General features: G+C 50.7%; 1 protein-coding gene across 10 annotated transcripts; it reads left to right on the forward strand.

Moving 5' to 3' along the window:
• The first annotated feature begins 4,680 nt into the window (after positions 1-4,680).
• Positions 4,681-104,502, forward strand: ERICH1 (glutamate rich 1). Of its 10 annotated transcripts, none has more exons than XR_011498761.1 (7): positions 4,681-4,784; positions 17,242-17,388; positions 34,068-34,202; positions 63,388-63,858; positions 66,443-66,637; positions 83,055-83,238; positions 102,992-104,082. XR_011498761.1 is itself a non-coding variant. In XM_044760691.2 (7 exons), exons 2-7 carry the CDS (start codon positions 13,465-13,467, stop codon positions 103,006-103,008), a joined length of 1,059 nt encoding a protein of 352 aa, XP_044616626.2. In that variant the 5' UTR covers positions 4,684-4,784; positions 13,425-13,464; the 3' UTR covers positions 103,009-104,502. The 10 variants fall into 10 exon arrangements, 9 of the variants coding, with proteins under 9 accessions (XP_070355764.1, XP_070355763.1, XP_070355762.1 ...); XM_044760691.2 differs by lacking the exon at positions 83,055-83,238 and adding an exon at positions 13,425-13,558 and having other exon boundaries at positions 4,684-4,784; positions 102,992-104,502; XM_070499660.1 differs by lacking the exon at positions 102,992-104,082 and adding an exon at positions 13,425-13,558 and having other exon boundaries at positions 4,684-4,784; positions 83,055-83,249.
• The last annotated feature ends 3,491 nt before the right edge of the window (positions 104,503-107,993 follow it).

Genomic DNA, 107,993 nt, shown 5'->3' on the forward strand with positions numbered 1-107,993 from the left:
GACCCCGGAAACCACAGAGAGGAAGTAGGGAGAAAAGTGAGACAGGGAGGGCAGGAAAGTTAACAGAATGCATTATCAAGCTGGTTACCTGTGTGGACAACTAGGGGCTCAATCTGGGTGGGTGTTCCCCAGAGGGAACCGTGTGGAACACACCTCAGAATTGCCTGCCTGAGGGTTGGAAGGCTGGACATTTTTCTGACTTCCATCCTCCAAGACTGATGATTGCTTCCCCACCCCACCCACAAGTACCTCTGGCTGAGCAACTCCCTTCAGAGCTTCAGAGACACCCCTGAGGCCAACTGGCAAGGTTTGGAGTGGCAGCAAGTGGGCACAAGGGGATTGTGCAGCAGAACCAGGGTGAAGTCAGACATCCCTTCTGCCAGAGCCCTGGAGAGGGAATAAGATTCAGGCAAAGAAAGAGCAGGCCTGAAGAACCAGGGAGATGGAAGGGTGTGATGCTCTGCATGGTCAGAGTAACCGGGATAGAGTGAGAAAAGGAGAGTGTCTGCAGAGAGTCAGGGGTGTTTAAGGGACGTTTTAAGGACTTTGAATTGTATCCTATATACAATGAAATTTGATGTAGGGTTTTGAGCAGGGAAAGAAGATTTTCTACATTGTGACAATTGTGTCATTTGTGGACAAAGAGTTTTATTTCTCCATCCCCACTCTGTATGCCTTTTATTTCCTTTTCTTGTCTTACTGCATTAGCTAGGACTTCCAGTGTGACATTGAAAAGGAATGGTGCGAGGGGCCATCCTTGCCTTGTTCCTGATGATGGGGGGAGCATCTAGTTTCTCACCATTAACTGTAGAGTTAACATGATATCAACTGTAGGGTCTTTGTTGATGTTCTTTATCAAGTTGAAGAAGTTCCCCTCTCTTCTTAGTCTGGTGAGAGTTTTTAATCACGGACTTTGGGTTTTGTCAAATGCTTTTTCTGCATCTATTGATATGAACATGTGATTTTTCCTCTTTAGCTTGTAAATGTGATGGATTACATTCATTGATTTTTGAATGGCAGTGAGATTTTTAAGAGATAATTTTGTGCTATGAGTTGAAGGTGGGATGGGAGTGAGAAAACAAGAGTGGAGTTAGGAGATCAATTTAAAAATGCCTGGAAAAACTCTAGTGAGAGACGATGAAGATATGAACTAGACAGTGGAAGTAGAAAATACTGCAGACAGAATGCACTTGGTATGATTTTTCTGGATGGTTGTGGGGGAAGAGAGAGGGAGAGGAGCACAGTGAATACCAGGGCTGGCCCTGCAGTTGGGCCACTGGTGCTTCTGGGACCACAAGTGGTTCATGAAGACTGATAAATGTGCACTGGAACTGGCGACATGGAGATCCTTGTGACCTTAGCAGAAGGAGTTACAGTGGAGTAGTGGACACACTGGGCAAGAGTCCACTGAAGATGACCAAGTGGACACTGACTTTGTCGTCAACTCTTTCAAGAAGTTTGGGTGTGACCGAGATTTAAGAAACAGGACTGGAGGAAAATATGCAGCCTAATCAAGACATTATTCCAGCTGTATTCCCTCTGTCTCCTGCACCGTTTATTTTTTAAACAGACTTTAGCTTTTAGAGCAGTTTTAGATTCACAGCAAAACTGAGGTGAAGGTGCAGAGATTTCCCTTATACTCCCTGCCCCCCACCATGCACATCCTCCCCCATTATCAACATCCCCACCAGATGGTGCATTTGTCACAACTGATGAACCTACATTGACATGTTGTCATCACCTAGACTCCACGGTTTACACTAGGGTTCGCTCTTGGTGTTGTACATTCGATAGGTTTGGACAAATGTATAATGACATGTAAGCCCCATTGTAGTATCATACAGAATATTTTCACTCTCCTAAAAATCCTCTGTGCTCCATCTATTCATCCCTCCTCCCCCTTAACCCCTCGCAACCACTGATCTCTTTACTGTCTCTGTAGTTTTGTCTTTTCCAGAATGTCATATAATTGGAATCATACATTATGTAGCCTTTTCAGATTGGCTTCTTTCACTTAGAAATATGCATTTAAGTTTCCTCCATGCCTTTTCACGGATCAATAACTCATTTCTTTTTACCATTGAATAATATTCCATTGTCTGGATGAACTAATTTATCCGTTCGCTTATTGAAGAGCATCTTGGTTGCTTCCAGGTTTGGGCAATTATGAATAAAGCTGCTATAAACATTCACGTGCAGGTTTTTGGGTGGACATAAGTGTTCAGCTCCCTTGGGTAAATACCAAGGAGTACAATTGCTAGACCGCATGGGAAGAGATGTTTAGTTTGGTAAGAAACTGTTAAAGTGTCTCCCAAACTGGCCGCACCATTTTGCATTCCCACCAGCAATGAGTGAGCTCTTGTAGCTCCGCATGCTCGTCAGCATTTGGTGTTTTCAGTGTTCCGGATTTTGAACATTCCAATAGACATGTAATGCTATCTCACTGTAGTTTTAATTTGCATTTCCATGATGACATATTATGTGAAGCATCTTTTCATGTGCTTATTTGCCACCTGAATATCTTCTTTGGTGAGGTGTCTGTTACAGTCTTTGCCCCATTTTTATCATGTCATTTCTGTTCCATTGCTTATTTTTCAATCACAACTTGGTAAGGTCTTTCAGCACACATATTTGCTCTGTGTGTGCTATATGTTCTGTTTTTTAAAAAACTCTCTTTTGATTATATGTGTATACATTCTGTCTTTAAAAACCTCCAGCTACTGCCCTATTTCTCTGGTCCCAGTAGAAAGTGGTCCACATTCAATGTCTTCAATTTCTCTCCTGCAGTTCTCGCTATTGAATTCCCATCAAGCTTTTGCCTCTACTCCTTCAACAAAATTACTGTAATCAAGGTCACTAATAACCTGCACTTGACAAATCCAATTGTCTGTGACCCGTCCTCCTCTTAACCCGTCAACATCATTTGAAACAAATGATGACATCTTTCACTTGGCTTCAGGACAGCTCGCTGTCTTTCCCTGTCCTCCCCGCCCACTCCCTCTCATGTGCCAGAGCTGGGACCTCCTCATCGCCCCTCTTTCCAAAATTTAGAGCACCTCAGAGCTCAGTTCTTGGACCACTTCTTTGTGTACACTCACTCACTCTTATAGCTTTAAATGCCACCTATATGCAGACAAACCCAGCTATATATCTCCATCCTGGGCCTTTCTCCTGATCTAGTCATATTCAACTGCTGAACTGATGCTTACATTTGCATGTGTAATGAGCATCTCAAACTTAATGTGTCTAACACTGCACACTACCACCCAGTGATGATGCTTCCAGAGCCTTCTCATCTCCTCACTGCAACTCCAGCCTTCCAGTTTCCAGACCACAAATGTGGAGTCGTTCCACACTTCTTTTCTGTCACAGCCCACACTTGATCAATCAGAAAATCTCTTTTGCTTTGTTTTCAAATATATCCCAAATCTAACCACTTCTTCCCATAACCTCAGATGCTGCCATCCTGATGCTAGCCACCCAGGTCTTTCTACTTGCAAAGACTCAGGCTGGACTCCATGCTTGCTCCCCCAAAAGCTACTCTCAGCCCAGTAACTCGAATGACTTCTTTAAGATGGACATCATATCATTTCACTCCTCTGCTCAAAACCGCCTGTGAATTTCCATCTCGCTCACTGGAAAGGTAGAGTTGCTATATTGCCCTGCCTGGTCTGGCCCCAACACTGAGGCCTCCCTTCCGTGTGTGATGGCCTCTACTCCTCCCCCTCACTCACTGAGCTGCAGTCACACTGGCCTTGGTGCTGCTCCAGACACAGTCACCCCAGGCCTCGGGGACACTCACTGTCCCTCTGCTCTGAGCCTCTTCACCCTCTGCTTCAAGCCTTGCTCAGATTACCTTCCTGACCCCAATCTCCCACCTTTGACATCCCCTTTTCCACTGTTTTTCTCCCAAGCACTCATCTCCGTGTGACATGCTGCCTATGTCACTTCAGGCTTTTCTGTCTCCTCTGGTCAGGCCATCCTGGAGGTATCCTCAGGAGCTAGAACAGTGCCCGACACGGACAGACACTCAGGAAGGATGTTTTCCAGGAAATGAATTCAAGGAAGAGGGTTAGAGGTCCAGACCCGGCGGAATGGGGCTGGAGGGGGTCCCGGAAGGGGTCCTCCTGCTGGAGAGCACCTGCCCAGCTGTAACGGGGAAAGAGGGCAGCAGTGTGGACGCGGGTCGGGGACAGGGGCGGCGGTCTGGCTGACGGCAGCATCCAGACTCTCTTCCTCCCAGGTCCCCTTTCCCCTCGTCCCAGCTTCTGCGGACCTTAGGACGCCTAGGGCGGTGGGCACTAAGCAGACCCCTACCACTGCTCCCCTCCCTGGCCAAACCCGTGCCCTCCACGTGGGATGCGCGCGCTGGGACCCAGGGTGGGACCGTGGGCGGTCACCCAGGGACACAACCCGCCCCCGCTGGCCCCCTCACGCTGACCCCCCCAAGCTGACCCCCGTCCCGCTGACCCCCTCCCTCGTGACCCTTCTCCATGACGCCCTCCGCAGCCTTGGGGGCCGGGCTCCCCTGGATTCGGCCACGTCCCTCTGAGCATGCTCTGAACCCCAGCACCCGCCCGCCACGCCCATAGCCAAGTAAGAGCCAATCCTCGGCCTGAGTACAGCTGATTGGCATCCAGCGGCAGAGATCTTGGATCCGGATTGGACACACCTGCTGTGGTGGGCGGGTCTACAGGGGCGGAATCCGGAAGTGCCTTCGCGCGGCTCGAGCCCGGCGGGGTCGTGGGGGTCGTGGGGCAGCATGGCGGCGTCCAGGAGGCAGGGTAGGCGGACGGTGGTCCGAGGGTCTGTGGGCACACTGTAGGAGGGCGGGGGTCCGGGGGTCTGTGGGCACACGGTAGGCGGACGGGGGTCTGGGGGTCTGTGGGGAGACGGTAGGAGGGCGGGGGTCCGGGGGTCTGTGGGGAGACAGTAGGAGGACGGTGGTCCGGGGGTCTGTGGGCACACGGTAGGAGGGCGGGGGTCCGGGGGTCTGTAGGGACACGGTAGGTGGACGGGGGTCCGGCGGTCTGTGGGGAGACGGTAGGAGGGCGGGGGTCCGGGGGGGACTGGGGGACGGTGGGGGACGGGGACGTTGGGGGGACCGAGGGGCCGTGGGAAGCGGAGGGACCGGGGGTCATGGGATCGGGGGGTGGTGGGGGTCTGGGGGTACACGTAGGTGGGCGAGGGGCCGTGGAGGACAGGAGGACACGGCAGGCGGGCGGGGGCACCAGGGGTCCGGGGGGGCGTGTGCAGGGGACGCCTGCCCAGACCCCTCTCTCAGCCCGGGCAGCCTTGTGCTCGACCCAGACCCCGGTCTCCGCCGCAGCCTGCAGGGCGGGACCAGTGGCGCGAGTCCTGCAGGGTGGCCCAGCGGGGTGTCCTGCACCCGCCCCTACGCCCGCACCCGCACCGGCAGGCTCTTGGCAGAACAGAGCTCCTCTGAGCCCGGTCTCTTCGTCGGTCGGGCGGAGGAGGTGTTACTGTTTACCTGCGGCGGGCACGCTAGCCTTTCTGAAGCGAGGGCCGTATTTTTAACCAGGGTGCCATGTGTTCCACTGTAGTCTGGCAGCGCCTTAGGATTCAAGGTCCGAAGATACGGGGAACTCCCAACTCCTTATAAAGCCCAACAGACTGTATCTTCTCATTACCCCATAATCGTCAACACTAAAATGAAGAAAGGGAAGGTTTTATTTTTTCCCAGTTTTATTGAGATAGAACTGATATACATCATTGTGTAAGTTTAAGGTGTACAGCATAGTGACATACATTTTTTTTCTATTTATTTAAACCTCCAGGGCAACACAATCCCTAGTGAACAATTTTTTTTTCAGAAGATTGGCCCTGAGCTAACGTCTGTTGCCAGTCTTTTTTTTGTTCTCCCCAAAGCCCCCCAGTACACAGTTGTGTATTCTAGTTGTGAGTGCCTCTGGTTGTGGCATGTGGACGCTGCCTCAGCATGGCTTGATGAGTGGTGCCATGTCTGTGCCCAGGATCCAAACCGGCGAAACCCTGGGCCAGCGAAGTAGAGTGTGTGACCTTAACCACTAGGCTTAGGCCCCCTATTTCTGGTTTTTTTGGTGATAGCCATTCTAACAGGTATGAGGTGATATGTCGTTGTGGTTTAGATTTGCGTTTCCCTGATGTTGAGCATCTTTTCATGTGCCTCTTGGCCATCTGTGTGTCTTCTTTGGAAAAACGTCTATTCAGATCTGCCTGTTTTTTTTAACTAGATTGTTTTTTCTTGTTATCGAGTTGTTATGTGTTCTTTATATGTTTTAGATATTAACTCCTTATCACATATGTATGGTTTGTAGATATTTTCTCCTGCTCAGTAGGTCACCTTTTCATTTTGTTAATGGTTTCCTTTCCTGTGCAGAAGCGTTTTGTCCCACTTGTCTATTTTTGCTTTGGTTGCCTTTGCTCTTGGTGTCACATCCAAAGCAATCGTTGTCGAGATTGACATCAAGGAGCTCATCGCCTGTGTTTTCTTCTAGGAGTTTTATGGTTTTAGGTAAAAGTGAAGGCTTTAGATTGTTTCTCATGTTATTTGGATTAGTTTGGGCTGTGATTATTTCTTTCCTGTTTTACGTTTCAAACACATGATCCTGTTTTTGCCCTTTGAAATGAAAAGCCCAGCAGCCACTATGGTTAATAAGCATTTCCTTAAAATAAGAAAAGGAAACTAATTTCTCAGCAGGGCAGAAGACAAGAAAAGTCAGTATAGTTCTCAACTTGGGGGCTCCTTTTCAGAAAATGTCGAACTGGTGCTTCCCTGCTGCTCCAACCCCCTGCTGCTCCAACCCCGGGAGTTAGGGCTTCCATCTATTCAGCTTTAGACACGGAGCGTCTGGTTGATTACAGTGACTTGATTTCTGAGCATGGACTTTAGGCTCTTGGGTGGGCGTGATGGTGTTTTCGTGAGTGCCCCCTTGGAAGGAGGATCCCCGGGCTCTGCAGGTCGACATTGGGGCTCTTGGGGACGGGCCTGAGGAGGCGGCTCTCCAGGTCTTTGTGCGGACGGACGGCTGTCCTCTGCTCTCCTCCGTTTCGACTGGGAACTTCTGCTTCGCCTTGGTTTCTGCTTGTTTTACGGCAGACCCACCTCTCTCTGCATGCTCCTCTAATTCCTCTGGTTTGGGACCCTTCCACTCCTGATGGTAAGTGCTCTTCCCTCCGCACCTGGTCGACTTGCAGCACCTCCTCAGCTCACTGGATTGAGACGAATGAACCTTCTCATTGTCATCAGCCAGGAGTCACGCTCCCTGAGACAGGCCTCCTTCTCCCATTGACATGTAACAAACTGTCAGAGAAGCCTAGTTGTTTCAGACGTGCTTGGAAGGATGGGTAGTAAGTCTTTCAAGGAACCAGTGGAGGTGGGAAGAGGATGCTGGCTTTGCACGCCCCCTCCTAACGAGGGCCCCTGGAGAGCGCTTGTGCTGGTGACTCGTGAGCTCCAGGAGCACGTAGGGCTCTACACTGGGGAAAACCCCAAGCTCTCACCATTGCTGAAGCGTGAAACCCGGGCACCGCTTGTGTCCCATGTCTCATCTTGTGTGGCTCGTGACGAGTGTCACCTTAGGGCGCGTGTGGCAGATGGGAAGACGGCTGGGGCAGACTTGCAGAGTCTCTGCTCTCCAAGAACAGCGTCCCCCAGGCGGGCAGGAGGCCCTGGGCCGTCTGCCTTTATGGGCGGGCGGGGAGCTGGAACGCTTGTAGCCCATCAGCTGTAGCCTGTCCTTGGGGCTCTGCTCCCTGCACGTTCCTCGTGCCGCGTCTGCTAAGCACCTCTATCTGGGTCTGCAGCTGCAGGGGCCCCACTCAAACTCCCTTCCCTGTGGCACCTGGGCCTGGGGCTGTCCTTAGCCGTCCTGTCTGGGCTGGTGGCTGCTGCTGAAGGAGCATCCCAGAGCCGCAGCCTCCGCGTTCAAAGAAGGTGCCCAGCTCAGGCCCAGAGCCAGAGAGCTCGACGTGGGGTGGCTGGCAGGCCATTGGAAGCGCTGGCCTGAGGTTTCCCTGGGAGTTGATTACTCTGCTGAGGAATGCGGCTCCCAGTGCGATTTTCACAGAGCTCCTCAGGGTCAGCAGGGAGGCTTTTGCCTTCGAAGCCGCGCTGTTAGAGTAGGAAACAGGGTTTTCAGCACGCTCTATTTTATGCCAGCCAAGGACGAACAGCCCTGGAGGGTCACTGGGGCCTGGCTCTGAACCTCTGAGTTACCAGGCAGCCCCCACAGTGGACAGCCCGTCTGACTCAGGGAGTCGTGTGAAGGGTCCCCTGGCGCACAGCCAGCAGGTGTGGACGGCTCACAGGACGCCTCTCAGAGGCTCGGGGTAGCTCGTCCTTTGTGCCACCCTGCTCCCCGAGGCTGCGCATGCGATTCGAGCGCCTCTCGGACCCGCACGCTTGGGTGGGACTTGCAGACGGTGGCAATGCCTGAGTGCCAGGCGAGGAGAGCCTGCGTGAGCAGGAGGTCACCGTGGGCCAGGTCCCGGCCAGGAGGGGATGCTCGGTTCCTGTGCACACCTGCCGCTCCCCATGGTGCCACGGACCCCACCGCCCACGCCCCCTGCTCCTGTATCTGAGAGAGTCTGTGGTGGAGGAGTAAGTGCACAGATGCCAGGAGAACAGAGCAGTGGCCTTGGCCCCAGCAGCGTGCCCTCCACCCACAGCCCCTACACTTTAGGCAGTCACCTACCTCTTTAATCCTGAGATTTCTCATCAAGATGGAAATAGTAAACCCTGCCTCATGGGCTTAGAGGATCGAAGGCCTGGATGCCTGTGATGCTGCTTTCTCACAGTCTCATGGCACTTGTGCAGGCCTCAGGGGCGGCCTCGACTGTCTGCGCCTCACGCCCCGCCTGTGGGCCGTGGGGCAGAGCGTGCCAGTGTGGGAACGCGTGCTCTAACACAGGTGGTCCAGGGCTTTTGTAGGAATTTGTTCCTGCTGAGGACTTCCTGCCAGAGGGCCAGGCTGGGTCTTCCCAGTGGGCCGCTCCCGGGAGTCAGGAGTGTGCAGCAGCCTGGTGGATGAGGCCCCCAGGCCATCGGCATCACCAAGTCTTTGTCCTCCAGGGACCCTCCTCAGATAAGCTGGCAGCTGTCAGCGGGCCTCACTCACTGGCCAAACCTCTGATATCCCCACGTCCTGAGGAGGGCTTTGTGGTCAGCATGACATACCCCCTTATTGGGGCATTCCCTGTGGTCCAGGCACTGATGCGAGTGTTCTTGAAGCAGCGGGAGTGGGGCCTGTGAGTCTGTGTGTGTCTGTGCATCTGTGTTTGTGTGTGTGCATGTGTGTCTGTGTGTATGTGCATGTATGTCTGTGCCTGCATGTGTGTATATCCATGTCTGTATGTGTGTACGTGTCTCTCTGTGTTTGTGTGTGTCTGCCTGTATATATGTGTGTGTCTGTCCGTGTATGTGCATATGTGTCCCTGTGTGTTTGTATGTGTCTGTGTATATATGTCTGTGCATGTGTCATGTGTGTGCCTGCATGCATGTATATGTGTCTCTGTGTGTGTGTATATATGTATGTGTCTTAGTGTGTGCCTGCATGTGTGTATGTGTGTGTGTGTGTATCTGTGTGTGCATGTGTGTATATGTGTGTCTCTGTGTGTTTGTGCACATGTGTATGTGTCTTCCCAGTTACACGCCCGGACCTAGGCACACTGGTGGCAGCCCCCTGAGTCCCAGAGCCGCAGGTGCTGGGGGTGCGGCTTGGCTGGGAGGAGACCCGTTCTCTGTGCTGAGCTGCCTGCAGGTGTGGCGGGGTGGAGGCGACGGTCTGGCAGAGCTTTGTCCTGGCGGTGCCTGCGGGGCCCCGTGCAGACAGGCAAGCAGGGCTTGCTGACCTGCGGGAGAGCCCCCGCTCTGTTTGTCCACACGAGTCTCACTTGGGTGTTGTCTCTGTGTTCTGTGAGATACAACAGATCCTTTATTCTGGAATAGAAGGAACCTCTCTGTGGTCAGTGCTGCCTAGGGCAGAGCTGGCAGCAGGACCGGCTCCCTGCTGTTCCAGGTCCTGCACGCACTGTTTCCTCCATGGGCTCACGTGCCCTCTGGATCATCACTGCCCGATCCCTGTCTGCTTCTTCCTGTGAGGAGGCGTCCCATGCTCCCGGTGCCTGGCACACAGCAGGTTCAGCAAGCGTTGCTGAGTGAAGGAGTGAATGAAGGGCCTGGGTTTCTGTGAACAGAGGGAGTGTGTGCATGGTGGGGAAGGTCGCTGTGCTGGCCCCCAGGCCAGGGAAGCTTCCGTTCTAGGTAGGAGCTGGGCAGCTGGTACAGGTTTCAAGTGGAGGGTAGGTGTTTGCTTCTATAGAAGACAGATCTGAAAGTGGACACGGGAGGTGTGGCACGGGGCAGGCCCAGCGGCAGGCTGGCCGGCCAGCATGTTGTTGGCATGTCTTTGGGGGCATGAGACAATGTGGAATAAGGCAGCAGCCGGAGGCATGGGTGGTAGGCATAGGGAGAGAGATTCCCCAGAAGCTGGTGTGGTGCCTGCCGGGCTGTGCGAGGCAGGAGGTGTGCTCTGTGGGCAGGTGCAGAGTGTGCTTCTGGATTGGATGAGAGTCGGGCTGGGGTGCGGAGGGAGGGGCTTCATCATCTGGATACCGGGTGCCCAGCTGTGGGAGATGGGTTTACAGTGGGAGGTGGGCCTGTGCCCTCACACGAGTTCCCTGGGACCCTGAGGTGCCCAGCGGTGGGAGGCTGCACTCACAGCAGCAGGTGGGCCTGTGCCCTCACACGAGTTCCCTGGGACCCCCAGGTGCCCAGCGGTGGGAGGCTGCACTCACAGCGGGAGGTGGGCCTGTGCCCTCACACGAGTTCCCTGGGACCCCCAGGTGCCCAGCGGTGGGAGGCTGCACTCACAGCAGGAGGTGGGCCTGTGCCCTCACACGAGTTCCCTGGGACCCCCAGGTGCCCAGCAGCGGGAGGCTGCACTCACAGTGGGAGGTGGGCCTGTGCCCTCACACGAGTTCCCTGGGACCCTCAGGTGCCTTGGCTACAAGATGCGGGCTGTTCTTTGTGTTTTATGAGACAGTCAGTCAGCTTAGCCACAAGAGGAGAGAGGACCGGCTTGGGAATCGAAGTTTATTGTGCTTGTGGGTCCCAGAGCCAGGCGGCACACTAAACCACACGAGGCAGCAGACAGGAGCAAGAGGAAGAACTGGGCCATGGCCTTTCCCGGGGTTCCCACGGGAAGGCAGGCAGGGCAGGGGAGCACTCAGACTGGCTGGATGGATTCGTTTCCTTGGGTTTGGGCTTTAGGCAGAGGACTCTCGCTGCTGGGCACAGGGCAGGTGGAGGGGCCAGCTCTGGTGGCTGGTGGGCATGTTAAAGGCTTGCTCCTGCTCTGCTCTCTCTGAGGATCGGCCAGCTGCGAGGGGTGGTCTCTCCCAGCCAGAGGGTTTTAAGATGTCAGAGCATCATGATATACAGAAAATTAAAAATATACACAGCAATGGGGAGACAGTAGGGTTGTTGTGAGGATTAAATCAGGTAATGTGTGTGAAGTGTGTGGTCCCACTGTCAGCCGACTGCCCAGCGTGGGTGTGAAGGAGGCCGGGGCACTCGCCTGGCCCTGAGAACAGCAGCACAGATGACTCGGGCGGTAGGGGGTTGAGGGGGCAGGGGTGCACCTTGTTCAAGGGGAGGCAGACACCCATGGCCTAGAGACTAGAGAAATAGCCGGCACCTGTGCGAGACAGGACCCTGCCTTGAAGACGCAATGGAAGGAGCTGGTTCCTCGAGCGAGGTGGCCTAGGGATGCCCGCGGGGTGGTGGTGGGTGTGCTGTGGCCTCCTCTGGCTCTGGGTGGGTGGCCTGGCGGTGTGCTGCAGAAGTGGAAGTACCGGCATTCCAGAGCCTCTGCTCCTGACATCCTCCCAAGTGACTGGCTCCCTACTTGTGCAAGGACCCGTGTCTGTGTACTGTGGTTGAGTTCAAGATCCGGCTGATGAAGAAGCCAGTGTTAAGGAAACCGGAAAGAATTAAAATATTGGAGTAGAAACGATAATTTACCCTCTCCCTCCCAGTTATGACGAAGCACGCCTCTGAATGGCCGTCTGGGTGGGCCCTCACCTGTGTGGCCCTGTCCCGTCCGTCCTCAGCATATTTGGGTGAGAAAACACCTTGGAGAGCACAGCGGTTGCTGGGGCCCCGTCCTGGGGGCCCGGAGCAGCGTCCCTGCTGTCCTTCTGTCCCCTGGGTTCAGGTGTGCTCACCAGCCCCTGATGAAAACGATGAGAGCTCTGAATGGTTAGGGTACAGAAGTGCTGCAAACGTCTCTACAAGGAAACATTTTGGACAAAGTTTAGAATATTACAGGGGTGGTTTTAGTGTTAAAATTTGGGGAGAAAATGAATATTTAGTGTGTACCAACTACTTGGGGATACCACATCAGAGTGGTCGTGGTGTAAGATTCTAATTATGTCCCATTTGAGTACTATTTCTGGTCTTATTTTGAGTACTGTTTTCCTTTTCATTAATATTTCAGAAAGCTTGCCAACTCTTGCTTAAATCTTAGCTAATTATTTTCCATTTCTAGTTCCATTATGAAACTCATTAAGAAACTATCACTCACTGGATTAGCATACTGTACTGCACTTTTCTTTCTTATGAAGTGACGAGGCACTATTACCAATTTATTCCTTTCTTCCTAGATTTATAGGCAAAGGGTAAATAACTCATTCTAAGAGTAAAATGAAAAAAAATTGAATATGGTTTCTGAGAAAGTTATGGATAGGCTAGCAGATACTCAGCAGGTATTTAAACATGAGAAGAGAAAATTGAAAATTTCAAATTCCAAGAAGTACAAAAACCCTAAGAAAATTTAAATTTAGATTCTGTTGACACAAGATGCACAGATGTCAGGGTGGAAGAGGGAATCGCCTGAGCCGGTTTTACTGAGATAGGGGGATTCTCAGTTTTCTTTAAGACTGTGAGTTGGCGGCGTGTGTGTGTGTTTAGCGGACCTTGTGGAAGATTTTCTCTACGGCTGAGGTGAGGAGGGACGCCACCAAGTCGGCCATGGAGAAAGTTTCTGTGAATGTCCATTTCTGGTCTTATTTTCAGTAGCAGTTTTTTGTTTAAGTGTAATTTCAAAAAGCCTGCTAACTCCTGCGTCAAATTCTGGATGATAGCACTTTTCCATTCATAAGTCTGCTAATTGGAAACTCAGAAAAGGGACGTCAGAAACCTCTTTGTTCCACTGTCTGTGTGTCTTTCCAAGTGAAATATCAAGAAGCCACATTTTCAAGTTATCTGTAGTATTTGTGGTCTCCATAATTTTCATGTAATTCCAATGAGGCTGTGGTCCCCTCACTTACTGCTTCCCGTTAACATCTGCCTTTGAAGCAGTTTTTGAACTAATTTCATCCCTCATGTCCCCAAATTGTGTCTACATGTCTTTTGTCCCCAGACAGTCGTGCTTTTCCAAGAGATGCAGGTGTGTAGGCGTGATGACACAAGTCATGAAATATTTGGCTGGAGAATCACACAGAATGAACATCATTTCTGACCTCCTCCGTTATGGGAAGGCTCTCCAGATGCACAGTATGTATCCACATAGGAAAAGGACAGGCATGGTTTCACCCCGATTTTACATTGAGTACACAGACACTGTGGGGGGCAGATGCCACTTTGCAATCAAAGTGAACTTTTGTAAGGAAAAGAAAAGTATTCCTGGTGTCAGTGGGGTAACTCATTGCATGGTCTCAAAGGTCATGGGTTGCTTTTTTTTTCTACCACGTATTTTTCATTTTCCTTTGCTTTTTTCAGATTGGAATATTATAGAAGAAAAAGTTGCTATTTCCATGCTTTTTCCCATAAGTACCTTTTCAAATGGAATGCAGCCCTCGTCCTGAGTCGGGAGACTTTCCGGCTGGAAAGCGACCTAGAAGGGGCTGCTCTTTCTTGTCTGTTGGTTTACCCTCTTCCCTGCAGGAGCTTGTCAAACGCTTCACAGTTCTTGGGCTTCTGCCCTGACACCATAGCAAACAGAGAAACAATTCCTTGAAATGCTGCCATTAACACCTTTGTTAAAAATGGAAGAAGCTCTTCCTTTTTTATACCCAACTGTTAGATTTTAAATCAAGTAACAGCATTGAAGAGTTTAGAATTGAATAGGTTTACCGCCAGCAATCAAACTGTTTCCTTTGGAGGTATATATATTTACAGTTTTTCCTAGGTTTCTAATTTCCAAAGAACACCTTCTTGAAAGATTTTATGTTTATTTGGCTTGTGTCTTTAAATTGAAATGTCAAGTTCAGGCAGTCCTCTCTGAAAATTACATCAACATCCCTGGTTCCTCTGTGATAAGGAGGCTCACCCTCCCTGTCTGGTGTTTCACAGATCAATTTCAGACACTGTTTCCTCCTTGGTGCCTATCCTGTCGATCCTGATGCCTGTCCACATGGTGGTTGTACTGTTTTCCTGCACGGTGGTTTTTCCGATTGGTGTAAAACATCCATTTCCTGATTCTTCGCTTTCTTGTGATTGCTTTTTGACGGACAGCAGAGTTTCAGGTCAAAACTTGCTCCTGCTGCTGGAGGAGCAGCCGGTGGACGAGGTGTGAAGATGCCACGCCTCGGCAGCTGTGGTGCAGCAGAGCACTCTCCCTGGCTCACGTGGTTTGGGGGGCTTGTGAGAGCTGGGTGTGACACCGAGCTGCCTTCCAGGGCAGAGTGCCCTCCATTTGTTTTGTTTTGTTTTTGAGCCATTGGAAAATAAGCAGAAAAGAGATTTTTAACATCCAAATTGATTTATAGGCCTACATTTGTAGTAGGTACACATTCACACACACACACATGCACAATAGGTTGAAAGGAGCATTTCAGCAAACCAAAAATGACGAGTGCTTTTTAAAAACGATGCTTCGCTGTTTTTCAGTACCCTGAAAAATAACTGCTTTGCATTCTGCTTTCAGCATGAGTCACTAAGTAGACGTGGCCGGTTAGAAGACCCGCTCTGTTTACAGAATTGAGTCCACCGTGTAGGAAACCAGCCAGCAGTCCTAGGGTACTCATCTCATTCATAACTCTGCAGGCTCGACATGGCAGCGAGAGTTTAAGTGGCTGTACAACATTTTTTTTTTGGTCTAAAATAGCTGGTTGTTTCTGTTCAAATAAACTGTGAGCTCCTTCAGGGAGGGGAGATTTCGTGTGACTGCACCAGTGCTTGGCGGCCACTTCGTCCTTAGGAGTCCAGAGGTGTGGGGACCGCTGGGGGGCGGTTCTTGAGGGCGCTCCGAGGGCTTAGTCACAGTCGCAGAGTACGCTGCGTGCAGGTGGCTCCGTGTTGCGTTCTTACTCCCTGTGTCGTTGGGATCAAGTGACATTCGCCAGGGAGTCTGCTAGAAATATTAGTTGGTAGAAAGTAGTTATTGATATTTTAATTTTGCTTGTTACACATTGCTCTTTTAAAACTGATTTAAAAAGATTAAAATCATAGTACTTTTAGAAAGACTATGCTTTAAACGTTGGCAGCTGAAACTATTAGATGTATATTTACCAGATCATTTTATTCTGAAGTTGCTGGATACTCGGCTTGTGTTAAGGTTTATTAGTTGAAATTCTAATTGAAGACAAAGCTCCCGGTTGACATTGAGATCCCATTACGACGTCTCTTTGAGGCCTTCTCTTCTTGCGCTTTTGACTCCACACGTTGTGAGTAACTCCTGGATCATGGGTATGGCGACGTAAACCAGCGTTCTCCAGGACACGATCTCCAGGTTGTCCTGAGCCCCTCAAGGAGGGCCGGAGTGTCCAGGCCGTGTGCCCAGAGTAGCCTTTGTGACAGGTCCTTGGATAGGAAGGAGCTCCTTGGACCCAGCCAGCCTGTGGGAGTGTGCTGCGGGGTGCGGCGGGCACCAGCGGTTCTTGGAGGGGCATGTGGTCCCGCTGGGAGAGGCATGCTTCCTCAGGAGGCTTTGACATGCGAGTGTGAGGTGGGAGTCTTGCCGCCACCTGGGTTTACGAAGTGCTTACCCCCGTCCAACTTAGGATATCGAAGGTTTCCTCTCTGTTTAGTTTTTTGGACTACTGCGCTCAATTTTAAATTTAAAATAGAAAATTGTTCTCATGTTATGCGACCGAGGACGCGAGTCTTCAGGGACGCACTCACCTCTCCACCGCGTGACCAAGAAGCCCGGGCCCTCCGCAGCGTTCTGGTGGCCGCGCAGGACCTCTGCCTGCTGCACAGCAGCTCTCCACGCTTTGTCGACTCGTCTCTGAGTTTGACGAGGTTCAGACAAATGCGTGTTACTAACATCTCCCTCACCTCTTCCGGGCGCGTGTTGAGACTCGTAGCTGTTCATGGTTCCCATTAAATCAGCATGGAAATATTTGTCCGTTATGGCAGCTGTTTTCCTCCACTTGGAGCAGGATGTAAACTGAAATGAGCAGAGTGAAGTCTCTGTGTGCTTGTTAGGACGTCCTAGAACGCCCAGCTGCCTCCCGGCCACGGTGGTTAGGTGTGCTGGAACCCTGCTCGGTCTGCCTGCCTCAAGGTGAGCCCAGCCTCAAGGCTCTCCGTGTGACCTGCCCGGGGACCGAGCCTGTCTAGGGGCGCACTGGGTACCCAGGACCTGAAGCCCCAAATTCTGAAATGGGCTCACAGTCTGCTCTTCACATGGAAATTCAACCAGAGATGAGAACGTTGAGGGAGGACGGGAGGCCAGCCCACCCAGCACCAACCCCAAGTCCGTGTTCACCATGGCAGCCTGCCCTCTTCCTGCGGCTCTCCTCCCCTGAGCACCTGTGGGCCTCCCAATGCGGGTGCTTGGCGGGGGGGGGAGTCCTCTGAGGACAGTGCCGGGGGGGTCCTCTGAGGACAGTGCTGGGGGGGTCCTCTGATGGACAGTGCTGTGGGGGTCCTCTGATGGACAGTGCTGGGGGGTCCTCTGAGGACAGTGCTGGGGGGGGTCCTCTGATGGACAGTGCTGGGGGGTCCTCTGGTGACAGTGCTGGGGGGGTCCTCTGAGGACAGTGCTGTGGGGGTCCTCTGATGGACAGTGCTGGGGGGTCCTCTGAGGACAGTGCTGGGGGGGGTCCTCTGAGGACAGTGCTGGGGGGGGTCCTCTGATGGACAGTGCTGGGGGGGTCCTCTGGGGACAGTCACTTTGCTCTCAGGTCAAAATGTCAGGACGTGTGTTTGCCTTATGTGAACTCATGTGCAGTTTTAATAACCCTGCCTTCAGTAATTCCTTCTTTTCTCTTGTCAATTGGTTGCCTTTGCAGTGTTTGTTGAAAAAGTGCTGAGGAGACTTTTTCCTAAAGTTCCACATGGCCAAGAAAAGGGGGCACCAATGACTCTGGCCTCGGAAATACCCCCTAAGAAAGTGGCGCCTGAGACGGTGACAGGCTGGAGCGCCCCTCCTTTGACAGGTGAGGTGTCTGCAGGTGACGATGGGCCATGGACATGTGGTCACGGCCACCTCTGTTGCCCTCTAGCACGCACAGGTGGTCGAGTTGTTCAGGGCCTTCTAGGGGTGGGCCAGGGTCGTCTGCACACGCTCTGGAGTGTACAGTGGGTACAGTTCTGCTGTTTGTCTGGGCCGTTTGCACGTGGTGTTCTGGGCATAGAGACGGGAGACCGTCAGCCAGCTCCGTCTTTCCTTGGACAGGACACGCCTCTCCCTCTGCCGCTGTTGCTCCGTCCCATCACTGACCCAGTTCATGCATCCACCCAGTCGGGCTCCTGGTTCCTCCTCTGTATTGGTCTCCCTTGTTCCTTGTCTTTGGCAGGCGTCTATCCAGGATCCTCGAGTGGTGGGAGGTCTGCAGTGGCAGCTTCGTGGACTCCGGGTCCCGGCAGCACAGCGGTGTCAGCCTGGCGGGGGCCACCGTGTGGCAGACACAGACAGGGCCACGGGAGGGCCAGCAAGGTTGGGGCGTTGGAGGGGAGCCTCTTGGTTGCAGGTGGACACAGAAATGCACAGGGTTCTGTGCATCCTTTCTTGGGGCCCTTTCCATTTCTCTCTGGCAGTCATCTCTCGCTGGGCTTTTGTCCGATGTGATTCTGCTCCTGAGCACTGGTTCTCTCCTCTGGCCCAGCTGAATCACCTTGAGAGAAGAGACTCGACTTAGTCCCTGCATTCTCCTGTCTTGTAACGCTCCCCTGACTGGTCTCAACAGGGAGGTCCCGTAGGCCTGCAGGTCTGCTCGCTGCCTGCAGGCCACATCTCCATTGACTTGGATCACATTTTACCACAGGAGGAATGTTACACATCATGATGGGATTTTAGGCAAGGAAATTTCCACACAAAACCTGTGTGCCCATAACATAGTGGATGCCCGTGGGCACTGCTCTGGTGAGCAGATGCCACACAAGCAAGAAGGAAACTGTTTCCTTCACCTCGTAGACACAGGTTACACCATGTACTTTCCTCTGGGGCAAACCATGTGTGCTGTGTTCCCCCCTGCATCCTTCCCGTGGGCCATCACGTGGTGAGGATGGTGCGAGCTCCCAGCGCCGCGTCCCACCGAGACCACCATGTGCAGATTGTGGGTTAGAGTTAAGATCACATGGACTAAGGCGTAAATGGCTGCTGTTACATGTATTTTTACTTTTCAAAGAAAATGCATGTTATGCACGGAGTCGTGTCCCCTAAAATTCAGACGTTGAAGTCCTAACCCCCAGGACCTCAGAATGGGACCATATTTGGAGACGGAGCCCTTTAAGAAGTAATTAACGGTAAATGAGGTCACTATGTAGGCCCTGATCCAATAGGACTGGTTCCTTATAAGAAGCAGTGCTCAGGGCACAGACACACAAAGCGGGACGATGAGTGAGGACACAGGGAGCAGGCGGCGTCTGCACGCCTGGGAGAGAGGCCCCGGCAGAGCCAGCCCTGCCGGCACCTGGATCCCGGATGTCCAGCCGCCAGCACCCGGAATGAATGTGTTGTTTTAGCTCCTCGTCTGTGGTATTTTGCTACGGCTGCCCACACTGACCAGGACAGCACCTGTCCGCCCTTGGCCATGTGTGTGTTGATCAGCCTGGCGGAGCCATGGAGAACGCAGGCTGTCCCACTCGAGAGGGAGGCCAGCCCGCAACTTCCTGTTTCTCTCTGAGTTTTACTGAACATTCTTCATCTTTTTAGAAATTTTTGTTTTTAGGGTCTATTTGCACTTTCTTCCCTCATCTAATTTGACTGTTTTAACAGTGACTTTTCACCAATAATACAGCTGGTGGAAGGTGAAGTAAGGGGGAACAGTGGACACTTTGTGCATGGGTGATTGTTTCTCAATTAAAAATTAGCATCTACACATTCCAGGCCAGTTTCCTCCCAGAAGATAAAAAACTAATTGTCGGTTCTTTTGCGGGATGACAGACAGTTCCTTTGTCACATGTGTGTTTTCTTGCTGAAAGTGGTTGGCTTTTCACTTCTAAAATCACTGTTTAAAAAAACACACTCTAAGACCTTGCTTCTCTTCCTGAATGTGGTTGCAAGACAGTCTTTTAAATTAGGGTTCATGTTTTACTAAGACAAGTTGTATCCGTGTGTAGTAATGGCAAATGAAAAGCTTAGAATGTCAACATGACTACTTCAAGTCAGCGTGGGGATATTTTTAATTTTAAATGCCGAGTCCATTTCAATTCTTACAGATCACGTGGGTTTCCTTAAAGTTAGTCCTGGCCCTTTGGGTGACGTCTTTCCACGGAAGCTTCGGTACAAGTTGCTTCCTTTCAACAGGCATGTGTAAGGTGCTGTTAATTTGTATGAAGGTGAATTAAAGATCAGAATACGGATATAAAGGTGGTTTCCGAGTGTGATTATTACGTAAATCCTCTGATTTGAAAAGTGCAAAAGCTGTTGACTGAGTAGATGCCTGATCCAGGTGAAGGAAGGATCTTGTTGGGCATTGAGACAGTTTTCATCCTGTCTGCCGGGAGTCTGGACGTAGTCAGAGACCCTGAGCCGTAATCAGGTAGCAGAGGGACCTGCAGAGCCTGCTGAAGCCCGGTTCTGTTGGGCAGAACACTGTGGTTCTGTTATTGGTTGGATAGTGGAACAGCATGGGTGTCATTGTCCAGGTGGAGTGTCAGAGCCGGCATGGTGACAGGGGACCGGCCCCACTGAGGGCTCATCCGGAAAAGACAGCGTGAGGACTGCAGTCAGGATTTAGAGAGGACTCCTCATGAGAGCCGGGGTGCGAGTCACCCCCCCGCCCCCAGTGGTTTGATCCCATGTGTGGTTTTCAAGGCTCCAGACTGTTCTGTGATGCCTGATGTCTGAGCTGTAGGGGTACACAGATCTCAGTTTGCACGGACAGTTTAGACTCTGGTTACGAGTGGCTGAAACCACTTGGCCCTGGCTCAGATTGAAAGGGAATCTTGAATAACAGTGGAGTGTCACAAGGGCGGTCACACCAGAGCCTGGAAGGGCATCCAGATTCCTGGTTCTTTGTGTCCTGCACCTGCTCTCTGCACCCTCCTCCCCTGTCAGGAGCCCTCCACCTCTGAGAGGGCAGTGGTGAAACATACAGTGAGCAGACCACGTGCCGTTTCACGTGGCATTAGGAAACAAACAGAGGAGTAGATATTTCTGACAGTTTCATTATTTCCCAGATGCAAATGAGCCTGACGTGTGCCTGTATCTGAAAACTCCACACCACACACAACAGCATATTTAAATAAAATGTGCTTAACCAAAAGTTCACCATTTTAACCATTTCAAAGTGTACAATTTAATGATTTTTAGTACATTCACAATGTCGTGCAGTCATAACCGCTAATTCCAGAACATTCTTACCACCCCGAAAAGGAGCCCCGTATCCCCTAGCAGTCCCTCTCCATTTGTCCCTCCCTCCTTTCTGTCTCCGTGGGCTTGTGTGTTCTGCACGTTTAGTATAAAGGAGTCACACACTGCTCTCTCACTTGGCATCATGGTTTTGAGGTTCACTGTGTTGTAACGTGTCAGGACTTCCTTCCTTTTTATTGCTGAAGAATGTTCCACTGTGTGGAGGGACCACATTTTGTTTACACGTTCATCAGTTGATGGACACTTGTTCCGTTTCCACTCCTGCCTGTTACGGCAGTGCTGCTGTGAGCACCCGTGCACAGGCGTGTGTTTGTGGACGTGTGCTGGCAGCTCTCCTGCTGTATGCCTAGGAGCGGGTTGCTGGATCAGATGGTGGTTCTGTGTTTAATGTTTTGGAGAACTGCCGAACTATTTTCCACAGCTCCTGCACGTCTTTCCCTCCCGCAGCAGTGCACGCAGGTTCCAGTGTCTCCGCATCCTCGCCAACACCTGTTATTTTCTGTTTTCTTGATTATAGCCATCCTAGTGGGTATGAAGTGGTATCTCATTGTAATTCTGATTTGCATTTCCCTGATGACTAATGAGGTTCATCTTAGCATGCATGTGTTGGCCATTTGTGTGTCTTCTTTAGAGAAATGTCTAAGTTCTTTGCCCATTTTCTTTCTTTCTTTCTTTCTTTCTTTATTTATTTGCTGAGGAAAACTGGCCCCGACCTAACATCTGTGTTAGTCTTCCTCCACTTTATATGTGGGTTGCCACCACAACATGGCTGATGAGAGGTGTACACCGGTCCACACCTGGGATCCAAACCCACAAACCCGGGCCACCGAAGCAGAGTGTGCCGAACTTAACTGCTGTGCTTGCCCATTTTTAATTTGGATTGTTTGTCTTTTTATTGTTGAGTCGTAAGAGTGGGTTAGAATCTGGATATGAGACCCTTATCAGATCCATACCATGGATTGTGTTTTCACTTCCTTGATGATGTCCTTTGAGGCACTAAAGATTTTAATTTTGGATTAAGTCTATTATATATTTTTTTTCTGTTGTTGCTTATGTTTTTGGGTGATATTTAGGACACCATTGCCAAATCCAAGGTGACAAATTTTACACCTAGTTTTTCTTCAATGAGTTTTATAGTTTAAGCTCTTACGTTTAGGTCATTGGTGCATTTTGATTTAATGTTTGTATATGGTGTGAGGTAGGGGTCCAAATTTGTTCCTTTGCCTGTGGATGTCCAATTGTCCCAGAACCGTTTGTTGAAGCAACTGTCCTTTTCCTTTTGAATGGACTTGGCACCCTTGTCAAAAATCAATTGGCCGTAGATATATGTGTTTATTTCTGGACTCTCAGTTCTGATCCCTTGATCTATATATCTGTCCTTTTGGCAACACCACATTGTTTTAATTACTGTAGCTTTATAGTAAGTTTTGAAATCAGGAAGTAAAGTCTTGCAACTTTGTTCTTTTTCAAGATTGTTTTAGCTATTTGGGGTTCTTTGCAATTGCAAATGAATTTTTGGGTCTGCTTGTCCATTTCTGCAAAAGAAGCAGTTGTAATTTTGATACAAATTTCGTTGGATTTGCAGAACACTGGGATTATTGTCATCTTAACAATATTAAGTTGTCCATTTCATGAATTTAGGCTATCTTTCCGTTTGTCATCTTTAATTTCTTTCAATAGTGTTTTATAGTTTTCACTATAAATTTTACACTTAAAAACGTTTATTCCAAAGTATTTTATTCTTTTGATACTATTGTAAATGGAATCTTTTTTTTGGAATGTTCATTGCTAGTGTATAGAAGTGCAAGTAAATCTTTGACCTTGGATTAGGCAATGGTCTCAAATATGGAAATACAGATTTTTGTACATTGATCTTGTATCCTGCAACTTTGCTGGACTCATAGCTCTAACAGTTTTTTTTGTGGATTCTTCAGGGTGTTCTGTATATAAGATCACATCGTCTGTGAGTAGAGATGTTTTACTTCTTCCTGTTCAATCTGGATACCTTGCATTTCTTTTTTTTCCTTGACTCATTGCCCTGCCTAGAACTGCCAATACAATGTTGAAGAAAAGTGGCAGGAGTGGGAATTCTGGTCTCATTCCTGACCTCAGGGGAAAGAATCCGGGCCCCTCCACTGAGTGCAGTATTAGCTGTGGCTATTTCATGCACTCCCTTCGCCATGTTGAAGTTTCCTTCTATTGCTAGTTTCTTGAGTGTTTTTTATCTTGAAAGGGCAACATATTTTTTTGAGGCAATACCCCTTAGAAATTTTAAAGGAAAAACATCATAGTTTCTTTGCAGCTGGAAAAAGAAATCTTGGCTACAAGCAAAACAAATCACTATCAAATGGACAAAACTTGTGTGAAGCTTCTGTAAAGGTCCTCGTGAGAATTCCCTTGAAGGTGTGATGCTCACGGAGGAGTTTGGTGATAATCAGAGCTGTAGATGTGCCCATGTCTTTTTAGGGTCAGAAGAGGGCAGCCAGGATGGGAAGGGTGCCTTTATCAGCCAGTCCGTGGAGGTGAGATTGAGAAAACATTCTTGGTACAGTTAGGACCACGCTTGGTAATTATTTAGCCAGTTCACTGATGTTCGTTCACTATACAGAAACCTTTTCTTTTTTGGTTCTAAGAGTGTTGCTACGTCCGTTTGTTCTTAAAGACAAGGGCGTAATCCATAAACAGAGTTCAGAGTCCGAGGGCATGTCCCCGGGGTGCTGTTTCTCTGAGCGCACATCCTTCAGTTTTGCTGTTTGTTGCCAGCTTGTCTGTGAAGTAGCTGTCGTGCTCTGTGCCCACTGCAATCATGTCCGAGGTCTCTTTTCTCCGGGTCCTTGTAAACAGATAGTGTTTTCCTCTTCTGGTCAGACGCGAGGACCCTGCCTCTCACTTTAGTATGATTTCTGAGTTTTAATGAGGCTGAACAGCATTTTGTATATTTACTAACCGTATGTTTTTGCCCGTTTTTCCCTTGGGTTGTGTATAGATTTTAGGAGTTCTTTTTTGTTCCACATCCCAATTCTTGGCCAACTATATATGTCACAAATATCTTCTCTCTACGGGTTGTCTTTTCATTTTTAAAAACAATGATGTCTTCTATTGTTTGTGAGTTAATCATAATATAATGTGACTTCTTGATCTTTTAGTTTATGGTTTGTGCTGTTTGTCTGGTTTAAGAAATCTTTCACTACCCTGATAACAAAGGTATTTTACATTTTTTTCTAAAGGACATGCCTTTCCTGTTTAGGCCCTTTTTCCCTTTCGGACCATTGCCTATGGGGTGAGGTAATGATCTGGTTTCGTTTCCCCAGTGTTCTCAGCCCCATTTGTGGAAGAGTGTGTCCTCTGCTGTGTGGGGGCCGCCCCGTGGAAGTGGGCTGTTTCCGAGCTCTCCTGTCTGGCCGTTGGCCCCTCTCCCAGCACCTCACTCTCCTACTTACTGTGGCTGATGCTGTGTTCATGCCCCGTAGGCACATCCTTTCGGCTTTTCCTTCCTCAGTTTTCTCTGCTCTTCTTGACCCTTTGCTTTTCCACATGCATTTTAAAATCAGATCGTCAATTTGCACACAGTAGAATCTTGAAAATTTGTTGCCTTATCATACTTACACTTACTTTGGGAGAATTCATATCTTCACTGACGTTGTGTGCAGCCTTGCTGGCCCTGTGTTGCTCTCAGGATTGCTCCCGTCCCTCCCTGTTGGCCCGGATCCCCTCCTTGTCCCCGAGCTCCGCCGCACAGTGAAGGAGGATGCCTGCTGTATGGAACCCGGCACTCCTCGGGCCTTTCAGCTTATCTTGCCGGCCGCATCACTGAGAGGGAAGCCTCTGACTGGGGGTGTTTCTCCAACACTGTGGTTCCTAGTTGTGTCCTTGGCGGACAGCCTGTGACAGCCGCGGGAAAGCGGTCTGCCTCTCACTTTCTCGGGATGCTCACTGGAGCGGCAAGAGTAACTTACATTTTGTCTTTAAAAACAGATATGTTCAGTGTTCGAATATTTTAGGAAATCGTCTCCTGAAAAGGAAGTGCCTCTGGAAGCTACGTCTGCTCTGCTGTGCACGTCCGAGTGGTGCAGCGAGGCCAGTAGACAGTGGGGTAAAGGTGGTGGTTTCTGAGCGGGGGCTGTCTGGGTGCTGCAGATAGGTTCACTGCTCACCATCCAAATGAGAGTGGCTCACGAAGCCGCCTGCTTGACAGATGCTACCCCACCACCGTGAGGCAGTGTGCCTTTGAGCGGATGGAGGGCCGCTGTGCTGAAATTGCGGTCTGGACGGTGGAGTGAGAGTTGGCCGTGGTGCTGCGGGTGTGTGGTGTGCGCTCTGAGATGCAGGACACTGCACTTCCTTCATGTGGGATGGAAATCAGGAAGATGCGAGCAGCGGCGGCTGCTGAAAGCTGCTCTGCGATGGTTCCCTGGGAGGTGGAGGCCGCGGGAGGAGGGCGCACAGCATCCACGCCAGAGGGCAGGGACGCCCACCATGCCTTCGGACAGCCTTCTCGGCACATTTCCTCAGAGATCTTTACCTCTGCAAAAGAAACTGGTATGTTTTATGGACACATTTTTATGTAGATCCAGTTTCTTGAAAGGTCGCAGCACCAAGAAGTGTTGCCCAGACAGGGAGTGCATAGTCTCCACTCTTCAGTCCCACGTGACCTCTGGTGCCATTTCAACATTACTCCAGGCAGGAAGGAAGTATTTTGTGTTTTTTTCCTGAGAATAATTAACCTGAAATATTTCCTGTTCAGTTAGTTGTAGCTGTGGTGTGATTGGGCTCGACCGTGCCGGGGTTCTGAGCTGAACTCCAGGACTGTGTGGAGCAGTTGTGCTTGAGCCCGCTGCTCCCCCTGCAGAGGGCCACTGAGACCCTCCCTGGGATAAACACGCAGGTGAAGCGGCCGTAATGCTGCTCTGTCTACCAAGGCGACAAAGGACATGTTGAAAGTACGCCTGCTCCCTTGTCATCGGGAATGGAGGAAGGGAGTCCTCAGAAATTGCTGGTAGAAATGTCACTCAGTACAGCCCTATAGAGGTGGTTTTATAGCATGTCTTAAAATATCCAACTTATCTATCCTTTGACGTAATAGTCCTCTCCGCACATTAAATTGACTCATATCCACACTCCCCGAATGTTGGGGTGCCCCAGACTATCTTATCCACACCCACGTACCAAGTAACTTAACCTGGTCCCATGGCTTCTGTGTCCATATATGGATAGTTGTGGCTCCCAAACTGAGTTCTCCAACTGTGCCCATCTGCAGGCTCAGGGTTTTATGTGGGATGGCTCATGAAGTATCATCACCTCTGCTTGATGTCTCTTGGGCGTCTCACCCCCTCAAAGCTCCACAGCAAGTGCCTTCCTCCATCCCCCATCTCAGGAAATGGAAAGTGCACAGCATTGTCACCCTGGTCACCCTCTTCCTGTCAGACCCTGAGCACTACCCGCCAGCACGGCCACACTCTGACCCTTCTCAAAGAAAAGTCCATTTTCTTGACCAGTGTGTTTTCCTTACCTCCTAAGAGGAGAGTCTGTCTGAGTTGCTGAGGGCGTGCGTGTTGGCAGCCCAGGACTTCTCCACCGGGATAGGACATCTGCCTGAGGTAGAGAAGGAGGGGCCGGGGAAGCCCAGGCTGCAGACATTGAGCAGAAAATGATCTGACCCCTCCCTCAGATCTCCCGCAAAGTGACCCCGCTCTCGTCCACACAAAACCTGCACACGGGTGTTTCAGCAGCTTTATTCAAAATCGCCAAAGCTTGGAAGCACCAAGGCGTCCTTCAGTGGGTGGATGAACAAACTGTGGTCCATCCAGACAGTGGAACAGTATTCAGCACGAAAAAGAAATAGCTGTCAAGACATGAAAGACATGAAGGAACCTTAAATGCACATGACTAAGGGAAGACGCCAATCTGAAAAGGCTACATACTGTGTGATTCCAACCATATGACATTCTGGAAAAGGCAAAACTATGGAGATGTAAAGAGATCAGTGGTGGCCAGGGGTAGAAGGGGCGGGAGGAACAGGTGGAGCAGAGGATTTTAGGACCTGAAAGTACTCTGCACGATACTGTAGTGGTGGACGCATGTCATTAATTTGTCCAGACCCACAGACTGTACAACGCCCAGAGTGAACCTAATGCAAACTATGGACTCTGGGTGATGATGACATGTTACTGTAGGCTCATCAGTTGTGACAAATGCACCATCTGGTGGGGGTTGCTGATAATGGAGGAGGCTGTTCAAGAATGGAGGGGGCATATGGGAAGTCTCTGTACCTTACCCTCAATTTTGCAGTGAATCTAAAACTGCTCTAAAAAAATAAAGTCTTTCCAAAAAAAATTTTTTTAATTACTCAACTCTTGAGGTGCTTGGGGTGAGTGGACGATTTGTAGAAGAAGGAGGGGCTGAGCTGTGCATCTGGATCGACAAGGGACAGAGGAGAAGCTGGTGCACAGACGCGGGCCTGGGGCAGAGCAGATGGTGAGTGGGTGCTGCCTCAGGACTCACAGGGTTGCAGGCCGTCTCTGGACCGCTGCAGGCCGTGTGGTTGGGAGCATGAGCCACGTTTCTTTTGCTGTCCAGGAGGCGGAGGATGTAGCTGACGCCCGCTTCCTTCTGGAGGCGCTAACAGTTAGGAATCTGACTGCCTGACAGCTGGAGTTGGTTGAGTGAACAGTGCTGCATTCCTAACGGAAAAAGCCAGTTAAACCACTGTTTGGTGGTGGTTGTCTTAGTGATGGAGCTGTGGGGAGCTTCACGTGCTTCCTCAGTTGGTGGCCACCGTACCTGAGGCTTCTGGAGGCTGGTTGTGGTTATTGTTCTTTTTGAGACGCCGGGCTGGAGACCCGGAATTGGCTTTGTCAAGGTTGGCTTGGAAGCTGCTGTGACCGTCATTGGACGTAGAGTGATAAAGCGTGGGGCGTCCACGTCAGAGCACACTGAGCTCCTTAAGTGAGGCAGATCAGTGCGTCTCTGTCAACGACGGGCAGTGTAGATGCAGATGGGGTGGAAGGGCACCTGGAAGGCGAGAGCTTGTGTCCCCACCCGTACTTTCACCCTTTTCCTCCACTCGTGTCCGCCCGCGAGCGCGCAGCTCGCACCAGTGCTTCAGTCGGAATCGCGCTTACTCTCTGAGGGTCTGGGACGCTCCCACACCTTTAGGAGAGTGAGTTTCCCTGTGTGCGCGGGCTCCCCTCCTGTCAGCTTCTGTCACGTCGCCTCCATTGTTTCCTCGTGGCCCTGCATGTGCCGTAGGCGAAACGCCTGTGTGCTCGTGCTCTCTCCTTTTAGAAGACAGGGCTGTGTCGTCGTGACCATCACACTGTCCCAGTGCTGGCACAGTGGCTGGCATAGAGGAGGCAGCAAGTGAGTTCAGGCATCTGCACCTGAGTCCCCCCTGGGTCTGAGGAAGGGGCTGAACCAAGTAGACAGTGAGGCACATGTTGGGGATGACCGTCTAAACCCACTTCCAGCAGTGTAGCCATGAGAATCTCCCAGAATTCTCTTCCACTTGGATGCAGCCCCCCATCATTACCAAGACCCGCTGAGTGGTTGCCGTGGGCAGGGCTGCTGAGAGCTCGCAGGATCTGATCCCCAGTCTCCAAACAGCCCTCTAAGGCGGGGCTCTGACATCACAGGAGGAGCCTGAGGCTCGGATCTCAGGGCTGTGTAGCGGGACGAGCTGAGATCAGAGCCCAGACGGGGTTCTAGAGCTTCCTGCGGTCTCGTCCCCCATGCTGTCTTGACTTCCTGCGGTACTCAGGTCCTGACAGGTTTTGAGCAGTTGCACCAGAGTTGTGGAGTCACCGGGTCTGTGGGTGTCTGATTCACTGCGTGCAGCAGAAGCTGCGCTGGGAGCACCAGCCAGTCACTGGTCATTCAGAAAGCCGCTGGGTGACGGCTGCGGCTGAGGATGGAACTTCCTTGCCACCGTTAGCTCAGTCTCCTTCGGTACGCGATGAAACGTGAGTAGTGACTGCAGGATACGGAAGAACAAAGTCACACAGCGCCCAGCACATGGTGGGAGGGCAGATGTCTTGGTCAGCTCGGGCTGCCAGAACGGAACTGCATGGACTGGGCGGCTTCGACAACAGACGTGCATCTCTGGAGGCTGGAGGCCCGAGATCCAGGTGCTGAGGATTCGGTTCTTGGTGGGGCCACTCTCTCTGGCTTACGGGCGCTGCCTCTCCCTGCGTCCTCATGTGCACCTGCAGAGATCTCTGGTCTCCTCCTCTCCCTGTGGGACACCAGCCCTGTGAGGTCATGGCCACCCTGTGACCTCATGGAACCTTCATCGCCACCTCCCAGGCCCATCTCCAGATACAGCCACCTGGGCTTAGGCCTCAGCCTGTAGGTCTAGGGGCACAGTTTGGCCCATGGCACCTGCTGAGAAGGAAACAGGATGAGTTAGAATAAGGGGGTCACAGAGACCTTACTCAGATTGAGTCGTCACTGAAGAGAAGTTCGTAGAAAGAAGCTGGAACCCAAAGGACAAGCAGGTCCCAGAGAAGAGCCTGGTAGACACAGGCAGCAGCCTCACGACATCTTACAGTTCAGGGAGTGGGCATGTCTGGTGGACAGGGAGTGGGTGACAGCCTGAGTGAGCCGTTGCACTGCGCCCAGGCGGAGTTTGGAGCTGAAAAGCATACATCACTTCGCAGGGATGGCTGCCGTCATGCACGCACGCATGCGTGTTGAGGAGATTTACTTTAAGATCTCTCCTCTTGAGATTTGAGACCATTTAAGAAGGTGTTGAGAGTGCTCCAGAGGAAAGAGTTCTTAGCTGATGGTGTGGCCTGAGTGGTCGGCAGAATCAGGAAGGCAAACCCACTTAACACAGGGATGAGAAGTCGCAGAGAGGACAAGCTCGGCTTGAGGGCAGGTGAAGGTGGTGGCCTCTTCCAGGCAGCCATCCATTCACAGCTATTTAAATTCAAAGAGTAATTAATTAAAAGTAAAAACTCAGTTCTCTAGTCAGCTCACCCTGGGGGTCTTGAGGCCAGTGGCCAGTGTGTTAGATGCACAGATGGGGACCGTTTCCATTGCACCCGCAAGTTCTGTTGGACGCCACCTGTCTGGGTTTGAAGACACAGTCAAGCTGACGTTCAGGAGTGAATGGGGTAAACGAGCGAGTGTGGGTTACACAGAGGAGCAGGAATTTAAATCTAAACCATGGAAACCATCGTGGTATGAGAAGAATCATGGGAGAACATTTCCCCACAGAGGTTCATACACAACCAGAGGCACAAAAGGAAAGAGTGATGATTTCCCCTTATAGAATCTGCAATTCTGCATGGCAAAAGACAAGTGCCACGAGCAAAATCAGAAGATAAATAATAAACTGGAAAGGCTATTGCAGCTCTTAGTACTGACAGAGGATCCATTTCCTTCATATATAAAGAGCTCATAGGCCAAGAAGAAAATGACTAATTGCTGAAAAGAGAAACGCACAAAAAGGGTAGTAATAGGCATTTCACAGCAAGATACATGTGTGGCTCTTTCAGCATTAAAAAAAAGAGGATGTTCGATCTGTTGATAACAAGAGAAGTACGAGTGAAGAGCCTATTGGGATCTCGTTTCTCACATGTCCGATTTTCACAGATCTAAAACTTGTTAATGCACTATTGGGAATGGCAGGCATAGGCTCAGACATGGCTGTTTGAAGTACAGCTCGCACAGTCTTGTGAAAGGCAGCTTGACGCCGTCCTTCCAGAGTACAGGTGCACACCCCCGACCCAAACCTATAGATAAGGTTACGTGTGCAGGGATCAGCATTAAACAAGGGTGTTCAGAAGTGCGTCGTTCAGAATAGCCAGGGGTTGGGAGAAGTCTAGCCTTTCATCAGTCGGATAGATAAGTAGATGTTTAATCAATGAGGTTGGTGGCATTGTATGCACTCCTCAAAAGGCCTGAGGGGCACTCTGTGTCTCCTGGGAGTGAGCACCCAGATTCTCATTAACTGAAAAAGCAAGAGGCCATGTGGAGAGTTTCCTACTGGATTCATTAAAAAAAGAAAAAAGGAGACAAAGGAATAATGTGTGTGTCTGTTTGTACAGTAGAACAATAACATTGGCCGCCTCCGGAGGGGAGCGGGTCTGGTGGTGGGTGGACCTTTGTGCCCAAGGACCTGGCGCTGGGCACCTACAGCCCCTGGTGGGGAAATAAGGAATCCTCTGAAAGAGGCCGAGTAAAGACGGCACATACCCACAGAACATGAGGGATTCACCGCCCACAGCCCCTGGCTGAGAGAGCGAGAAACAACCTGTTTTAGCAAAGGCAAAAAGGAACCCAGAGAGGAAGCATGGATATCGGAGTCTGCAGTGAGGTCAGAAATCCATGTAGAAAATAAATTTTGGAAGTGTAATTAACTGTTGACTCTGACAAAGAAGTAGTAATTTTTCTATGTTTAGCAAAACTTGGAAGCCACTGTGACCCTGATGAGAGAGACTTGGTGAGGGGGCAGTGTTCAAAAGAGAGTGAGAGTGCAGGAAGTAGAGGTGGGGATGGAAGGGTGCGATGGGGGGACAGAGTGGAGAGGAAACACTGGTAAAGGGAGAGAGAGAGAGGGATGGAGAAGGAGGGAGAGAGGGAAAGAGATGGAGAGAGAAGGAGGGAGAGAAGGAGGGGAGAGGGAGGGAGGAAGGAGGAGGGAGGGAAAGAGGGAGAAGGAGGGGGGAAGGGAGGGAGAGAGAAAGGGAGAAGGAGGGAGGGGAAGGGAGGGAGAGAGGGAGAGGAGAGAGAGGTGGGGGAAGGGAGGGAGAGAGAAAGGGAGAAGGAGAGAGGGGAAGGGAGGGAGAGAGGGAGAGGAGAGAGAAAGGGAGAAGGAGGGAGGGAGAGGGAGGGAGAAGGAAGGAGGGAGAGAGAGGGAAGGGAGGATAGAGGGAAGACTTCCGGAGCAGCGCTCTGGGTGGCGGGAAGGATGGGTGTGGAGTGGCCAGTGTGTGTAGCTGGAGGGAGGGCAGTGTTGGCTGAGGGTTCTGAGTAGAAGCCCGGGCTGAGGGGAGATGGGAGGAGCTATAAAAACTTGCTGGGGGAGTGAGGATGGGGCAGTGGGGAGATTTTCAGGCAGCACTTGGATCCAGTGGGAAGACTGTGTGGGAGGGCGGATGGGAGGACAGGCGAGGCGGTCCTGCGTGCGTTCAAGGGCTGTGGGCAGCGTAGCCCATGCTTCTCCATAGCCGTTTGGCTGCCCCACAGCCCAGGTCGTGGAGAGCTCAGTGATGGCCGCATCGGGTTGTTTCAGGCAGTGTAGCCTGGGAGAAGGCAGGCGTGCTCTGGGCCAGGACCACAGTGAAGGACCAGCGGCTGGGTCTGGCGTCTGGGTCAAAGAGAGGTTGAAGGATGAAGTCGGGCTCCAGGGCTGTTGTCCTCCCGAGAACAGTGGGACTGAGCCAGAGACCAGCTTACTCACCAGCAGGCTCTCGAGTCCTGTCCTCTTACACCTCGCGGCCCCTGTGCTCCAGGGAAGCTTCTGACTGCCGTCAGCTGGAGATGGGGTGTCCCGGGAGCTCTACCCCATCCGGCTGCGGGGACAGGCGCGGGGCTCTCAGCCAGGATGAGATGAGGGGTGCAGTGTCCCCTGCTGCCTGCTGTGCAGGAAAGGCCAGAGGTCTCTCTGTGCTCCCACCTGAGCAGTGAGCATAATGTCTGAATGTGAGACGACAAATGTCCACACAACAGACCATGGCTACCCAGAAGAAATTAGAAAACGCAGAACTGGAGCCGTCACCATAATTTATAGATGAGCAGACTGAGGCCCGGGGCCTTCTGAGGCCTTGCTTGTCTTCCCTGATGGCAGTGCTGGCCTGGGAAGCCAGCGTGTGGCCTCTGAGATGAGACGCACTTCCCTGACATGTTGCATTCTGAGTTCTTTTTCTTAGATGCGTCATTATTTTTCACTGTATGAGTCATCTCATGCTTCATTTCCATGATGCCTCCTGTATTCATCCTAATAATTAAGTGAACAATGACATTTCTAAGTTCTGTTTAACTTTCTTATTAAGAAAAATTTAGCTGATCAAAAGCTTCCAAAAATATTCTGTGAGAAATGGTCAGATGTTGACATTACCCCACGGGGAGTCTGCCTGGAAGCAGTCTGCACTCCACCCTGGATTCCGGCAGCAAATCCCATGGGGATCCATCAGCGGGTGGATCCAGGTGACCACAGAACTGGAGCTCGTGCCTCGTAGCTGCAAGAAACTGAACATATTATGACAGAAGAGTTTGAACACGTGTCCGCATTTTTACATTGACATGTCTTGAAACCACACATTCTGTTACGTGTAATGGTGATTTCATGCAATCCTTGTTATTGTCGTTGTTTTAAAAATTGAATATTCATTTTTCTGTGAAAGGCTAATTGGGATATCCACTTGTGTTTGTCACATACAAGAAAGTTACTTTGCCATCCTTTGAATGAAAATATGAAGATTAAACAGATTGATACTGGTCAGTATTGGAAGGAGCGAGGGAGGAAGCCTCATAGGTCGACTTCCAGACAGCGTGTGAAGGGCCAGCAGCTGGTGTCCAGGGATTAGTGAGGGAGCTGGACAGTTGACTGTGCAGTCAGTCACGTACAAGGATGATCACGGCAGGTGTTCGTGATGGTGAAAATGTAGACTCAACTGCCATCGCAAAAGTTAGGACAGTGGTTAAATTACAATTTGCCCATAACATGGAATATTATGTAGCCATTAAAAGAGTAGGTAGATCTAAATATATCTTAATATGTTATCACATTATATTCACTTTTGAATGATATGATACATGTAATATACAAATGTATAATATACAAATGTGTAATACACAAATGTATAATATGTGTAGCATGATGTCATCATGTGTGTGTGTGGGTGCACATGTGTGTCTGTGCACACACTGTGTATGCAGGTGGTTAGCACATATGGAGAGCATGTTCCAGAAGATTATGTACCAGAATGTTGAGAGATTCATGTTGTGATAATGAGGGGTATGTTATGTGGAGTATTTTTATTTTCTGCTTCCTACTCATGAATTAGTTATGTTTTTAAATTTATTATGAAAACCCAGAAGTTTACATAATGAGTAACTTAATGTGAATTTAAATAATCATAGATGGTTCCTTTTTCCTGGCTGGATGTGTAGCTGACTTGCTCTTCTGGCAAGACGCTTGGCTTATTAAAGTCGGTATTTATAGCGGTGGCTAGGTTTTATTCAGCTGTTGGAGTTATGTCTTCAGTGAATTTGATTGGAGAAAGGATGCTTGGGAAGTAGTGTCTGTCTCAGTGTGTGACGTTTACCAGGCCTGCTGCTCCCCTGTCCTTGCAGATGGCGACGCCAAGACCCAGCCTGGAAGACGGCTCTACACCGTGAGTTTGCCTCCGGAGGGCTACGTTCCCGCTCCGCCAGAGCCACACAGCTGGACAGAGTCCGAGAACTCCGCCAGCAGTGATGGCACGGGAGGTAAAAGTTCTCTAGGGGGGTGGGGTGAGGTGACACCTTTCACGTGAATTGTGTGTTTCTAGTTTTCCAGTCCTGTAAATACGCTTTATCTGATTCCCAGTGAGGGGGCGAGTGTGTTGTACGACCACACAGGGCTGCTATGTGTCGTGCGGTCATTGAAAATAGCTGTAAAGAACTTGTGCTGACAGGAGCTGGTACTTAGGATGGGAGCTTGGAAGCGGAATGTGGTCAGAGCCATATTTGTTAATGCATTGGGAGAAGTCTGGTACTAAATGCATCAAAATGTTCACAGTACTCGTCGTGGTTTAGTAGAACTTTTTTTTTTGATTTTCTAATTTTTTTAAGATTTCTAAGATTGTATATCAATTTTGTAACCATGGAAGTTACTTATTTTGCATCTCTTGTGGAAAAATTGCATTATTACATCTGCTTTTGTTGTTGAATGTCGTATGAATGAAGGAAAATAATGTGGTTCAGTGCTGCGGTAGAGGGGCTGGTGGTGGTGCTCTTTGAATTTCTACCTTGTAAAGTAAAAGGGGAATTTTTTTCCCCCTTTAACTCATCATTTCAAAACTTCCTTAAGAGGGATTTGGAATTTTCAAATAAAAATTTTTCCCAGATGATTTTTAACAAATATAAACTAAGAAACTCTATTTTATAAGCCTTAATTTGAATATTAAGAAAATGTGGTTTTCTAGTATATTCATCTTTCTGATTTCCTAATTAAAGGATCAGAAACATAAAACCACGAATGGGACAGCTCAGGAATAATACATTCGTCTTCAAGCCCTGCTGAAAGTCTTTGGAATACACTTAGTAGATAAATAGGTTATGTAAACAGAAATTTTACCTGTGCTTAGGAGGAAGAATTCCTTTGGCGAACATACTTCCTCACGTGTTAGTATATTTAGTAAACAGTGTGTCGGCCTCGTTCGCCTGCTGTCATATACAGTTAGCTGTCCTGCACGTGCAGCTGTACACAGTTGGCTTGGCTGATGATGCAGTGATGGCAGATCTGTGCAGGGTGTCCCAGCTGAGAAAACTTCTGTCCGTCCTGTGACCAGATACCACTTCCAAGACTGGTTCCACGGGGACCGAGCTGGAGTGATGTCCCCACAGGAGATGGAAGGTGTGTGTACAAGCAGACACAGGTCTCCTGTAAAACGCTGTTCCCTGAGCTCTGCGTGTGGGTCCCAGCGGTGTCTCCCTACGGCTGCTGCTGGCCCTGGAAGTGCACCTCTCTCGCCTCCAGGAAGCCACTGGGGAGCGATCGTCTGGGTCACCCACACAGGCTCTGCTGTCAGCCCGTTCTCACGCGTCAGCATCCGTTGTCCCTTGTCCTGGCACCTGGCCTGGGCCTGGTCAGACCATACTCAGGGGTGATGAGCTGTGTCACCAGGTCTGTTCCAGGGCCAGATGTGTCTGCCATGAAGACGAACGTGCTCAGAAAGCAAGACAAAGGGACCTGAGTGGCGGTTGTGTGCTCACTCTCTGTGCTGCCTTTGTCCCGCTCTGTGGGTCATCTCTGGATGTACAGATTTTGAATTCTTTTAAAATGTGTTAGGAAGAGGTAGAAGGGAGTTGTAGGACAAGGAAGTAGTAATGTTAGACATAAATTCCAAACTTTATTCTAGGACTCCCCGCCAACCTATGTTTGATTCATTTAAATGCCTTGGTGTAGCTTTAGATAAAACGAAATGCAGTCGTCCTCCATCTCCACAGGGGATTGGTTCCAGGACCCCTGCAGATACCGGAATCCTCAGATGCTTGAGTCCTGTAGACAAAATGGTCCAGGATCTGCATATAACCTGTGCACAGCCTCCTGTCTACTTTAAATCATCTCTAGATTACTTATCATACCGAATACAATGCAAATGCATGTAAATAGCTGTAACACTGTATGGTTTAGGGAATGATGACAAGAAAAAAGTCTGTACACATTCAGTACCAACTGTGTGTGCTCCTCCCGCCTTAGACATCAGGCATTTCTCTTCTCGTTAATGTGGCGCTGCATGTTGTTCTCAAGAAGTTGTGGACTTCCAGCCTGTTGCTGGTAGAACAGCCTGCTGTCTGTCCTGCCAACAGGAAGCTGCTCTTGTGGCCACTGTTGAGGGGGAGGCTCACCAACTGTACTTGGCATGGCAACACATTTCTCCGGTGGGAGCACCCTCTTGCTCACTGTCTTGGTGCATCTATGGGAATGCTGTCTGATGTGGGGTTACGTAATCTGTTACAGTAGCATCAGAACTCCTCTGGGGTGGCTGGGATAGTGAGTGATGTTTGTCCTCAGAGTGTGCTGAACCACAGTCAGCTCCTGGATGAATTGCGTCACCAGATTCTGGGATTCAGGTGACACGAGTGGAAATCCTTAACAGACACGGAACTCTTAGTTGGAAAACATGTACCCTTCCTACAGACACGGAGACCTTGTTCCCGAGAGGCTGGTGAGGAACAAGTCGGGCCATTTACTTGTAGAAGAAAATATCCACAGTGTCCCAACATACCTTTTCCCTGGGTTTTTATATGGCACGCACTGCCCAGCAGCTTGTTTATGCTGGTGTGCTGTTGAGCTCCCATCAGTCCCCCTCTGCTGGTGGGGAGGGATGTGTGGAGGGAAACCCCCTAGAGTCTGGTTGGAGGAAAGCACCAGTCATTCAGTCCACTGGGATTTGTAAACGCTTACTTTATGCCATGTCAGATCATAAGAAAGCTGTATACCTAGATTACGTTATTACATCTCTCTATGAAAATATTGTCTTAGAATTTCATTTTGTGTATTCATTTTTAATGTAGGTTAATTAAAGGCATGGAGAATGTTTTTTCTTTCTAGATTGTTTTTGTAAAACTATCATTTTTTTTTTAAGATTTTATTTTTTTACTTTTTCTCCCCAAAGCCCCCCAGTACATAGTTGTATATTCTTCGTTGTGGGTCCTTCTAGCTGTGGCATGTGGGACGCCGCCCCAGCGTGGCTTGATGAGCAGTGCCATGTCCGTGCCCATGATTCAAACCAACAAAACACTGGGCCGCCTACAGCAGAGCACACAAATCCAACCACTGGGCCACGGGGCCGGCCCCTGTAAAACTATCATTTTTAAAAGCCTTGTTCTTCATTCACTGCACGCTCACTAACGTTTGTTTTAAAATCCAGGTGAAACATTCCTTTTAGGGTTCACTGCTGGAAGGATGTTGGTGCTCATGAACTGATATGCTGCTGCTTCCTGAATAAAAGATGTATTACTCATTTATATGCTTTTTGCTTTGGCTGCCAGGAAGCTCAAGTCTCAGCTTTTCATTGTTTCTATCCAATTGCAGTTTTTCCCTTGACCTCCATTTTCTGATGGTTACCTTTCCCCACCCCTCAGTTTCCTAACTCTTTCTTTTTAGATTAAGTCCTTAAAACACTGATGTTTCTAAGTGATGCCATACCCTTTTTGGAAGTGAGCAGAGGAGACAGGGTAGCACCACTAGTTCACTGGGATAAGTGCCTGTTGTGTGTGCTGGGCTGTGGGCAGGCCCTTGCCTCATGGGAGCTCCTTGCAGCTGGGGAGGGTCAAGTGTAGGCAGTCATAGGAGGTTTGGCATGTTGTCTACAAACAGGCAGGAGTGCCCCAGGAGCACCAGGGGGGGTGTGGAGAGAGGTGATGGCGTGTGATCTGCTCTGAGTGAGTCGTCCGCGTGTGAGGAGGGCAGCAGCGCTGCTGAGTGACACTGCCAGATGCAGAAGCGCTAGGACACCGCTGGTTGTGTCTGGGGTGATGAGCTCGCTGTGCTTAGCATTGTGGGGCTGAGCAGACTGCTGGGGACAGGCGAGAGGTGGTGAGTGGTTCGGACCAGTGTGGAAGGACTTTGGAGAACCCCTTCCGACCCAGCCCACTGTGAGTCCAAGGGGTGGACACCTTTCAGGGTCTGGCCTTGGTGACTCTGGGAACCATGAAGGAGAGAGGGAACCATGCAGAGGGACCGCCCAGCCTGACCCACAGGTGGTGAGAGGGAAGGAAGCACGTGGCGAGGATGTTTCCATGTGTGGCTGTTAGAGTTGGTGGCGTCGTGAGTGTGAGGCGAGGGGAGCCTCCACCCATCGGTGATTCTCACTCTTCAGTGGGTGAGATGCCGCACCAGCAGCCGAGCTGGGACGGAGAGGCGACCACAGTTCCTGTGAGCCTCTCCCCTTTGGGTGGTCTTGGTTGTGACTGTGAGGTTCCTCCCTGTGTGGAGGTGAGTGTGCCTTCTACATGGCTGGTCCCTCAGAGCTCGGCTGGGGAGGGTGTTGACCACCGTCCTCTGCATTTTTTTTCCACGGGCTCCCTGATCTGGAACCTGAGCCAGAAGAAATAGCATTTCTAACCATTGGCGTAAAGGCTGTTGAAAGTCTTCTGTGAACTATCTGGAGCCAAACAAATCTAACATATTGTTCCGAGAATAGTCCGATGCGCTCCAGTGGTGAAGAAATTCACATTTCCTATGGGAGCGTCTCTTCTGGATTTAGTTATGGCAGCTTGTCTCCTGGAATCTCACAAGATCTGAACTGCCTCCTCCAGCGTCTACGTAGGCTTAAAAGGCTGCTGCTTCCCCTCAGATTTCACAGACCTCGGTCACACCACAGACATTACATCACTCTGCCAACAGCTGGGTGTGTCAGAAGAATTTAGGTGCTCAGCTCCTGTGCAGAACTGGCTGTTACATGGAATAGTCCACCCGTATGAGCTCCTGCTGACCGCAGGTACACCGTGTGCCACATGGCAGGTGAGCACATCAGAGCTGATGGCATCAGTGATCACTGAGCATACATGAATATATTCCCACAGACCACCTCCTGGGATGCCTCCCCAAGGTTGACAGAATTTGTGTTGTCCACATTTAAACTATCACTGTGAGTCAAGTAAGGGAGATCAATGTTGAAAACCAAATTTAATGCTGCATTTCCACTTTTAAGAATTATGTATTTCGTAAAAACTGTTTTTCTTTTTGTGTGAAGCTATTCTTTGTCATTCCAATAACTGATATGTTTTAAACTGAAATTACAGTTACTCTTTGCATTTCTTTGGTAGATTTCTAGTCTTCTCCAGCAAGTCTTAATTTTAAGCTCTGGGGACCTTCATTGCTTTCTCATACCCTCCAACAGGAATAGTCTGTGTTCACTCAGCCTCATGATGTATTAATTTTATAATGAAATTTGTCTTTCATGCTTGTATGTTTTGTGGCTCAATTACCATTTTTCACATGCTTCCCTTTGCCCCACATTTGTTAAATGCCTTTGAGTAGATGAATCAAGAATTCAGCTTTTCAACAGATAGCAACAATCCTTAATAACCCCTCTGTCTCCTTAGAAACAGAATTGTAACTAAGGTCTTGTGGTTTCCAGTCTAGCTCCGGCCCGTCAGCAGCTGGAGGGGCTGTCTCACATCTGCATTATTGGACACACTGGTGACCTTGAAGCAGGACAGGTCAAAGTGCACTTACTAACTAGTGTAAACACGCCTTTCACGACCAGCACTTTCTGCACTAGGATCTCCCCTTTTCCTTAGTTAAAGTAAACGTTCTTGTCCCCTCCTTGTCCGTGTACCCTCCCGACCTCCCGTGGCCCTCCTTCTCTCGTTAGCCAGCACCTACCCTCTGAGCTACAGTGAAGGAAGTCACACTGCCGGTGCCCGCAGCCCGAGGTGCGCTTCTCGTCCGCAGAGGGGCTCCATCCTGCTGTTCCGCACAGTGGCCTCAGCAGCTCTGGAAAGACCCTCTCATGATGAGAAGAGCACGGTTCCAGCCTGCCGCTGGCGACAGCTTCCATGCTGGGACCTCCACCAGGAAGTCTGCATCCGCAAACTTGGCATGGGAGCAGAACCTCGGTTTCCGTAAACTGAAGACAGGCTGGTCTTTGGGAAAGAGGCCCTTTCTCCTGCACACCCATTTTGGGTGTTTCCTCTTTTTCTTGCCCATGGAAATACTTACTATAGACAAGTCAAGCATCATCGAAGATGCAGAGGAAGTGGTGCATCCTGGTTTTTAGGGCACAAGCCGCAGGCTTTCTAGTCAGCATCTTTACAACTTCTCCCCTGTGCATAACACGTACACTTTAGGAATTACCATATTTTGTATTCTGTGTTATAAACCACTTTTTGTTCTTAATATATTCAAAAGGTTTTCCCTTTTCAGTGCTTATAGATATATTTACATCACTTTTTAAAAATAACTGAAATCTATTTTATGAAAGCAGCTTGTTTATAACTAGCCCCTTCCCCCCCAGTTGGAAGTTGCCCTGGTGCTTCAAGAAGCACTTTGCACGTAAACTCCATTGTACGTAAATACAGTAGTCTGATGACCTCCCGAGTATAGATTCTGGGAAGTGGGAATGTTAAGCATTAGAGCATATATGTTTTTAGGTTTTAAGACATATTAACAAACTGTCTTTCAGAAAGCTGCCCCAATTTACATTCCTGAAGGCAGTCTGAGGAAATTCACTTTCTTCTGTAGCCTGGACATTTTCAGTCTTTTAAATTTTAGCCATCTCTTACGTTTTCATGTGAGAAAATTGTGCATTAAGAAAATTTTTTGTATGCCAAAGAGCTTCACTCACAGATTTGACTCTGGAGAAATTTAAACTTTGTTGATGGCAAAGGGCACTATAAACAAGGTTGAAAAACAAAGGAACGGAATGGGAAGTGGTATCTGCAGCTTTCGTGGTAGGTAAAAGTTAATTTCCTTAAATCCGACAAGCTGTTAGAAATCAGTATGGAAGACCATCGCCCCAGAGAGCAGACAGAACAGAAAGGACAATACCAGAGAACAAGGAAAAACTAATGATAAACACACGAAATCATCCTTTTTTGGCTCCTTATTTTTGTATTTCTTACATGAACTATTGGACCCATGTGAAATATATTTTACTAGAATAAGGTAGAGATCCACCTTTTTAAAAAATAGATTTATCCTTTTAAATCCTATCCCTTTTCTGGAAATATGTTCATTTCTTTAATGATTTTAAAAACACCTTTATAATGACCATGTTCCTGCTCATACTTGGTCTTCCTCTCGACCGTTCTGCTTGCAGCTCCTCTGGGGCAGCCTTTCTTCCTGCGGCCCCGTTGGCATGTGGGGCTGGGCGGTTCTCCACTGTGTGGGACTCTCTTGTGCTGTCTGTGCAGGCCGTGGAGGACATGGCAGTATCATGTCCCGTTAGTGGGACAGCCTGAGAACTCCTGCCCTCATCTGCACACCCTCCCCAGGGCCACTCAGGTCCCAGAGAACCAGACACGTGGTGCGATGAGGGCCCTGTTCCAGTGGCACACCTGTCCTGGTACGGCGCCACACGAAGGGAGGGCTGCCTGCCTGTGGTTCCAAAGTCTGAGCTGTCTGCCAATTCTCATAACTGTTTAATGTTTTAAAAGAATCCCATCACCTGAGTGACCCCCAGCTTTACTGATCTGTAGGTTGATCACTTATTAGCATCTTACGTGACTGTTTACATTTCTCTTTGGCCTTTTCCCGGATTGACCACTGTGTATTTCACGATGGCACCCACTTATTTTATGAACTTTCTGTAGACACCAAAGTTTGACGAGGAGTGAAACTCTGAGGCTCTGGGGTCTGTGTGTTTCTAATATGGTGACAACTGCAGACGCCACGATGAAGTGACTTTGCTGAGACAGCTCATGCTTTCCCTTATGCACGTCACCACTGGGTGGTCCCACATCTCTAAAGTAAGGAACACTCGGACAGAGCCTTGAAGACACACTCTTTCTGCTCTTGAATGGTTGGTGTGGTTGCAATTTCCTCCAGCATCGACCTTCCTCCTGTAGCACCCCATGAAGATGGGCCATGGGGGCTCAGCTCTGCCAGGCTGTGTGCTTGGCACCACAGGGAGAGTGCAAGGCCAGAGCCCACTCCCATGCACTGGCTCCTTCCTCCATCCTTGTCCAGCGAGGGCTCCGGGGCTGCATGCCCTGCAGCACAGCACAGTCTCCAGAGGGTGGTCAGACCACAGCCACCACGCTCGCTGCCACTGAGGCATGGCCCTGGGTAACAGCACTCGCTCCTAGAATTGTTAAAGCTGTGTGCAGGCCATTCCCAATTTCTTTATGCAACTTTGAGAATGTGTTGAGAAACTTGGTCAGACTGTGCAACAGAATGGGGTTTAGGCAGCACCCTCTGCCCCTCTCCCCTGCACCGCATCCTCTGCCTTCCTGGTTCATGAACTGTGTTTACGACAGACTGGATTCAGCACCAGAGTCATTTAGTAATCACATAAACCCACACCTACTTCCATCTCTTTATGGCTCTTCTAGAATTTACCTCTGTGGTAATGGCGCCTGCTTTTTTAGGATATTATAACATTTATATATCGTTCAAGTATTATAGTTTCAGTTATTATGACAGCTATAGTAATTGTTTGCTGAGCATCGACAACCCAGGATTTGTTTTCCAGTCTGTCATTTCAGTTCCCAGGAGGTTGCTCCCGGCACATCCTCACACGTCCCACTGCTTGTTGTTGGACAGTTTTCCTCCTGGCGTTTCTGGGCGCTGCACCTGTGAGAGTTCTGTTTTGGGATGTCTTCCCTTTTTCAGTCTCCCTGTGAAGTACAACTCTCCCCTCTGTGCTCGACAGTCTTGGCCTGGTTCCCTGCCCCTCAGACCTTGGCTTTCCGGGATCGTGGCTTGGCCTCTTTGCCGAGCCTCAGCACACAGGCGGCTGTGCCCTCTCTCCTGTCTCCTGGCTGTTTTTATCACTTCCTGTTCCTCCCTCCTCACCCCCAGCTCTTGGAAGACAGCACTCCGACTTGCCCAGCAGCAGAGCATAAAGGGCTCTGGGTTTGCAGCCCCGTGCTGGCTGGCGTGACCTTTCCTCCCTGGGCTAAGTTTCCATGTCTACCTAATGTGGCAGCAATCCTGGACCAGGAACTCACATTTCCTGTGCCAGTCAGATTGGGTGTACTGCAACACTTGTACACAGGCACATGTTACCAGCTTTTTATCCCTGAGGCATGGGTGCCTGCTGGAATTAAGTTTTCAGTCAATATTTGGTGAACCGGGTTTAGTAATTATTTATAAGAACAGCCTATAAGGCAAGCGTCAGTCTCCCAGTTTGTAATCACAAGTGGTTTTGACTGTATTGACATGGTTTTGGTGTTCAGATCAAGCTGCAAAGTCATTAAAATCAAGTCATTTTTATGGAAAGCTATTATGATTATTATTCCAATAGCAAGCACCAATTGAAATAGTTATTAACTTTGTGGCTTTTGGAAGCATGAGCTAAATGTGCAGTTCTGATATGGATTCATTGGGAGTTAAAATCCATCCTTTCAATTTGTTTTGACAGATCTAGGCCTTAGTTCTAAGGCAGATAGTTTTCAGATCTTTTTGGCACCGTCTGGGTTGATCCATGACTTCTTTGAGCCTTCTGAAGTGATCATTGCAGTGCATAGCTGGGCATTCCAGCTCATTCAACTAATAATGTGCAGTTTTCACCAAATGCAGCCAGAGTCAAGGTAGAACCCTAGGTGAGTGCTCAGCCAAAATCTGCTGACCAGGGGCCGCATTCCATCCATGTCACATTTGCTCAAGGGTGTGACAAAACCAGGTCAGAGTTAGCAGTTTTCATTCTTGTCCTGCTGATTTACTGAAATGAGACTTAAAACATTTAATAATGTGGAAGCCTTTCCTCTCTCACGGTTAAGTGAGGGTGTCTGTGAGGGACACTGGAGGTGGAATCATTCTGAACTGCCATTGTCTTTTGATACACCTGACTCTCGCTTAGATCACCTGCCCCAGCTGCCATGCACCTGTCAACAAGGTGAAATAAAAGGCCAGACATAGAAGAGATTTCATGCATTCTTAGGCCACCTAAAAAGGCCTAGATTGTTTCTGAAAGGCTAGGACCATTTTGTATGCTTCTGTTTCTGTTTCTTTGGCATCTTATTGGAAGGCATACCTGACTCCCCAGATTCCTCCCAGTCTTGGTGCAGTCAGCTAACATAACTTTAGAATGTCTGATTGAGGACTGTCTGGGTACAGGATTCAGAATATTAATTTTGAAATAAGTTACCAGTGGAATCTGTACAACTCTGTAGCCTGCTTTGAAGAAAAAGGAAAAAAAAACCCACATTGGTTCTGATTGCCATTTATTTTCTTAAAATATAGTTACTTAATTTCCAAACCATTGTTGTCACTTATTCATAAGAAACTTGGATTAGAGAAATATTTAGATCTTGGTAAAAACCTTTACTCTACTTTAGCTTTAAGTGACTGCATTACAGTGGTAGAATGGACTATGAATACATTTATTGGATATTGATTCCGTTAGGTGACACTGAGAAAAGAAAGTGGGAAACTATTTAAGACAAGGATGCCCACTCTTGCTGCCTTTATCCAACACACTACCAGAAATTCTAGCCAGAGCAATTAGTCAAGAAAAAGAATAAAAGGCATTTAAATTGGAAAGGAAAAAGTAAAACTGTCACTTTTGTAGATGACATGATATTATATATAGAAAACCCTAAAGACCCCACCAAAAAAACTGTTAGAACTAATAAATTCAGTAAAGTTCCAAGATACAAAATATACACTTGTGCATTGCTTAATGATGAGGTTACGTTCTGAGAAGTGTGTCATTAGGCAATCTTGTCATTGTATGAACATCATAGAGTGCACTTACACAAACCTACATAGTATAGCCTACTACACACCTAAGCTATATGGTACTAATCTTATGGGACCGCCATTATATACGTGGTCCATCATTGACTGAAACATTGTTATGCAGTGCATGACTGTACAAAAGTTAGTTGCATTTCTATACACTGAAGATGAACTATCAAGAGGAGAAATTAAGAAAACAGTCTTATTTATTATTGCATCAAAAAAAGTAAAATAACTAGAAGTAAATTTAACCAAGGAGGTAAAAGATCTGTGTGTGAAAACTATAAGACATTGATAAAAGAAAGTGAAGAAGACACAAATAAATGGAAAGATATCCTGTGCTTATGGATTGGAAGAGTTAATGTTATTAAAATGTCCATACTATCCGAAGCAATCTACAAATTCAATGCAATCTCTATTCAAAATTCCAATGGCATTTTTCACAGAAATAGAACAAACAATCCTAAAATTTGTATGGAACCATAAGACCCCGAATAGCCAAAACAATCTTGAGAAAGAAGAACAAAGCTGGAGGCATCACACTTCCTGGTTTCAAGCTGTATTATGAAGCTGTAGTAATCAAAACAGCATGGTGTTGGCATAAAAACAGACAAATAGAGCAATAGAACAGAACACAACCCAGAAATAAACCCACACGCATATATATGGTCAATTAACTTATGACAAATGAGATAAGAACATACATTGGAGAAAAGACAATCTCTTCAATAAATGGTGTTGGGAAAACTGGACAGCCACATGCAAAAGAATAAACTGGACCGCTATCTTACACTTACACAAAAGTAAACTCAAAATGGATTAAAGACTTGAACATAACACCTGAAACCATAAAATTCCTAGAAGACAATCTAAGTGGTAAACTCCTTGACATTGGTCTTGGTGATGATTTTTTGGATTTGACACTAAAAGGCAATAAAAGCAACAATAAACAAGTGGAGCTAAATTAAAGAAGCTAAAAAGCTTCTGCACAGCAAGGAAACCATCAACAAAATGAAAAGCAGCCTACCCAATGGGAGAAAATATTTGCAAATCACATATTTGCTAAGGGGTTAATAGCCAAAATATATAAAGAACTCAAACAACTCAAAAAAAGCTGATTTAAAAATGGGCAGAGAATAATGAATAGACATTTTTCCAAAGAAGATATACAGATGGCCAACAGGTACATGAAAAGATGCTCAACATCACTAATCATTAGGGGAATGCGGATTAAAACCACAGGGAGATAGAACCTCACACCGTTAGAATGGCTATCATCAAAAAGACAAGAAATAACAAGTACTGGTGAGGATATGGAGAAAAGGGAACCCTTGTGCCCTGTTGGTGGGAATGTAAATTAGTGCAGCCACTATGGAAAATGGTATGGAGGTTCCTCAAAAAATTAAAAGTAGAACTCCCATATGATCCAGCAATCTCACTTCTGGGTATTTATCTGAAGGAAATGAAAACAGGATCTCGAAGAGATACCTGCATCCCATGTGCTGTGCAGAATTATTCACAATAGCTGAGATACGGAAACAACGGAAGGGCCCATCAGTGGAGGAATGGATAAAGATGCAGTATATATATACAGTGGAATACTACTCAGCCATGAGAAAGAGTGAAATCCTGCCATTTATGACAACATAGATGGACTTGGAGGGCATTATGCTGTGAGAAGTCAGAAAGAGAAACACAGATACTACATGATATCACTTATATGTGGAATCTAAAAAAAAATAGTCAAACTCATAGAAACAATATAAAAGTGGTTGTCAGGGGCTGGGAGATGGAGGAAATAGGGAGATGTTGGTAAAAGGGTATGAAGTTTCAGTTATAAGATGAATGAGTTCTGAGGATCTAATGTAAAAAAAAAACCATGCAAATTGCCTAAATCTGAAGAGAGACACAGGTGTAGAAAGAAAGGCTAATGCAGAACCTACACTAATAATGAAAAAAGACCCACACCCAGAAGTATTCCACAAAACGTCAAAGTACCAAGCACCAGAAGAAGATGCTGAATTCCAGAGGAGAGCAGATGTCCTGACAGAAGAATGAGAATTCTGCTAGAGGCCTTAGAGCCTGCAGCCTTCTCTGTGGCCCCATTTAAAAACTGAACCAAGTGAGCTTTAAGCTAGTTTTCAACTCAAAAAGTCAAGAGTCCAAGTCCAGAAAGAACATTTGTACCACACTCACAGTGTCAGAGCCTTCCACATACATACTCTCACTTGATGCTGTGCTCATCCTGCCCGTCTGTGCACATAACTTTTAATAATTTGATTAAATAAAAAGTCATTAGGCATAAAGGCACATCACGTGGAGGCTAACAGTAGGCGACGGCAGTGAAACGGAAGGAAGAGTGTGCTGAGATCAGGAGATCTGGGGTTTTGTTTCCGTCTCGTTTATATAACCTGCCAGGCTCCTGACCCATTTAGCTCACATTTTTCTAATCTGTGTAATGAGGAGTTTGAACCAGATGGTCTCCCAAATTCTCTTCTTGTTTTAAGATTCAGTGAATTTAGACTTCCTTGAACTAATTGTCCTGTAGAGTAATAATGGGTAAAGAAGATTAATTAAAATAGTTTTAATTCTGAAGCAGCATCTTTGATCCCTTCGTTGGTCAGACAGCCAATCAATGATGTGGAGACTGAAGGCGCCCGGTGAGCAGACCAAGGAAGGTGTGTGCTCAGCATTGATTAATCATGTAATATTGATAAACGAGCAAGTCGCTCAGCCAGTAGTGCGTTCCCAGGGAGACTAGCATAAGTGAGAAAGAGTAAGAGGCAGAAGAGCATGAATGAGAGAGAGCAGAAAGAAGAATGAAGAACCAAGGCAGAAAGAGTGACAGGAGATGCAGTAGTGGAGAGAGGCCAGAGACCTGGAGCCCCTCTTGCGTTTCACAGATGTTTGTGACAGCCCAACTGTAAGTTATCCCATTAAGTCGGTCTCTTTCCATTGCACCTGTTGCCTAGCATGTCACAGGCTCGTGGAGATACTCCTTGAATGGTGGATAGCTCCCCTGTGCAAAACACTAGTCTACAGGCTTTCTGATGTGCTTCGGGGAGTGGATGACGCAAACACACCGTGTTCTCCGAGTGTGTTCTCTGCCTGTGAAGCTGTGGTCATTTTCCTTGACCACCAGTGGTCAGCTTACTTTAGAGAGTCACATTGTGAAGCAGCAGGCCTTAGGTCATCATTCTTCCATGCCTGCCCATTGTCTCATATTTACGTGGATACAAATTTGGTTCCTAGTTGCACACAGTTTCACATAGAATTTGTACAAATTCTTCTCAAGGGCTGTCTATACCTTCCTATAAATTATCTGTGAAATAAGGAATGAAAAGTATTTTCAGACATGGGACAATTTTGTATGGTTACTGTAATCAACTGTGGGCACAGTATAAAAATGGTAATATGGAATTAAGGATTTTCATAAGCCTCTACTGTACCCTAAAATAATGGATTAGCATAAGAATCTATGAATTCAAAATGTACATTCCACTGCATTCTCATGTTCAGTCCAATTCTTGATCTCAAGGTAATCTCAGCCTCACAAGAAACTGTATAAAACCAGTCACTGAGGTAGCAGCTGGCCAAGAATGAGCCAAGGCGGTGGGTCTCCTCTCCTTCCAGTTGGCTGACAGTGTGAAGGTGACCTGGTGCTTCGCTTCCACCAGGTGGCTCTCATCTTCAACTTGGCATCTTGAAGGGCTGCCCAATGCCACCAGGTCCTCACTCATCCTGGACTCTGATTGTTCTGTGTTGGTTGTAGAAGCCATTGGCTGTGGGTACCGCTTAGATAACTCATGGATAGCCCAAGGAATGCCCTGGTAGGAAGAAGTCAAGGAGACCAGATTTCCTGCCTAAATTTACCCTAATCAGTCTGATTAGGAGAGAAACCCTGAATAAGCGAGTGCCTTTTTGGTTGTGTGAGTACCAAGGCGTGAGTGATGATCAGTAGATTTAGATGGACCACATGTAGCTGTACTGTGGGCTTCAGAAGACACTTGGTTCATATTTGTAGAGAAGATAAATAAGCAGCTTTGCTTTTGACTTTCAGAGCACAAGGAGTTCTGTCCTCTGATTGTGTTGTCTCCTTATTTCCACAGTGTGGCTGGATCTGAAATACGAGTTATTTATTGAGAACCTAGTATGTCATACGTTGGAGAAAGAAGAGTGACTGTATCGCGATCCTTGCTCATGTGGAGCCTGTAGGTTAGTAAGCGGAGCAAAGCCAATACCAGATTTTATCCTTCAGTACTGAGTGCTGTTCGTGATGTGGACCAGGTGCTGTGGGACACAGCGATGGAGAAGCTGGCCTTGGGAATGTCTCATAAAGGACTGGAAGTTTGAGCTGGTACTTAATAGTGAGAAAAAGCTGGCTCATAAACATGAGGAGTGATTCAGCTTTGTAATATGAAATTAAGGATTTTCATAAGCTTCTGCTGTACCCTAAAATAATGAAGTAGCTAAGAATTCCATGAATTCGGAATGTAAATATAAAGAGAAAGAAAAGTCATGGAAAGGTCTCGTATGTTCAGGGTGAAACGTTGTAAAGGGTCAGGTTTATCATTTATTCATAGTTTTATAAATTATTTTACATTATATTACATTAAATTATTTTACATGCAGGAATTCTGCGTGTAACCTGGCTACATCCTCTTCTTGTGAAAATAGAATAGGAAAATGTTTCCTCTGGGAAGTGATCTGTGGCGACCATGGTCAATGTAGGAAGACAGTCAGGTAAAGGGGACTTGGAATGGTCGCTCTGCCTGCAGGAACGATGTCCCCCATCTGTAAGAAGAGCACAGGATGTGACTGGAGACTCAGGGAACAAATCCGTGGCCTCAAGAGGGCTTCGGGTAATGAGTGTGTCTTCAAACTAAGCAGCCAGTTCCGTCAGGTACCACGAGCAAGGCCGACGGTGCCTGTGGCGTCTGAGCGGACCGGGAGCAGGCTCACGCTCTGAGTGTTACCGCTCGGGCCGCGGCCCCGCCTCCTTGGAGAGCAGCGGAGGGAGCCGGGGGCGCCTCTCTTGCGGGGTCTCCGCAGCCCGGCGGCGCGCACGGCCAGGTGCAGCCTCCGGGTTGTGAGGGTCGGAGGGCCCCTTCCCCGTGGGGCTGCGGGCTCGGAGAGCGGGTTCCCCGGTGCCCGCCGGCGCCCTCTCCCTCTGCGCCCCCGGGGAGGCCTCGCGCGTGGCCGACCGACCGTGGCCCCGGCTCCAGCGAGGCCTCGCGCTCCTCCGTAGCATCTGCCCGGGCACCTCCCTTTTCCCTCTGTTTCTGGAGGATGTATTTACTCTATTTAACCATTTATGGCTTTATATTTATCATTTATAGGTTTATGTTAATTAATCATTTCAGTGCGTGTTTTCCTGTTTTACACTCTTAATTACTCTCCTAACTTTCCCATTCTTTAGAAAATTCCCCTTCATCTAATTTTAACTTTAATTTAATGGCTTGCTTCATGGTTTTAAGATTTTTATTTAAGGGATTTGGCATTTTATTGCCCTATTTTAAACCATTTATTTTATTTACTTACAAAATTTTCACCATTTTGTTGGTCATTTTATTGAAAGTTATCATAGAACATTTATTAATATAAATGTGTTGTTTTGGAACACGTCTCAGGGTGTTTCTCTGCGTAAGGCACTATGTGATTGCTCTGCCACTGAATGTCAGCTTCTCAGTGTTCAAGACCCAGATAATAAACATGAAAAATGAAAATATCTTCTGAATACATATAATTCAGAACTAACCTAGGAAATTTGGAGACTGTTTTAGTATCACAACCTTTCAGAAGAGAATGCAGAAACTAATCTTGTTGAGGATTGTTGAATAATGTGCACTGACCACATGTTTACGATGTCCTCATAAAGTAGATACTTAATGCAGCAACAGGTAAGAACATCTTTGCTTCTCAGAGCAGGTCCATCCCATTGCCACCAGGCCTCCGACTTAAAATCATGAAAGTGCAGTGTCTAAATTGTTGTCTTTTAACCCAACCCCCCTTCTAGAACATTCAGGCCCTGTGTATTCTTCCAGTGTTATTTGGAATTAAAAGCTAATTTCTATCTTGGCACTGAAGCAAAGCGACGGACGAAACTCCACCGTGTTTCCAGTTGTCACATTGCCTCGCCTCCCTGGAAATTACTGCTCTGCATGTTCAGAACCAGTTTTTTTTTTTAATTGGCACCGGAGCTAACATCTGTTGCCAATCTTTTTTTTCCTTCTTCTTCTTCTCCCCAAAGCCCCCCAGTACATAGTTGTATATTCTAGTCGTAGGTCCTTCTAGTTGTGCTGTGTGGCATGCCAACACAGCATGGCTTAATGCACCATGCTGGGTCCACACCCAGGATCCAAACCAGTGAAACCCCAGGCCACCAAAGCAGAGCCCATGAACTTAACCAGTCAGCCCTGGGGCTGGCCCCAGAACCAATTTTTAAAATGGGAGAGAATCAATTTTCTAAAGTTATAGGGAATGCTAAACCCCCCTTTGCTCAGGATGTTGTTGGGCGCCACTGCTGGAGTGTGCCTACCCCTCACAGGCACTCCAGCTCAAGGCGGCCCGTTCCCTGCACCTGTCCACCTGGTCTGGGTTTTATCCTCAAAGACCAAACCAAACAGAAGAATCCCTCTCCCCTGTGTTGGCTCTTCTGGCACCGAAGGTGGATTGGCTTCCATCTTGGCCACACCCATCCCTCCCATCTCTGCACTGGCAGCTGGGTTCCCACCTGGTCTTCTGGGACCTTGACCCGGGGCCTGTTGCCTCTACCCGCTTCCCTCCACAGGCCCCTATTGGTCCGCATGCAGCTCCCAGTTTTCACATTGCTAAATGTGTGTAATTCATACATGGTATTACAAGATATTGTCCTGGTTTTAGGCAACAGTAGACTGTGGAAGTAATTGAAGGATCTCATATCATTAGATTTTAACTGACTTTCACATACATGGTTTAGAGCAACACTGAATACACGCCTACTACTTTTTATTTAGCACCTAGAGGACTTCAATAGCTGGAGGGTAATTATCACGTGCATTTGTAGCCTTAGCCTGGAATCTGGAATAAAACTCCTATTTCCTTTAGAATACTTAATTTATTTTAATGTGGCATGGTACAGCTGCAAGAGCTGGAGTAATCTGGGGACTGTGACTATTTCTGGTATCCAGCTATTTCTTCCACAGCAGCTCATCAGAATGTAGGTGCCAAATAGTAGCTGAGAGAATTTGACAAATTGTGATTATTTTTAAAATTAGCGTGTCTGAAAGGTATGTTTTGGGGATGGCAGCTTTTCAAAATTAGTGTGCTCCTCAGACTATAAATAGCCATACCTCTGGTTCTGTAATGTAAGTTTTCCCATAGCATTTGCTGTGCTTGGGGGTACGAAGAAGGGGAGATCGTGGGCTTCCTGGGAGGCCAAGGAAGAGTGGAAAGTTCTGGAGTCTGGAGTAGCAGGCTCTGCAGAAAGTCACCTGAAGGAGCTGCACTGTGGGTTCTGCTGTGAAATGGACATTCTGGGACAAACTGAGAAGATCAGAGACATTACAGAAAATTAGCACTTGCGGTGCTAGACTCTGTAAAAGAGCCTTGTCTCTGAGGGGCAGGGACTTCACAGGACAGGAAAGGTAACAAACTGAGGATTTCGGAGTCGTTCCACTAAAGCTCTAGTTTTTTCTCTGTGACTTTCCAGCTGAGCTGGGCTGTGGGTCTGTTCATATTCTTTACTCCATCCGAGTGTCTGAGGTGGCCAGGCCGAGCCCCTGGGGCCACTGACGCTCAGGACGCCCAGCTCGGAGCAGTGACGTCTGCAGAGCTGTCACATTGATGACTTTTCTTCTCTTTAATGACTGCTGGAACCTCCTGGGAAATTTGGGAGGCAGCAGGAGAGGACACAAAATGTGTAGCATGAACAGGTGGGGTGGGCCATGGGAGAGCTTGGGCCTGGTTCTTTCAAGGTCTGGTAGCTCTACCTTTTCTCATGGACCAGGCAAGCGTACAATTGCAGGGAAGCATGGAGCCAACCTTGGGTCAGCAGACCAGAGCGGCTGGTTAATTCAGCTCGATTCAGCAGACTTAGAGCGTGCCATGTGAGCCAGGCCCGCTCCAGGCTCCAGGAATGAACGTCAATGACCGAGTGCACTGTGCAGAACCCGACTTTCACCCCAAACTGTGAGTTAGGAAAGCAGGCGTTTCCACGCCGCAGATGGTGAATCTGAGGCCCAGAGCGATGCCATCTGGTGCTGGTGTTAGAACCATCTTTGGCTGATCACGTGGGGCAGCCATGCATCGCGGATTTGCGCCCTTTATTCCAGCATCATTACAACAGCGGCCTCTTTCCTGTCTTTCCTTCTCAAAGTGGTCAACATTGACACTGCCTTTGATGTCCAGTATGGATAGCAAATTATCTGGTCACCTGGTCACCATGTCCCAGCATTTGTGGGGACAGCAGAAGTACAGGAGGAATGATACACAGTCCCTGTAACTGGTGGGGGACAGACAATTATCAGCCCAGGTGTGAGCCTGGAGGTAGTGGGCACGGAGGGAGGCACATGTGCATCAGGGTGGCAGGAGAGGAGAGAGAGCTGTTCAGGAAGGCAGAGGAGGCAGTGCCTGCATTGAATCTTAATGGTTAATGAAGAGCGAGCCCGATCAGGAGAATGGGAATCCTAGACAGAGTAAGAGCATGGCGGGGCTGGGACGAGATGAAGCTGGAAAGCAGGCTTGAGCAAGAAAGTGGAGGCTTCATGCCCTGTGAGGAGAACTTGGGGGACCTCACATGCAGCACGGTGGCCACAGGTAACGGGACTGTCCTGTCTGTCGACGTCACTCAGAGTAGACCTCACGTGTTCTCGTCACACACGCCTGCATACACGGTGACAATGAGACAGATATGCTAGTTAACTTGATTGTGGTGATCATTTCACAATATAGGCATATCAAATCATCACACTGTACTCTTTGAATTACACGATTTTTATCTGTCAATTATACCTCAATAAACCTGGAAAAAATAAAGAGAAGAGGGACTTGGGGTTTCTCTTGATCACTGATTGTCAAACGTCTTCCCTTCCTTCCTGTTTCTCTGCCTCCCTTACCTACACGTATGTATGTGTTCACCATCCATTAAAGTCAAGCTGGAAAGTTACTGTTCATTGATGGGGAACAGTTGAAAGTTGAAAGGGAGAGAAACGTCACTGTCGTAATGTGGCGGGATTGCTCCATGTGCTGTGCTGAGGAGGGTGAGGACAGGACTGACAAGGCAGGGACAAGGGAGACCATGGTGTTCCTGCAGGGAAGCTGGGCCTGCCTGAGGACTACTCATTTAGGTCATGCTGAGTGGGAAGAGCCAGAATGAATATCAGAAAACATTGGCTGCAGGTACCAGAAACCTGATGGCAGAGGGCTTTCTCCTCATGATGCTCGCAGGCCATGGCAGAGGGTCCTCTCGTGATGCTCACAGGCAGTGGCAGAGGGTCTTCTCCATGTGATGCTCACAGGACATGGCAGAGGGTCTTCTCCATGTGATGCTCACAGGACATGGCAGAGGGTCCTCTCCTTGTGGTGCTCACAGGACATGGCAGAGGGTCTTCTCCTTGTGATGCTCACAGGCCATGGCAGAGGGTCCTCTCCTTGTGATGCTCACAGGACATGGCAGAGGGTCCTCTCCTTGTGATGCTCACAGGACATGGCAGAGAGTCTTCTCCTTGTGATGCTCACAGGACATGGCAGAGGGTCCTCTCCTCATGATGCTCACAGATGATGGCAGAGGACATCAAGCCATGCTGTGGCAGTGTCTCACATAAAAGAAAAAATTCATTAGGTAATTCATATAGTTTTCAAAAGATGTGAACACTGTTGATGAGGACGATTGTGTTGCACTAATTTTGTGTCTCACACTAATACCAGCACAGAAATAAATGTGTAAATGCACTAGCAGCTGATTACAAATGGGCTGTTTGACCCGAATGTGGAATAAACTGTTGGGATCTGTTGATCCAAGGCTCCTGGTTCCCCCACCTGAGTTCCCTGTGTGCTGACCCCAGCCGTCCGATGTTTGTACACCCACGAGGCTCACTTTTCCTTCCTGGTACCTCCATGTCCTTGCGCTGTGCAGTTTTCTGGTGAGACCTGGATTCAGAGGACGGCAAGGAGCTCTCGGTGCCCCTTTTCGGGGTCCCCACACTCCCTCCAGCGGAGTCAGCCACCCTTGGGACTCACACCCCTGTTCCCTCCTCTCGGGTCTTGGCCCTGGGTGCCGCGTCCGCCAGGCACAGTGCGTCTCGCTGCTGTCCCAGCCGGTCCCTGTGCCCCGTCTGGTGAATGAACATGTCCCCATGCTGGGCATGGGCAGCATGCCAGGGACGACTCCTACGCCTCTGAGTCAGCATTTACCCATCAAGAAGTCAGTAACATACCGTCAAGAAGGCAAATGTTTCTTTAAAAGTGGAAACTGACACTAGTGTTACAATTTATGAACTGAGACCTTCCGTCCTGCTTGCTTCATCCTCCTCCCGTTTCATAAACAGACATGTGCATCCTGTCAACAGAGGCTGCCATCCAGTCTCGGACTAAAGGCGAGCCTCTGTCACGCCATGTCCTCACGGAGGGGAGTATAGTTTTCTCACCTAGAGATGGAGCAGTGCGGCCGCAGCCCGCGGTCGCCCCAGGAGCCTCTGACGCTCGCGTCCCCCAGCTCCCCTCTCTCGTGCTGGAAGCCGAGCGTTTTCCTAGGTGTTCTCTTACGAAGGGATTCGTGTGGCTTGCAGTCTGTGGTGTGTTTGAAGTCCTGTAGTTTGAAAGTTGTCTGGGCAGTTTTAGTGGAACGTCAAAAAAATTCTAGAAGTATTATGTCTCCATTTAAATAGAGAAAAGCATCAACCTTGAAAAGTCTCGTGTTGAAGTCTGAGACTTCTGTGAGGTATGTAAAGATTCTCTAAAGTCTTTTTCTTTTGTGATGTCATAAGTAACAACAAATCTCTATATTCTAGTTAGGCATCCAATGAATTTATGAGTTCTACCTGTAATATATAAACAAACGAAAAACCACCATCTACAGGAAAGCCTTGTGAAAGGAAAGCTTAAAGCAGAAAGTTTGAAGGGGCCAGTTATGTCCACAGGAGCTGACAATGTGGTCCTGTCAGATGGGAGGGCCGGCCCTTCAGGGCACAGTGGTCCCCTGACCATCATCCCATGCCAGCCTCCCCAGGCCGAGCACCCCAGCAGGACCTGCAGGCCCTCCGCACCCCTTGCTGCGTGGCCATCCATGGGCCCCTGTTTGGCCACTTCTTCATGATGGATCTTTTTCTCTGGGTCTGGTGGCCCCTCTCTGGGTGGGAAGTGTTGTGTCATGAGTCCCCCATGCAGACGGGGCTTAGGTCCTGAGTTCCAGGGGAGGGAGCTCATCCCTTGTCTACCATGTGCTCAGCACTCACTCCTGGAAGCCACTCAGGAACCTGCGAGATGTGCTGCAGAGAAGAGGTTGGACCTGGTCTGCTGTGGAGACAGGCAGGAACGAGGACAACCAAGTGACGAGTGCGGGACCTGGGAGCTGGCACAGCGAGGCCAGGGGAGACCTTCCCAGGTCAGCTGACGTCCGACTGCATCTCAATGAGGCTTGAATTTGCTGCTCCCACCCCCTTGGGGGCCCTGTGAGTGGTGGGCATCCAGTAGACGTTTGCTGTCTGTCTATGTCCTTCAGCTTGATTTGGGAAACACATACAGTAAGCACGTTTCTATAGGTGTCAGAGCAGGCATGGTCGGACACCTGGGCTGGTGGTGAGGAAGGTTTATTCGTCACTACAGATGGAAGGGGAGAGCTGAGTGCCACCCCATTGGCACAGAGGCAATGGGCGAGTTAGGGGAGAATGAGGAAATTATCTGGACAACCCTGCACTTCTTCAGACAGGACCTCGAGGCAGGCAGGGCCGTCCCAGGGACGCAGCCTTGTGGAGCGGGACACCGCACAGAATGGGTCCACTTGTCTGTGGTTCTCGGAGGACGCTGGGTTAGTTTGGTATTTTGAGCGCTGTGTGTGTCAGCAGTGTGTCAACTGTAAAGAGATGGGAAGGAACCAGGAAAATGGGGTTCCCAGCTCCGGGTAACAGAACTGGCCACACCAGAGCCCCGGCTCAGGGCAACCCGGTCCCCAGCAACAGGGCCGCGTCCCCACACAAGTGTGTCACCACACCTCTGATATACGCTGGGCACAAGTCTTAATCTGCCATTTTTTAAAAAAGAGATGAAATATTTTATGGTTCTGCCTTCAAGGGCTTAAGTGAAGATAAACAAGATCGGTTATAATTTCCTTTGTTTGCAATCAAGGAATCCTGCGACCTGCCATTAGTGGGTAGCTCCCCAGGGCGTCCATCTGTCCCTCGCTGGTCCTTGTAGGTCCAGTGTGGGGTCAGTGGGCTGGGTAGGACCGAGTTCACCCTGTGACTTTCGAGCTTTAACTGGTTACTTTCGTGCTTTCTAAACAGGAAACAGATGTGAGTGTGTGATAAAATACGTCCCTTAACTGATGTGGCAAATGGCTGTCGAACCGACCCTCTTTCCCGGCCTGTGTTAGACGTCAGGGTGACAGGGCAGATGTGGTGTGGCCCCTGTCCTCCAGACTGGCCACATGTGGTGTCACATGTCGATTTTAGTTCACTGAGCAAAATTTCGAATCCAGCCCCAACTCTCACTGGTGGCCCCGACACATCACACAGACACAATCCCCTACTCACTCTGGTGGCCCCGACACGTCACGCAGACACCAGCCCCCACTCACTCTGGTGGCCCGACACGTCACGCAGACACCAGCCCCTGCTCACGCTGGTGGCCCCGACACGTCACACAGACACCAGCCCCCACTCTCACTCTGGTGGCCCCGACACGTCACGCAGACACCAGCCCCCACTCTCACTGGGGGCCCCGACACGTCACACAGACACCAGCCCCCACTCACACTGGGGACCCCGACACGTCACGCAGACACCAGCCCCCACTCACACTGGTGCCCCGACACATCACGCAGACACCAGCCCCCACTCTCACTGGGGGCCCCGACACGTCACACAGACACCAGCCCCCACTCACACTGGGGACCCCGACACGTCACGCAGACACCAGCCCCCACTCACACTGGTGCCCCGACACATCACGCAGACACCAGCCCCCACTCACTCTGGTGGCCCCGACACGTCACGCAGACACCAGCCCCCACTCACACTGGTGGCCCCGACACGTCACGCAGAGACCAGCCCCCACTCACACTGGTGGCCCCGACACGTCACGCAGACACAAGCCCCCACTCACACTGGTGGCCCCGATACGTCACGCAGACACCAGCCCCCACTCACACTGGTGGCCCCGACACGTCACGCAGACACAAGCCCCCACTCTCACTGGTGGCCCCGACACGTCACGCAGACACCAGCTGTCATCATCAGCAAGGAGGTTTCCTCCATGCTACTCCCTGGGGCGGGGCCTGCACAGCTGGGCTGGGCTCTGGAACGTGGCTGCAGCCCCGTGAGGACAACCACCTTCCCCACAGTGTCCGCAGTGAGCCAGGCTCTTCCTCAGGCTGCCGGGGAGACGGCCTGCTCAGAGGTCCTAAAAAACATGTAGGACATACAAGATTATGAAAAGTTTCAACAAGGTTGAGAGTAAAAAATTTAAAGATGCTCATCTGATCAGGAAATAAGAAGAACCAGATTAATACTTTTGTGGTTAATCTGTTTCTTTTCCCACATAGAAATACTTTGTTCGTGGATATTTGCATCAAAAATATAAATCCCAAACGAGTGGCTCCTGGCTCTCTGTGCGGTTTATGCTGTTGCTTGGGGAAAGTGTAGGCACGGATCGCTCAGAACGTAGCTGTGCCACAGCCATCCGTGTCTCACTGGAACCGTCCCTCATGGCCACCTGTGCTGAGTCTGAGGACGTTCTCGTGGTCAGCCTGGCAAGGACCCGCCCTGGGGAGCCTCTGCTGGATACCACCAGGCGTGTGGCTGCATTTCGCGTCCTGGGCGTCTTTCCAGTGAGATGGAAGTGCAACCCTTGTTTAAGAAATGTTCTCTGGTTTGGTAGGAAACTGGGCAACGTAATGGAAAAAGGAAATGGGCACGTCTGAGTGAACAGCAGCTCAGTAGCTGTGAATAGATGAGATCCATGGCTTTGGGCGGTGCGCACCTGAGAAAGTCTCTGTAAATTAAGTTGGAAACACAGCTTCACAGTCATATTTAAATTTCCTTCTTCTGAGTTATGATTGCCCTGCATCTGGCCCAAGAGGATTTTTTTTAAACTCCAATCTCCAAGGAAACTTTCTTCCTTTGTCTCATGTGGAAGTTTCTCGTAAACGTCTTTTTCCTCAGTTGCGAGTCTGAGTGACTGACAGCAGGGCTCTCACTGCCGTCGTCAGTGTGTTTACAGGGTGTGTGTTAAACAAGACAGAGTTGGAGTGTGTTATTTTTCTACGTGAGCTCACATGTGAGATGTTTTGTAAATACGTCATTTTCCAGAAGCATGAGACACGTTGCCTCTGTAACTTTAATATCCAGGAGTGGGAAGAACCCCATGTGGAAACTGAAACTGGAGACAGCAGAGCTCACCCTTGGCAGTTTCCTCCTGTGCCCCAGGCGGCCGTGCTCAGCACCTGGGCCGCTGCGCAGTCGTCCACTGCTGCTCCGTGAGTCCAGGGACCCTGGAAGAGCCACTCCCCATGCTCTGCTGCCCTGGTTGGCTCGCGTGTTCTGGAACTTGGTGTGAGGGGGATCACACGGGTTGTACTCTTGGGGGCGCGGTCTGGATTCTTTCCCTCCGTCACTATTTTGCCATTCATGTTGTCGTGTGTGTTGAGTCATTTCCTCTTTGTTGTGCGTAGAATTCCATAGCTGTTTGCCCACCTGTGGACAGACAGTTCACCTACAAAATCTTGTGGGTTTTCTGTATTTACAGTAATGCCATCTGTGGTTAATGGCAGTTTCTCTCTTTATTTCTTTCTCTTTCTCACCCTCCTGCCCTTCTGCTGTCCCCAGGAGGAAGGTGACCAGCGGTGATGACAGCAGTGGCTCTCTCTTTCCCAGTCTCAGTGTTTCACTGTTAGCTGTGTGTCCACCGTGGGGTCTGGGAGCCGTGCTGTATCAGATTTAGAATTTTCCTTTACATTCCAGCTTGCTACAAGTTTTTATCATGTGTTGGTGTTAAGACTGATCAGATCCTTTGTGCTGCTGGAAGCTGTTTTGTGTAGAACTTCACGTTGCTGTGTGAGAGGGTGGCGGCCGCCTTCCCGGGCCTAGTGCACTCGTGGGAGCTGGAGGGAAGGTTACGTTGCCTAACAGGCGAGCTGTCACTGTCCCCGTCCTGCTGTGCGCCGGACACGTTTGTGTGCATGGGGGTTAGTTTTGTGCTTAGATGTTTAATAGGGGTCCCAGGTGAATCCAAGAGGCTTGAAGTTCTTTCGTGGGATCATTTTTAAGTAAAGATGCTGTTTTTGACTAGAGATAGGACTATTAGGATTTTCTGTGACCTCACAGGTCCACTGGGAAGTGGCGCTCGTCTCAGAACTCCCCACGTCATGCAGGTGGATGGTCGATTTGTTTGCACGGCGGTGTCCACGGTGTCCTTTGCTCGCTTTGACACCTGCAGGCTGCATGCCAACCCACACTCTCACCCCTCCCGTCTCCTCTCAGCCGGCGTCACGCTGTCTGTCCGTCTGCTACCTTCAGAGTGTCTATGCTGGTTGATCTCTCTCGTGTGTTGTTTTCTCTCTTTATTTTCTGCTCTTATGTTTGTTATTTCTTTCCTTCTACTTTCACTGGGTTTAATTTGCAGCTGTTTTTCTAGCTTTCATCGCTGATTTTCAGCCTGATTATATTTTTCTTTCCTGATTATATTTAAGATTATAACTTTCCCATTAAGTAGAAGTTAGGGGCATCCCATAAGTGTTGAGATGTCATAATTTCATCAAGTTTGAAATAATAAGTTTTCCTCATTATGAAAGCAGTATCTCTCAGTGCCTTAAAGTTAGAAATCAGAAAAGTACAGTAAAAAATACGTGCCTTTACTTACCACCCGATGGTGAGCTCAGCCACACCTGGCACTGGACTCCCAGTGTCTTAGTTTTAAAAGTACACATGCATATTTCCATGAAAAAGTAGATATGCTTATCATGTTACTGCCTTTTTTGCCACTACCCTTTCTTAAACTACTACTTTATAATCTTTAAAACAGCAGATCGATGGTGTCGTCGTTCTCAGCAGGCAGCAGTTTGTACTGTAGCCTCACCTCCTACAAAGAGAAATAAACCAGAGTGTAAAGCAGGCATTCGGCCAGGCTGGAAGGGCCCCCGGAGAAGGAGGATGTTCGCAAAGACCTAGAGAGTAAGTGAGCGAGCGCTCAGTGGACAGAAAGGACATGCCCGGGGCTCGGCCACCTTGGTTCCAGGTCGGTTTACTTTGGGTTGATACAACACCTCATGGATTAATAAAGGCAAGCATATATTTTTTGAATAGATAACAATGAGGAGAAATTTACTTTTTTCCTCTTTTAACTGAACTTGAGAAATAAAAAAAAAATTCCATAAGTAGTGGTCATTTTTCAAACATTCATATTTTACAGGAGCAGCTCAAAGGTCGGCTGCTGAGAGGTGCTTGTGAGTAGGCTTCTGTGTGTCAGCTGTACTTAGCAGGGTCTGATACCGATGAGCACTTGCTGACGAAATGGAAAAGGCCTATACTCAGTAATCCCCTGGAGATGAGGGAGAGAGAAGTACACTGGTTGTGGGACTAGATGGGATCTTACCTCATGATTTGGGGAGTAGTTTTGGCTTCACACCAAGTTCAAAGCAGCACCAGGTTTCATAGATGGCGTTGTCGAGAGAAAAATGAGAATTCTTATTCAAAAATTAGTCGTGAAATGTTTTCACCATTTCCAGAATGCAGCATCTAACTGGACAATGACACAAAGTTGGTGGGGTGGGGACAGTGGATGTCAGCTGCAGGGATGAGGTTTAATGCTTGTTCAAGACCTGTGTACTTTCAGAGGGAAGGAGCGTGGTGACTGCTGGATCTGTCCGTGGGAATCTGGCTGCATAAGCAGACTCCTGTGTCCAGGACAGGGAGGAGCGAGCCGTTACTGGAGAGCACCAAGGGCGCCGTGACCAGCAGGGCCCATGTCTTGCACACGCGGTCATGTAGCTGCCTGCAGCTCGGTGCTGGGCAGCGCTGTGGAGAATCAGGTGAAATGTGAAGGTTGCCTTGAAGAATGCAGCATGGGGTGAACTAGATGCCTTCTGTCTGATTTCAGAGGCAGAATACAGCCCTCGAATAGAAATCTTAAGGGAAGAGATTGTTACTTAGCATAATAACGTCCTGCCTTTATACAGCGTTTCACAAATTTCATGCACATTAATTTCTCACAATAATCTGTGATGGGTGGTGGTATGCAGCTCAGAAACGTCTAACAGGAGCTTCCTAAAAGTGAGGACTGTTGAAAATGAAACTACTGTGCAGTTGGAAGGCCAGTGTTGTCGTCGGGTCTGTTCAAGCAGAGCCTGGAGGGCCGTGTGTCACAGTGACATGGAAGGGGTAGTGCCGACCAGACTGTGTGCTCAGGGTGTGCAGACAAGCTTTGGATGTTGTGCAGGATTTCTACAGTCGTGATTTTCTCTCGTCTCCATATCCACGCTCTTCTGCCAACCCTTCCTGATGCCACTCACTCACTGAGACCCTTGTCGTGCGAGGAGTGACCATAAGGCTTTTCTACCTAGAAAGGCTGTTGTTAACCACTTACCAACACACCATTGGCCTTCTTCATTTATATTCCAACCTCTGCTAACCAGGAGCCCAAGCTTGGTCTTCATTTCAAAATGTGAGGTATTGCTGACTCAGATGAGCAAGTGATCACTATTTATGTTTTATTCTCACACATGTAGCTTTTAGAAGGTACTAAAGTAAAATTTTAAAAAACATAAGAATTCATGTTTTTTTCTCCAAGGCCAAAGGAATGAAATTTTACTCCTACTAAAATTGCAACAAATCCTATATCCTTAAAAAAACAGTATAGGGGCCAGCCCCATGGCACAGCGGAAGTGCGCGCGTTCCACTTTGGCGGCCCCCGGTTCGCCAGTTCGGGTCCCAGGTGCAGACGTGGCACCGCTTGTCAAGCCATGCTGTGGTAGGCGTCCCACATATAAAGTAGAGGAAGATGGGCACGGATGTTAGCTCTGGGCCAGTCTCCCTCAGCAAAAAGAGGAAGGTTGGCAGCAGTTAGCTCAGGGCTAATCTTCCTCAAAAAAAACATAGCATAAATCATGACTGTGACAACGGTGAATGGGTATATATCTGTGCATGCCTTTTTTGGAAGAACAAGTAAGCTGTTAATTTATTGTGCTAAGTCCCAGGATCCTTGATAGTATAATTACTTGAGATAAGGTTGAGAATCACTGAAGTAAATATTTTAAATTCTTTTTCTACTAAAATTACAAGATCCTAATGGAAAACTTACTTAGCCTAATATGTTTGTTATGATTCCATTATACAGAAAATTGTTGTATTTGAATTTTTCTTATAGATCAGGATCCTCAGGATCAACAAAAGAGAAGAAGAATTAGAAAACATAAATCCAAGAAAAAATTTAAAAACCCCAGTAACATTCATGTAGAACAAGTGGAATTAGAGAAACAGCAGAGTCTTTTACAAGAAAAATTGCAGCCACGGCTTGCAGATGGCCCTACAATAAGCAAAAATAAAAAAAGGAAACTGAAAAAGAAGCGGCAGATTAGAAGGAAGAAGGCAGCTGGCTCCCCAACACAAGCCCCTGGCCTCAGCTTCATGTACCAGCCGGAGGAGAGCGGCAGTGAGCGGGAGCACGGGAGGGAGTCCGATGCAGAGGAAGTCCCAGCCGCCAGCGAGGAGGGTGCTACAGATGACAACGAGGAAGATGTCAGAGATGCCAGAGGGGAAGGTGTTAACAGTACCAATGAAAAGGCAGATAGTATCCTAAACTTTTTGAAGTCAACACAAGAAATTTATGTTTATGATGGTATGTTTTTTCCTGTTTTTCTTTTGAATAATGGCATTCATTTAGAAAATATAATAAAACGTTTAGATGTTTAAAGTACAAAACATATTAAAATATTCAGTATTCAAAATAAATCATTAGTTTTGAGGCAAAAATCAGAATATTTAAATTCTTCCCACCAAAGATCTGGAGGTCTTTGTTCACAGCAGACCAGGAGAAACCTCACAGCCGCGTAGGGTGGTGACTCCAGGTGTGGTTGGTCTCCATCCCTATGCCTCTAAAACCCAGCTTTGGAGTAAGTTGGTCTTCTCAGCTGTATTTCCAAAGAAACGGTAAATCCAGATTGGAGCTCTGATGAACTCATGTTTGTTTCATCAGAGAAGTACGGCTCTCTCCTTTAGAACACACTTTACTTTCCCGCGTGTAACTTACTGATTTAAGGCTTTTCAGAGAGCATCTCTGAGCTGTTATTTGTATTGATACAGGAGATGAGAAATAAAAGCAGATCACTCCCATGGATGACAGTTTGTCACACGTGGGGCTTTCCTAGCTGCCGAACTGAGGCTCAGGAAGGAGCAGGAGCCGACTCGGGGACACGTGGCTTCGCCAGGCCCCAGGCCCTCAGAATAAGCGGTTTTGCTGTAGTGGTGCCGTCTTGAGAGTAGGGGAGTGTCCTGGGTTTAGTGTACCAGGTTACAGCGAGACATCTGGCAGTGTTCTCATGAACAAGGTTGAAAAATGTCAGCTCTGTGATATTTGGGAGGCAAGGAACTGATTTAAACAATGATGCGAAGATGCCCTTAGTAACAGATTGATTTTAACCCAGAAGATGGTCACAGGTGACTCTCACCCTTTCCTCTTAGTGAGTTTACCAGCACTTTGTATTAACAAATTGGAACATACTTCACGGACATTGGGATGACTCTGGTGGGAAGACAGCGAGTACACTGCAGAACAGGGTGGGTTCAGGCAGACCTCAATGGCTTGTCCATCGTGTGTGTGACAGAGGAGCTGTGGCAGAAAGCCCCTCTTGCCAAGGAACTAGAAAAGCCAGATTAAATGTATACAGATATCTGCTGAAGGATCTAAGAGCAACTGAGGAAGAGCTCCTAAGAGGACAAATCCCAGAGGAGGTGAGACCCAGGAGGAGATGAGCCTCCTTTCCCTCCCGGCTGCCTGCCGATTCCAGGCGTGGGGTATTGGCTGAGGGCCCAGCTGAGCACGAGGAAGCAGACAGACCACAGAGCTCTGTGGTGTCTCAGGTCTAGAGAGAGAGCTGCCGAGCCGGAGGCTAGGACCAAACCCTCTTCCCCTGAAAACCCTTGCCTCCTCTCCGCTGTGGGAGGCAGGTTGGAAAGCATGCAGAGTGCTTCAGAATGCACGGTGGACTTCCTGGCAGGCTGTCCTGAGGTGCTGAGCCAACCAGGACTGCCAGCCCCCAAGTGCAGCACAGGGATCCCCGTGCTCAGAGCAAGGGTGGGCCAGGCGTAGATGACCCCGTGCCAGACACACGGCCCACCCTGAGGTCAGCTCAGGCCCTGAGCGGATCCTGCTGACCGCCCTCTCTACCTGCTAGCAGGGACACCAGGATACCACTCTGGAAGAAAGTACAGTTAGCAAGACTGCTACAAATTTTCATATTCAGTAAAACTACCAGGCTTGCCAGGAGACAGCACATAGGGCCAGAACCGTGAGAAACAGCAGTAGGAAGGCACCGCAGTGTGGGAGATACCACTGTCGTCAGACAAGGAGCTAAATAGTGGGATTAGGATGTTCAAAACATAGGGAGAAAATGGAGGAACAAGATGGAAAATTGGAGAATTTCACCAGGTGATTTGAATCTATTAAGATAACCAAATGGAAATTCTAGACCTGAGAAATACAGTAACTGAAAAGAAGAACTCAAAGGTGAGTTTAAGTGGCAGATTAGATTCAGCACAGAAGAGAATTAGTAACTGGGAAGCAGCCAAGGAGAATCCAGGGTGAAGGAGGGAGAGAGGAGGGAACAGAGACGAGCACAGCAGACCCACGGCCCAGGGGTCAGGAGGGCAGGGGTGACATCTAAGGAGGTCACAGTTGGGAGTTTTCAAAGTTAAGAAGGCCATGAAGTCGCAGATTCAAACAGTTCTGTGAGCACCAAGCAGGACTAATGCAAAAAACTCCACACCCAAAGTAAAGCACATGTGGTCAGATGGCTGAAAACCGTGACGAGGAGAAGAGATGAGGAGAAGCCAGGGCCTTGCTTTCTTAGTCTCCGGATGTGCCTGGACGCCCAGCGCGCGTGCTCTGGTTGTCTGTCGACGTGGGAGCTCTGTGAGCGCGGCCCCGCGTCCTGTCGGTCCCCCTGCCGTTCTTAACCGCTGAGCACCCTGTGGGGAAGCTGCTTTGCCAGGTCAAGTGCACGTGCACGGACGCAGGTTCCCACTTGGCCTGCTGTCTGCTTTTCAGAGTCCTCCTCTGCTTCTCTCTCCTGGTGGCTTTTCATACCCCAACATCCCATTCGTAGAAACGTATATTTGAGGCCTTCCTTAGGAGAGGAGAGCTCTTCTTCTGTTTACCAGAATAAGAGTAAAGATCCGATTCTAATGACCCTGCCTTTGTTTAGGTCTCTCCGAGGATGCGGACCCGGCTGTCTTTATGGAAACCACTAAGGAGCTACTTAAATGTCTTGAAACTCATAGCGTGTCTCCCTCGGATGTGTTCCTTCTGGATCACATGAAAACGCTGTTACTTTCGCGAGATACTGAAAGATTGAAGAGCGCCGTGGACCTGTTCCCAGAACGTTGCGTGATGCCGCCCGGTATGTAGAGTTATTCTTTCTGCTGCCTGAGATGCTCCTGTCTAGGTTTGCCTCTGAAAACTGACATGCCCCTAACAGTCAGGAGTCAGAAAATGTAAGGATCACGTACAGCTGAAGAATAGAGTCCCACAGAGGAGTGTGCCACCTGTCTCTCTGCTGCCATAAAAATCATTCCCATGACCCATGCAGAAATGCATGTGCACTCTAGCTTTCAGACTGCTAAGCTATCTGCAGCTCTTAGGGCCAATGTTCATTAAGTAGAAGTAAGAGAATTCGTTTCTTCTCCCTTCTCCTCTGCTGGGCCGGTAGAAGGTACACGTTTTGTCCTCAGATACTGTGCGGGCCTTACTGAACACCTGCCGTCAGAACGAGGGTTCAGTTACAAGATGGCATTCTTTGTCTCCTTCCTCGGTCTTCATCGGGCGCCCCTTCCGTGCACACTGCAGTGTGCAGGAGCTGACTGTGCTCATGTCTTCCTGCGCTGCGGTGGTGCCTTCTCGCCGGTAGCTTGGAGTGTGTTGCGGGGCTATGTCGGCCCCAGAAGCGTGCAGCCCTGGGGCCAGCACTCAGGGCTGTCTGGAGAAGCCCTGCGTCTGCACCCCACTGTGCAGAGCTCCACGCTGCCCAGGACAGGCGCCTGGCAGGTTTCAGCTGAGTGACGGAATGGAAGCAATTCTGCAGGCTACTTTGAGGGCTTCTCAAAATAAGTGTAAGGCATGCTTTCCATCCTAGAAACCTGTAGCATAGCTGAAGAGTCAAAAGGCAGACATCGCACCCAGGTGAATAATAGCAGAGCTGCTCCAGTCGGCCCAGAGCATTGGCAGGTGAAGGCAGGAGTGGTGAGCACTGTGACTCCTAACTGACGAGGTCTCTGGGGGCCAGAGGAGCTGCCCCACAGGATGTTAATTAGCTTGTTTGTTAGGAGATTGCTGTCCACATCCACCTTGCCAGGCTCTGTTCTCAGCTCTGGGGTTTCCTGCGAAGGAAGCAGGCAAAAACCCTGCCCTTTGGTACCTTCATCCTGGGGGACAGAAAGTGAGCATGAAGAATCCGCGCGGCGTGCATTTGGCAGAGAGAAGCCTGTGGAGAAGAAAGCAAGCAGAGCAGGGTCTCTGTGCTGACTGCAGCCGCTCTCAGCCAGGTGCCGCTGTGTGTTGAGGGTAGCCAGGGGGTGTGACCAAGCTGGGCGATGGCCGAGGGCAGAGGCTGGGGTGGGAGAGGGGCCAGCCCTGAGGGTGTGGTGGCTGCAGCTGTTACTCTGAAGGAAAGGGGACTGCTGGAGGCTCCAACCACAGGACCGCCTGCTCCAGCCAACTCTCTGCCCTCGCCTCCAGACTGGAGTGAGCTCTGGGCACAGAGAGCAGCCCCTGCCCCAGGCGTGGTCAGGTGGCATGGGTGTGGTCAGGTGTGGCAGGTGTGTGCAAGTGTGGTCAGGTGCATGGGTATGGTCACGTCTGTGCAGGTGTGGTCAGGTGTGTGCAGGTGTGGCCAGGTGTACATGGGTGTGGTCAGGTGGCACAGAGGTAGCATCAACAGGGTCTGCTGACTGCCGACCAGAACTGGGACGGGAGGGAGGCGATGCGTCTCTGGCCTGAGTCCTGGAGAACCAGGCAGCCCTCAGGAGGCAGGAAAGCCTGTGGGAGGATTCACCACTAGCTGGTGTGGCATGGGCTGAACTGCTGGTGCTCACTGGACATCCGGGTGGAGGGACTGAAGGTGGGGCAGTTGGCTGGCCCGCCCCCTTCCCAGAGCAGAGTGAGGCAGGGCAGAGGCTGTGTCCAGGTGGGGTCGGGAGGGAGTGGAGGGCAGACGCAGGGCGGGTGCAGAGACTGCCATCCGGAGGAGGTGGGAGGTGGGCCCACCGAGGGGAGCCAGCCTGAGGCCCTGCTTCTGACCGGGAGGAGCGGCGTGCATGGCTGCTGCTGGGACGAGCCGCAGAGGACGAGGTGGCCGCCGGAACGGCTCTGCCGGAGGAGGGGAGCCTGCCCCAGGGTGACTCCTCCGCTGGTCCCGGCTGCTCGCTCTCGGTCGCTTGCAGGCTGTGTTAAGGGTTTAGCAAATTCAGATTTCCACAATAATGTTTCATCTCAAATTGCAAAAAGCCAGTTTTATTAAGTTAAACAATATGACGTTTCTATGAGAGATGAAAAGAAGTCATTCAGAAGATTCCGCATTTCTGCAGTGCTCCTCACGGCAGACTTTGCTCCTGCCGCTCCGACCACACCAGGAATTCAGGCGCGAGCGGCTGAGCAGAAACGCTCCTCGGGTTCCTGTGTAGCAGCGGCTGGACCAGCCTGTCTACAAGTGCTGACTGTGCGCAGTTGGCACAGACGACTTTTCCTTATGTCCAGGTGTTTTATAAAAGGAAATTTTACAAGTGGCGAAGCTTAGTTTTCAAATATCGGGTGTGTCCGATGCCAGTGGCACCTTTTGAGACGTTTCTTTTTCGTAAAAGCAGCTCCGGAGTCCGCTCAGGGCGAGTGCGTGGGGACAGTGCGGGCGGAGCGGTGCGTGCTGTTCGCTGGCCGCGCCTCTCCCCGCGGCTCCTCATCCCGGATGATGCGCTGGCTGGATACGGAAGCCCCTTCTCCGGTGCGCGCACGTGTTTCACAGTGTTGGGTGAAAGTGGGGCGCAGGAGACCTCGCTGCCTCACCCCACGTGGCACGTTTCACCGCGTGCGGACACACGCACGTTGTCACAAAGAAGAGCTGCCGTTTCTCGAATTTCTTCACTCTGCGCGCACCGCGAAAGGTGCCGTAGGAACTGGTGCCCTTTACGCCCTGCATGTGAGCGAGGTTTCACCAGCCTCCTGTCGAGGAAACGGGAGGAAACGGGGCTTGCGGAGGCAGGTGGCCGCCGCGGAACACAGGGCTGTGGGAGGGCCTAGCCGTGGCCTCCGCGTGCAGGCGGCGTCCCCAGCCCCGCGTCCCGTCCGGCTCGGGCGTCCGCAGCAGGAGGGCGCCGGGCCCGGGGTCCGCGCAGGCTCGGCGGTCAGCGCTCGGCCAGCGCCTTAGGAGCGGCCGTCCCTGCGGGCGCAGCGGGAACACAGCCCCGGCGCCCGGGGTCCGCGCAGGCCCTGAAGCCTGGTCCACAGGAGGATCTTGACTCGGCTGAACGTGTCCCCTGAAGGAGTGGAACGGGGTGTGGTGCCAGACACGCTGCCCACGTGGCGAGTGGCCAGTGCCTCCGCGCTCCTGGCCGCGACTTGCTCTCACGGCGTTTGATGCTGTGCGGTGCGCGCATCGGCTCACTTAGAATCTGCCCGAGTCCTGCTGGTTCCTTCACCGAGACGTGATCCTCTTCCCTTTCCATCTCGATTTGTACATGGTCTCCTTCAGCTCCAGGTTGAACCTCTGATACTGTGTTGTGATGTCACGTCTAGCAGAACCTGTGAGCCTGGAGGGCTCCTACCCAAGCAAAATAGAAATATTCAGAATTTATCCGTTCTTTTTTGCCGTATTTCTTATATAATGTATGATTCACAAGTGTATTTCACTATCAACATAATTTTTATACAAAAGTTGCATATTTTTAGATTATTTCATAGTTTACTTTGGGCCCAAAGCAAATATCTACAAAATAATAATTCATAATTTTTCTTTGTGGGATTTTGTTTTGTTTTTGCTTTGCAGACCATGCCAGCGTCATCTCAGCTTTCTTTAATTACTGGATCACACACATCCTTCCTGAGAAAAACAGTGAATAGAATCAGTACATCTATTTAAGAAGAGCTAATGTTTAGCACAAAAATATAAAAGACAAATTGAAATGGGCTGAGACTTGATTCCTACGTACAAAGAAGTTGGGATTCCCAACATTTCCTCTGTGACCCAAACCCTGGGGACTTGGAAGACATTTCTGCCATGTTATTTATTTGTGTATTTGTATATAATGGGAAGATATCATCTGACTATAAAAGAGAAATTACTACATAGTGATTCTGTTTTTCTGATTCCTATAAAAATTGATAATGGACATCCTGTTAAACTGAATAAACTGTGCAGTTTGAAGCTGTTATATATTTTTATAAAGTTTTAAATCACCTTGTATCTGAAAGTCTCTGTTTAAAGAAAGCTTTATGGGTATTAGAATGTTCTGGCCGAAGTAGTTTAATTCTAGTTGAATTTGTTGTTTTCTTCCTTTTCCCTCTTCTCTACTTTGAGAGTAGCGTCAGGAACGCTGTTTGTGCTGTTCAGTCTTCCTCTTGTCGTGGAGACAGTCACCAGTTTCCAGGGTTATGAGTTTTAAGAGCACCGTCGATTCTAGGAGGGCACTGGCTCTATCCAGGGACATATTTTCTTATCGTGGTGAAGCACGTGTAACGTGACATTTACCCCTTCACTGTTTCTGAGTGTGCAGTTGAGTGGCACTAAGTCCATTCACAATCTTGTGCAACTGTCACGACCGTCATTCCTGTTTAAGGCTGAGTAACGCCCCGTCGCATGTATACACCACGCTTTTTATCCATTCCTGTTGATGGGTGGTTTTCCCATTATGAACGATGCTGCTGTGAACATCTTGTACAAAGTTCAACAAGTGTGTGGGTGTTTGTTGTCCCTTCTCTTAGAGTAGAACCCTGGGTCACATACAGTAGGTCTGTGTTTAACTCTGGAACTACGGGGTGTTGTCCACAGTGGCCCCCCCTTTCCATCCCTACCGCAGGGTTGAGCGTGCCAGCTCCCACATCCCCACAGCACGTGTTCCTTCCCTCTTTCTGGATGACAGGCGTCCTGATGGGTGTGCAGTCATCTTGTGGTGGTTTGGTTTATATTTCCCTGATGAGGGATGTTGAACATCTTTCCACGTGCATATTGGCCGTTCTCATCTTGGAGAAGTGCCTGTTGAAATCTCTGCCCATTTGTGAACTAGATTATTTGTTTTTTGTTGTTGAATTATGAATTCTTTACCTATTTTGCGTATTAATCCCTTATCAGATATGATTTTTAATCCCTTCTCAGATATGAATATTTTCTCCCATTCTGTGGCTGCGTTTTCACTCTCTTAGGCTTGTCCTTTTCACAAAAGTTTTTAATTTTGATGCAGTCCAACTTGTCTCTTTTTTCCTTTGTTGCCTGTGCTCCTGGGGTCATACCAGGAAATGTTTGCCAGATCAATATCATAAAGATTTTTCCCTATGTTGTCTTCAAAGTGTTTTATAGTTTTTTATAATTCTTACCTTTAGGCCTTTGGTCCATTTTGAGTTAATTTTTGTGTGTGGTGTAAAGTAAGGGTCCAGTTTCATTCTTCTGCATGTGGGTGTCCAGTTTTCCCAACAACGTATGTTGAAGAGACTGTCCTCCCACCGTGGAATGGTCTTGGCACCCTTGTTGAAAATCAACTGACCGTGGATGTGAGGGTTTATTTCTGGAGTCTGTTCTGCTCCCTTGGTCTGATGTCTGTCCTCCCACCGGCACCACACCATTCTGATTACTGTGACACGATAGTAAGGTTTGTAAATCCTCGCACTTTGTTCTTCCTTTTCAGGGTTGTTTTGGGTATTTGGGGTCCCTTGAGATTCTGTTGAGTTTTAGGCTGGATTTTTCTGTTTGTGAAAGCAACACGTTGGGGTTCTGGTGGGGTCGCGTTGAGTCTGTAGGTCGCTTGGGGCCGTGTGGACACTGTGACCGTGGGTCCTCCTGTCCATGGACGTGGGGCTCTTTCCACTTATTATTTGTGCTTTTCGTTTCCTTAGCAACGTTTTGTGGAATTGAGTGTACATGTCTCTCCTCTCTTTCATTAAGCTTATTCCTAAGGATTTTATTCTTTCTGATGCTATTGTAAATGGAATTGTTTTCTTAAGTTCCTTTTGAGATTGTTCATTGATACACCTGATTTTTTGTCTGTTGACTTTGCATCCTGCCGCTGCTGAATTCGTCTGTTATCTCTGACGCGCGTGTGAGTGAGTGTGATCTTGAGGTTTTGTACACATGAGATCATGTCATCAGTGAAAGCGATCATTTCGTTCCTTTCCTTCTGATTTGGGTGCCCGTTCTCCCGCAGACCCTGCCCTCCTCCTTCCGTGTCCTTAAGAGATGTCTGTCCCACTGAGTAGAACCTTCCGGAGGCGACTGAGACAAGATTTGTTATTGGTTCTGGAGGCCCGTCAACTTGCGCCTAGCTGCTGTGAAGTGTCCAGCTTAACAGAAGCTGCTGAGTGAGCCACGGCCAGGTCTGGTGGGTCCACCGCTCCCCCGGGGCCGCTGCCTCAGATGTGAATGATCCTGACAGAGCAGGGCTTGTCGTAAACCAGCACACCGTCTTCACACAGCTGAGAACAGCTGAGAACAGGTGCAAGCCAGTACCTACAGGAGGCGTCTGGGGGCCACACCTTGAGGTGGGCCCACCGCCTTCACGGAGATGTCACCCGCCGCCACCTCCCTAATGCGTAAGTCAGAGGAAGATGTTGGCGTGCTCAGAGGCCCCAGGGTCACGTCCACTTCACCGCAGGATGAGGGACCACTGGGCGAGGGGTCACGTCAATCTGCAGCTGCCTTTCTGATACACTGGGTGTAATCCTCTCTCAAGTGCTTCTCCGTTAATAACACGTGTTTGTTGATTGAAAATAGACTAAATATTGACACACTCATGATTTTTCTATTCTGAACATCAGTTCGAGTCTTTTAATGATGACCCACCTCCAGCCTTTCCGTGCCCAGCAGGCAGATGCGCTGTGGACCGAGGGAAACGGATGTGCAGAGGACTCGACCCTCAACTTGGCTTTGTCCCATTCTCAGCACAGAGTCCCTGCAGACTGACTCCTGTGCTCTCCTTGGGTCTCACCTGCGGACGGCTTGTCTGTCCACCCGCTGACCACACCCTAGAAGACAAGGGAGGGGACGTGACTGCACGGGCGGATGGTCGGGGTTCATCAGTTTTGCGTTTCACCCCAATTTCAAAAGAAAAGCTCATCTTCTGGAAAACGAGCAAACACCATGTCTCCGACTTGTCAGCAGAGATGCGAGGGTCATTTATCCCTCCTGGCTCAAGGTTGGGAATAATTGGGTCACTTTGTATTTTACAATAGTGCAAATTCAGTCCATCTAATCTATTTTCCGTAAACCGTGGCCCACGGTTAAGACAAAGACGGAAACGTGGGAATGGGTGTTTGCTGCTGGTGTTAAGACGACTGAGCCCAGAGGGACACCTGGGCTCCTCCAGGCCCGTCAGCACTTCTCGGCAGTCCTGACATCCCTCGTCACATCCCTGGAGACCCGAGGCGGTGACAGCACGTGCACGCGGGCGTCCCCTGCCCTGCCCGCCCGCCACTGCCGTGTTCCCAGAATAACTGCCCCGAGTCCACACGCACCCCTCGGCCAGTTCTGGGTTTTTCTTCTCTGTCTGGTTCCTGCTTGCGCCCTGTCTTCCCTGGGGACACATTCTTCAGAGAATCTGATGAAAGCACCAGACCTTCTCCAGAATAAGAAATGTGCACTGTCACCCCACCACACACACACGAACGTGGTGGCACCTTTAAAGAGGCTGCAGATTCCCCCAAACCCGTTCAAAGGTGTGTTGACTTTCCGCTTGTGCATGACAGATGGCCACACACCTGTGGATCCCGTGTCCATGGATCAGAGCCAGGCGCAGCCCCACTGGCACTGTGCTCAGGGTCTTGAGGGGCTGCATGCCCTCTGGAGTCGGGTCACCTTCCGGGCTCTCGTGGCTGTTGGCAGAATCGGTTCCTGTGGTCAGAGGCTGAGGTCCTGGTTTTCTTTCTGGCTGTCGGCCAGGATGGCTCAGCTCCTTGAGGCCTCCCGGCCTGGCTCGACTCCTCCAAGGCCAGCGGAGAACCCGGGCAGGCCCAGGCCCTCTGGAGGCTCCCCTGGTAGAGCCAGGCCCCCGGGATGCTCTCCCTCTGCTTCGTTTACACTGACTGCTTAGGGACGTCAGGATGTCGCATCTGCTCACCGCTGCGTGCAGGCCGGCTTGTCTTGCAGTCTCCCATCCCCTTTCCACCGCACGGCCTCCAGCCCAGGGTTTCACTCTGGCTGAACTTCTCGTCAGGCCAGGGCTTCAGACATCACCACAGAAACTGAGTTTTCCAAAGTGGATCGTAGTTTTCGGAGAACACCCCTCACACACATGCACTTGCACACATGCATGGACACACGCACACACATGAACACGTGCCTGCCTGCACACTCACACACAGCGCAGGCTCCTCGTCTCAGCGGGGCAGTGCCGTGTCTGATGTGAGCATGCTTCAGGTCACCCTGCAGACAACGTACAGCGCAGGCTCAGCTCAGCTTCCTTTAAAAAGAACGCACTGCTCACTGCTCTCGGCAGCGGCTCTCTGCATGTGGTCATCACGCTGCTCTGGGGCCAGCCACTCAGCCTCACATCACAGCCTCACCAACACTGGTCTGCGGGGTGGGCAGGTCCACACTTCCCACCGATGCACCCGGCCATCCATCTCCACCCCACTCTTCCGATCAGGTGGCCCGCATGTCACACAATGGGGTCCCACGTCCCCTGGCCTCCGAGGGTCAGACAGGGCGGACACAATAGAAGACCAGAGGGAGGGCGAATGGAGTCAGGCGCACGGCCCTCTGTGGGCACTGCCCAGGGCCAGCTGCTCAAGGGGCTGCTCCAGCCTGGCCCGCATGGGCCCCGGCCCACCCACCACACTTCAGCAGCTGAAATGGGCTGTGCTCGGTTGTCCTCATCGTTCTGCCAGATCCAGGGCGACACACTCCCCATGCTGGCGGTCGGATGCTCTTCAGGATTTCTCAGATTGTACGGAACATATATGTGTTTGTTATAGCACACATAGGTGCCTGTGTGTGGGTATATGCATTGTAGTACACGTACATGTTGATGGATAGTGCGCTCATGCATGATAGTACACGTGTCCAATATGTTGTGCTAAAGTAAGTACGTGTCACTATGTGTGCATTATAGTACTCATATGTCTAAATTATATGTGTGATACGGTACAGTGTGAATTATAGTACACATATCTGTATATACACACACCTATGTTAGGGTCCATGTCTGCCTGTGTATATGCACAGAGATTATAGAACACGTAGATGTCTGTATACACACACGTACCATAGCACACACAGGTGTCTACATACATGCACACCTGTGTATCAGAGCACACTTGGTTGTCTGTGCACGTGTGTGCACATGGACGTCAGTACGTATTTTGCAGTGCTCCTAAGCAGAGTTTGAGCCCTGCTCTGATCAAACCTGTAGCGCCCTGCCTGAACACACGGGCGGTCTGCTCATGCCCATGAGTGACACGTGTGCTCGCACAGGCCAGGCGGGCCTCGCCCAGGATGGCGTCAGCACAGGGGGTGGGGGTGGGGCATCTGGGTCTTGGGAACCCTTTGAGGTTGGAACTGGGAGGAGCAAGGTGTCTGCCACGGGCCTCCCCAGCGGCCCAGGTGGGTGTCGGCACAGTCCGCGCCCGGTCAGTTGCTGCTGCTGTCGTGCTCTGGAGGCAGAAGATCTCTGGCGCCAGGCATCTGTGGTCATCACTCGACAGGCCTGGCTTCTCCCCAGGCTGCCTGCCGGTCGTCATCAGGGCCTGGCTCCGCTCACCTCCTTTCCCGAGGGAGAGCCTGCCAGAAGCTTCTCTCTCTCGCAGCCTGCCTGTGTCCTTGGGGGGGATCCTGAAGCAGCACCAGGACTGCACGTGCAGCTGCTGTGAAAGTGGTGGCTCTTCTTGAACCCAGTCGCTGTTTCTGTGTGTCACGTCTGTTCCCAGGCATCTCAGGAAGGCCAGGGAAGCCCGAGGCTCCCCCGCTGGAGATCAGCCCCAGGAAGATCTCCCCTTCACGCTTTACCACCACCAGCCCTGCTGGAAATGTGCCCGTCCTAAAATAACAAAGGTTTCCTTAGGGGATTAGAACATTCCAGCGTGAACGCAGACTGCAACAATGGCAGCTGCCAGGAGCCAGCCGTCCAGGCAACTGTCACAGAGCAGCATCACGCCGTGTCTGCGGACCACGGGGCACCCCGTCCTCGTCCTCATGTGCTCTGCTGTGAAACCCACCTTCTCATCTCTCGAGGCTCCTGCTGCAAACTGAGACCTTGTCCAATTTGCACTCGTCTTCACGATGGAGACGAAGAGGAAGAGGGGAGCTGATGTTCCCTGAGTGCCATTCCCGCCATGTGCAGGCGCAGGGTGAACTCCTCGCACGTGGTGTCTTCCTGTTCTCACAAACTTCCGTCCAGGTGTCAGCACCTGTCACCGTGCCCACTTCGTGGGTGGAGAAATGTCTGTTTGATCTGTACCGAGTCACTGTCGCCCACGAGCAATGACGTGTCAGAGTCCCCACCGCCGATGTCAACCCTGCCACCATCCCGGCTCACAGAGGCACACGTCAGACTCACTGGCGGTTTTCTCCTGCTTCTGGCAACAGCCGATGTCCGTGGCGTAGACTCAGACCCGCGGTGTCAGCTGCCTGGTGACGACACCACGAGGACTGGGCAGAGGGCACACAGCGCCCGTCTGGAGGGCTCCGACCCCAAGGGACGTGCTCGTCTCAGACGCTGTCACCTTTTTCAGTGGCTGGGCAAGGCCGGCACCATCTGAACTTTCCACGGGGGCACCGAGACCCAAGACCCCCACTCACGAGCTGTTTTCCAGGTTCCCCGGTCTGGACACGGAAGATACAAATAGCATCAGAGACACACTCACAGCTGGCGGGACAGACAGACCTGGGAACAACCGTCCGTCTGAGTATTGTAATTCTGGTAAGTACCGCACAGGAAGTTTTCAGGATGTTGTGAGAGTCCTTAGGGGCCTTGTGGATGCTTATTGCCCCGTGAGTGTGTCCCCACGTAGCAGATGCATCTATCATTTTGAATCAGCGTCCCTGGACCGTGTGGGGTGCTGGCTACGGGGATGAAAGTGTGGCCTCCTCCTGAGGAGGTGACAGCCCGGTTCATACTTGGGGGTCGGCCTGTTGCTGTGCGTCTCATGGTGCCAAGTTGTGGCCACACCCTCAGAGGACTAACCAGAGTGGAATGGTCACCTGCAGGCTGGAGGAGTCGCTGACGACGTGAGTGAAGGAGCATCAGTGAATTGTCCCCAACACAGCTGGCTTTGCTGCACTTGGTGGCATGGCTGGGGCCTGCAGGGTTCGCCCAGCCACGGAGGTCTTCAGAGGAAGCCCTGGGGGCTGCGGTGCAGAGGGATTCTGAGGGACTTTCCTCTGAGAGCCCCGCCAGTGAGAAGAGCAAGCCCGGGCGAAGCTGCCAGAACAGAAGCTGAGCCGTGGAGACCAGGGCACAGCGCCCAGCACCAGGAGAGGCTGGCAGCGCAGAAGCCAGCACTGAGAACACTGGGCGAGGCCTGAGTCCCCACAGGTTTGCAGGACTACGGTGCACACGGCAGCCAGAGGCCATGGCCCAGCACCTGCCACCAGGCTGCACAGAGCTGGGACCCATGGCTGCACGGGGGCTTCAGGCTGGGCTCCCCAGAGGCTCAGAGGATCTTGTTTATTGTTTTTAAGAAATATTATTTTCGTGGGGCTGGCCCCATGGCTGAGTGGTTAAGTTCACACACTCCACTTCGGCGGCCTAGAGTTCACCAGTTCAGATCCCAGGCGTGGACCTATGCACTGCTCATCAAGCCATGCTGAGGCGGCGTCCCACGAGAAGAACTAGAAGGACCTACAACTAAGATATACAACTATGTGCAGGGGTTTTGAGGAGAGAAAAAAGAAGATTGGCAACAGATGTTAGCTCAGGGCCAATCTTCCTCACCAGAAAAAAGAAGAAGAAGAAGAAAAAAGTATACCTTAGGAAATATTTTCAGGGGCCGGCCCCGTGGCCGAGTGGTTAAGTTCACGCGCTCTGCTGTCGCAGCCCAGGGTTTCACCTGTTCAAATCCTGGGCGCTGACATGGCACTGCTCATCAGGCCACACTGAGACGGCATCCCACATGCCACAACTAGAAGGACCCACAACTAAAAATACACAACTATGTACCGGGGGTGCTTTGGGAGAAAAAGGAAAAATAAAATCTTTAAAAAAAAACAACAAGTATTTTCATACTATTAAAAATCAAAGCAATAGCAAAAGTACAAATAAGAAAGTAAAATATTTCCCCTCAGATCCCACCACTGAGAAACATGGCAGGAACTTAGAGCGGATCCTGAGTGGGTGACCACCACGCCATTGTTGGGAAGAACTTTGTAACAAAAGAATCAAAGATGTTTATTAAAATTAAGGGGGATCACAGTTTGTTTTACTTGAAGTCAACAAGCAAAAAGTTACTTGTTCAAGGAAAAGAAACTGAAATGATCTTAAGGGAGGTGCTAAACCTTGTGAAAATATTCCTTCACCCAAAGGAATATTAGTTCCTAGAGGGTCCTTGCAGTAGTTCCCTGAGGTGAGGGCTGAACCGCCCCGGGGGCTCTGTGAGCTGGGGGACATCACGGTGGCTGGACTGGAACGGGCACAAGGACACCAGCCGCCTCACGACGTGCGGTCAGTGCTCTGTGGCAGACTTTCCCAGATGCCTCCCACCCTTCGATGTTCACCCTCGGGCAGCAGGTGGGAACCTGCTCACAGCGATTGGAGCTGAGCACCAGCTCCATCCACACGTGGACACGAGGTCATGTCCACACAGCACAGCACTCACCACATGATTCACGAACATCCAGCTTGCGTGTTCACGGGGTCACAACGCTGCTCCCTGTTGTACCCAGAACTGTGCACCTTTTCAGGAAATCCCGCCCCCAGCAGCAGCCACACTCATGTTGCCTGAGTCCCCAGCCAACCGTCGGGTGGCGAGGGGAGAGGCGGGTCAGCGGGTCGGCGGCATGCCCAGTCCCTCAGGACAGACGACTGTGGCTGTCACGCAGCAGGTGGCACAGACCCCCGTGAGGGGCGCTGCCTGGAGCTCACGCTCCGTCGAGGGCTCGTGGCCTCCCGGCACCCCGTGCAACGTGAGGGTGGGCGACTGCTCAGCAGCCTAAGGGAAAGCCGGTTTTCGGGCACAATGTGATGGTGGCCATCGCCCGGCCTGTGGAGTGTCAGTGCCACACTGAGGGTGAGCCCGAGGGAGGGAGTCTGAGGACTCAGGGCAGAGCACGCTTCTGCAGGACGGGCCGCAGCCGCTGTGGCCCAGCTGAGTCTGCCGGCCCCGCAAGGCCCCCCGGGAAGCACGTGAAAAACCCTCCAAAAATGCCAGAGAGGACAATCTGTGAATGTCGTTCCCTCTGCAGGTCGTCTGCCGGCCTGGAGACCCTCCGAGTGAACCTCGAGGACCACAGTGGAAGCCTGCTTACAGAATAAACGCCCCTTCAGCTCTTGTTACGGAAAAGATGGTTTTCATGGCTTTGTTGGCTAAAGAATGCCTTGGCAAACTGATGAAAGAAAAATGAGAACTTCCGGCACGTGCTCATTAGTAAAGTTGACTGTGTTTTAATTATTCTTCTAAACCTCCTTCCATGCGAGCAGAAGAGCACATGCTGTCTGTGCTCCCGGGACTTGAGCCCATGAGGTGGCCCGTCGGGTGGGAGCGCAGAGACGAGAGGAGCCATGAGGGGAGCCCAGCAGTTAGGAGCAGGCAGAGGAAGGACGAGCCCACAGAGAACCGGGCGCTGCCCCTCGCTGCCACATCACGTACACAGACGGCAGCTGAGCCGGGTGCTGCATCCTCGCCATCCTGGCGGCTACAGGTCCGGGGTGAGGTCCCAGCAGGGCTGATGTCTGCTGGGGGTGCTCCTCCTGGCTTCCTGCATCCTCACGCACTCACCCCGGGGGCTCTGTCGTCTCTCCCCTCCAGGGACTCCAGCTCTGTGACCTCATTTGACGTAACCTCCTCCCTGGAGACCCATCCTCAGTCCAGTCCCGGTGGGGTCAGGGCTCCAGCTTCTGAGAGCTGGGTGCACAGTTCCGTCCATACAGGAGGAGCGACAATCAGAAGAGGAAGAGAACAGGAGACCGCCTTGCCAGGGACGAGGATGGAAGGAGTCTGGGGCCACGGGGGTGAGTATAGAAGGGGCTCTGGTGCCTCTCCTCACACTCAGCCCCCACCCTGGAGTCTCTGCCCTCCCTGGGGCTCACGCTTGACGCCCAGGAAGCCCACTCCCACCATCCTCTGGACAGAACCGTTGCACAGCTACTTACCTGCTGAGAGGTCGGGAGGAGGTCAGCCTCGGTTTCCCCTGTTGGCAACTGCATTTCTGGTCTTTGAAGTAAGCGAGCCCTGCCCTCTTACAGAATGAGGGTCGCTCCCTCGCCCAGTTACCTGGGGCATGAATGAGGAGGAAGAGTAGCTGGCACGCGGCCTCGGCGAGGCCGGGACCTCCCAGAACCACGTCCCAGAGGACCCTGTGACAAGCGGTGGATGAGGAGTCAGTCTGCCTGCGATGTGTTCCATCGCAGCCAGTGCCCGTGGCTGCCTGGAGCCCAGCAGTATGGAGACTGGGGCAGGCATTCTGAGCCAAAGCCGCAGGGGTCCAGGGGGGAGCAGCGGGAGCTGGGCGAGGACTGAGTGGGGACCGTGAGGAAGCAGTTGCCCAAGATGTGGGGAGGGCCCTTCCTGCTCATCCAGGAGGTGGTGCAGGAGGAGCACTGTTAATGTCCGAACTGAGGGCAGACGCTGGGGGTCCTAGGCACAGAGTTCTCAGGCAGAGAATCCTAAAAGAAGAGAGAGGAGAATGCACAGAGGGCCGTGTCATGAGCGGAAACAGGCAGACGCACCTGGGGAATCAGGACAGGGGGCGGGGGCACCGGGGGTGGGGAGCAGTCCACAACCTCTGCCACCCACCCCCAGCTACGGGGCTCCCTCAGGATCAGTGCCGGCAGAAGACTTTGAAAAGGCCATTCACTCAAGGACGATGGTGCTCTGGGGAACAAAGAGCAGACTGGCCGGCAGAGCTCCCTCTGGCTGCTCGAAGCCACGGCGGCTGTGATGTCACAGGAGCAGCAGAGAGAGGCACAGGGATGCGCATGGACAGGGCGCCGCAAGGCAGCGGAACCTGCAGCGGGATGCTCTGGCTTGTGTGACACACGGTTGCACTGTGCACACGCAGCTCTCACAGTGGAGCTTCTGTGAGTGGCCCCGAACCTGTGCCTTCCCACCTCGCTGTGGTCGTCACTGCACCAGACAGCGGAGATCCTCCCGTAGCTTGTGTGTGAACCTTGCAGACATGCACCTTCAGTACGCTCTTGCAGACTCTACCCAGCAAGACGGGCTGCATCCATTGGGCTCTGGCTGTGTGCTCAGCCCGCTGGAGACGTGGGCTCCCAGAATGCGGCGGGGGCGTGGCTGAGCCTGGCCTTGGCTTCTGTTCTCATGTCTTCCTTCCCTGGAGGGTTGTCAGATGGACCAATTAATCCAAGTGCAGAAACCCTCTTCATAGGACTTAACGTGTTTACAGTTTTATTTCCTTGTGACATTTTCATCAATGGAGAGAGAAAAACAGTGAAAGAAGGAGACTCGTGTGAGGTATGAAAATAACACAGAAACACCTGACTCTTGACCAAAATGTGTTCACTTGAAAGCAAGTCTTTGTACAACGTCCGCACATCGGGGTCGATGGAGACCTCTGGGCGGAGGGCCAGAGCGGGCGAGGGGCGCAGGTGCTCTGTGAATGGCTTGTCGTTGTTCTCAAACCCTTAATCCTGCTTTTAACCCAAGTGGGCAGTTTTGCAGTGGAGGGTCACACAGGTGTCTTCAATGCAGATGAAAATGAAAACAGTCGTGAGTGTTTGACTGTCTGATCCGGGGAGGAAACCTGCACAGAAGGAAAGTTTGCTCTGACCGTCCTTGCAGATCAGATGGGGAAGGGCTTCAGAAGTTTGAAAACTGACAGCTTTGCCAACAAGGAAACGGGTGCTCCTGTGGCCAGACGGGGACTCGGCACACCACCCGGAAGGTAATTTAGGACCCAGGGAACAACTCTGCCCTGTGTTTACTCAGCCCTGCAATCTGCTTCTCAGACCTGCCTCCAGGAGTTCATCCTGAATTTACGACTCCAACAATTAAAAAAATATATACACACATATACACACACATATATACACACATGTATGCATTTTATGTATATATAATGCATACATTGTACGTAATGGACTATGTCTGTATAATGCCTACTGACAATATTTGTTGCTAGTGATAAAATTCAAATTTTCACTCGAAAGCTTAAATTTTGAAAAACAAATTTAATCACCATTACTGATACGGTTCATATTCCATGTTGCAACCAACCTTTAAGAAACTACAACTTGCTGAGTTTTGCCGTTGTGTAAATACCTGTAGCATCTGGAAAGACACTGACACGCTCTCTTTTCCCATTCTATAGTAAATTTGCTAAAGAGTTTGTTTTTGAAAATTATACTTATTCTACATTAAAATGCATTATTTGTGTTAACATGTGGGGGGTTTATTGTTGTTCTTTTTAAATGAATGAAGACGTATGTTTAAATTTCTGTTTTAATTTCCAGCATCGTAAATACTGATAGGCACATACACACAGACCAAGCTACATGCTCCTCAATGATGTCTCAGAGCATAAGGGGATCCTGGGACCAGAAGCATAAGGACTGATGCTCAGACCCTTCTGCACTAAACTAACCAGACTCCTTGGAGAAACGGCTGATTCCAGGCGTGGAGCAGGGAAAGCGCGAGGTGAGTCTGGAATATCTTGTTCAGGAAGCAAGTAGGTGCTCAAACTTTAGAAAGACTTATCAAAATGAGCAAGGAGCCAGCTTAAAGAGTCTCCCACTGGCCAAATTTGGAATAATTTAAGCGTCAAAGAAAACAGTGATACTAATGGGTGATGACATATTAAACAGAAAAAAGAATCGTAGTGCGGGGTGACACTGGAGGAGGGGAGGCAGGAGAGCGAGGAGAGCTGTAGGGGCAGAAAGAGCTAGTTTTTATTTCATTTTTGTACTTACAGAGGTGGAGCTTGTCTGACAGCTCTGTATTGTAAAGCACGTTCTCGACAACTGTGGACTTTTATGTTTCAAGTCGTCTGTATTTTTATACTTGACTTTTTGTCTTGAAAAGTGGTAAAGCCATAGACGTGCGCGGATCAGATTTCAAATTTGTAAACATTAAGTATGTAATGTAAAAATACTTCTGCCCGTGTGGAATTTTTAGGGGATTAACGCAAGAACATTGGAACAAAGATTTTAATGAGCTGATACATGTGGATAAATACAGAAGATCGATAAAGGTAGTTAAGACAGAAAAAATGGGAGCAAATAAATGTCAAAGAAATAACAGAAAAGTATATTACAATTTCCAGTGGAATAACTGATTCAGACAAGGAATCCCCGGCCCCCATGATGCTAAACCCCCTGAGTGAGATGTTGGGAGAAAGAGGGGGGTCACCTGGCCTCCCAGGCTACCCACCCATCTCTCACTGAGGACCAGTGGGAAAAGAAGCATTTCCAGTGAGAAGGGTGGCCGCCTCCCCTTGACCACGAGTGTGAGCACTTCCCTGAGGACACGCGGGGGTCCCTGCTCTCGGGGGGACGCACAACGAGATTTCTGCAGGGAGCTTCAGGATGTCTGCAGTGTTTCTAAGGATTCAGGAAGAAGTGTTCTGTCTACACACACAGAAAGATACGCAAAGATGGGAAAGGCCAGCCCTGTGTGAATCTGGGTGGAGGGCACACACGTTCTGTTATTTCAGCTTTTTCTAAGAACATGTTCAAAACAAACAATTGGTAGGTGAAGGGTGTGCTTCAGGAATGCCACGCCGAAATCACCCTAATTTGGCATATAGCCTTGGGGCGGTCTGTTTATAAGAGCTGACCCAGAGCAGCTCCTCCCGGCGTCCTGAGCACTGTGCATGGGGCCCACCTCGCCGGGTAAACGCCAACGGTTGGTCCTCACTCCAGGTCACGGCTCGCTCGCTGATGGCCGCCTGAGGCCAGAACCCGGCCAGCACTGCACGGGCCGCGGGGTCAGACTACAGCCGCCCTTGGTCAGCACGCAGGTGCCGTCTACACCGCCATAGGAGGACCAGCAGGTGCTGGGGCGGGCGCAGCAGAGGCCGGGCTGGAGAGAAGCGGGAGGCGCACCGGGAGCCCAGGGCTCCTCCCTGCTCTGGCACCACTGCTCCAGCACCGCCCCGCTCCAGCACCGGCCTGCCTGCTGGCAGCCCAGACCCTTCCGAAACTTTCTCTCACTTTGTTGCCAGAACCACTCTTTTCCCTCCTCCCTCTCTCCCGCAGGGCTGTAGAAACCAAGCCCTGTCCGCCTGGACATCTCTCCCTGACCCTCTGCTGGGTAGCTGCCTCTGAGCTCAGCCCTAGGGGCAATCGTAGGCTCTATCCTTCCTCCCTGCTCTCCAGGAAACGCCCTGCGGTCAGTTAAAACACGTCCATGGCTGTGTTGTAGTTAATCCCCACAGCCACGTGACCGAGCCCCCAGGTGGGGCCAGGGGCTCACGGCGCTTCTGTGCCTGGCACAGGATGGTGCTGGCCCGGACTCCGCCGCATGAAAGGGCTTTGAACAGTCAGCCGACTGATGAGGAAGGTGCCTCCCCAGAGCCTCAGGCTGCGTTTCCAACATGTGGGCTGGTGAGTAGCAGCAGGGTGTCATCAGCCGATTTCTAACACAGAGTGCTCCATCCACCTGCTGTAGCTTCCTGGTAGCTCAGAGTGATTCCACTCAGCTCAGGAGTTGGTGCCGATTGTCCCATCAACGTCTTCTTCTTGGAGACAGCATGACAAGTCATCTTCACTACTTGTCTTTTCTTCCTGTTATAAAACACTGCCTCATCTTCACAGAACTAAAATCAGATTATTTCACTTGAATAAAGCCTCTTTCAGGAATGGCAGTCCTTTGGGATCTCAGTCTCCTGTGAAGAAACCCTAGCAGCTGGCTCGACGCTGCCTCCTGATGAAAAGCTCTCACGTTAGACAGACCAGAGGCTGCGTCCTGACTGTCCTCTCATTCAAATTACTGGTGCTTTCTGCCCCTGGTCTGTGAAAGGGAGCCTCAGTTCAGTAATTTGCTAGAATAGCTCACTGACCCCACGGAAATACTTAGTTTACCAGGTTATCGCAAAGGTTACGCATGAACAGCTGAAGAAGTACACAGAGCGAGGTCCACAAGAGTCCCAAGCACAGGAGCTTCGTCCCTGTGGAGCTGGGGTGGGACACCCCCCCTTGTGTGGATGCGTTCACCAACCCAGAAGCTCTCCAAGCCCCTCGTTTAGGGGTTTTATGGGGTTCCATTATGTAGGATGACTGATGCAATCATTGGCCGTTGGTGAGGAAGTCAGTCCACAGCCCATCTCGCCTCTGTTCTCTCTGGAGGGAGGTCAGCTCGTGGGGATGAAAGTTCCAGCCCTCTAATCACGTGAGGGTCCTCTGGCCACCAGTCCCCATCCTGGAGCTCTGGGGCCACCAAGAGTCACCTCATTAGCACACAAAAAAGACCCTCTTACCACTTGGAGATTCCAAGGGTTTTAGAAGATCTTGTTTCAGGAACCTGGGACAAAACCCAAATATTACATTACAATATCACACCTACCCAGCCCCAGGCCCAGCTGATCCTTACAGAGGAGTCCAGGAGCAGAGAGGAGGAAGGTCTGGAAGTGACAGGACAGAGTGGTCAAAGGTCACAATCATTTTCCCACCTGTCCACGATTTGCGAAGAATGGAGAGAGAGCCTCTCCTCGGGGCCAGGGCACACACCTCCAGTCCTGCGTGGAGGAGGCATTGTGTGCAAAGGGCGTGAAGGGGACCTGGGCGGAGGCAGCAGCTGTCATCACAGGAGCCACTGGGGGCCCTTGTGTCAGAGGCCAGTTGTAGCTCAGATGTCCTGCTCTCCTTCCTTCTGGGGCCACACAGAGGACGCCCAGTCCCTTGACTCTCATGGGAAGGAGGTAGGCATTTTGGGTTGGGGAGTTCAGTCATGATCAGAATGGACATGCGTGTCAAAGCACTTGTGTGACAAGTGGGCTCCACCCTCCACGGAAACACCAAGACCAACAGACGTGGACGTCGTAGAAGAAAATCTGGGACAAAGTGTGCGGACATTTTAGCGAAGGTGGCGGAGTGGACAGCTGCTTCTCTCCTTCCTGAAGCCTTACCAAAGCGCAGTAGACACTTCTTTAAAGGCATAAATTCACGACCCACAATGATGAGAAGAATGGGAGAGGAAGCAAAGACATCAAATTTTGTGAGGCTGAAGGCACCTAGCACATGCGAAAAACCAAATCCGAGTCTCTTGGTCTATTGGTACGAAAGAACAAGAACCAACGCGACTTACTCAGAATAGCCCAGGTTATGGACTGAATGTTTGCATCCCCTCAAAATTCATATGTCGAAGCCCTAAGCTCCAGTGAGGTGAGGTGTTCGGAGGTGGGATCTTCGGGAGTAATTAGGGTTAGATGAGGTTGTGAGGGTGGGTCCCCTGTGATGGTGTTAGTGCCCTCAGAAGCAGAGGAAGGGACCAGAGCTCGCTGTGTCATGTGAGGACACAGTGAGAAAGCAGCCCTCTACAAGCCAGGAAGAGGGCCTCTCCAAGACTCAAATAGGCACCTTGATCTTGGACTTCCGGCCTCAGAACTGTGAGAAATAAATGTCTGTTGTTTATAAGCCACCCAGCCTGTGGCATTTTGTCGTAGCAGCCCGAGCTGAGTAAGCGCAGAAGTTCGAGATTTGGCAGCATCGCATTCTATAGAAGAAAGATGAAGGTCACGGCTGAAATAAGCAGGCTCGTGTGACAGTCGGTTAAGGAGCTTTCTGATAGCTCAGGCCCTCCGTGCTCTGTGCAGCCCGTGGCTGTGCCTTTCTCATCCCTGCAGAGGTGGAGCTGAGTCTCCAGAGAGGACAAAGCAGAGGTTCCCTGGATGGGACCAGGCGCAGCAAGAGCAGGGCTCCAGCCTGAGCACGGGCGTCAGGAGCACTCTCCTCCTGTTCTCTGCTCATCCCTCAGGCCACGTTCTCATCACCCCCTGGGGCTCCCAGCGAGTCCACAGCTGACAGCCCTGAACTAGTCCTTCCCAGCACTCACCATGTATAACCATGTGCTTGTCTGCATGACGTCTGCCCACCGTGTCCACTTGCAGCTTTCAGTGCCCCCCACAAGGTCAGGGAGCACGTTGTCTGAGCTTGTTTACATCCTGTCCTCAGTACTGCAGCCCGTGTTTGCACCTAGCAAGACTGAGCAATACCTGTCAAATGAAACAATGGATGAATGAATAAAGGCCTAAGATTGAACGTAGTCATGTGGAGGCAGAGCCGGGTCTAGGGCACTGTGGACCAGAGTGGGAGATGGGAACCAGGAGCCAAGGGTAACACCACCAGGGTGGCAGCCACCCCGAGAGGACCCCCGCCTCCAACGCACAGGAAGCAAACCACACCGGGGTCCTTTGTGCACTGAAACCCCAGGCTGAGCCAGACGGGACTTTGTAAGGCTCTGGGAGGAGAAGTAAAAGCAACAAGGAGAGTCTGGGAAGCTGGACCGTGTGAGGTGTTGGTGAGGGTGCCAGTGTGGGTGAGGGTGCAGGTGTCAGTGAGGGTGCTGTGCTGCTGAGGGTGCTGGTGCTGGTGAGGGTGCTGGTGCTGGTGAGGGTGCAGGTGTCAGTGAGGGTGCCGGTGTCGGTAAGGGTGCCAGGTGCTGGTGAGGGTACCAGGTGCTGGTGAGGGTGCCGGTGCTGGTGAGGGTGCCGGTGTTGGTGAGAATGCTGGGCTGCACTGCTGGGGAAAGCGTGGGCAGTGCAGCCAATCTGGAGAGGATTCAAGAACAAGTTAGTCAAGTTAAGTGCAGGCCTCGCCTATGACTCTGCAACTCTGCTTCTGGGTGCACAGCCCAGAGAAATGCACACAGATCTTGCGTTACGTACACAGATACTCACTCCAGCATATTTGTGGTGCTGGAAGCAGGAGGCTGCCTGCTGTCCATTCTAATGGGAGGGAGGGGGATTGTGACAGAATGACGTGTACATGTTAGAAGCAACAAATTGGACAGATGTACAGCCTCCTAGTTGGAGCACTAAGCATCATGCTTGGAGGAAAAAGTAAGAAACATGATGATGAGATGGTCACGTAAAACATTTTTGTAAATCAAAAACGCATGAATGTGAAACAGTAGAAATTCTGCAAGAATGTATTCCAGTAAAGAGACATGAGGTAGAATGACTGCCTATGGCAGAGAGGGGAGTGGACTGGGGAACAGACAAAAAAGGGGCGAATGGATGGGGACAATGAGCGAGCAAGAGAAAAGGCTGTGTGCAGATCAAGAGTGGTCCTGTGGGAAAAAGTAAGCCAGCACGATTAATTCAGCTAGTGGCTCCAAGAAACAAAGGAATAACCAACCAACCACCACATAACTGACCAACCAACCAACCAACCAACCAACCAATCAACTACACAACCACACAACCAGCCAACAAACCAACCAACCAATGACACAACCAACCAACCAACCAATCAACTGCACAGCCACACAACCAGCCAACAAACCAACCAACCATACAACCAACCAGTGACACAACCAGCCAACAAACCAACCATCTATACAACCAACCAACCATATAACCAACCAACAAACTACACAACCACACAACCAACCACACAACCAACGAACCGATCAACTACGCAACCACACAGCCAACCAACTACACAACCATACAACCAACCATATAACAAAACCACAACAAAGAAAGAAAAGAGTGAACTACCTGATGCAGGTAGGTGTGTGGTTTACCAGAGCACTCACAGTTTGAAACATGAAATCTGTGCTTTTGTAAAAATTGCGGTCTATGTGAGAGAAGAGCAAAAGAAAACTAATGAAATTCATATTAGATTTTTTAAATGTCGGAGGATTCCAAGAGTGTCCTGGATATGCTGACACACACACACAAATCTCTGCAGGCCTAATTATTATTTGCTGTGTTTGACTCACTTACAACATGCCTGTGGCTGTAGGGCGTCTGAGCGTGAGGGTAAAATGTGAACCACATGGCCAGTCTCCTGTCTAGAGACAGCAGAGGCCTCCTCTGTCACAAAATGCTGGACCAGGATGAAAGCACAGCCACACACCACCGCTCTCCCCGAGAACCTGGGCTGGTGCTGAGGTCCACGTGGGCCAGGCTTGCAGGGCCGACCTGTGAGGGCCGGCGAGAGCACGGCCTCCTGATCTCCCAGCGTGTCGCACAGCCTTCTCTTGTGACTGCGGCTAAGGGAAAGTGTAATTGATGATTAAAGCACTCAAGTTGGCAAATTTTCTGCTTTTTAAAATAAGTTCCATCACATGCTCACGCATGTTTTCAACATATATTTTTTGATAGTAAGATGGATTTTATCCACGCAGATACCATTTTGAATTAGGAAAAATTCAGTGTTTGTTCATAAAGTTATTAATCAGCGTTGAAAACGGGATTCAGGGAGCCACGTGTCAGTAGCAGAATAGGAGGGAAGAGGTGAGACCTTCCAGAGACTTCTTGGCAAGCCATCGCGAGGCCCCTGCAGGCTGACTGTGCGCAGCGAGCCGCGGCTGCTGGAGGTGGTGCTCGCTCCTGCCTTCTCAGAACGCCCTCCTTTGGTCTCTCCCTCTCCTCACCTGCTGGTCCCAGAGCCTTTCCTCCCTGCTCTGTTAGCCCTTGACAAGCAGGAGCCTGGGAGGGGCCTGTCGGAGGTGAGCGGGAGGGACCATGGCCCCGACAGGTGGAGGGTGTGGCGTGAGAGCTGGGCAGCCAGCAGCCTGCATGCCGAGGCCCCCAGTCACCCTTTCACCCGTCGACGGAGTGGCGCGCCCGTTCTGACCTGAGCTCCGATTTGCAGCCTCCGGAGGACAGAGCCTCAGCCTTCCATGTTCATGCTTCCCGGGACCTCACAGGAAGACCCCCGGCCTAGGAAGTGCAGTTGAGGCTGTAGAGGAGGAACCGGAGCTTCCCTCTGCCCTCCCAGGGTCTGCACTGGGGCCTGGAAGCGACACTGAGCAAAGACGGACTAACACGAGGAGACGGCGCAGTCTGTCCACACGCATGCGGAGAGACAGGCAGCTCAGAGGGGCGCTCGGAACTCGGGCTCATGTGGTGTCTGAACAGGGACAGCGAGCTTGGGGAGAAGTGACAGGACATGGGGCGGGCTGCAGGCTTCGGGCAGCAGCCTGTGGGAAGGGAGGTGGATGGGAAACTGGTGGAGATGGGGTGGTTTCGTGGGTGGGTTGGGTGGTTCCTGTGCCTGATCTGGGCTGCTGGGAGTCTGGCCTCGTCTCCAGGTTCAGAGTCTGCCCTTGGCCTCCTCTTCCAGGCACAGGAGAGGGCCACGTGTTACAGGTGGAAGCTCGTGTCCTCTTTAGGACCACCAGGGGGCAGAGAGCTCCTGCTCCTCCAGAGTCTTCAGCTCAGAACAGTCCTTCTGCCTGAGTGGCACATGTGGGGGTGGCGCGTTCCGATGGCTGCAGTGACCAGGGGACATTGAGTCTTCCAGCTCCTTCTGAAGCCGCTCAGCTGTGTGCAGAGCGCCGCAGGCCTCCAGTGGAAGGGCTTGGAGGAGGAGGCTTGAGGGAGGGGACGGGGCCGCAGGAGCCCGTATAAGGAGGCGGCCGCTGGAAGCAGTGCTGCCTGCTGTGTGTAGGGCTCCTGTTGGCCTTTCCAGGAAGCCCGGAGGACTCGGGCAGAAGACGGAAACTTATGGTGAAAGACGGTCTATCTTCTGTGAAAGCAAAACTGCCAAGGGCAGCCTCTCGGGAAAACAGTTGTCCTTGTTCCCCGCGGTCATTTTCTTAGTGTTAACTGATCAGAAAACAAAACAACAGCAAGAACACCATTCCCTCCTCTGGAGGCCAGAGGGTGGGAGGCACGGCTGCGGCAAGTGGGCCCCCCTCCTGGAGCAAAACCCACATTTCTTGTCTTCTTTGGAGAAATGTCTACTCCAGTCCTTTGCCCATGTTTTAGTTAAGCTGGTTTTTGTTTTGTCGACCACACTTTTTATAAGTGGTCTGTGTCATGTGAGCTGTGTGGCCCTGCTCTGTTTGGGCAGCTTACCTTCTCTGAGGACAGGCATCTTCTAGGAATAAAGCCATCCTCCTACCTCAATACTGATCTTTGTACCTAAGAAAATTAACAGTAACTCCCTCAGTTTTGAGTGACTGTGAATTCCACCCCAGCCGGGAGCCTGTGGAGCGTGAGCTCACGGTGCTGACAATCAGGCAGAAGAGCAGGCGCACCAGGGCTGTCCCAGGCGAACCGAGACGGCCGTCACTGCCTGATACCAACTCTGCGCCGTCTGTTCAGTCTCCCAGTGGTCCCCAGACGTCCTCCAGACCAGCACAGCCAGGCTGCACTCTGCGTGCCGTCCTCGTCTCTGCAGCCTCCTCCTGCCCTTTCCCCTCGGGCTGACTCTTTGAAGTGACCGGGTCAGTGGTCTGGGAATGGCCCCCGTTCTCCCTGAGGCCGGGTGTTTCCTCACTGGGTCATTTGACCTCTTCCTCACCCCTGTGTCTCCCACACTGGAGGTTAGTCCAGGGCGTCATCGCCTCGAGTTGGTGTGTACATCTGGGGGCCGTGGCTCCACACCTGCACGTGCTCTCCCGTCCATTCACCATCCTTCCCCGAGTCAGTGATCTCACTTGGGCTGCAAAACAGGTGATCTTCTAATTCCGCCGCTCCTTCCAAATCATTACCAGACGCTCTTCTGTGAGAAAGGCCTTTCCCTCGTCAGCTGAGGATGGACCCCAGTTCCTCTAAGAAGGCAGGACAGCAGGACAACTTCAGTAACCGGTTTCAGAGTAGAAGTACATATGATGGTCTCATGGTCACCTCCAGGGGCAGGTGAGATGCTCTCTCAGCCTGTCTCTGTGTCTTTCTGTGTCTGTGTGTCTCTCTGTGTCTATGTATCCTCTGTGTCTGTGTGTCTCTGTGTGTGTGTCTCTCTGTATATGTCCATTTCTCTGTCTGTGTGTCTCTCTGGTTCTGTGTGTTTCTCTATGTGTCCTCTGTCTCTCTCTGTCTGTGTGTGTCTCTTTCTGTGTCTCTCTGTCTCTGTGTGTGTCTCTCTCTGTGTCTCTGTGTGTATCTCTGTCTGTGTGTGTGTGTGTCTCTCTGTGTCTCTGTCTCTATGTGTCTCTGTCTCTCTGTGTGTGTATCTCTGTCTGTGTGTGTGTGTCTCTCTCTGTGTCTCTCTGTCTCTATGTGTCTCTGTCTCTCTGTGTGTGTCTCTGTGTCTCTCTGTGTGTGTGTCTCTCTGTGTCTCTGAGTGTATCTCTGTGTATCTCTGAGTGTATCTCTGTGTATCTCTGTCTCTGTGTCTGTGTCTCTGTGTCTGTGTCTCTGTGTGTGTCTCTCTATATATGTCCATCTCTGTATCTGTGTGTCTCTGTTTCTATGTGTGTCTCTCTCTGCGTGTCTCTCTGTCTCTGTGTGTCTCTCTGTATATGTCCATCTGTCTGTGTGTCTCTCTGTGTCTGTGTGTTTCTCTCTCTGTGTGTCCTCTGTTGTCTGTCTGTGTGTGTCTTTTTCTGTGTTTCTCTCTCTGTGTCTCTGTCTCTGTGTGTCTCTCTGTGTGTCTCTCTGTCACTGTGTGTCTCTCTGTGTCTCTGTCTGTGTCTCTCTCTCCCCATTATGAGCTTGTGGATTTTTCTGTGTCTAGCGGGGCCCCTGCAAGCTGGCTCCAGGCCCTGTTAACAGCCCTGTTGATCTCTGAGTGCGTCCTTTCTCTCTGGGTCCTCCATGCCTCCCAGACCCGTGCCCCAGAGCCGAGATCAGCCATTTCTCCAAGAAGCACATGGATGATTTTTAAAATCGATTTCAGAATTGAATGTATTTTTCAGAATCGTCCTCGCTCTTCCCCACATGCACCCACCCGATGTGACTCATAGCAGCAGGCAGGTTTGGGGCAGCTTCACCCCTATAAAACCCAGCACAGTTCCTGGCACACAGAGGCACTCAATAAAAAAATAAATAAATCAAGTCGTTTCCTTCCTTCCGCTAGACTAGCAACTTGAGCTGAACCAAAGCATGAATTTAAGCCCAAAATAACCGGCACTGATTCACTGTGTCTAATTCAACTTAATCAAAATATCAATTTTGTACTGAATCAGACGCTGAAAAGAATAAACCAGGGAGCTACAGCTTTTGAGCAACGTGTTTTTTAAAACCACTGAACCCAGGCGAGACCAGAACCCCAAGGTTTTAGATGCACAAATAATCTGATACTTTATTTGGCTAAAATTACTTCACGCCATCTTTCAGCTGTTTTTAAACCACCCTAGAGATGGATCCTCGGTCTGTTTCTAAATCATACTGAAGGAAGTTCCACTGTCTCCTTGGATAATACAAGCCAGTGCTTTAATTCGGGATCTTTTCATCACAAATAAGCATATTTAAAGTTTCCTTCTGCGATTTCAGCCGCCTCCTCCTGCTTGATCGAGTAGGATCACAGCTGCCCCAAGCTCTGCATACGCCACGTGCTGTGCCGCCCGAGCCTGTGCTCAGCAGCACGTTTCACAGAGGGCGGCTGGGCAGGTAGACTGGCGGGCGAGCCTCACTCTGTCGGCACCAGGGACACAGTAGCCCGTCGGTGTCCGCTGGGCGGTGCATCAGCTCCTAGGTGATGCTCCGATGTTAGCCGGCAGGGGCTCCCGCAGACAGTTTCCTCACGGTTCTGGAGGCCGGGCGTCCCACATGAAGAGGCCGGCAGATCCGGTTCCTGGTGGGGACTCCTCCTAGCTGTGTCCTCACACCAGGTGTCCTCTGGTGTCTCCTCCTCTTCCCATGCGGACACCGGTCCTATGGGGTCAGGGCCTACCCTACGACCTCATTTAACCTTCATCACCTCCCGCCAGGCCCATGTCCACAGTCACACTGGGGGTTCCAGCCTCAACCTACGAATTAGAGGGGACACAGTTCAGTCCACAGCAGTAACCAACCCTTAGGAAATGGTGCATCCTTCCAGGCACTTGTAAAGCATCGGTGGTTCTGTGACCCCATTTTGCAGACGGCACGGCCCAGAGGAGGCTCAAGGACGGGAGGGTTCGGCCCATAAGTGGCAGCGTGGTCTGAGTTCACACCTGTGCTCGCCGTCTCTCCTCCCTGTTGTCTGGAGAGCACAGTACCCACTCTGTTTGCAGGGTGGAGGCGGGAGACGCCCAGCTTCTGCGCCTGGAAATCCTTGGCTGTGCTGGGCTGCCTGACAGATGCCCTGTTGGTGCTGGGCTGGCCTGGAGCAGAGATCTGGGACCAGCCGCCTGACGGATGTTGCTGAGGGGCCTCGCCTCAGAGGACCTGCTCCCCACACCCGCCCCATAGTTAGTTTAGGAGGTGACAGGGTCCTGCAGAGGAAAGTGACGGAAATGGACAAAGCCGACAGTGCCTGGAGCTGCCGCGTTTCGTCATCAGACAGTCACACCCTGAGTCAGAGGTCAGTCCCCAAGGCAGGAAAAACAAACGTTTCCTCGATGTATCCTCTCATCACAAGGCGTCGGTGAGATCTGGAGCGGGAAGGTGTAGACAGACGCGGACCACGGAGCCAGGCCCACCTGGATTCACGCCGACAGGAATTGGCTCCGGCTCGCTGAGCTTCAGCTTCCTCGTCGTGAAGCCAGACTAGAAATAGCCACCTCGGAAGAGAGCACAAGAAACAGGACCACAGGCCGGCTTGCCCCAGTGTGCACGTGACTCACAGAACTCAGCCCCACGTGCTCCCAGTAGGAAGGGTAAATGCGCGAAAGCCACTGTCCGTCGGATCTTGAGCTTCCTAAGCTCCTCAGTCTTCTGAACAACACAGCGGAGTCCCGCGTGCTCCTGTGGACGAGTCCTGTGCGTGCAGGACAAGCCTGGCAAGTCCTGAGAGCAGGTGCCCACCTCCCAGGGTCAGCAGCCCAAGATGGTCCCAACTGCATGGTGGACATGTGACCCTGCCTCCCACGCGGGTGTCCACGCTCTCCCACACGGGTGTCCGCTTTCTCCCATGAATCCCTGGGAATGTCTTCTGCATGGACTCCAGCTTGCTGTGGTGGCTTGAAGTCCTGGTTTGTCGCCACCTATTTGCCAGCCTCCCTGCTGCCCGTCTCCCACACTTCAATAGATGATCTCTGTTATCTTGGGAGCCCAGAGCTGCCCGTCCACACGCTCTGGGCGAGCAGCCCAGTGTGGACAGTCCTCGGTGCTGTGGATCCGTCTTCTCTGGTGCCTCTTCCAGGAGGGGCGCTTGCTAACTGGAATCCGTCTTCTTAGGGGAGGACCCAAAGGAACCAGCACTGGCCCCTGTGGCAGAGAGGGGCTGACTTACCTTCTGAGACGGGTCAGAGAACGTCCCACAGACGGGCAGGGGCCTGTTTAGATGTTCTCTGTTCTTGGCCTTGAGGGCAGTGCGGGGTAAAGAAGACCTCGTTCCTGGCCGAGAAGGGAGCTTGCCACACGCTGGACATAACATCCGTTTTGCGTGACTGTGTTTCATTGTCACAACCTCCGCTCTCTTCTCAGGGTGAAGCACAGAGATGGCGTGGGGTCCACACGTTGTTTAGCTAAATCTTTACTCTGAGCAGAGCCCCGGAGAGCAGACGCCCGTCCTCCAACTCCACTGGATCTGGTGGACAGGAGTGAAGTGTGTTTAGCCTAAACCCCAGGTCTAAGTTCACCAGGTCGGTAACACACTTCCTGTCTACGGGGACACTCAGGCCAGTGTCTCCATGGTGGCGTGCGGCCACTCGAGAATCTGGCTCCCAGGAAGAGCATTTGAATGAAGGTGGCGTCGTCCCTCTGAGCTTTAAATGCTGGCACCGTCCCGAACATGCCACTGGGCTGACCCACCAAACACTCACAGAGACGATGGCAGGAGGACGTTACGCGGAACCGTGGCGGGCAGCGCTGTCTGGGAGGGTCGCGGTTTCCCGCATGAAAGGACTCTCGGCCGTGATCGTCAGGCTCCCTCCCTCGTTCCCATTTTCATCTCTGACATGAAGTTTTCTCCCAGCATCAAAGACAAAATAACTTTTTTCATTTGCTTGAGGAGCCGCCTTTCCAGCGCTTTCAGAACCTGGAGCTTCCTGCACCCTCGCGGCTGTTCTGAGGCTGCAGCTGCAGTTCGGGTGGTTCGGGCAGGCCGGGCCGTCCCCCTGCGACGCTCAGCCGCACCAGGACAGGACGCGCCTGCCCCACAGTATTCCCACCTCTGTGCTGCCCGCTTTCCTGGGTCCCCACATGCCCACGTGTCTGCACCCCGACCTCGATGGGCCCCCCGCTTGTGCAGCTGTGTCTTGTCTGCGTCAGTAGCATTGTGCAACAGTGCTCGGCTCCTCTCGTTTTTCCCAGGAGCCGGGCTTTGAGATGTGCACGTCCTGCTTGTGTTCATCTAGTTGTGGGCCCGACTCCGTCTGACCCCTCATCTGATGCCTGCCATCTCTGCGCTGACCACATCCTACTGTCCGCCCCCCATGGCAGGAGACACCGTGCACGCACCTGTCCCCTCCTCCTCTCAGGAACGGATCAGAGCTGTGACTTGCCGCTGGGGGTGGCCGCGTGACTGCATCTCACCTACGAGATTCTTAGGGGACGTGGAGGGTGTGCCTTCCAGGCCAGGGGTGTGTTCCCACCGTCCGTCCCTCCTCCCAGCGGCTGCACCGCCCTGACTGGCCTAGAAACCGGCTACAGCCTGAAGACAAGGCACGTGAGGCGGCCACGGGAGAGCAGGAGAAGGACGAGGCCTCTGCTGACCCCGCTGCCCCGGCCCCTCCCCTGGGTCCAGGCCGCCTCCAGGCCAACCTGAGAAAGAAGGAGGCCCATGTCCCCTCACAAGTTCTCCCCCAGTGGCCGCAGCACCGCGGACGCCTCGTAAGCACCACTGCGAGAGTGAATTTCCACCTAAGAGCAGGCTGCGTCCCCTCCCAGCTGGCCAGACGCTGTCCAGAGCGCCAGCCACAGCGGCAGCTCAGTCACCACCTGACACACTGGCCCCACTTACACACCCACCTTGCTGTTTTTCCTTTTGCCGTTCCGATAGCGTAAAGTGCTTCCAGTTTACCTGGCGTTTCTTGCTCACTAGTGAGTCTCCAGAAGTGTCCGCAGGTCTGCTTCCCTGAGGCCCCCTCCAGGACTGGCTGCGCGTCGGCTCCTCATTTTCTGTAGGATTCCCTTCTTCTCTCGTTGACCTGAAGTCCTTGAATGCTCTGCGTCAGCCTCAGACGTGGCGAGAAGCCTCCTCTGGGATCCCGGCTGTCTGCTCACTGTGTCTTCAGGGACCGTCCACCGGTCCTTCGCCTGGTGATGTGTGCTCCTGGAGTTTGGTGAAAATCCCTCTCCCGTTCCTGGGTCTCAAACAGCTGCACTTTCTTCCGTGAGCTTTGTAATTTTACCTCTCACGTTTGAGGGTTTAATCCAGGTAATGTCCACACTGGATACAACAAAATTAAGGATCCGACTCCATTTTTTTCTCCATTTAATGAGCAAGTTTCTCAACCTCAACCTTTGAAAGAATCTGTCCTTTCTCTCTCGGTTGTGGTCAGTCGTGTTCACTACATATCCAGTCCCCCTGTGACTCCAGGTCTGTCTCCACATCCTCCTTCGTTCTGTGACTCCATCTGTGGCCCTACAGCAAACCATATGGCTCTGTCACTGCGGTTCTGTCATATGTCTCACCATAGGCAGGGAGTCCCCATTTGCTGTACATTTTAAAATCGACTTTGCTGTTCATGTATTTTTGTTTTTCATATAGATTTCAAATTATATTTTTCAGCTTACCTAAAATTCCAGCTGGAATTTTTGTTTGCATTGCAAAGAATGCATTTGAGGGGCCGGCCCCATGGCCAAGTGGTTAAGTTTGTGCACTCCGCTTCTGTGGCCCAGGGTTTCACTGGTTCAGATCCTGGGTGCGGACCTAGCACCGCTTGTCACACTGAGGCAGCGTCTCACACAGCAGAACTAGAAAGATCTACAACTAGAATACACAACTATGTACTGGGGGGCTTTGGGGAGAAGAAGAAGAAGAGGAGGAAGAGGAAGAAAGAAGAAGAAGAAGAAGGAAAAAAGAAGATTGACAACAGACGTTGGCTCAGATGCTGATCTTTAAAAAAAAAAAGAAAGAATGCATTCACTCAGGATTGACATCCTTACCATTGCACGTCCAAAAGCTTGTCTCCTCATTTGTCCACATCTTCGTCTCTGTCCTTCAATAGAGTTAAAAATGCTTCTTCATAAAAGTCTGGTGCATCCTTCCTTAGGTCAATTCCTGACTCCTCATTGAGTAGACATTCATTCCTTTAACACACACTCACTGAGCGCCTCTCACTGTTCTGAGCACTGAGGACATGGAGTGAAGGAAACAGAGCAGCCCGACGAGGCGAGATTCCGTGTCAAGATGTGGAGTGTGGAGCTGTATGCAGATGGTAGCTGAGTGTAAAATGGTACAGAATGTAAAGGGATAGCCTAGAGCTTATGTTTTTATTCTATTGTAAATGATTATTTACTTATTTACTATATATTTTGCTTTTTATTTTATTACCATAATATTTCACCATTAGAGCATTTGAATACATTTATTTATTTACTATGAAACTTTCTAGTTGATTATTGATGAGGTAGAGCAATGATTCTGATTTTTGTAAGCCAGTCTTGGATCTGGCATCTTTGCTCAATTTCCTATTAATTCTAAAAGCTTATTGATCCTATTGAGGTTTCTGTGTAGATGAGCTTTTCCACTGTGGGTAATAACAGTTTATCTCTTTCTTTCAATCTTCAACCTTATTATTTTATTTTCATGTCTTATACCTTTGGCCAGGACATTGAGTGTTATGTTAAACAGTAGCAATGATACCAGGTACCTGTGTCTTGTTTCTGATTTTGGTATGAATTATATAAGTTTTATCTATCGAGTGTGATGTCTATTATAGGTTTTGATATATTGCCTTTCTCAGGTTAGCAAATTTCCTTCTATTCTTTGTTTTCTGAGACTTCATCATAGACAAGGGTTAAATGTCATTAAGGGAATTTTCTGCATCTGCTTAGAACACAATTTGATTATTCTCCTTTAGTCCACTGTGTGCTGTGGTAGCTTAAGAAAAATGGTCATAAATTGTTTGACAGTCTTCCTATTGAGAGGTGGGGTCTCTGTCCCCTCTCCTGGACCTTGAGAAGACAATTTCTTTGACCAAAGAACATGATGAAAGTGACGTTGGGTGACTTTATGACAAGTTAGTAAGTCCACCTGATTTCCTGGGTCTCTCCGTCTGGGGGAGACCAGCTGCCGTGCTAGAAGTCTGAGGCCACCGTGCTCGAGAGACTGATGCAGGCGCGTGGGTTGAGCCACGAGAGTGAACCATCTAAGAAGCTGGACCCAGTCAGAAGGGGACCCAAGCAGAACTGCCCGTGTCCCAGGCTTCTGACCCGTGAAGTCCTAGCCAGGCAAGCCGCTGAGTTGGGCAGTTTGTTCTGCATCAGCGGTCGCTGGAATGTGGCTTCTCACTGACAGGCTTCCCAATGTTCCCGTATCCGAGCGTTCCTGGCTGGGTTCGTTTTCCTGCCCATCACCCAGGATTTGCGTAGCTCCTTTACTTGTTGGCGTCTTCACATTTACACTCACAGTGAGGTGGCCCATGCTCCCCTTCCTACTTCCTTTGTGGCGGTGTGTCGCTCAGACCTCCTTCAAGAGCACAGCTGACCCACGGCCCCGGTGCTGCCCCTTGGGCCCATGGCCGCTTCACACTGTGACCATGCTGCCCCAGCCCCTCCCAGGAGGACCAAGCATGTCAGGAGGACTCGCCCAGTGCAGGCTTTGTTTACCGAGCTCAGTGCTCAGGTCCCCTCGGCCTGTCCACATCGTGCTCTCGCCTGCAGTGTGCCTGGCGTGCTTCCTGCCTGTCCTCTCTCTCTTCTCTCTCCACTCACGGGTGCTAAACCCACATGTGCCTGAGGCTCTCCTCTCACTCCTTCTCTCCCCCTTGTTAGGCATTGAAGTGTGTCCCCCAGAAATCCATGTGCTGAGTCCTAACATCCAGAACTCAGACGGTGACACTGGAAGGAGGGTCATTGCAGACATGATTGGTTAAGATGAGATGAAGTCGTACTGGAGCAGGGTGGGTCCCTAACCCAAAATCACTGGCTTCATAAAAAGGGAACACAGACACGCACACAGGGAGACGCCATGTGAAGATGAAGGCAGAGATGGGGGATATCCACAGCCAAGGAAAGCCAAGGATTGCCAGCAAAACAGCAGAAGCTAGAAGAGAGCCATCCAACAAATTCTTCCTCATGGCTTCATAGGGAACCAACCTAGCAACAGCTTGATTTCAGACTTCCAGCCCCGGAACTCTGAGATGATATGTTTCTGTTGTTCAAGCCCCCACTTGTGGCATTTTGTCACAGCAGCCCTCGCAGACCGACACACTCTTCGTCTCTCACAGATACGCCCTCCAGGCGAGCTCTGTGTTTCTGATCCCTCTTTACGTCTGCTTCTCTGAGGACCTTCAGGGACACAGTGACCTAAAGCCGCTCTGGGACTTTCTCTATTAGAGGCAGCAGATAGTCATGGAATTGCCTGACGAACATCCCCACAGAAGAGCTTCAGAGGACAGTGGAAATAAACTGAAGATAATTTCTGATGACATCTCATGAGTCCTGTTGATCTAGTTATCGATAGAGAACTTTGTTGGCGGCAGGAATATTGTTTTTCTGCTTGAGACCACTAAGCAGGAGAAAAACTATGTTGAGGATTCACATAATAGACATGACTGGAGTTGAGTTTTTACCCTGTAAATAAAATTGTAGTATATTCAATCCAACTGTCTGTATTAGGGTTCTCCAGAGAAATAGAAACAATAGGAGATATATATATGTATATAAAGAGATTTATTGTAAGGAATTGGCTCACACAATTGGCCTGGGAAGTCCATAGCCTGCAGGGAGGACCAGCAGTTTGAAGACCCAGGAGAGGCAGTGTTCCAGCTCAAGTCTGAAGGCTCTCTGCTGGAGAATTCTCTCTCGCTCAGGGAAGACAGTCTTTTTGCACTATTCAGGCCTTCAGCTGATTGGATGAGGCCCACCACATTCAGGAGAGCAATCTGCTTTACTGAGAGTCCACCTGTTTATGTATTAATCTCATCCAAAAACATCCTCACAGAAACACCCAGAATGATGTTTGACCACACATCTGGGCCCCATGGCCCAGTCCAGTTCACACATAATGTTATCCATCACATTGCTTTCCAAAGAATCAGAGAGAATTGAGCTTCCATTGAACAGGAATAGCAAACAGCACACAAAACTACGTTCTACGATACTGTCAATTCAGAGACAGAAAGTCTAAGGTTAAGGAGGGGAAAGCGAAAGGGACGGGGAGGTGGGGCAGGGGGCGGCAGGCAGAGGCGGGGGGGCGGGGAGAGGCGCGAGAGAAGGAACTGCGCGCTCCGGGAGGCCCTCCCCGAGGAGCTCAGGCCGGGCTGCGGACCCCGGTTCCAGCTCCTCCTGAGACGCTGGGCCGCGGCTGTGCTCACCGGTGGTCGCAGCTCGCCGGTCTCGGAGGGGACTGGTCACAATGGTCCTACAGCTGTAGCTGTTTGGGGCGAGGGCGACCTCGTTTGCGTCTCAGGGGAAATCGAACACAGACGCCCCCGCGGTTCCCTCCGTCGTCGTCGGCGAGGGCGCAGGTCTTCAGGAAGGCGCACAGCTGTTGCCTCAGTCGAAGTCCGGAACCAGGGACCCGAATTGAAGTCCTTGGCCATTCTGCTGAGGAGCATGAGGCCTTGCAAAGCTTGACTCGCCCCTCAGGGCCTGGTTTCCAGCCTGGAATGACGATGCTGTGGACGGTGCTCCTTCCTGAGGGTTGTTTGTGGACTGATTCCCTCTGGACACACTGGCCGCGCTGGCCAGGTTCGTGTCACGTCCGCAGATGTCCCAATAGGGCAGGTGGGGGCAGCTGCACAGCCCGCTCTGAGCACAGACTGGAGGGGCGCGGTCCCCAGTCCACCGCACATCTCAGGAGCCTCGTTAAGCTCGTCCTTTGTGTCTCTGCTGCGTGTCTCTACCATCTGTCCTGAAGTCGTCTTCATCTAGGATGCTTTCATGAGGGGTGGTCCCCGTGGTCACTGCAGGGCCTGCGGCCCCAGAGCCACAGAGAAGTGACACCTTCGCCCTCGAGAGGGAGGAGGGGGAATTTCTCCTCCATCACATGGTCCCCAGGTAGATTACTTTTTAAATCCAGGTAGCATTTATAACAGAGCCCAGCAGAAATTTTCTAAAATCCTTATCAAATATTGAAAACTGATGGAAGAGATCTTGTGAATGTAGAATTTCTTCTGCTGGCAGATGAGCGGCACCATGGAGCTGGGCGTCAGAGACAGAAAGACTGCTTCTCACGACGTTACTTAAGGGGTCTAAATTTCAAGAAAATTGTTCAAGTGTTCAGTGTTTGATAAGTGATTCATCCATTTTTTCACATTAAAAATTCTGCAATAATTCCTGTTTATGTCGTTATTTCAGGAGGAAGTTTGGATTGAAGGTTTTTCCAACAATGGGAAAGTTGTTTTTGAGCAAGTTCCAGTCTGCCAGTAGAATTCGTGGTGTTTTCTGGTGAATCACAAGATGCTGGCGGCTGTGGAAGCTCATCCTCGTGCTCGGAGGATGTCGTTGCTCCGTCTGGTCCTCCGCAGGCATCAGTGTAGCTGGCGTGTCTGTCCCTTTGTTAACACGATTTGCACAGACGTCCAGCCCAGGGTCAGCTCACCGTCACTGGTTCACTTGGACTCTCCTCTCATCGCAGATTCTGGATTTTCTGGAGACCTGGAACTCAGCATCCGCCTGGGAATCGCCGAGCCCACCATCATGAGAAATAATCACGGGCGCATCGTGACGGCTTCTCTGCGGGTGGGGCCCATGACTCGGAAAAGCTGTGAACCAGAATCCTCATAATAACTCACCTGCCGTGGGGTCAGCACATAGGAACTCTCGGAGATGAGATTAGATCTCGCCAGAGGGTGGACGGGCTGCCCCTGTTTCCCCACCCACAAACCAGGATGATAGCAGCACCGGACAGGCCTTGAGAAGGGTCCAGTGAGATGGCCAGGTAAGATGTTGAGGGCTCCGGGCACCTGCCCGCTGACGCTGGGCTGCTTTGCTGCATTGGGCTGAGCTTCCACTTCAGAGACTCAGATGCTGGGAAACCAGGCCCGGGGCTGCATCTCGTTGCCTCCAGGGTACCCAGCACGGTGGATGCTCCTGGAGCTGCTCGGGAGACAGTCTGCTGAGTGGATTCATTGCCTGTGTGGTTAATAGCACGTACCACAAGTTCCCTGTCACTGCTTTCCTTCTTGATAAACGGTGTAGATGTTGGGATGGGGGCCCAGGCCCCGAATTGTCTCCTGGTGACCCCCAGCGAAGGAGTGGAAATGAGGACGACCTGACCCAGGCGTCTGCCTCACCTCGTGGACCCGAGAGAAGTGAGCGTCGTGAGATACCACTCACACGTTTGGAGTCACACATTAGTTTCCTCTGAGACGCTGCTCTTATCTTGGGATGGAAGCACTCTCCAAAACCAAATTTGAGTCTGTATTTCATTAAATGTCAATTTAGGCAAATTTCTCAATTTTAATCTTTGTGAGAGCTGAAGGTTTTTCCCACACTTTCCTTGTCACTCTGATATGATAATTCTTTTTAAATGTGTGGAGAATCACTCTGAATACATCAGGTTGCTACAGGTAGGGAGAAAAATTCTAATTTTTTCTCCTTTTAATTACAGCTTTTGAAACACCATATCGATTTTTCTCAAAGTCATTCTAGCTTGTAATAATGTAAAATTAATTTGAGTGAACGCAGACTTCCCCTGGCTAACTCTGTAATAGTTCATGAAAGTCTTAATTAAGCATCTGCTAAAAAGTAAATGAGTTATGATAATTTTTGATAGTGGCTATCATTTTGGAATAGCTAATGCCAAACATTTGGAGGAAGAATTATGACAGCTCCTACTTTAATTAAATGATAAATATTTCTCCATTCGACTTTGTACTGAGGTGACTGCTGTTGGAGGCAGTGGAGAAATTTAAAAATGAGAGCAGCCCGTGACCAGTGTCAGTGCAAATAATCCAGAACCAAACTATAAATGAAAACTGGGGCAAGTTTATTAGGAGCCAGATCTGAGGAGGAGCTTAACCCGGCCTTCCTTCCCCAGGGCACCAAAGAAGCGGGGTGCACAGAGTGGTTATATACCATCCTGGAACAAAGAGCATCCATCGCATATGATGGGAATGTCCCTTTTACAAGAGTCATGAGATTGCCTAGCCAGCACAGCACAGCTATGCACACAGTGGGTGGCAGGTCTGCTGTCTCAAGCTGTGTGGTCACAGGGTGGGCACAGCAATCAGTTCCTAGCCTAGGGAGAGATGCTTATCCTTAAGGAAATGCCATGTGGGGGAAGTTGCAGCTTATCATAAGGCCATTTGTTTTTGTCTTTGGGACACAGCAGATGCTTAAAGCAGATATGCAAGGCATGCTCAACAGCCACATCAGGCCGCTTTCAAAAACAAGGTCAGGCCGAATTAGGTTTATACCAAATGCCTTCCTCATATACTCCAATCTATCCAATTGCTTGCCATTTATTTATCACCAGTCGGGCAAGTGTCTCAGCAGCTGTGGACCTGCAGGCAGGAACGCAGCCCCCCTGTGCCGGTGGCTCAGATAAGCGCCTAGTTACGTTTTATGAAGCACCAGCAGCCAGTGTAAACCACGCTGGAGTCTGGTCCTAGTTAGGGTCAGGGCCACAGGGAAAGACCCCCGGGCTGAAGGTTTCCACCAACCCTGACCTTCACAGTTCTCGGCCGCCATCCTGCCACCGAGTCAGCCACTGCTGGTTCCTGGCTAGGGAGCCAGATGACTCGGGGGTCATAGGTGATAAAATGCCCCTCGGGGTCGAGGCGGTGGGTCCAGCGTTTTGACTGGAGGCCTGTGGGGTCAGCGGGAGGGAACTCTGCCCTGTAGGGACCTCTCCTGGTGGGAGGTTCTGAAGCAAGGAGCAGGGACTGTTGTCACCGCTCAGGGTGGCGCTGGGTCCCGGCCCGGGGCCGACGGGCAGCTGCTGTGAGCGGCTTCTTATCCAGGAGCCGGCCCCTTCCACGGGGTCTGCCTTCGCCTCCTTCCCCCGTGGCTCGTCCTTCTGCGCGGTCCAGGCCTGGAGCTCCGCCCCAGCTCTGGCCTGCTCCTCCTTCCCCGGAGTCCGGGCCACGCAGCCCCGCCGGCTCCGGCTCCGGCTCCGGCTCCTCCGCGGAGGCAGCAGGACCCACGTCCAGGAGCTTCTGGGACCCGGAGCCCGTCACTCGGGGTCTGCGCGGCGTTCCGGGCGCGCGGTGATGCTGACGTTGAATGCGTGTGTCCGTGCCGGGGCGTGTTTAACACGCGGTGTAGCCGCCCGTATTAAACGCAGGCGTCTCATGCACACAGACGGGCGATACGGTTACAGTCCGGGCCGTGAGCGCTAAGTCGGCCGCTACCGTGCACGGGAGCAGAAGGCGGGGCTCCTCTTCCCTTTTCTCTGCCGTCTGGACCGAGAGTCCCTGAAAATAACGCGGGAAACGCTGCGACGGCGGCCAGGGGCGCAGGTGCCCGCGGTGTCGCAGCCCCTTCCCGCCTCGGGACTCGCTCGTGCGGTCGCTGTGCTGCCACCTTCCCGGCGACGAGGACGACGCGCCTGGACCCTCGCGCTGTTTGTTGCGGCTCCTGCGGGAGGAGGGCGCGCAGCGGGACCGCGTGGTCTGGGTCGGCCGTCGCGAGCGGAGCCGCCACCGCCGGGCTCTGTCGGGGTGGGTCTGCAGACGGGGCCTCGCAGGGAGAAGCGCAGCTCCAGCTGGAACAGGATCTGGGGTGCTCTCCGGCCTTAGTTCCCTGCCCCTTGTCATGTCAGGTGTCCTGTGCCCTGTTGCGGTCTCAGATATAACCATCTACTTGTAAATGTAGTTTTCAAAAAATTAGCACAACGCCCTACCTACAATAAAAGGGAGAAATACAGGCGAGTGAGTGTGTGTAACAGGCGAGTGTGCGTTGCACGGTGGAGACTCGCGCACAGTTGTGAGAACACGGCACAGGGGTGTCACCCTGGTGCCACAGCTGCAGACGCAGAGGGCCAGCCGGCAGTGCCCATGTCCCCAGCGTGTGCTCGCTGCGGCTCATCTTCCCAACGGTGAACAGCACTGGGTGAGGCTGCCAGCGGAGTTCTGTCAGAGCCCCAAGGTGTCAGTATGGACACCTGTGTGGCAGGGACGAGGACGGGGCAATGAGAAGGCTGCTTCACAACTGTGGGAATCACCGGGAGCAGTCCCAGGCCAGTGAGGGGGTTCTGGGAGCTGAAAGGAGGGAGACCGCGGCCACAGGGCCCTGCTCCTATATGCAGGAGCCCCCAGTTCCGTGACACTTCTGTTCCTCCCCCTGAATTGAGAGCTGCCGGATGAGAGCTGGATTGTGACGAGGCTGAAGTGCCGCCCCGTCAGAGGCGCTGGGAACAGATGGGTCTTTTTAATTCCTGCGTGCCCGGCACCCTCATCCTGGCACTGCCTGACAGGAACAGCCGTATTGGTGAGCACAACACATCTGTCTACCAGCTCACTGTTGAGGGTGCAGAACCCGCCACCGAGAATACGCCACTTGGCTTGTTGACCATTCTGAGCTGAAGGTGCACGAGAGGCAGCAGAGGCAGGACAGGCTCTCTGACCTTATGTCAGGAGGTGTATAAGCTTTGGGACCTAAGGGCTCCTTTGGGTCTTCGTTTCCCTTCTGAAGACTCGATGTACATGTAAAAATATTAAATAAATTTGCATGTTCTTCTCCTGCTAATCCGTCTTATGCCAGTTTAATTCTCAGGCCCAGGGACAGAACCTAAGAGGGTGGATGGAAGTTTTTCCTCCTCTGCACATTATCTGCCTCGTGCTTATTATTACCTCCTTGTTTTTCGCACAAGGGAAATGACAGGAATGGCACTCGAGGTGATTAATGACAGGTAGGACGTGGGCTACAGATGCCAGCTGTGGATGAGAGGAGGGTGCAGGATGCCCAGCTGGGCCAGGCATGAATCCTACCACCAGGTCTTGGAGAGGATTGGGGTCCTGGGGCCACGGAGGGCTGTGTAACCAACTGATTTTCTCGCTGACAACAGCATGGCTCAGTGAAACTGCATGATTCGATGAAGGCCTGCTGCAGGTGGGTCTGATCTAGGTGCTCAGATTTAGCCCCAGGATGAACCGGCCTCAGTCCGGCTCCTCAGCCTGAGTCGCTCCCATTAACTGCGCCGTGCTGCCTTCTAAGGGCCAAGGGGGCAACAGATGAGTTGTACTCAATTTCCTGACACCTGATCCGGCAGACTTCCAGGTCTGCAAACACGTTTATCCAGTCGAATTGGCCTCTGAGCAGACAAGGACCCTGCGCTGACGGGTGTGGGTGCTTTGTGAAGGTTAACGTGGGAGAGCACAGGTGTGACACAGACGGACTGACACCCAATCTCAAC

This window comes from Equus asinus, chromosome 27 (genome assembly GCF_041296235.1).
Source record: "Equus asinus isolate D_3611 breed Donkey chromosome 27, EquAss-T2T_v2, whole genome shotgun sequence".
In the NCBI taxonomy this organism is placed as follows: domain Eukaryota; kingdom Metazoa; phylum Chordata; class Mammalia; order Perissodactyla; family Equidae; genus Equus; species Equus asinus.

Excerpts from the sequence above, each read along its gene's own strand:
- ERICH1 (XM_044760689.2), top strand. The coding sequence starts at position 13,465 with ATGACACAAGTCATGAAATATTTGGCTGGAGAATCACACAGAATGAAC. Across the intron at positions 13,559-17,241 it reads GAAGGCTCTCCAGATGCACA|TGTTTGTTGAAAAAGTGCTG; the intron begins GTATGTATCCAC and ends TTGCCTTTGCAG. Across the intron at positions 63,859-66,442 it reads AGAAATTTATGTTTATGATG|GTCTCTCCGAGGATGCGGAC; the intron begins GTATGTTTTTTC and ends GCCTTTGTTTAG.